Below are 115,470 nucleotides of genomic sequence, written 5' to 3'. Positions count from 1 at the left end.
CGGTTCTAGGCGCTTCAATCCGGAACCGCGCAGTTGCTACGGTCGCAGGTTCGAATCCTGCCTCGGGCATGGATGTGTGTGATGTCCTTAGGTTAGTTAGGTTTAAGTAGTTCTAAGTTCTAGGGGACTGATGACCTCTGAGGTCATCAGTCCCCTAGAATTTAGAACTACTTCAACCTACCTAACCTATGGACATCACACACATCCATGCCAGAGGCAGGATTCGAACCTGCGATTGTAGCAACTGCGCGGTTCCGGATTGAAGCGCCTAGAATCGCTCGGCCACCGCGGCCGGCTAATGGAATGTACAAATATGGTTGTTCATCCGCATACATCATGAGACCTCGTCTCGTCAGTAACTTGCTGTACTGACAGTGCTAATGGAATTAGATCTTATAAGTAAAGAATTTAACAGTGTTTCACAAAGGCCATTCCAAATACACGATTTGGTTTAGAGTTTCCTGTTTCCTATTGCAGAAGGAGACGGCAAGCTAAGCACTGTAGCGGGTGTACAAGCTGTCCCAGAAAGCGACCCGCTGGGCGAAAGGCTTGTGGGCCACGCTGAAATCGCCGGGGCTGAGGAGCAGGTAGGCGCCCGCCTCCGCGCTGAACGCCGGCCACTGCAGCTGTTCGCCAACCGCCGCCCCAGGCGTCGGACTCCTGCGGGCAGTCAACAAACGAGGCGCATGAGCCCACACCAGAACGCTCGGCAGGCCGCGCTGCCGGTTCGCAGGGTACTAACTCTCGGTTCGAACAGGCCTCGGAAAGCCCAACCGTACCGACCGACCGCCTTGTCAACCCCAACCGAAAGGCGTCACTGGATATGGAGGAGCATGTGGTCGGCACACCGCTCTCCCGGCCGTTATCAGTTTTCGTGACCGGAGCCTCCACTTCTCAGTCAACTAACTCCTCAATTGGCATCACAAGGGCTGAGTACACCTCGCTTGTCAATAGTGCTCGGTAGACCCGAAGTGTCACTCATTCAAGTGTTAGCCAAGCCTGACAGTGACGTGAACCAGTGTTAAAACTGCAGAAAGGCCGTCAGCCCAAAGGGTATTAACAGAGGTAAAATCTCACAGGCCGCTAGTCTAGGTCTTATTCCTCTGCTTCTTTTTCTTCATCTACATCTACATTTATACTACGCAAGCCACCCAACGGTGTGTGGCGGAGGGCACTTTACGTGCCACTGTCATTACCTCCCTTTCCGGTTCCAGTCGCGTATGGTTCGCGGGAAGAACGACTACCGGAAAGCCTCCGTGCGCGCTCGAATCTCTCTAATTTTACATTCGTGATATCTTCGGGAGGTATAAGTAGGGGGAATCAATATATTCGATACCTCATCCAGAAACGCACCCTCTCTAAACCTGGACAGCAAGCTACACCGCGATGCAGAGTGCCTCTCTTACAGAGTCTGCCACTGGAGTTTGCTAAACATCTCCGTAACGCTATCACGTTACCAAATAACCCTGTGACGAAACGCGCCGCTCTTCTTTGGATCTTCTCTATCTCCTCCGTCAACCCGACCTGGTACGGATCCGACTCTGATGAGCAATACTCAAGTATAGGTCGAACGAGTATTTTGTAAGCCACCTCCTTTGTTGATGGAATACATTTTCTAAGGACTCTCCCAATGAATCTCAACCTGGTACCCGCATTACCAACAATTAATTTTATATGACCATTCCACTTCAAATCGTTCCGATCGCATACTCCCAGATATTTTACAGAAGTAACTGCTACCAGTGTTTGTTCCGCTATCATATAATCATACAATAAAGGATCCTTCTTTCTATGTATTCGCAATACGTTACATTTGTCTATGTCAAGGGTCAGTTTCCACTCCCTGCACCAAGTGCCTATCCGCTGCAGATCTTCCCGCATTTCGCTACAATTTTCTAATGCTGCAACTTCTCTGTATACTACAGCATCATCCGCGAAAAGCCGCATGGAACTTCCGACACTATCTCAGTTCAATGTCTTCTCACCTCTACTGAGACCTACTGCAGGTGGCTGAAGACTGCGCACTTTTTTACAAAAATTCCTGTTTCGTCTACGAAACCATACATCATCTCATAAATTGCCTGAAGTATGGAGGCAGTTGTGTATTGACAAACATCGGAATACAATAGACACAAAAGAGATAAAGCTCATATGATGTAAACTGGATGAAGCTTTTCATTTTATACAAGGTGTTAAAAAAGTCTCTCCGCAGTGCTGTATGATTGTTAGCCGCGCGTGCCGTGTGCCGCAGTGAATATACCGCAACGAAACTCAGTGAAATACAAGTTATTAATTTATTGAATATTCATTTTTACTTACAGATTTTCACATTAAATGTTGAAAGTGTCCCCCCTGTTGTTGAATACACAATTAAATTCGTCTAATCATGTTTCCAAACGCAAGCTGTAGCATTTCTTCTGTAACAGAAGCAGTAAAAGTGGATATTGCAGCTTTCAATTCATCGATGGAGTTTGGACGATTTTTATAGACAGTTGCTTTCGCTGCACCCCAGAAGAACAAGTCAGGTGGTGTTAGGTCAGGCGATCGTGGAGGCCGAAGTCCCTGTGAAATTATGCGATCACCAAAAACATCTGCAAACAGTAACATCGAAACGCGAACTGTATGCGCGGTTCCACCATCTTGTTGGAAATAACCGTTCAGTATTTCGCACAACACAAGTTGTCCTATGAATGGGTACAAAATATCTCTGCAGTATCGTTGTGCGTTTATTGTTTCATTGAAAAACCAAGGCAGGAGAACAATTTTACGGCACGCGCGGCTAACAATCATACGGCACTGTGTGGAGACTTTTTGAACACCCCGCATTTATTAAAAAGATGTAGAATCTATTCAGTTTCATTAATGAATTTTTCTGTGTGTTGGATACATGATCCACCTTTTATGAAAAACATTTTTTTCATATAGGTCCAAATACGCTTTAGCAACTTTGTGCCATCGTCAGTGGGTTTCGTTTATTATGATCTTAATTTTACATTATAGGTTTTTGTTTGACCCTCTGTACATTACCAGGTAGTGCTAGCTTCTCATCTCCAAGTTACGTTTTTTCATTTGCGTTCCCATGAGTTATTGAAAACCACTTAAAAATACTACACTAATTTTCCAAAACTTCGTCTGTAAATAACACTTTCCGATCGCACGAAGCTAATAGAACATGTTTGCGTCTATATGAAAAAACAGTGTTTAGTATGAGAGCTGGACCTGTATCCATCAATGTCTACATGGATACTCTGCAAATTACAAGTGCCTGGCAGAGAGTTCATCGAGCCACCTTCACAATCATTATCTATTATTCCCCTCTAGAGAACTGCGCGGAGGAAAAGAACATCTATATTTCTCCGCGCGAGATCTGATTGCCCTTATTTTATTATGATGATAGTTCATCTCAATGTAGGTTGGCGTCAACAAAATATTTTCGCATTCTGAAGAGAAATTTGGTGATTGAAATTTCGTGAGAAGATCCTGCCGCAACGAAAAACGCCTTTGTTTAATGATTTCCATCCCAAATCCTGTATCATGATCGTAACACTGTCTCCCCTATTTCTCGATAGTACAAAACGTGCTGCTCTTCTTCAAACTTTGTCGATGTACTCCCTTAACCCTGTCGGGTAAGGACCCCACACAGCGCTGCAGTACTCCAAAAGAGGTCGGAGAAGCGCAGTGTAGGCAGCCACTTTAGTAGATCTGTTGCACCCTCTGAGCGTTCTGCCAACAACAGTTTCTAGGTGTCTTTTCGATTTAAGTTGTTCGTAATTGTAACTCCTAGATATTTAATTCATATTACAACCTTTAGTTTTGATTGATTTATTGTGTAACCAAAGTTTAAGGGATTCCTTCTAGCACTCATGTGGATGACCTCAGACTTTTCATTATTTAGAGTCAGTTGGCAATTTTCGCACCATACAGATATCATTTCCAAATCGTTTTGCAATTGGTCTTGATCTTCTGATGATTTTACTAGACGAAAACGACAGCATCATCTGCAAACGACCTGAAACAGCTGCTAAGATTGTCTCCTAAATGCCGGCCGGAGTGGCAGAGCGGTTCTAGGCGCTACAGTCTGGAACCGCGCGTCCGCTACGGTCGCAGGTTCGAATCCTGGATGTGTGTGATGTCCTTAGGTTAGTTAGGTTTAAGTAGTTCTAAGTTCTAGGGGATTGATGACCTCAGAAGTTAAGTCCCATAGTGCTCAGAGCCATTTGAACTATTTGTCTCCTAAATCATTTACATAGATCAGCGTAGCAGAGGGCCCATAACGCCCTCTCGTGGGATGCCAGAAATAATTTCTGTTTCACTCGATGATTTTCCGTCAACCGCTACTAACTGTGACCTCTGATAGGAAATAACGAATCCAGTAACCTAAATGAGACGATATTCCATAAACATGCAATTTGATTACAAGCCGCTTTTGAGGTACGGTCTCAGAACCCTTCCGGAAATCTAGAAATAAGGAATCACTTTGAAATCCCTTGTCGACAGCACTCAACACTTTGCATGTGTAAACAGCTAGTTGTGTTTCACAAGAATGATGTTTTCTAAGTCCATCTTGAGTGTGTAAATAGACTGTTCTCTTAGAGGTAACTCATAATGTTCGAACACAATATATGTTCCAAAATCCTGCTGAGTATCAACGTTAATATATTGTCCTGTAGTTTAGTGGGCTACTCGTTTTGCCTTTCTTGAATATTGGTGTGACGTGTGTAACTGTCCAGTCTTTGGCACCTGATCTTACGCCGAGCGAGCAGTTGTATATGATTAAGTATGGAGCTATTGTTATCGGCTTACTCTGAAAGAAACCTATTTGGTATACTGTCTTTACCGGAAGACTTGGTTTTATTAAGTAATTTAAACTGTTTCACTACTCCGATGATATCTACTTCCAACTTACTCATGTTGGCAGGTGTTCTTGATTCGACTTCTGGAATATTTACTTCGTCTTCTTTGGTGAAGGAATTTCGGAAGGCTGTGATTAGTAGTTCTGCTTCAGCAGCACTGTAAACGATAGTATTTCCATTGCTAACGCTCAGAAAAGGCATTGATTGTGTTTTGCCGCTAGTATATTTTACATACGACCAGAATCTCTTTGGCGCCCGGGTTCCCGGGTTCGATTCCCGGCGGGGTCAGGGATTTTCTCTGCCTCGTGATGGCTGGGTGTTGTGTGATGTCCTTAGGTTAGTTAGGTTTAAGTAGTTCTAAGTTCTAGGGGACTGATGACCATAGATGTTAAGTCCCATAGTGCTCAGAGCCATTTGAACCATTTTTTTTTTGAATCTTTGGATTTTCTGCAAGGTTTCTAGACAAAGTTTCGTTCTGGAAACTGTTATAAGCATTCTCCCATTGACGTTACCACTAAATTTCGAGCTTCTGTAAAAGATCGCCGATGTTGGGAATTTTGCACTCGTTTAAATTTGGTATGCGTTTTTCGTTGTTTCTGGAACAGTGTTCTAACCTGTTTTGTGTATCATGGGGGATTAGCTCTGCCGTTTGGTGATTTATTAGTTATAAACCTCTCAATTGCTGTCGATACTATTTCTTCGAATTGAAGTTACATCTGGTCTACACTTACTTTGCTTTTTAGGAAGGGATGGAGATTGTCATTCAGGTAGACGTCAAGCGAATTTATATCTGCTTATTTGAATATACATTTTTGGTTTTTTTTTTTTTTTGAAGGATTTGAGAGTTGCGGCATTCAGTCTCGTTACGACAACCCTGTATCACTAATCCCTGTATCAATTTTGACGCTCGTTATTAGCTCATGATTATTTGTTGCTAAGAGGCCAAGTGTGTTAACATAACCGTTTACTGTTCGAGTGGGTTCATGAACTAATTGCTCGAAACAATATCAGAGAGAGCATGTAGCATGATTTCGGATGTTTTAAATGCGTATTTTCGCCAACATATCGTCGGTAAATTGAAGTCACCACCAACTACAGTAGCATGAGTCGGGCAAGTGTCTGAAATTAGATTCAAGTTTACAGAAATTGTATAATTTGAGTTTGGAGGCCGGAAAAAGGACCCACCTATTATATTATTCCGGTTGCCAAGAATTACGTCTACCCATACTAAGTGACAGGAACTATCAACTTCAATTCGCTACAAGGTAAACTGCTTCTAACAGCAACAATCACGCCACCGCCAACTGTGTTCAGTCCATCCTTCGTGAGAAGGTCCCCTCGTACTTGTAAGGCGTTTCTCCGAGATATCGTTTCCTCAGAGTGCCAGTCCAGTCCCGCAAGGTACACAGGTAAGCCACGCAGGACAAAGGTACTGGCGCAAATGAAGCTGTGAGGGGTTAGGAGGTGTCGCCATTTCTGGATGGCTCAGTCGACAAGAGCATTGTCCACGAAAGCTTCCGCGTTCGAGCCCCTGTTCGGCACGCAGCTTTAATCTGCCAGCAAGTTTCAAAATAGTGCATACTTCGTTACACAGTTGTAGACTCATTTTTGAGTGATATACGCTTTCTTGATATTTTGAAACGGATCCCTTTTTGCCGGCTCGTGTACTCTTTCATTAAATCAGTTGTAGGCGCAGCAATTTCCAATAGCTATTTTGCTCTAGCGCCGCTTCTGCAGATAATACAGCGTCATCGGCGAAAGTCACAAAATCAAACGTGATTTATAATGTCATGAATCCAACACGAACCTTATATTTTATATTATTCTCTGTTGGCTGCTTTCTACATTCTTTCATTCTCCAGAACATACTTCAGTAAAAGTAGGGGCCACTGTCACCTTTTGTCAATAATATTTATGTACGTCACATGTCTGACAGCTCACTCTATTTTTTTATACCCTTTAGTTAGCAGAATGTGTCTGTGATCATTTGTTGTATATGATCTAGAGACTTACTTTTAACACCAGATTCGCTCTGCGCTATAATAATCATTCTATACTCCATATAATGTTCTGTAAAATCACATTTATCAGTCTCTAGTCTTCTCGGTCCTCCCGAACTGTAGCTGTTACTGCCTTCATAAGTGGAGACGACTGGAAAGATCTGCAAATAAAAAAGCTAGTGAAGCGTATTGTGCTTCACGATAAGAATGTGCTGTAGGCGGTGGATCAACGAGTATATGCACATGCGCGATGGTACTACGTAGATTTTGCTCTACACGCACTACCAGTGGTGGACGAACGTCTCTGCCGCATAGGTTTTAGAAGTTAGTACCAAACTGTTATCATCATTACAGTGTATGTTATTGCAGTACTGATTACCACAGGGACCGCCACACATTCGAAATTTAACTTCTGAAGAGGCACATAACCATTTTTCAGGAGCACAGTTCAGCGCAGAGAGAGATGCTGTTTCGTTGTGGGAAACCGCATGTAGTTTCTATGCGCCGCATGTACGAGCAGCTATCATTATTTACGCTGGGAATGTTAAAAACGACATTGCCAACGTATTCTGGAGGATTGATGTGTTCGTCTGACAGGGATATGAATTAACTGTTAATTACTGGTACTCATATTAAACCACCAATAGCTGCTATGACAAAAAAACTGATGGAACTGATTTGAATCTTTAACACACCATCCTCAGTGCAATGTTGAACGAAATGCTACTATCTCATAACGTATTTTCGAATGCCATGGTTGTCACTAAACACAAACGCAGCGATAAGAAGAATATTTAATGGCTGAGAATGATCTATTACGACTGAAAATTAGTAAAGTGAATCGTCACAGCAGTCCTTGTTGGTTAAGTATAGTGCTAGGCATGGAGTAGTTTTTCGGTGGTGGAGCATTTGCACTGTTCCAGTAGAAATTTCTGATATGGTCTGGTTGAACAGGGGCCGCGGGAATTTCAAACATCTTGTCTCTGTGGTCTGGGGTTGTTTATAAGCCAACTATTTCATTTTAGACACTTTTTTTATACGCTAAGGCTACTGATAATCAAGTTTCACCTTGACAAACAGTCGTCTAAACAATGTTAACCAGAGAGATAAATATTTCTAGAATAGTAGTTCTAGATGAGTTTTCCCGCTCTTCGTGGATTCTGCAAGTATGTTATCAGATAAGTTCTCATTATTAAAAATTACTGCAGACTTAAAAATCATTTACGATTACGACGCTAAATGTTTTATAAGCAACATAAATTAAATGAACCCCAGAATATGTTCCAGTACACGTGATCTGTGCAGACTTTAATGCCAAAGTAGACCTACTTTATTCAAATACTGACAAGGGCAATATACAATAATTACTCTCCTATATCGGCGAAGCATTTTATTGTTGAGAGATGTATAATATTACAGATGGTACATACTCAACCTGTTGGGGACTGGGAGCGTCCATTTTAATGAAAGTACCTCTGAGAAACTGAGGAGGAAGTAATGGACAGAGAAATGGAAGAACAGGAGATGGACAGAGAGAAGGGAGAGGAGGAGATGACAGAGAAAGAAAAGAGGAAATGGACAGAGAAAAGTAAGGGGAGGCGATGGACGGAGATAGGAGGCGATGACAGAGAAAGAAAAGAGGAAGAGACGGTCAGAGAAGAGGGAGGAGGGGATGGACAGAAAGGGGCAGGAGTAGATGGATAGGGAGTGGGGGTGGAGGAGGTGGCCAGAGATGGGGGAAAGAGGAGGTGCTCAGATGGAGGGGGAAGTAGGAGATGGACTAATAGAAGACTGGATTAAATATGGTCCTGGGAAGCGCCGGGTATTCAGTCATTATAATAATCTCCGTGGAAACGTTTTAAACCATTATCGTGATTGGCTCTTCCGTGTCCTGTGTCGTAGTACTGCCCACACAAGCGATATAATTTTATTTTGGTCCTCCGTTCTTTAAAAAAAACTGCTGCATTTCCGATCCCCATTTTGATATATCTCTGCTCTGTCTACCGTAAACCCACACACTGACAGACTCCCTCCTCAAGCTGTGTGGCACTACACTTACGTGTACTGTTTCGGTACAACTCAGGATGGCAAGACAGTCACTTCGTAACGACTTCGGTACACACGGGTGGTGTACTGATAGGCTGACTATGTTTGCATCGGCCGGTCACAAAACACTCCGAGCCCGAATTCGAGCGACTTGTACCGGCTTCAGCCGACCTAGAACTAAGGAGTCCTCAGAGAGGAGGTCATGAACAAACTATAGTGTGTGCAAAATAAAACTGTCCAGGAAAACACTTCATGCTCCTTAAGATAGGCAATCACAACTTAACTTGCATCACTCGCATCACATTTACATTTATGCGATCATTTAGGAGCACTTGAACTGAATGCTTTTTCTTCACATATGATTGGCTATAATTTTTAGTTGAAAATTCCAGTATATCTTGGCAGCCAATACACTAACAGGAGTAGAAAAATATTTTGTTCAGTCGTAAGACTGTTGCGTTGGAAGGTATATTTGAGACAGCAGTAGGAACTGACTGTATTCTAAATGGATGCTGGGCGTTTGGTAGAAGTTGCGATTGCGTTTAGCCTTTGGCATCGCCTTCTCTACGTGATCTTAATCAGCCCCACCGTACGGATTCGACGTGAACCTACAAATCTCCTGTGTCACAATACATGAGAATAATGAATAACTACACACGGAAAAGCAGCAAAGGCAGAGCTTCTAGCAGGAACTGGAACAACTAACGTATGATTATTATGTCTGTCAGATATTTTCAAAAGCTCCAGCCACCAGGATAGAACAATGCCACAAATCAACTTTTATGTATCGTCAACGTTGCAAAAGTGAAGAGATATTTCTAAATGAAAGAAGTAAATATATGTACTGCTCATGTCTGTGGTTCCTTGAATGAAAACAGTGATTGGAACACAAATGAAATACAATAAATTTATGTATCTCTGGCAAGGACTGATTTACAAAAAAATTTAAGAATTTAAGTATACATTTTTGGACAAGCAGATCAGGATCTAAACCAATCTGAGGTAAACAAAAAAGAGTTCTTGTACGATTCATATGAGCATGCAGTCAGCCTATCCAAATATTTTTAGTCCTTGTTACACCCAGACAGACGTTGCCGCTCTGGGTCAAACAGCACATGCAGCACACTTTCCGTTGCTGAATACGTCCAGCTTCACGCAGATCACATAATCGTCTGGAGCGCAACATTTGCAAGCAATTCCGAAATGTGTCCAGAAATGTTATCGTTCCATTTCTACCATCGCGAAATTGCATTCGTTGAACTCTAATACTAATTCCAAAGAATTAGCCTCACGTCGGATAGTAGAGTTCTGAATCCTTCTTACCCTGTCTTGGCGAAGTCTGTCCATAGTCGTGTCATCGTGTCAATGATCTTCCCATCTGGAGAACTTGGTTCTGGTATCTCAGGATAGAGTACACATCGAAACAGGTATCCCAAGTCTGCTCCATGGCCGGCAGCTGCAACAAATGAAATGAATATCGAAAACATGGACGGACAGAAAGCCCATAATTTAAAAATTAAACACACATTTGACAGTACAGGGTAACTGCAAGTTACTGGACAATATCTGAAGACTATACCTTCATCAGTACTGAATGTATTATATATACATTCCCTTGTTCTTTTCGCAGATATAAAGCTTCCAACTTCTGTAATCTGATTTATGGCTAGAGGGAAACCTGTACCGAAGTCATGGAGGTGTTTGGTACTACTACTGATTGGGCCTCTTGGAATTATGCTAGAATGTGCACGAAGATAGTGTTAAGTTCGTAAGTATGTGTAACTCGCTGAATCGAAATACGAAAGTGCAGGCATTACGATTTATTTTCACACAGTAAGAGTTGCCGTACAGATAGCACAGTTTTCTTGAGTCTCCCTTGAGAAGTGTAGGATGTGCAGCAGAAAAATGACGCAGGCTGTTTTGGATCAGTTCTATTTTTCTGCGTTACTGTTAACCACATCCTTTGGGCAGCAACACATCAGTGGCGGTGTTGTTTCCATTTTTCGTAGTACTGCCGGAAAGTGACAACTCGAATATCTTTCAGTTCGTCGGTTCGAATGTCTTCGACAGTACATGACATTATCTCCTGTGGTACTTGCCTAGCTCAATATCAGGAAGGCTACACGGACTGAGATCCGGCAAATAAAAGGATGTGGAACCACAGAATTTCCTTGCTCGTCAAATGTTCATTAAATGGCTGTGTGATAAGGAGCACTTTCACGGTACAGCAGCAAACTCTCGCAATGATTAGCCTGTCGTGGAATCGTCCTTTTTCTGAGTGTTTCTAGAAGCTTTTTGTAAAAAAACTTGATTGACTTTACAGGAGACGAAAGTTCTTAGAGGACGATACCAGCAGGTGCCAAATACACATATAACCACGTTCTTTAATTCTGACTTCCTCATTCAAGCTTCATTCGGTTCCACTCTTCACTCTGACTTTTTTTCTGGTTTATACTGAAAATCTAAAACCGACGTCCAATGGTAACACGACTGATGAAATTCATGTCATTTTAGATTCTGTTGAGATTGTCTTCGTATTAGGCTGTGATGCTTTCTCTTGCCGTTTTGTCTTTCTGATATCCGAAGTGTGGTGAAGAATAAACGATTCAAATATAACGTACTAATCACAAGCCTCAATGTTAGTCAAGTGTCGGGCGAGAGCCAACCTCAGTCGTTTCACTTTTCGATCAGTTTTCGATGTTCAAGGTCGCCCTTAGTTTCCTATTCTACTGCTTCTCAGTCCTTCAAAAATGATTCAATTCACTAAAAAATTTGTAGTCTGAATAACGAAAATTTCATATAGGCTCAGCACTAATTTTCGTTAGTGAAACTCATTGCTCTTAACCATATTATCTGCTGGCACACTTCTACTTTAGATCTCTTTATTAAAAGAAAAGGGGGAGATCTAATTTCCTTTCAACGATGACGTTATTACAATCAGAGCACAAATTCGGATTGGGCAAGGTAGGAAAACGAAATAAGCCGTGTGCTTCTGCCTTAATCGATTAGTGTAATCATAGACAACCTGAATTTAGATGGCAAAAAAAAGGGGGATTTGAACGTATGTTCTTCCGATTATGAGTCCATTGCCTTAACCACTGTATCAAATATCCTGATGTACTGCTTTTCTTCTTTTTTTTTTGAGTGTAATACATTACACAACTTCATTCAGTTGCATTGCTAGCTGACGAGGTTGAAAATTGTACTAGACGTCTAGGTGGGAGTGATCAAGAAATTTGTAGCGAATGTGTTAGCTCCATAGTTGTGCCAGTTCATTCCAATGGTGACAGAGTAGTGGCTACTCATCACTCTTAGTGTGCATGCTTAAGAACAAGTAACGAAAGTAACTGATGCATTACATTTCGGGAGTACAGCCAGATAAACTTTATTTCTTCTTATAATATTTCGACCTAGTACCTCCCGAAATATAATGAATTAACCATATATGACAACTTTTACCAATAAATTATTTCTTCAAATATTTTCTGAAATCGAAAGAGCTCTTTGTTCCCTATACATTTTGTATTTCTACTTTGCAGAGGTTAATTACCGTGAGAGTTGCTGTTCCTGTTTGTGACTAATATCTGATGTGTCCCTTTTCTTAACATAGTAGTACAAACTGGTAGTGTGCTACATTGCCAGATACACATTCCGCTTGATCACGCTACAGATGGCAGACAGGTGTCAGAGAAGCTACGGTTGACAAGGTACTGGATAGTTTCCTACACAGCGGGGAGCGGAACAACAGCGGCAGTCAGGAAGTTCAACAGAGGAAAGATTCTACGGAAGTAATTGATGTGGATCCCATATAAATTTCACTTGATACACAAGTAGTAGGTTGGGAAACTCAGAGCAGTTATTCTTCTTGGCATTGACTGAGAAAGTGGCTGGATGTACTCCTGAGGGATATCGTACCTAAATCTGTCGAGTTGGCGTATTAGATCGTCAAAATATGGAGATGTTTGGAAGGCCCTGCCCATAATGCTACAAACTTCTTCAATTAGGGAGAGATCCGGTGACCTTAATGGCCAAGGTGATGTTTGTCCAGCACGAAGACAAGCAGTAGAAAGTCTGTCCGGTTGAAGGCGGGTATTACCTTGCTGAAACGCAAGCCCAGGATGGATTGCCATGAAGGGCAACAAAACGGATAGCTGAATATCGTCAGAGTACCGCTGTGCTGTAAGGACGCCACGGTTGACAGCAAAGGGGGTCTGCTATGAAGTTAAATGGCACCGCAGAGCGTTACTCCTGTGAGGTTGGAATTCGACCGCTTTCTGGGCCGTCTCCAGACACTTCTTCGTTGGCCATCGGGGCTCAGTTCAAAGCGGGATTCATCGCACAATTCTACTCCAGTCTGTGAGATTCCAGGCCGAAGACGCGTCCAGAGACGCTTCAGGCTGTGGTGGTAAACCAGCCAGACTGTCTGTCGCCTGACGTAATTCCAGAACTGGGAATGGTGGTCTGGGAGTTTCTACTGCTTGTCTTCATGATTACCAAACCATACCTCCACCTACAAAGTCGCCTGATCTCTCCATAATCGAGAAAGTTTAGGGCATTAAGGGTAGGGCTCTCCAAGCATCTCGAGATTTTGACGATGTAACCCGCCAATTGGACAGAATGTAGCACGCTATCCCGCAGGAGGACGCCCAATAACTCCATCAATCAATACCAAGCCGAATAACTGCTTGCACAAGGGCCATAGCTGGACCAGCGCACTATTCATGATCAATTTGTGAAGTTCTTTCTCTCTAATAAATCATCCAATTTTTCTGAAACTGTAATCTTCCACCGAGTCCCGCCCCATTCGGATACTTCCTTCGTGATGCGTCTTTTTTTTTTTTTTGTTTATGATATCATAAAGGGAAACATCTTTCTTCACCGAGTGATTTGCTATAGGACACCTGAACACGATAGATCAGTGGTAAGTTCCACAGCTCGTGGAGAGGGAGAAAGAATATAAATTCATTTTCCAAACGGATAATGCCCCCACCATATTGACAAGCCAACATTTGAGACTAACTAAATTGTGACCTGGTATGTCGATGGATTGATTTTACGTCATCTGCAGTCAACAGTCTGCGCACTTTCACGCGTTGTTCGCTGTCTTTCTCAGTGTTTGAGCTGTTTCTGTGCGTTTTTGCCAAGAACCAGACATACATTCACTTACCTCCAAATGTGCTGCCAGACTTGAGATGGCGTTAATATCACACCCATTAGGAACGCCATTGCGGACACGCTTGAGAGACCTTAGGTTTCAGTCTTGGCAGTCTGATGTATAGTACATCAATTCCATAGGACTATCTTTGCGAATGTGACTTACATGTAAAAATATGCAAAAGCTGCTTACTTCTCGTCGTTAGCTATTATCAGTATCAGTCCCTGGAAGGTATCAGATCGACCAGAAGCTGGAAGCAGGGAATGTGCCTTGGAATTGAGGGTACTCGTTAGAATGTCAGAGTACAAGTTTCAAACTTACGGCTTTGGGAAAATGGTATGATCAAATAATTACGTTCAGTATCGGTGAAATATTGTCTTATGAAACTATCCAATAATTTGCACCACTCAGTGATTTTGCTTTATTATATCTCTATATTTTTAAGCTTAGTCACCGATTTTTTTTATTTTCATTCAACTGTTCAACGGAGGACATAATTGTCGTGTACCATCAGTGTTTTCTGCCTGTTGCTTCACCTCTTCTGGAACTGTATCTCCTAGGACCATTTTTCTGAAGGCATCTAATTTGTAAAAGTACACAGATGCCACAGACTTAGCACTGTGAGCTGTTGCCGCTCTCACTGCGGGGTAGGTGAACATCGCGTCGCCTCGCAGCTGAAAACAGAGAATCTATCTTAGAACAGCCTCGCCTACCTTGCTAAATGAAATGGTCAAATAATTCTATAGTAATGTGTAATCAATGTTCATTGCGCAACCTAAAATAAAGTAAAAATCAGAAATATCCGAAAAAGCAAGCTAAATCACTCCTAAGACATCTCTCAGAACTGCTGAGATACTTGGGAAAATGTAGACAGGTAAAAATATTCTATGTGAGGTATGATATATGATACAGGCGAAATACTCTAATATTTCAAGTAGAATGTAATAATTCCAATTTCAAATAGTTCGGCTGCTGACACATGTGAATGTAAGCGAACCGTCATTTAATAATTCATGGTTACACGCATTATTTACAGTAGAAGGAAAACTCTGGTAGAAATAGGCCTTGCGGAAGATCAGTTTGGGTTCCGAAGAAATTTAAGAATATGCGAGGCAATACTGAGACTGCGAGTTAGAAGATAGTGTAGATTGAGGAAAGGTAAATCTACATTTATAGCATTTGTATACTAATAGAGAAAGTTTTTGACAATGACGATTGGAATACATCCTTTGAAATTCTAAAGGCTGCAGAGATCAAATATGAAGAGCAAAAGGGTCTATACAACTTGTTCAACAACCAGGCCGCAGATTAGCGGGATACTAAAGAGAAGCAGTAACTCAGTAGAGAGTAGGGTAAAACTGAAGCTTATGTCGTATGTTATACATTCTGTACATTGAGCAGGTAATAAAGAAAGCCAAGGAGCAGTATGGAAATGGAATTATTATTCAGGAAGGAGACAAAAAAAAAAATACATTGAGGCTTGCCGACGACGTTGTAGTTCCATCTGAGACGGCAAAGGACTTGAAATATCGTTTGAGCGGAATGCATAATACTTTGAAAACAGGTTAAACGATCAACATAAAGAGAAGCAAAACGAGAGTGATGAAATGTACTCGAATTACGTCAGAAGAAGCTGTTGCAATTGGATTAGAAAAGTAGTAGATGAGGTTTGTTACTTGGACAGAAAACTAACTGGTGATAGACAAAGTAGAGAGGGTTTAAAATGCAGATTGTTAATAGCAAGAAAATGGTTTCTGCCTACAGGAATTTGTCGACATCTATTATAGGTTTTTTTCTTCTTCTTCTTAGGTCTTCAACCATCAGCAGTTCGCCATGCATTTCTGTCTTCGGCCTTCCTTTTGAGCTTGGTATACGTGCTGCAGCTGGTATCCTCCATGATTTGGTTGATGTTTTCTAGTCTCGGTCTGCCTCTTGTATTTATCCCTTCTACAGTCCCTTCAATGACACTTTTAATGATACCATCATGTCTCAGCAGATGGTGACCCATGTTTTCTTTTGTATTCGATTACCTTCAGGAGACAAGGCTTCTCTTCCTCCGCTCTGTGGAGCACGTCTTCGTTTGACATCTTGTTTATCCGGGATATCTTGAGCATTCAGCTGTAGCACCCATCTAGAAGGCTGTTATTTTATGTTTTTCTGCTTCTCCGAGTGTTTCAACTGCTTACAGCACCATACTCCCAACGAAACTATTTATGAGGTTTGTCCTGCGATGTTTGTCTATGCTGCTGGATGTGAAAACGTTTCTTCTCTTGTTAAAATCGGTTTTCGTTGATGGATTCAGCTTACAATATCCTTCCTTGGCCTTCCGTCTGATCTAATTTTGCTCCCTCGGGAGGCAAAGGATTCAACCGTCTCCAATCGCTCATTGTTAAGTGAGCATTCGGTAACGAAGTTTTGTCTGCTCCCACTAAGATTTTTCTTTTACCTTTATTAATTTTCATATTATGGGAAGAGCGGAAGGTTGTTTCCGCCTGGGCCAGCATCCTAACTGTTCTCCATCTTCAGTTAATTCTGCAATATCATCAGCAAGTCCTAGCATGTCTATTTTTTCTTACGATGAATTTTAATTCCTCCTATAGCTCCTAGTTTCTCTCTAGCACCATCTATTGTCCTTTGAATGTATGCACTGAAGAAGACAGGAGAGAGTGAGCAACCCTGTTTCTACATCCTGCTTAATAGTAACATCTTCCTGATATACTCCACACCGTACCACAGCCACCTCTTCTCCATACTGCCCCTGCATTGTTCTTCTGTCCTGATACTTCACCGAGCGAGGTGGCGCAGTGGTTAGACACTGGACTCGCATTCGGAAGGACGACGGTTCAATCCCGCGTCCGGCCATCCTGATTTAGGTTTTCCGTGATTTCCCTAAATCACTCCAGGCAAATGCCGGGATGGTTCCTCTGAAAGGCCACGGCCGACTTCCTTCCCCATCCTTCCCTAATCCGATGAGACCGATGACCACGCTGTCTGGTCTCCTTCCCCAAACCAACCAACCAACCTGATACTTCATGACAGTCTCTCCAATTCTGCCTTCTATCCGCCTTAGAATGATAGAGGCGAAGATCTTCGAGGCGTGTGTTTCCGAACTATGAGCCCTATATTGTTCACATTTGTTTGCACATGCTTTCTTTGATATTGGAACTGTGATACATTTCTTAAAGTCTGTTGGTAGCTCCCCGGTTTCCTGTTTAACTTGTATGAGATGGAACAGTTCTTCATGTAGCTGCTCTCCAGCAGCCTGCATGAATTCTGCTGATATATCGTAAAATCCAGTGGTTTTCCCAGGTTTTAGCTGCCTGACCGCAAGGTCGTACTCATCGCGCAAGATAGTCTCCCTCTTCTTACGGATCGATTTCTTCAGCTTTCTCCAGTACCAGATCTTCTTTATTTTCTGTGCATATAATAAAATTCCATCCCCATTTTGAAATCCACTGCATTTTATTTGTCTGTTTCCAAAGAACTCTTTAACTGATTTATAGGCAGATTCCTTGATAATTTCACTCACTTCTTTGCATTTGTCCTTTGAGTATTATTGTTTAGCCATTTTTGACTCTGAATTGATTTCATTCTTCATTACATTACATTTGTTCTTCCTCAATGTGGTCTTTTTTCAGTTTACGTCTTAAATTAGAAACCTTTTCTGAAGTTATTTGTCTGGGGCATAGCCTCATACTGAAGAGAAATATGGATCAAAAGCAGATCAGACACGAAGAGGAGCTTGTGAAGTGTGCTGCTACAGAAGATACTGAAGCTTAGACGAGTAGACTGGATAACAAGGGGTGTCAGTTTTCATGTTCTCACCGCGGAAATTCAGTCATAAGCAAATTTTGCCTGTTGCTAATATTTCTACTGTAAACTGTTCAGTCGTCAAATATTAACAGCAGACAAAGTTTGGTGACGGCTGAATTCCCACATTTTTATGAATCAGCTAGCGAGACGGTAGTGAATCGAATTAGGAAGAAAAGAAATTCGTGGCAAACTTGACTAAATCAAAGGATCGCTTGATAGGACGCATCCGGAGACATCGAGGAGTCCTGTGTCCTGTCTGGACGATGTGGTCTATTTTACACCATACTTTAGTTCTACGTGACGATGCTTTGCTGAATGTATTTATATGTTTTGAGGATGCCATTACGGCTTTATCACATTAGGACATGGTGTAGAACAGGTACGCTTTACCTTATTTTATCTGTACATTTTCCAGATTGTGTGAGAGTATATTGTGATGTGAAATGCTGTATTGTTTTGAAAGCTAGACTGCCCAGTAGGTGTATATTTTTTATATTGTTGATCTGAAGATGGCCATTACTGACTGAAACCGGGCAACGTCGAAGGACTGTATATTGTGATCAAAGACGGGAATAAAGAAAAAGAAAAAAACATTTCACATCAAGGAATAGTCAGCTTGATAGTTTCCCGGGAATTACGCCGGATAATATTGTAAAAAACCGCACATATTTCAGCGAGACAACTGCCCGCCATCTTAAGGTGCTACTGACGCGTCGCTGATTATTTTTTTTTCTTTAATGTGAGTTTAAAACCTGTGGAACAGGTAGGCTGGCAGCAGCACAATACGCCGCTCTTCAGCCGAAGAGAGTACAATGATATAAACAGAGAAGATACATCACTGGGAAAAACGGCGGGAAAAAACAGTAGACACATGAACATAAAAAAACATGAAGCCGTCCACACTCGATGACAATCCACACTACGAACAGTTGACACGACGCACAAACACTGAAGAAGACGATGGCACTGGTGAACGATGGAGTGTGACGGTGAACACTGAACACTAAACATGACGGCACACACGAAACACTGAAGGCGGTGATCTCCGGCGCGCGAATGTCCACTTAGCGTGTGCGAGTCCGAGGACCTGCCAAGAGGGAACAGGGGTGAGGTGGGGGAGAGAGGAGAAAAAGGATGCCAATGGCTGAGGAGATGGGGGCAGGAGGAGAGGGACAGGGGAGGGGAAGCCCGGGGGAGGAGGGGGGAGAAATGGAGGAGGGAGGGAAAAGGGAGAGAAGGGTGGGAGGGCGCCCAGAGGAGCAAGCACAGGAGGAGGGCGGGAGGATCAAAGTTGGTAGGAGGGGTAGATGGAGGGGAGGAGAGCATGTCGCCTAGAACTTAGAACTAATTAAACCTAGCTAACCTAAGGACATCACACACATCCATGCCCGAGGCAGGATTCGAGCCTGCGACCGTAGCGGTCGCTCGGCTCCAGACTGTAGCGCCCAGAACCGCACGGCCACTCCGGCCGGCCCGCGTCGCTGAGAAGCTCGCCAATTTATATGTTGGCTTTCTAGAAAGCGCAGGCGCCAGCGGCGGCATAACGTTATCGAAGACCAATCGTAGACGGCGTCGAATACCAGAGCCCTCTGCTGGAGAAACGGGTCGCGGGCTGCGGGAGCGCGCCGCGGCGCGGGAAAATGCGGCCGGGAGCGACGAACCCCGTTCGCGCGCGCGAGGTGTTGGCGCGCGATTTAGGCATCTGCGCTAAGGTTTCCCATCTGCGTGGACTCGGTGCAGTTGCTAATCTGCGGTTGACGGTTCCTTAGTGCCGCCAAGGCTAGCTCCCAGGCTTTGCTCAGGTGAAACCCCGTGTCTCTGTTTACTAGGTCACTGCTTATACGTATTTCGACCGCCTCTTTGATGATGGAGTCCCAGTATGTCGAAGCATACGAGAGGATCTTCGTTTCTTCATAATTCATGCCGTGTACCGTGTCAAGGCAGTGTTCAGTAACCGCAGATTTCTCTGGCTGACCCAACCTCGTGTGACGTTTATGTTCGTCGCATCTGTCTTTAACCGTACGACACGTCTGGCCAATATAAGACTTCCCACAGTGGCACGGCATTTTATATATTCCTGGTCTCCTCCAGCCGAGGTTGTCTTTAACAGAGCCCAGCATTGATTGCACTCGTGCTGGGGGCCGGAAAACACATTTAATCCGGTATTTCTTGAAAATTCTGCCCATCTTAAAAGACACGCCACCGACATACGGTAGAAAAACCAACCCCGTGGTGTTCTCTGCTTCTTCAGGCTGTTCTTGAGGTATGGAGCGTGCTGGTCGAAATGCATTCCGGATCTGCTTCTCGGAGTACCCGTTCTGGGCAAACACAGAGCGGAGATGGCTAAGCTCTGCCGATAAGCTGTCCTGATCTGAGATGGCTCTAGCCCTATCCACTAGCGTCCGTAATACACCGCTGCGCTGTGAGGGATGATGACAGCTCGTAGCTTGTAAATACAAGTCTGTGTGCGTAGGCTTCCGGAACACACTGTGACCCAAGGAGCCGTCTCCTTTTTTACGAACCAAAACATCCAGAAACGGGAGCTCACCATCTTTCTCTACCTCCATGGTGAAACAGATGCTTGGATGGAGGGAGTTCAGATGTTCCAGAAAAGAAGGAACCGTTGCTATCCCATGCGGGAGACGAGCCGGCCCAGATTGACCCACGTTGCGGATTAATGACGAGGGCTGGTGAGACGTCCAGCCTGGCTGTAGTTTTTAGGCGGTTCCCAAAATCCAAATAGGTAATGCAGCGGCGGCGCCCACGTCCCGCCGCAGCTACAAGTTACACAAACAATTACTTTGCCACACTTGAACAAGAGATTCACTCTCGACGCAGATAGAATGGGTGCACAGATTCCGTCCCGTGGTGGTGGTAGGGGGGGGGGTGAGGGGGGGGAGGAGTGATGGCGACAGGAAGGGCAGTCGACCACCAACTGCCACTAATATTTCCGCAACATATATAACAGTGCCGACCCCATAAGATATGCGGGAAAAAGCAAGGAGGAAGAAGAAGAAGTTATGCAGAGGAGAATAGGTTTTGCACAGGATAGACTAGCGTGCAGAGCTGTACAAACCAGTGACTAGAGTTGCTCTATAACAAAACTACGATTCGGTTGGCTTCGTACAGTATAAAAATGACGCAGTAAATCGTAGAATTACTGGCAGTATTGGTAACATTGATGAGGAAAGCAACATAATATGTGAGAGAGAAACTGGGAGTCGACGGCATCTCTTCGTCTTTTGTTTGCTTGTTTTGCACACAATTAGAGACGCACATGGTCCAGTGTTAGTTTATTGTGTATTTTATATAGTTAAAAAATATAAATTGTATTTTATAAATAATAAAAGGTAGATCGCGTAACTTCTGTACATTTATATAACCAAAGTAGTTACTTTTGATGTAAGTACAGTTTACATACTCAAACGTTAAAAAATCAGTTTAATTATTGCTGTTATGCCGGCCGGGGTGGCTGAGCGGTTCTAGGCGCTACAGTCTGGAACCGCGCGACCGCTGCGGTCGCAGGTTCGAATCCTGCCTCTGGCATGGATGTGTGTGATGTCCTTAGGTTAGTTAGGTTTAAGTAGTTCTAAGTTCTAGGGGACTAATGACCCCAGAAGTTAAGTCCCATAGTGATCAGAGCCATTTGAACCATTTTTGTTGTTATTTTGTATTCAATAGAACAGGGGTCTCCAAACTACGGCCCGCGGTCCGAAACCGGCTCGCGAGGGCCGGCAAACCGGCCCGCGTTAGTTGGCCGGACATCCCCGGTATCCGGCCCGCGAAATATTTGAGGTGGTACCTATATTGCCAACAATTGAGTTTCTAGGCCTATCGCGACCAATACACCGCGACATTGTTGGAGCTCTATCTTTACAAAGCGGAAGGCCAACCACTATAAACAGACAGACCATTCTCCGTGCGATAGTGAAAAAAAAAGGAACGGTTAACAGATTAGTTTGGCGAAAACATTTTAAGTAAAAAAATTCTTTGCATTTTATTCTCCTCACGAGCCTGGTGCAAGTCTTTCAGATGGACGCCACTTCGGCGACTAGCCTTAGTAATGAACCATTATGGAAGTTGCTTCTTAAGCGAGGTTTCAATTTCTTTTGATTACTTTGCAAAATACACATAGCAACGAAATCGTATAAAATAATTTTTATTTAAAGGCAATTTAAAGAAAATACAATACCTGATGTACATAATGATATTGGATATTTTAGTTGTAACTGATGTATAAAATAACTGTAATTAATTTATATCTTGAAAACTCACAGTGTTAGAGTATTCACGTAAAGAAATTTGACATCTTAGTGATAATTAGTGACTTTTATGTAGCTGTAACTTTCCTTTCATAATTACCTCCAGTTGTGGATCAAGTTTACTGATAAGAGATAATCATCAGCGACTTCAAATGCTCATCACTCAATTTTGATCTGTAAATACTTTCTGCATGTTTCGTTTTGGAGAAAGTTTCTTCACACAAATAAGTAGTGCTAAAAGCGGAAAAAAGTCCATGGGGAAATTTATGTAAATTTGGAAACTGTGTGGATGGAGGACACTTATAAAATTCCAGTAATGTTGACTTTGAATGTTTTTCTTTAAAAAAGTCGCTACATTGCCAATCAATAATTTCAAACTGAAGTTCTGTGGTAACGCTTCTATATAGACGTCAAAGAGATTTAGAAATATCTTGATATCGTTTGAATTTGCATCGATATCTGAAAAACGTGATTCAAAATTAATTTTTAAAGCGCCCAAAGCTTCAATTGCGAAAGTTACAGGAAACGGAATCTCAGTTTGCTGACTGAATGTTTTGCATGTATTAAAATGCATGAAGCATACTTTGTTCAACTGAGATTGAAACAAACAAATCTTTTGTCGAAAGGACTTAACATGCGTGTATAATCAGGCAGAAGCTGGTTTTCACCTTGCAATTTTAAATTAAGGTCATTCATATGTTTAGTTAAGTCTGTATGAAATGCTAGCAGTCATAACCACTCACCGATCCTTAACTCAGACAGAGGCCGACTTCTTTCGTTCAAAAAAATTTCAATTACTGTTCGGAGTTAAAAAAAAGGGTCAGAACTTTACCGCAGCTAAGCCAGCGCACTGTAGTATAATATGGCAAGTCGCTTTCCTCAATATCTTCAAGAAACTCGCGGAACTGGCGATAACTGAGTGCACGGGATCTGATATAATTGTTGTTGTTGTTGTGGTCTTCAGTCCTGAGACTGGTTTGCTGCAGCCCTCCATGCTACTCTATTCTGTGCAAGCTTCTTTATCTCCCAGTACCTACTGCAACCTACATCCTTCTGAATGTGCTTAGTGTATACATCTCTTGGTCCCCCTCTACGATTTTTTCCCTCCACGCTGCCCTCCAATACTAAATTGGTGATCCCTTGATGCCTCAGAACATGTCCTATCAACCGATCCCTTCTCTTCTCCCCAATCCTATTCAGTACTTCTTCATTAGTTATGTGATCTACCCATCTAATCTTAAGCATTCTTCTGTAGCACCACATTTCCAAAGCTTCCATTCTCTTCTTGTCCAAACTATTTATCGTCCATGTTTCACTTCCATACATGGTTACACTCCATACAAATACTTTCAGAAACGATTTCCTGACACTTAAATCTATACTCGATGTTAACAAATTTCTTCAGAAATGCTTGCCTTGCCATTGCCAGTCTACATTTTATATCCTCTCTACTTCGACCATCATCAGTTATTTTGCTCCCCAAATACCAAAACTCCTTTATTACTTTAAATGTCTCATTTCCTAATCTAATTCCTTCAGCATCACCCAACTTAATTCGACTACATTCCATTATCCTTGTTTTGCTTTTGTTGATATTTATCTTATACCTTACTTTCAAGACATTGTCCATTCCGTTCAACTGCTCTTCCAAGTCCTTTGCTGTCTCTGACAGAATTACAATGTCATCGGTGAACCTCAAAGTTTTTACTTCTTCTCCATGAATTTTAATACCTACTCCGAATTTTTCTTTTGTTTCATTCACTGCTTGCTCAATATACAGACTGAATAACATCGGGGAGAGGCTACAACCCTGTCTCACTCCCTTCCCAACCACTGCTTCCCTTTCATGCCCCTCGACTCTTATAACTGCCATCTGGTTTCTGTAAAAATTGTAAATAGCTTTTCGCTCCCTGTATTATACCCCTGCCACCTTCAGAATTTGAAAGAGAGTATTCCAGTCAACATTGTCAAAAGCTTTCTCTAAGTCTACAAATGCTAGAAACGTAGGTTTGCCTTTCCTTAATCTAGCTTCTAAGATAAGTCGTAGGGTCAGTATTGCCTCACGTGTTCCAACATTTCTACGGAATCCAAACTGCTCTTCCCCGAGGTCGGCTTCTACCAGTTTTTCCGTTCGTCTGTAAAGAATTCGCGTTAGTATTTTGCAGCCGTGATTTATTAAACTGATAGTTCGGTAATTTTCACATCTGTCAACACCTGCTCTCTTCGGGATTGGAATTATCATATTCTTCTTGAAGTCTGAGGGTATTTCGCCTGACTCATACATCTTGCTCACCAGATGGTAGAGTTTTGTCAGGACTGGCTCTCCCAAGGCTGTCCTTAGTTCTAATGGAATGTTGTCTACTCCCGGAGCCTTGTTTCGACTAAGGTCTTTTAGTGCTCTGTCAAACTCTTCACGCAGTATCATATCTTCCAATTCATCTTCATCTACATCCTCTTCCATTTCCATAATATTGTCCTCAAGTACATCGCCCTTGTATAGACCCTCTATGCACTCCTTCCACCTTTCTGCTTTCCCTTCTTTGCTTAGAACTGGGTTTCCATCTGAGCTCTTCATATTCATACAAGTGGTTCTCTTTTCTCCAAAGGTCTCTTTAATTTTCCTGTAGGCAGTATCTATCTTTCCCCTAGTGAGATAAGCCTCTACATCCTTACATTTGTCCTCTAGCCATCCCTGCTTAGCCATTTTGCACTTCCTGTTGATCTCATTTTTGAGACGTTTGTATTCGTTTTTGCCTGCTTCATTTACTGCATTTTATATTTTCTCCTTTCATCAATTAAATTCAATATTTCTTCTGTTACCCTAGGATTTCTACTAGCCCTCGTCTTTTTATCTACATGATCCTCTGCGGCCTTCACTACTTCGTCCCTGAAAGTTACCCATTCTTCTTCTACTGTATTTCTTTCCCCCCTCCTTGTCAATTGTTCTCTTATGTTCTCCCTGAAACTCTGTACAACCTCTGGTTTAGTCAGTTTATCGAGGTCCCATCTCCTTAAATTACCACCTTTTTGTACTTTCTTCGGTTTTAATCTACAGTTCATAACCAATAGATTGTGGTCAGAGTTCACATCTGCCCCTGGAAATGTCTTACAATGTAACACCTGTTTCCTAAATCTCTGTCTTACCATTATACGAGGGCCGTTCAGAAAGTAACCTCCGGTTGATTTAAAAAAATACACCAAGTCAAATAAAAATATTTTAATATATACATCTTACAACTACATCTTTGCACTATTTTTCTACATAGTCTCCATAGCGATTGAGGCACTTATCGTATCTCTTCACAAGCTTTGAAATTCCTTCTGCATAAAAATCACCCGCTTGTGCCTGGAGCCAGCCTGTGACCGCATCTTTGAGCTCTTCGTCGTCATCAAACCGCTGTGACCCGAGCCATTTCTTCAAATGCATGAAGAGGTGATAATCACTTGGCGCCAGGTCTGGGCTGTAAGGTGGATGGTTGATAACGTCCCACTTGAAGGACTCAAGAAGGGCCGTTGTTCTGCGAGCAGAGTGAGGACGGGCGTTATCGTGCAAAAAAACGATACCGGAAGTCAGCATACCACGGCGTTTGTTCTGTATAGCCCGTCGTAACTTTTTATTGTTTCACAGTACACGTCTTGATTAATGGTCGTACCACGTTCCATGAATTCAACCAACAACACCCCTTTGGCATCCCAAAACACCGTTGCCATCAGTTTTCTGGCAGAAAAATCTTGCGAGGCTTTTCTTGGTTTGGTAGGCGAATTTAAATGTGCCCACATCTTTGATTGTTCTTTTGTCTCAGGGTTCACGTACTTAATCCAGGTTTCGTCACCGGTCACGATTCTGTTTAACAATGGTTCTCCTTCGTCCTCATAACGTGACAGAAAGTCTAATGCAGAGGCCATTCTTTGAGTTTTGTGGTGGTCGGTAAGAATTTTGGGCACCCATCGTGCACAGAACTTACGGTAACCCAATCTTGCTGTCACTATCTCGTACAAGAGAGTCTTAGAAATCTGTGGAAAATCAGTAGACAACTCCGACATTGAGAAACGTCGATTTTCACGAACTTTTGCATCAACTGTCTGAACGAGTTCGTCAGTCACCAATGATGGTCTACCACTCCTCTCTTCATCATGAACGTTTTCTCGTCCACTTTTAAATAAACGTACCCATTCACGGACAACTCCTTCACTCATAACTCTTGGTCTGTACACGGCACAAAGCTCACGATGAATAGCTGCTGCAGAATATCCTTTGGCTGTAAAAATCCTTATGACAGCACGCACTTCACATTTGGCGGGGTTTTCTATTGCAGCACACATTTCAAACTGCCACAAAAACTAAACTAGCGCAGGTACGACGTTCACTCGACCACGGCTTGATGCCGACTGACCTGTTGAGTGCGTGAACGCACAGATGGCGTCGCTACTCCCCCCACAACCCGCACTGTGACCAATCGGAGGTTACTTTCTGAACCGCCCTCGTATAATCTATCTGAAACCTGTCAGTATCTCCAGGCTTCTTCCATGTATACAACCTTCTTTTATGATTTTTGAACCAAGTGTTAGCTATGATTAAGTTGTGCTCTGTACAAAATTCTACCAGACGGCTTCCTCTTTCATTTCTTAGCCCCAATCCGTATTCGCCCACTACGTTTCCTTCTCTCCCTTTTCCTGCTGACGAATTCTAATCACCCATGACTATTAAATTTTCGTCTCCCTTCACTATCTGAATAATTGCTTTTATTTCATCATACATTTCTTCAATTTCTTCGTCATCTGCAGAGCTAGTCGGCTATAAACTTGTACTACTGTGGTAGGTGTGGGCTTCGTATCTATCTTGGCCACAATAATGCGTTCACTATGCTGTTTGTAGTAGCTTACCCGTATTCCTATTTTCCTATTCATTATTAAACCTACTCCTGCATTACCCCTATTTGATTTTGTGTTTATAATCCTGTAGTCACTTGACCAGAAGTCTTGTTCCTCCTGCCACCGAACTTCGCTAATTCCCACTTTATCTATCTTTAACCTATCCATTTCCCTTTTTAAATTTTCTAACCTACCTGCCCGATTAAGGGATCTGACATTCCACGCTCCGATCCGTAGAACGCCAGTTTTCTTTCTCCTGATAATGACATCCTCTTGAGTAGTCGCCGCCCGGTGATCCGAATGGGGGACTATTTTACCTCCGGAATATTTTACCCAAGAGGACGCCATCATCATTTAACCATACAGTAAAGCTGCATGCCCTCGGGAAAAATTACGGCCGTAGTTTCCCCTTCCTTTCAGCCTTTCGCAGTACCAGCACAGCAAGGCTGTTTTGATTAGTGTTACAGGGCCAGATCAGTCAGTCATCCAGACTGTTGCCCCTGCAACTACTGAAAAGGCTGCTGCCCCTCTTCAGGAACCACACGTTTGTCTGGCCTCTCAACAGATACCCCTCCGTTGTGGTTGCACCTACGGTACGGCTATCTGTATCGCTGGGGCACGCAAGCCTCCCCACCAACGGCAAGGTAAAATAACTGGCTTTAAAACTTCTGACATATCTAAATGTTTTCCACACAAAGACTGTTGGTGAATAATACAATGCACTACTAATGGTTTTGAGCCACCGTCATTGTCTACGGCCTTAGAAAGGAGAGCAACAGCACCTTTATTTTTCCCACACATGTTTTAGCCGCCATCAGTTGTAATACATTTTAATTTCTTCCACTGAAGATTGTTTTTCTGAACTGCCCTTTCAACTCCTTTAAAAATATCTTCGCCAGTGGTCGTCCCGTGAATACTGTGAACATCAAGGAGCTCTTCATAAACTTCATAATTTTTGTCAATCCCTCGAATAAAAAGTAGTACCTGAGCAGTATCTGATACATCTGTTGACTCATCCACGGCCAAAGAGAACCAGTCTTCGTCTTGATTTTTGTCACGCAGTTGCGCTGATATATTTTGTGCAATGTCATCTATTCTTCGAGCCACAGTGTTTGCCGACAAACTTATGTTTTTAAATAAATTAACTTTTTCTGGACACATTTCTTCTGCTGTTGCAATAATGCAGTTCTTAATTAATTCACCGTCAGTAAATGGCTTACACTGTTTCGTTACTAAATGAGCCACATGAAAACTAGCACGAGTTGCTACATGTTGTTCAGCAATTACTTTCTTAAACAGCGACTGCTGGGATTTTAGCTGGCGTTTCAGAGACTCATACATTTCTAATCGTTCGCATCCTGTAAACTTGGAGTAATTCTGAGAGTGCTTAGTCTCATAATGACGTTTTATATTGTATTCTTTGAAAACTGATATTGCTTCATTGCAAATAATACACATTGGTTTGTTTCTTGACTCCACCACGAAATATTGACATCCCCACCGGTCTTTAAAAATTCTACATTCACTGTCAACCTTTCGTTTCTTTTCCATATTTGTACAGAACTTCACAAAAGATTGTAACCTGAAAATAAAATTGTGCTATTTAATACTAATAAAACTAGGGAGTAGTCTGCCGAAACAAAATGCAATGAATTTATTTTTAAGGTACTTTAATTACTAAATTAAATACCCACAAAAACACTGTAGTTCCACTAAAAAATACAGTGAAAAAATACTCAAGTCGTGCTATACGTATTTCGATTTTCAGATTTTCCTTGTCTCTTCGAATTCAGCCTTTGAATTGTCCCACACTTCGTTGTCTCACCTACTAGTACACCGCATAACACACTAAAAAATTCGTGAGACACTCGCAACATAGGCACAATCACGCAACAGAACTATCAAATATATGCTCTGGCTTTGACATACTCTATTTCTGATACGTCTTGCAGTAATAGTGTTGGTAACACTGATTTTGAGATTTAGTTAACTTTGCAGGACGCTTTCGTGAAGAGTGTGCAGTGACATACTTTTTTGTCGGTGAAATTCGCCAGAATAAAATACGACAGAATTTCGGTCAGGTACGTCCACCAATGAAAATTATGTAATTAAATAAAAATTGTAGTTCGTTTCAGAGCTAGCTAGTCCCACAACCTTAGATTTTTGCGATTTCATCTTTCCTTTAGCCTTACATTACGGTGATCATGGAGTGCTAGGGTTCTTTGATTCCATTAGGTAGATCTTGGCCCTTATGACTTCGTGGAGGAGTCAGTGTGGCCCGCGGACTAAAACGTTTGGAGACCCCTGCAATAGAACGTTCCTCATCATGATCAAAACCAGAGTTTCCTCTTATTTATGATAAGTGCGAAAGTTGTTTACAAATAACAGAACCAAGTTTTATATAAGCTCGACCAAGTAGTGAAGGGATGTTTGATTTGTTTTTCTTTTGCATTTTTTTTCAAGTTTACCCTCTTTTTGAGAAAATTGCGACTTCTAATGCTATATGATAAATCTGTGTTTTTTCTTTTGTTTTCGCTACAACATCCCTCTGTTTCACTTGGAAAATCAAGGTTTTTTGAATAAAACTGAAACAACTTTGCTATACAGAGTGTTTATTTTTAAGTAATAGACAGCAGCCTGATTCAATTTCTAGACTGTTCACCACTAACTGTTTCTAGGCGAATCCAATAAGACACTGATCGCATACGCAAACAAAGCTATCAAAATGAGGTGACGCCCGATACATATGCAATACGCCTAATGTATATGTAATGCGGTTACCATGTTAACTGTCCGCCCCCAGTAGCTGAGATGTCAGCGCTACAGAATGTCAGTCCTAAGGGTCCGGGTTAGATTTCCGGCTGGGTCGGAGAGTTTTCTCCGTTCAGGGACTGGATGTTGTGTTGTCATAATCATCATCATTTCCTCCCCATCGACGCGCAAGTCGCCGAAGTGGCGTCAAATCGAAAGACTTGCACCCGGCGAACGGTCCGCCCGACGGTAGGCCCTTGTCACACGACATTTACATTTACCATGTTAACTGACCCAAGTTACTAGGAAAACTGTCGACTACGCTTACTTATGATACCCTACGGTAGTTTTTCAACTCTATCAGTGACACAAGGGATCGTAAAGGCGTTTGCAAAGCAGCTTCCAACATGCAACTGGGGTTTGTTGACAATCGCTTTATTGGTCTTATGTAGTACGCTGGTAATAGCGGAGGAACTGCAGGGAATGAAAGGAGTTCGAGAGTAGGATGGAAGGAGGGGCAAGAAAATGGCTCTTCTGTGTTTAGAGTTTTAAAAACGAGCCATGGACTTAATTAGCCTAAGATGATGAAGACAACGAGCTAATGCTTTGCTGAAGATGGCTAGGAAAAACAGACAAATCATTATTCATAATGGGGAGTGGTGTTTTCAAAATTATTCCTCCTCTTTATGAGCTCAGTGTCGTCAGCAGTTCATGAACTTCATTGTTTTCGTGAGAGAAACTAGTCGGTGTTACTCACAGGGAACATTATTTCAATCAACAGCAATGGCATTCAAACTTAAGACCGGAAGCGTGCCAAAGACGAGGGACACATTGCAAGTTGTCTCAAGCTTCATCTATGTGTGTACTTTACGCTTTAGCACTTATTATAATTAACGCAAAATATGGATTTTATACCGTATGGATCAAAACATTATTCTTTTTCATAGAAGAGATGCACACAGACTACATCGGTTTCCATAAAACAAGGACAAATTGCTAAAGGGACGATAATTTAGCAAATTGTATGGCGATTGTGAAGAAAGTTTGGAAGTGTGAGTTGAAACGCTGTCTCAGCTGCCTTCTCTCATACAGTTGTGTGATGTTTACAGATGACGCAGTATCAGAAAGATGCCCTAGGGTTCATGATGTAATAATGTGAATAGCTGCAGTGTTGACAATTTAATCAGTTTTCTTCTGAGCTATATCTGATCTAGTAGTTACGATATTTTACGGAAACCAGTGTAGTTACCCAATACTACCGTTGCTCTTTTCGGGTAACAAAACATTGCGTTGCTACAAGCACAGTCGAAAATACATTTCCTGTATTCTATTAGTATTGCAAATTTGATCTGTTACTGATAGGACATCTGGCTGCCTTTACCACCTGCGGTTTACCTTATAAACAATGAGTGTATTATCTGCGCTTGGTTTGCTCATTTTGATCAAAAAGCACCACACGTCAAAGGAGTTGTATGGGAATTGCTTACCATGCAAAGCACCTTCATAGTATCCATACCAATCGCTCGGTCTCCGAAGTAGAAACTGCGTATCTGCTCTGCCACTGTATCCCTGTCCTCGTCTCTGCACCGGAGGTTGTATGGAATGAGTAGCCGGTGGTTCACAGCGTAATTCGTTACGATCTTCGGCTCCTTCAGCAGACCTGTGAAGAAAACACCAACAAGAAATGAAAATTACCTGACAGGGTGGCGATTGGACAAAATGCCATTTTGCAGCAGATTAAGTCCGTCACCGCCATACGTTCAGAACTACCGAATTATGTCTGAAGATATAAGAATTCAAAGGTTATTTGAGCTGAGCCTTGTCATTGTAATGCAGAAAAGTGACGAGGGCATATACACTCTAAGACAAAATGTAAACAACGCACCATGAGGGAATTATCCGAATAGGACGGAAGTCGGTAGATACGATGTACACTCAGAGACAAGCAAAAAATTACAATTTCAGGAAAACTGGATGATTTATTCTTAAGGAAAAGTTTAATAAATTGAGCACATCAATAGTGCGTTGGGCCACCACTGGCCCTTATGGAAGTACTTTTTCGGCTTCGCGTTGATTGACAGAGTTGTTGGAAGTCCTGTTGAGGGATATCGTGCAAAACTCTTTCTAATTGGTGCGTTAGATGGTCACAATCACGAGCTGGTTAGAAGCCCCTGTCCATAGTGCTCTGAACGTTTTTCATTATGGAGTGATCCGGCGACTTTGCTGGCCAAGGTAGGGTTTGTCAAGCACGAAGGCAAGCAGTAGAAACTCTCTGCGTGTGCTGACGGGCATTATCTTGGTGAAATGTAAGACTAGGATGTCTTGCCATGAATGGTAACAAAACGGCGCGTAGAATATTGTCGACGCACCTCTGTGCTGTAAGGGTGCCGTGGATGATGACCAAAGAAGACCTGCGGTGAAATAAAACGGCACACCAGACCAACACTCCTGGCTGTTGGGCCATACGGCGGGCGACAGACAGGTTGGTCTCCCACTGCTGTCCGGGGCGTCCCCAGACACGTCTCCGCTGGTCAGCGGGGCTCAGTTCGAAGCGAGACTCGTTACTGAAGACAACTCTGCTCCAGTCAATGAGATTCCCGGCTTAAGACTTGTGGCGAGAAGGCCAGGACACAGTGGGATAGCAACCTGACTATCGCCCAGAACCTGACAGCCAGGAGTGATGATGGTCTGGGGTGCCACCTGTTTTATTGTCATCGGCGACACTCCTACAGCACAGTGGTACGTCGACGATATTTTACACCCCGTTTCGTTGGCCTTCATAGCAACCCATGCTGTCCTTACATTTCTGCCTACTCGCAGACGACGTGAGTTTCTGCTGCTTGTCTTCTTGCTTGCCTAAAACTACCTTGGCCAACAAGGTCGCCAGATCACTCCCCAAATGAACGTTTGGAGCATTATGGGCAGGGCTCTCCAACCATTTCGGTATTTTGACTCTATAACGCGCCAATTGGACAGAATATGGCATGACATCCATCAGGAGCACATCCAACAAGTCTGTCAATCAATGCGAAGCCGAATAAGTGCTTGTATAAGGCCCAGAGGTGGGCCAACGTATTACTGGCTTACTCAGCAAGTGAAACTCTTTCCTCCTGAATAAATTATCCAATTTTTCTGTAATTGTAAGCACTTTTTTGTTCGTACGTGCACATCACATCTACCGTTTTCCAGCCCATTCGGACAATACCCATATAGTACGTTTTTCTTCATTTTTTCATTTTTTGTCTCAGAGTGTATATGAAAATTACCGTGGGACCAGTCTAAGATTTCATAGGTGAAATCTTTTGAATCTAACTATACACAGAAGATTAAATATGAAAATGGAAGAGGTACTAGACGAAGGACAGTTCTACTTCAAAATAGAAATGAGGCCGGAAAGTAATTCTGATTTCGCACTTAGTAACGGAAAAAAGCGACAAGAAGAATCGTGATCCCTACTTAGTTAATTCACCGGAAAAGAATGTTAGTCTCCGCCTTAAAAGCGCATAGTGCTTGATTTTATTCGCTACAAATGGTGTGAAAGTACTATCAGGCGATCATGTCAAACTGTGTTGTCTGTTGTTGATACAAGTCATGAAAGTGAAATGAGGTGTGTGTGTTTAGGGGAGGGGGGGAGGGGTGCCAGTTGGTTATTACATTGTGTCCCAGTTCCTCTAGGACTGCTTGTGTGAAATTCCATGCTGCAATAATGTCTCGTGACGAGTTGCGGCGTCACGATACTTGAAGTGTGAACAACAGCCGTGCAGGAGGTCAAAGCTCTAGCATCGTTGCATCAGGCCCCACCATGACAACGCGCCAGTCCACAAAGAGAAGATCGTGCGCTAGCCGATCACTCCTGGATCACCCCCCAGATTTGGACACAGCCGACATCTAGTTGTTCCCCAGATAGACATTAGGAATGAGAGGACCCCGTTACGGCGCATTTAGGAATATCCAGGACATCTGTACTGCAGTACTAAATGCAGTTTTTCAAAAAATGACTGCAATTACAGTTTCAAAACACTTTTAAAACGATTTCAGCTCTGCTTTGATTCAGGGGGAGACTATTTTGAATAAATATAGTGATTTTGTGAACATAAGTCACGACATTTATTTTTTATAGCCATAGTCTTAACGGAACTGTGATACACTGCGCATACGATCAGCGTATTTAGATGAGTCGATACGGAAACGTGACACAGTGGCAGTAAGGAGATATTGTGTTCAGGCGTACCCATGACCACACTACTATTAAAATTGCTCGATTTGATGGTGTGTCAACGCAGAATGTCCCAACGCCTCTCCAAGTAATGGCGCATCAATCGTAGTCATGTAACACAGCGTAAGAATATTGGACGTAAAAAAGATAGTAACAAACCGTCAGAGGGCTGAAGACGGATGTCCCTCCTTGTCAGTGACAATCTATTTCATATGCGACAAGAATTGCCACTGTCAACGAACGCAGGTCCATCTCGCCCAGTTTCCGAGCGAACACTGTGGAGGAAACTTCATGCAGTGGACGTTTGGGGCCGGGTGACTCACGAAAGTCCATTGCTCACGAAGGCACATATAGCTGCGCATCTTCAGTGGATCAAACAACACAGAAACTGGACAGTAGCTGACTGAGTGGTCCGGTGACTCATGCTTTTGCTTCTTTTCAGAAGATGCGAGGCGTCGTGTACGTCGACAACCCGATGAGTCATTTAGCGCGTTGTGTCTCGAAGGTGTAGCTCAGGCTGGAGGTGGTTCTGTGCCTATTTTGGGGTGTTGTTTGTACCATGATATGGACCCATTCATTCACTTTACTCTGAACATGAATCAAGATGCTAATTTCAAAATTCTCGATGAATCAGTGTTTCAGCAGTTCGACTAGCCAACTTACTCCCGTAAAAAATGGCTGGGATTATTTGGAATAGCGAGTGAAATATGCACGGGGAGTTCAATAAGTAATGCAACACTTTAGTCTGACAGTAGGTTGGATTTATTCAGGATCACAATACACCGTATTATTCTCCACTCTTTTGGCTACAAAACCGTATTTTTCAACGTAATCTCCGTTCAGTGCGACTGCCTTACGCCACCTTACTGGGAGAGCATATATGTCCGCTTGGTACCGCTCTACTCGTTTACGTCGGAGCAAACGTGTTGCTACTTCAATAACCTCCCCACCGTCCACGTACTGTTTCCCGCGGAGTGTACCACTTCATTGGGCCAAACAGATGGAACTCGGAAGGTGCGAGAATCGGGCTGTAGGGTGATGAGGAAGAATAGTCCACAGAATTATGTGAATACCTGACTCGGGTGCGCAGACTCGTGCGAGACCTTGCATTGTCATGGAGAAGGAATTTCGTTTGCATTTTTGTGGTGACGAACAGACTGAAGTTGTTTCTTCAATTTTCTGAGAGTAGCATTACACACTTCAGAGTTGATCGTTACACTGTGAGGCAGGACATCAAACACAATAACGCATTCATGGTCCCAGAAGATCCTCACCTCGACTTTACCGGCTGAGGGTTCAGCTATGAACTTTTTCTTCAGAGGAGAGGTGGTTTGGCGCAACTCCATGGATTGCTGTTATGCCTCTGGTTCTGTGAGATGTTCGCCAAAAGACTGTCACGATCAGCCTCGTAATGCCCAAACAATTCCGCACAGATGGTCCTTCGTTGCTCTTTATGCTCTTCTGTTAGGTGGGGAGGAACCCAGCGGAAACACACCTTTCAGTACCCCAACTGGTAGATGAGTATACCAACACTAACAACAGAGACGTACAGTTGTACAGCAACGTGTTTGACAGTGATCCGTCGATCACCTCGGATGAGAGAGTCTGCAGTTTCCAACATAATAGGAATCACAGCTGGGTTCGCCCTGCGTGCGAGAGATCGGACGAGCTTGCTCGACCTTGTTGCGATGATGACAGACGCCTCGCCCGACGACTCACCCTGCTTTTGTTCAGTGCCAGGTCTCCCTAGACATTTTGCAAGCGCCTGTGTATATCTGCGATGCTCTGGTTTTCCGCCAAAAGAAACTCAATGATAGCTCTCTGCTTGCAACGCGTGTGATGCTACAGACGAAAGTTAAACAAAATTAAAATTGAAAAGTAAGGCTCTTGCTCTCTCAGACAGTACATTTTCCAGATGGTATATCAGAATATTTCTACAGACGATCGAAGTATTCTGAGTCGTGTATTATTCATCAGTACTCACTTAAAGGCACTTCGTAAAAAAAGAGAGTAGCAGGTTGTACAGCTAAAGTGGCGGCGGTGCCGACCTGGGAGAAAGAGTGAGCCCTCGAAGGCGGTGGCGCCCGTGATGAGCGGCAGCTGCTGGAAGTCCCCGCTGCGCAGGATGTCCTCGGGGTGGCGCGTCAGGAAGGCGCCCTCTCCCGCCGGCTCCACGGTGCCCACGAAGGGGAACATCAGCCCACGCGCCTTGTCCTGCAACCGCCCGACAAGCCGGTATAACGTACAGTTGCTTTTACTCGAAGGGTGAGAGCGAGCGCCGCACAATTTCGCTATTATCTACGACATTTAATTTATAAACTTCAATAAGCCGAATTATGCTGCTACAGCTAGACTTAGAATTCCTTCCCTATCGTCACCACCTACTAGACGTGGCGACTACAACTAATAGCTCATAACTTATACAGAATGGTCAAAAACAGTCTCGAAAACTTGTAAGAGGGTGCTGTGCTGAGAAATAATTGTTAAGGAAAAAATTCGATACGTTCCGCCGTTTAGGGGGTTATTTAACACTGAAGTTCGCCAATCAGGTCGTAACGTGTGCAAATCAAAGCAGCCTGCCAGAGACGGTGTCGTGAAACGTGTTCTTCGTTTGGTTTCCTCAAACCGAACACACGTAGCTTTTGCTCACCTCGCTTAAATTTAAAACTTCTGAAAGAGGCACATTTTAACTGATAATGAACATTTCTACAAGTGGTAACTTACCCACCCACAGATGCCTTACATTACCGCATTTTAGCACATGTAAGTGCTTAAATTTGAGCTCGCAACGACCTGATTGGCTAACTTCAATGATAAACGACTCGGAAAAAGCGCAACGTATCGAATTTTTTTTCTTTACAATTATTTCTCAACACAGCCTCATCTGCAACACCCTTACACGCTATTCAAACTGTACAACATGGTGTTCATTGTCAAGGGGGCTAATGTACCGACACGAATCGTTAAACAAACGTAGCAATAGGAGAGACTGTTAATGGCTGGGACTAAAGGAAGAGGGTCCGGTCATTATGAATGATGTTTAATAGCAAAACCTCTTCCCCAACCGTAAAAAAAAAAAAAATTCTCCAGGTGACAGACCAGTAATGACTCTATCAGAATCATCGATGGCGTTCAAGCCCTTAGCGCTAGATTATCTGATTACTGTTAGGTGGCCGGCCGGTGTGGCCGTGCGGTTCTAGGCGCTTCAGTCTGGAGCCGCGTGACCGCTACGGTCGCAGATTCGAACCCTGCCTCGGGCATGGATGTGTGTGATGTCCTTAGGTTAGTTAGGTTTAAGTAGTTCCAAGTTCTAGGGTACTGATGACCACAGCTGTTAAATCCCATAGTGCTCAGAGCCATTTGAACCATTTGAACCCCTGTTAGGCAACAGTTTGTGCACGATTGTTCCATCTCTACAGCACATCTCCGCTACACTGCCGCTCTTGAGCTACCCAAGAGACTGCCATGACGTTTTAACGTCGCAGCCTCCGATCCACCACCGGCTTGCTGCAGGGTGGGTCACGATCGGCGAACAGCACGACATCACGACGACGCAGTCACCTGATGGGCAAAAGCGCCGCTCATCGCGATGACCCAACACGGCAAAATTCAGAGCCTGCTGCTGCAATAGTGTCGGACAACACGGCATCCGACAACTCCACGCGGTGAGGGAAGGCGAGAGGAGCCTTGGGAGGGACCGAGCACTCCCACGTCGTCTCGTAGGTCCAATCAGGACCACAGCAGCAGACAGACGTGAGAGTCCGACCCAGGACCTAGGAGAGAACGGAAGACGCCGTCTGAATTGTAAAATTACTGAATAAACATGTATTACAACTCATTCTTTTATTACGGCGTCTGATAACGTGCCCAGAAACCTACCACGACCACCTGAAAGTAGGGGCATCAGCCGGGTCTGCTGGCTCTTAGAGCGCTATTGTTTGTCGATCTTGATCTGAGTCCTTACACCATGGCACGTTTCATCAAAACAGATTCATTTCAATGGCAGCTGACGAACAATTTACTATAGAAACTTCCTGGCAGATTAAAACTGTGTGCCGGACCGAGACTCGAACTCGGGACCTTTGCCTTTCGCGGGCAAGTGCTCTACCAACTGAGCTACCCAAGCACGACTCACGCCCCGTCCCCACAGCTTTACTTCTCCCGGTGCCTCGTCTCCTACCTTCCAAACTTTACAGAAGCTCTCCTGCGAACCTTGCAGAACTAGCACTCCTGAAAGAAAGGATATTGCGGAGACATGGCTTTGCCAAAGCCTGGGGGATGTTTCCAGACTGAGATTTTCACTCTGCAACGGAGTGTGCGCTGATATGAAACTTCCTGGCAGATTAAAACTGTGTACCGGACCGAGACTCGAACTTGGGACCTTTGCCTTCCGCGGGCAAGTGCTCTACGACTGGCTACCCAAGCACGACTCGCGCCCCGTTCGCGCCGAGTTCGAGTCTCGGCCCGGCACACAGTTTTATCTGCCAGGAAGTTTCATGAAAGCGCACACTCCGCTGCAGAGTGAAAATCTCAGTCTGGAAACATCCCCCAGGCTTTGGCAAAGCCACGTCTCCGCAATATCCTTTCTTTCAGGAGTGCTAGTTCTGCAAGGTTCGCAGGAGAGCTTCTGTAAAGTTTGGAAGGTAGGAGACGAGGTACTGGCAGAAGTAAAGCTCTGAGTACCGGGCGTGAGTCGTGCTTGGCTAGCTCAGTTGGTAGAGCACTTGCCCGCAAAAGGCAAAGGTCCCGAGTTCGAGTCTCGGTCCGGCACACAGTTTTAATCTGCCAGGAAGTTTCATATCAGCGCACACTCCGCTGCAGAGTGAAAATCTCATTCAGTTTACCACAGGTTTCTTTGCGCCATGTTTGAAGGCAAACACGATGGGATTCCACTGCGTCTTAAACGTAAATGGCGTTGCAGGTATGTTTCCAGTACTGGAAGGAAGAACCTTCAAATATTGATGTACACAAATGAGTCCTACTCCGATGGTGACCATGAGTACCAGAAAATATCTATAAGTACAAAAATTGTAGGATCGGTCGTAACTTCGATACTTCAACACTATTCAAGTGAGTCAGCTATCCCAGTTGCAATTCTTCATACTCTATCACAAATATTTTAGTACTCCATAAGATGTAGTCCTCCAACTATGTACAGACGACGCAAAAATACAGCAGCGCCACTGATTTAGACGATACGCTTTTTCTGTAACTCTTCTCTCGTAACAAAATTTCCAACTTTTGTGACAACTGTGTTATGGCTTCCATAGTTATTCCTGATTCTGTGACAGGCTGTGTAGACGAGACGCCAGAACGTGGCGGACACATGACGTACCTCCTCGGTGCGACCTTGAAGAGTGTTCTCGACGAGCGCCGTGGCGGGCTGGCGCGCCAGGAAGTCGAGCAGCTGGCTGGAGCCTGTTGTCGTGAGGCCGAGGTGGGCAGCCAGCGCGAACGAGCGCTCCGGCACCCGCGCGCTGAACGCGCCGTCGCCCACTGCCACGCCGCTCTGCGCGATCACTCGCCGGAACAGCCCTGCGGCATCGTGACAGGCAACTTGCCATCCCAACGAGACACAGGAAGTCATGCTAGGAAGAACGGCAGCAATCAAAATTAAAGAAACCAAGGGAACAAAGAGAGGACGAGGTTAAGACGTTCAAAGGTTGTGAAACACGCTTGACTACAATCAAAAAATAGACTGGAAGCAAAAATCATCATTAGAAGACATTTATTTATCACTGGATGCAATGCCGACAGCCATTATTCATTAAAATTCACAAATTTCTTCTGGCTAACCGAAAAAAAGACATTATGTGGCCACTGCAATGAAAGTGCAGCACTTCTTTCTATCCTTTGCCTCTTGGCTTCTTCCATGTATGCATTCGAGGCATATACTGAACACACCCCCTCCTCTCTCTCTCTCTCTCTCTCTCTCTCTCTCTCTCTCTACGTCCATCTCTTCCTCCCCATGTCTGTCTACCTCATCCTCCAACCTCTCTCTGTTTCTTCATCTCCTCCTCTCCCTCTCTTTGTCTTTTTCCTCCAACCCCTCCCTCTGACCACATTCTCCTCCCCCTCACTCTTTCCATTTCCAACTCCCACTCTTCTTTTCCCACTTGCCCACCACCCCTGTACACCTTCCACCTCCCTCATACGTCTCCCTCAGCTCCTCCTTGCTCTGTCCACCGTTTCCATATCCATCTCAACCTGCCCTTACCCATGGTCATTGGTACACATGTTGTTGTTGTTGTGGTCTTCAATCCCGAGACTGGTTTGATGCAGCTCTCCATGCTACTCTATCCTGTGCAAGCTTCTTCATCTCCCAGTACCTACAGCAGCCTACATCCTTCTGAATCTGCTTAGTGTATTCATCTCTTGGTCTCCCTCTACGACGTTTACCCTCCAGTACCAAATTGGTGATCCCTTGATGCCTCAGAACATGTCCTACCAAACGATCCCTTCTTCTAGTCAAGTTGCGCCACAAACTCCTCTTCTCCCCAATCCTATTAGGTACCTCCTCATTAGTTACGTGATCTACCCATCTAATCTTCAGCATTCTTCTGTAGCACCACATTTCGAAGGCTTCTATTCTCTTCTTGTCCAAACCATTTATCGTCCATGTTTCACTTTCATACATGGCTACACTCCATACAAATACTTTCAGAAAAGACTTCCTGACACTTAAATCTATACTCGATGTTAACAAATTTCTCTTCTTCAGAAACGCTTTCCTTGCCATTGCCAGTATACATATTATATCCTATCTACTTTGACCATCATCAGTTACTTTGCTCCCCAAATAGCAAAACTCCTTTACCACTTTAAGTGTCTCATTTCCTAATCTAATTCCCTCAGCATCACCCAACTTTATTCGACTACATTCCATTATCCTCGTTTTGCATTTGTTGATGTTCATCTTATACCCTCCATTCAAGACACTGTCCATTCCGTTCAACTGCTCTTCCAAGTCCTTTACTGTCTCTGATAGAATTACAATGTCATCGGCGAACCTCAAAGTTTTTATTTCTTCTCCATGGATTTTAATACCTACTCCGAATTTTTCTTTTGTTTCCTTTACTGCTTGCTGAATATACAGATTGAATAGCATCGGGGAGAGGCTACAACCCTGTCTCACTCCCTTCCCAACCACTGCTTCCCTTTCATGTCCCTCGACTCTTATAACTGCCATCTGCTTTCTGTACAAATTGTAAATAGCCTTTCGCTGCCTGTATTATACCCCTGCCACCTTCAGAATTTGAAAGTGAGTATTCCAGTCCACATTGTCAAAAGCTTTTTCTTTAAGTCTACAAATGCTACAAATGTAGGTTTGCCTTTGGTTGGTTCAAATGGCTCTGAGCACTATGGGACTCAACTGCTGAGGTTATTAGTCCCCTAGAACTTAGAACTAGTTAAACCTAACTAACCTAAGGACATCACAAACATCCATGCCCGAGGCAGGATTCGAACCTGCGACCGTAGCGGTCTTGCGGTTCCAGACTGCAGCGCCTTTAACCGCACGGCCACTTCGGCCGGCCAGGTTTGCCTTTCCTTAATCTTTCTTCTAAGATAAGTCGTAGGGTCAGTATTGAATCACGTGTTCCAATATTTCTACAGAATCCAAACTGATCTTCTCCGAGGTCGGCTTCTACCAGTTTTTCCATTCGTCTGTAAAGAAATCGAGTTAGTATTTTGCAGCTGTGACTTATTAAACTGATAGTTCGGTAATTTTCACATCTGTCAATACCTGCTTTCTTTGGGATTGGAATTATTAGATGCTTCTTGAAATCTGAGGGAATTTCACTTGTCTCATACATCTTGCTCACCAGATGGTAGAGTTTTGTCAGGGCTAGCTCTCCCAGGGCTGTCAGTAGTTCTAATGGAATGTTGTCTACTCCCAGGGCCTTTTCTCGACTTAGGTCTTTCAGTGCTCTGTCAAACTCTTCACGCAGTATCATATCTCCCATTTCATCTTCATCTACTTCCTCTTCCATTTCCATAATATTGTCCTCAAGAACATCGCCCCTGTATAGACCCTCTATATACTCCTTCCACCTTTCTGCTTTCCCTTCTTTGCTGTGCTCTTAATATTCATGCAAGTGGCTCTCCTTTCTCCAAAGGTCTTTTTAATTTTCCTGTAGGCAGTATCTATACTACCTCTCGTGAGATAAGCCTCTACATCCTTACATTTGTCCTCTAGCCATCCCTGCTTAGCCATTTTTCACTTCCTGTCGACCTCATTTTTGAGACGTTTGTATTCCTTTTTTCCTGCTTCACTTACTGCATTTTTATATTTTCTCCTTACATCAATTAAATTCAGTGTCTCTTCTGTTTCCCAAGGATTTCTACTAGCCCTCGTCTTTTTACCTTCTTGATCCTCTGCTGCCTTCACTATGTCATTCCTCAAAGCTACCCATTCTTCTTCTACTGTATTTCTTTCCCCCATTCCTGTCAATTGTTCCCTTATACTCCCCTGAAACTCTGTACAACCTCTGGTTCTTTCAGTTTATCCACGTCCCATCTCCTTAAATTCCTACCTTTTTGCAGTTTAATCCTTCCTATACTTTCAATATTCCCTCAACATGCCTGTCAAGTGGGTAGGCTACATATAAGGGGCTTGAAAATCATTTATTTCCCCCTTTACTGCAGGCCACCATGTACAGCTGATCGATAAAGTAGACCGATATTACTTTAAAATATCATGCGTGTCATGCAGGGTAGCCTATATGTTGGAGCCCAGGAGACTGTTTCTTGTCTCTGACATGTGGGCTGCATGAAAAGCAGGTTGATTTGGTGGAGCAGTACTGTTTCTACACAACTTGTCTGTCTTCAAAGCAGCCTATAGACTAAGGGCTGGAAAAAACACGTTTTTGCCTATATGTCCTCTCCTATTGGAGCTAGGAGGTTATAAACCACATAGTGCTGGTACTATGATGCGTGCTGTTTCTGCGCCAGGTTTGGGGGAAATTGATCCAGGGCTGTGGGAGGAGATCACGGACATAGATACATACCCTCTGCTCTTTGTATATAACAGATTTAATTGTAAAAAGCTGTTAACCCCTATTATTCATTCCAGAGCTTTCAACTGTTTCAGATCTGCAAGGATTTCATCGAACAGTAGTACAACTTACACACTTCAGTGTAGCTATTCATATTGCAGCAGTTTTATGCTGCAGTAGCGAAAATATTGTGGAGGGCCGGAACCCAGTATTACACCATTTCTGATTCCCAGAAGAAACAGAACAACCTGTCAGAGATGCTGGATGCATGGAAGCAATACAACATGGCCACAATGAACCACCTATCTAGCACATGTACATCAGGTGTGTGACAGCTGTTGGACAGCGTATTAAGTGCTTACTGTAAGGTGACCCACTGTGCAGTAGTGCAGTGGCTAAAGGGGTAACTGTTTTGATAGAAAACAGAACGCGGTGTATGACTTCGGACGGATATTCAACAGCTTCCAGTCGCTACAAACCTTAGCTTTCAAGTGCAGAGAGTAGCTGCATTCAACATATTAAAAATTTAAACTATTTGAAAGTCAGTTAGAAATAATATTTATGTGACATGTTATGTTTCCTTTGATTCGGGCGACACTTGCTTCCTAAGTTTGACCAGGTTAGGTTGGTTGGTCGATTTGGGGGAGGGGACCAAACAGCAAGGTCATCGATCCCATCGGCGTAGGGAAGGCGAAGAAAGTCGGCCGTGTCCTTTCAAAGGAACCATCCCGGCATTTGCCTTAAGCGATTTAGGGAAATCACATAAAACCTAAATCAGTATGGTCGGACACGGGTTTGAACCGTCGTCTTCCCGAATTTGACCAGATTAGCTGCACCGAGGAATCTGTCACTACCGACAGGCCCATTCGACTTCTACCAATACAGCTACTCCTGTCAGCAACGCGGAGGAGAATAAAGTTAGAGTTAACATTTAGCGAAGAGTCAGAACCTCAACACACATATGGGTCACGGTGATGCCTTTATGCCACAAAGGTTGTTTCTGAATGCTGCTCATTGTAGCGCGGTATTGCAAGTGTGATGTTCTACACACTTTAAAATGTTATGTCGTTGTAACCTCTGGCTTTGGACAGTATTTTTCTCAGCCAATAACAATTTAGCACAATCTGGATTATTAGCTTCTCGATCGGCTACATTAACCAGTTTTTAATTTTATAAATAAGGCGACAAGGATGTGGTAATAACTTATATCCCTTACAAATCTAAAGAGACTCTGAGCTCTTGCAACTCCCCCATCTGCAACAGATGCTGAGAGTGGCTAGAAATGCAGCAATAGTGAAATAATAAATGTCACAAAAAGTTACACAAGAAATGGTATCTGCAACAACAGTAGGTCGACTTGTTCCAAGGAAAGGTCAGGCAAAACCTTCTGCGTTCTCATCGTTCAGTTAACACATCGCGAAGCGAGACGTCTATCTGCAATGTTTTTACTTCCATTTCCATGTGTTTCAGATAACGTACACTGAATTGCGGCAGCCTCTAAATGGTCCTGGGACATACTGTGGCTACGCGTTACCCTGTGGTGTTCAACGTTTTCGACTAGGTGCTCCCTTGTTTTGGAATGATGTCTAGCAGCCTCTCCCATCCTCCCAATACACCGTCGCCGCCGCAAGTCAGCCTAATTTAAACACAGTCATAGTTTACGTAGTATGCGAACCTTATTATAGACTCAGCACTGCCACAATTTACACATAACTCCAAATTTACTGTAGCTTCTGGCAAAAAAACTAAATAATTCTAATTATTTTTTTCAGAACTTTACTTATTTTCAGACTAATACTGGACGTATTTGTGAAAGATTTGACACATCCATACCAAGGCACTTTCGCAGATTCTTTTCGACAGTATGTCGTAACTCAAAGGAATTGATTTGATCATAATAAATGCGCCAGGATTCACCATGGTATTGGCCATTATATAGGACAATTGGTTTCCCCAAAATTATGTGATTTTCCACATTCAGAAATTATTATTGAGACATTATAGACAGCAAGGTCTGTGATCCCGTGGTCTAGGGGTGCCGGCACGGTAGCTCAGCGTGTTCGGTCAGAGAGCCAGTTGGCCTCTGTAATATAAAACTGAGTGGAAGGATCAACCATCGAACTTGAACAGGATGTCTTGCGACGTCCGCAACGACCGAACACAACGATAAAAAAAAAAAAAAAAAAAAAAAAAAAGGTAGCGTCTTTGATTCATAATCAAAACGTCTTCGGTCCCGGGTTCGATCCCCACCACTGCGTAAATTTTCATAAATAATCAGCATTGGCGGCCGAAGACTTCCGGCATAAGAAGTCAGCCTCATTCTGCCAACGGCCTTGTCAAAGAGGGCGGAGGAGCGGATAGAGGTTCAGGGCACTCTCTTGTCCTAGGGGTGGGAAATTGCCCCTAAAGGCGGAAGAATCAGCAATGATCAACGACATGAGGATGCAGAAGGCAATGGAAACCACTGCATTAAAGACACGTAACGTGTATCCACAGGACATGTGGCCTGTAATTGAAGAAGTGTCATGATGATCCCTCCATTGGCAAAAGATATCGGAATAGTCCCCCATTCGGATCTCCGGGAGGGGACTGCCAAGGGGGAGGTTACCATGAGAAAAAGATTGAATAATCAACGAAAGGATAACGTTCTACGAGTCGGGGCGTGGAATGTCAGAAGCTTGAAGATGGTAGGGAAACTAGAAAATCTGAAAAGGGAAATGCAAAGGCTCAATCTAGATATAGTAGGGGTCAGTGAAGTGAAGTGGAAGGAAGACAAGGATTTCTGGTCAGATGAGTATCGGATAATATCAACAGCAGCAGAAAATGGTATAACAGGTGTAGCATTCGTTATGAATAGGAAGGTAGGGCAGAGGGTGTGTTACTGTGAACAGTTCAATGACCGGGTTGTTCTAATCAGAATCGATAGCAGACCAACACTGACAACGATAGTTCAGGTATGCATGCCGACGTCGCAAGCTGAAGATGAACAGATAGAGAAAGTGTATGAGGATATTGAAAGGGTAATGCAGTATGTAAAGGGGGACGAAAATCTAAGAGTCATGGGCGACTGGAATGCAGTTGTAGGGGAAGGAGTAGAAGAATAGGTTACAGGAGAATATGGGCTTGGGAGGAGGAATGAAAGAGGAGAAAGACTAATTGAGTTCTGTAACAAGTTTCAGCTTGTTTGTTGTTGTTGTGGTCTTCAGTCCTGAGACTGGTTTGATGCAGCTCTCCATGCTACTCTATCCTGTGCAAGCTTCTTCATCTCCCAGTACCTAATGCAACCTACATCCTTCTGAATCTGCTTAGTGTATGTATCTCTTGGTCTCCCCCTACGATTTTTACCCTCCACGCTGCCCTCCAGTACTAATTGGTGATCCCTTGATGCCTCAGAAGATGTCCTACCAACCGATCCCTTCTTCTGGTCAAGTTGTGCCACAAACTCCTCTTCTCCCCAATCCTGTTCAGTACCTCCTCATTAGTTATGTGATCTACCCATCTAATCTTCAGCATTCTTCTGTAGCACCACATTTCGAAAGCTTCTATTCTCTTCTTGTCCAAACTATTTATCGTCCATGTTTCACTTCCATACATGGCTACACTCCATACAAATACTTTCAGAAAAGACTTCCTGACACTTAAATCTATACTCGATGTTAACAAATTTCTCTTCTTCAGAAACGCTTTCCTTGCCATTGCCAGTCTACATTTTATATCCTCTCTACTTCGACCATCATCAGTTATTTTGCTCCCCAAATAGCAAAACTCCTTTACTACTTTAAGTGTCTCATTTCCTAATCTAATACCCTCAACATCACCCGACTTAATTCGACTACATTCCATTATCCTCGTTTTGCTTTTGTTGATGTTCATCTTATATCCTCCCTTCAAGACACCATCCATTCCGTTCAACTGCTCTTCCAAGTCCTTTGCTGTCTCTGACAGAATTACAATGTCATCGGCGAACCTCAAAGTTTTTATTTCTTCTCCATGGATTTTAATACCTACTCCGAATTTTTCTTTTGTTTCCTTTACTGCTTGCTCAATATACAGATTGAATAACATCGGGGAGAGGCTACAACCCTGTCTTACTCCCTTCCCAACCACTGCTTCCCTTTCATGTCCCACGACTCTTATAACTGCCATCTGCTTTCTGTACAAATTGTAAATAGCCTTTCGCTCCCTGTATTTTACCCCTGCCACCTTTAGAATTTGAAAGAGAGTATTCCAGTCAACATTGTCAAAAGCTTTCTCTAAGTCTACAAATGCTAGAAACGTAGGTTTGCCTTTCCTTAATCTTTCTTCTAAGATAAGTCGTAAGGTCAGTATTGCCTCACGTGTTCCAGTATTTCTACGGAATCCAAACTGATCTTCCCCGAGGTCGGCTTCTATCAGTTTTTCCATTCGTCTGTAAAGAATTCGCGTTAGTATTTTGCAGCTGTGACTTATTGAACTGTTTCAGCTAGTAATAGCGAATACCCTGTTCAAGAATCACAAGAGGAGGAGGTATACTTGGAAAAGGCCGGGAGATACGGGAAGATTTCAATTAGATTACATCATGGTCAGACAGAGATTCCGAAATCAGATACTGGATTGTAAGGCGTACCCAGGAGCAGATATAGACTCAGATCACAATATAGTAGTCATGAAGAGTAGGCTGAAGTTCAAGACATTAGTCAGGAAGAATCAATACGCAAAAAAGTGGGATACGGAAGTACTAAGGAATGGCGAGATACGTTTGAAGTTCTCTAACGCTATAGATACAGCAATAAGGAATAGCGCAGTAGGTAGTACAGTTGAAGAGGAATGGACATCTCTAAAAAGGGCCATCACAGAAGTTGGGAAGGAAAACATAGGTACAAAGAAGGTAGCTGCGAGGAAACCATGGGTAACAGAAGAAATACTACAGTTGATTGATGAAAGGAGGAAGTACAAACATGTTCCGGGAAAATCAGGAATACAGAAATACAAGTCGCTGAGGAATGAAATTAATTGGAAGTGCAGGGAAGCTAAGACGAAATGGGTGCAGGAAAAATGTGAAGACATCGAAAAAGATATGATTGTCGGAAGGACAGACTCAGCATACAGGAAAGTCAAAACAACCTTTGGTGACATTAAAAGCAACGGTGGTAACATTAAGAGTGCAACGGGAATTCCACTGTTAAATGTAGAGGAGAGAGCAGGTAGGTGGAAAGAATACATTGAAAGCCTCTATGAGGGTGAAGATTTGTCTGATGTGATAGAAGAAGAAACAGGAGTCGATTTAGAAGAGATAGGGGATCCAGTATTAGAATCGGAATTTAAAAGAGCTTTGGAGGACTTACGGTCAAATAAGGCAGAAGGGATAGATAAAATTCCATCAGAATTTCTAAAATCATTGGGGGAAGTGGCAACAAAACGACTATTCACGTTGGTGTGTAGAATATATGAGTCTGGCGACATACCATCTGACTTTCGGAAAAGCATCATCCACTCAATCCGAAGAAGGCAAGAGCTGACAAGTGCGAGAATTATCGCACAATCAGCTTAACAGCTCATGCATCGAAGCTGCTTACAAGAATAATATACAGAAGAATGGAAAAAAATGAGAATGCGCTAGGTGACGATCAGTTTGGCTTTAGGAAAAGTAAAGGGACGAGAGTGGCAATTCTGACGTTACGGCTAATAATGGAAGCAAGGCTAAAGAAAAATCAAGACACTTTAATAGGATTTGTCGACCTGGAAAAAGCGTTCGACAATATAAAATGGTGCAAGCTGTTCGAGATTCTGAAAAAAGTAGGGGTAAGCTATAGGAAGAGACGGGTCATATACAATAAGTACAACAACCAAGAGGGAATAATAAGAGTGGACGATCAAGAACGAAGTGCTCGTATTAAGAAGGGTGTAAGACAAGGCTGTAGCCTTTCGCCCCTACTCTTCAATCTGTACATCGAGGAAGCAATGATGGAAATAAAAGAAAGGTTCAGGAGTGGAATTAAAATACAAGGTGAAAGGATATCAATGATACGATTCGCTGATGACATTGCTATCCGGAGTGAAAGTGAAGAAGAATTAAATGATCTGCTGAACGGAATGAACAGTCTAATGAGTACACAGTATGGTTTGAGAGTAAATCGGAGAAAGACGAAGGTAATGAAAAGTAGTAGAAATGAGAACAGCGAGAAACTTAACATCAGGATTGATGGTCACGAAGTCAATGAAGTTAAGGAATTCTGCTACCTAGGCAGTAAAATAACCAATGACGGATGGAGCAAGGAGGACATCAAAAGCAGACTCGCTATGGCAAAAAAGGCATTTCTGGCCAAGAGAAGTCTACTAATACCAAATACCGGCCTTAATTTGAGGAAGAAATTTCTGAGGATGTACGTCTGGAGTACAGCATTGTATGGTAGTGAAACATGGACTGTGGGAAAACCGGAACAGAAGAGAATCGAAGCATTTGAGATGTGGTGCTATAGACGAATGTTGAAAATTACGTGGACTGATAAGGTAAGGAATGAGGAGGTTCTACGCAGAATCGGAGAAGAAAGGAATATGTGGAAAACACTGATAAGGAGAAGGGACAGGATGATAGGACATCTGCTAAGACATGAGGGAATGACTTCCATGGTACTAGAGGGAGCTGTAGAGGGCAAAAACTGTAGAGGAAGACAGAGATTGGAATACGTCAAGCAAATAATTGAGGACGTAGGTTGCAAGTGCTACTTTGAGATAAAGAGGTTAGCACAGGAGAGGAATTCGTGGCGGGCTGCATCAAACCAGTCAGTAGACTGATGACCAAAAAAGAAAGCAAGGAGATGTTTTTGAGCAGTGAGAGTAGTTGTTCGAGTAACATAGCTCCAGTGTTGTTTTCCCAGACTTTGCTTTTAAAGATTTAAAAATGAACCAGACTTTCCTACTTGATGAGATTGCTGTTTTACAGAGAAATCACTTAGTCTGGAAGGTTTCACAGCTTTTAAAGTGTTCTTCCACAAATGAGGGACAATGGTAGTTTTTGTTTGACAGGTGAGAGGTGAATCCATGTTTCAGATATTAGAGTAATGGCTGCACTTTTTTCTCAGCCTTTTTGAGGAAATATGGTTCCAATAGCACAAGTTATGACAGTGGGTAGGTGGGCACTGTGCTCCTCTGAATACAGACCCAGTGCACCGCGGCACGTCCGCAGCTTCAACAGTCTCAATATTGACACTTCGTGGTTCCTGAAGTGATGTTCAGCCCAAAGTGCATTTGTACAGTTCCATTATCGGAACTCAGGCAACTTGTTTACGTGTACTGACTACCACCGACAGAACACATTAGAGTAGCTTGTGGTAGTGACATATTAATTATTATTTACATTTATGTCTGTTCTTTCACACATGTCCAAAAGAACAGACACCACACAGTCATGGTTCTGCAGCCGTATAAATAAGTGATGAAAGAGGAATACCGACGTCAGCCGCATGACGGTATTGAGGAAACTCAGTGGCGACAAGTGAAAATTTGTGCTGTTCGACAAATGAAAACATCTCCCCAGAGGACGATAAACTAAGCTACTTCTCGAACCCATCTGAATCCCTTTCCCAAATACACTGATGATCCAAGACACGACGACCACTGCTCATCCACTCATCGCGAGACTGACAAGACCGCTCCCCCCCTCATCGCTCCGCTCCCCTTCAGATTTAATGGTAGGGGACCCAGAGGACAGCCCGTCAAAAACTGAACACAGGTCAAGCATGAAAACAGGAAAGTGTACTGAACTGTGAAAAAAAAGCAAAATAGAAACAGTAAACGGTCCAAGAAGCGCAATATAAAGCAGACTGACGGAAAACTGCGTCGTGGATAACTAGTCATGGTGTTGGACTGTCAAGCGGGATACTTGTGTTCGATCCTCCATAGTTTCAACCTTTTTTTTCCGCTGGTCGCTGCATTCAAATTTACGTCTGTTTCGTGGTGTAAAGTCTGTTTGCAAAAGCAAGGTGTAAGCTAAGGACCTATAATGACAGTTGATGCTGCAGAACTACTCTATTAGCAGCGAAAAGGAAGTGGCTTTCCAATAAGAACCACAAACGTTTGTTCATAACAATCTTATCGACGCACTTCATTTACACAACTGGTGAGTGAGATATGCCTCCTCGACCCATTTAGGTGTTCGCATGAATGTGATCACTCCCAAGGAAATGATGAAGACAAACAGTTTGTCACATAAGCTGCAGCAAATGAGCACAACAGTTTCACAAGCACACAGTTCCTCTGTGCTCTGTCAAAACATATATATGTTTTCAACGCTTTTGAAGTTGCTTCCCGTTTTGGAAGTTTTGACTCTTGAATTCCTTCGTTGTAACATACTTCACACCCGTTTATTTGTTGTTTTCCTTTCTGTGGGACGTCTCTATGGCATCGCATCTGCTCTCACTATTCATCACATTAACTGGCGACGGTAACGTAGTCTTACCACACGATTCATATTCTACAACCAATGTATAGTACGACAACTGCCAGGACTACAGAAACAGAATAAAAACATTTCAATGACAGGACAGACAGTTCATAATGTTGTGAAAAAAGATGAAACAAAAATAAATGGTGTGAAGAGTCTTGAACACGGCTCGGGCGGTTTACAGTCCAATAGCGCGACCACTCTTTTTTTTGGTTGATCTCATTTTTTTTCTATATTGTTCGTTGAATTTGATCGGGGCAGACGTACGATGACACCCGTTCAGGTTCCTCTTTTTCTTTCTTTCTTTTTTTTCTTTTTTTATTACAGAGGGTACTTAACCCTCTGACCGAACACGCTACGTTACCGTGCCGGCTTTAACCACAACGCCACTGCTATTCAGTACACCTCAATATGGCACTTGTCGAGCTTGAACTGTTCATGGTTTTTATTTTTCTCTTTTTTCAGAGTTCAGTGCAGCTTCTTCCTGTTTTCCTGATTGGTCTGCCTATAGTTTTTGACGCGCTATCTACTGGTCCATCTTACCATTAAATCTGAGGGAGGTGCGATGCGGAGTTTCCCTTGTGAGTGCTGCCTTGTGGCGTCGCGGCCATGTGATGCGGCTGGGAAAGCACATCAGGGGAACAGAGACGAATGAGGCATCATTCTAGGGCGAGACAGACCGAAAATGGGGAAATCCACTGACATAAACTACTTTAGTCAGTGGAGGAACAGTGACCGTTAGAAGTTAAAATTGTAGAACAGCCACAGCCGCATATAACTTTCCTTTATTGACATATTTCACTCGACAGACGTGAGCATCTTCAGAAATTTAGTAGCCAAGGGCCACACATTAAAATATCTGGCCGTACATAGCTCCGCCGGCCTACATTAAAAAATACGCAGCCAGGTAAACACTCACGGAGCACCAAGAAGGAGTTGTGCGACATAAACGAAATCTGGTAGGCGTGTTTCTACATATGAAAGATGATGTCTGTTAAAATTTCGCGCCAGTCGCATAAGAGTGGCAAGGGTAGCAGCACTATGAGGATGCAAATCAGGTTTGCTTTACATACCCGCTGTAACGGTCCTCAGCGTTAGTTTGAGATTGGACGTCGTGAGCTGATATTAGTCAGGAATGCCTGTAAGGTGGCGAAGACGCCATTATCAACACCTCACTGAGTTTGAACGAGGTCTCGATATCGCAGAAAGACTCGGTAGGAATGTAGCCACTGTACACTATTGTTAGAGGCGTGTGTCACGGTATCGTACGGTCCAGACGGCCACTTGCCACTACCGAGAGGGAAGACCATGGTGTTCGGCGTATGGCTGTGCCGCATTGTACTGCATCTGCAGCTGCAATATGAGCAGCATTTGGCACCACAGTGACCCAACGAACTGAACTGTTACAAATCGGTTGCTTCAAGGACAGCTCCTAGCCGGACACCCTTTAGCGTGCATTCTACTGACCCTAAACCACCGCGATTTGCGACTTCAGTGGTATCAAGCGAGAGCTCATTGGAAGGCACGGTGGAGATTTGTTGTGTTTTCTGACGAAAGCTGGTTCTGTCTCCGTGCCAGTGATAGCTGTGTGTTGGTTAGGAGGAGGCCAGCTGAGGGCCTGAAAACAACCTGGCTACATGGTAGACACATTGCAACTATACCTGTAGTTATGGTGTGGGGTGCCATTTTGTATAACGGCAGGAGCACGGTCGTTGTTATCCCACGTACCCTGACTGCAAATCTGTACGAAATCTGGTGATTCGACCTCTTGTGCTGTCATTCACGAACAGCATTCCACAGGGTTGTAAATAATAGATTTCAGCTATCAGTCGTCCTTTTAAAATTTTTTTATTGGCAAATCTAGATTTCAGCTAGAAACTAGCCATTCTCAATGCACTATAATTTTTGATCAATGCATGTAACGCCTGTTGGTCGGGCTTCAGCCACAGTTCGTTGAATACAACTCAATATAACAGTCGCTGCGTGCAACAACCTTCTGAATGGAAGGTAACTTGATTCCACAGGGTTTTCTCCAGCAGGATAACGCTCGTCCACATATCGCTGTTGTAACCCAACATGCTCTACAGAGTGTTGAAATGTTGCCTTGGCCCACTCTATCACCAGATCTGTGTCTAAACGAGCACACATTGGTCACAACTCTAGCAACAGCCACAACCAGCATTAACTGTCCCTGTATTGACCGACCAACAGGCATGGAACTCCATCCCACAACCTGACATCCAGCACTTACACGACACAATGCGTGCGAATTTCCATGCTTGTATTCAACATTCTAGCGGTTACACTGGTTATTAATGTACCAGCATTTCACATTTCCAATGGCTTATCTCGCTCTTACATTAACCTATGATCTCGTAATTTGAATCACTTACATATGTTACCTAGAAAAGTGTATTCCCGAAATTTCATTATTCTACATCAATTATTTTTTGCTATTGCATTTTTTTCCGTCTGTGTATTCAACGTGTGGCTCTTGGTTAGTATATTTCTGAAATCCCCACGGCTGTCGAATGAAACATGTAAATAAATGAAAGTTATATGCGACTTGCGGCGGTTCTACCATTTTAATAGCGGTTTCGACAAAGGGCAGATTGTTATGGCCCATCATCTGGGAATGACCATCTCGGGAACGGTGAAGAAGGTAGTCTGCATGCCTGCTACTGTCACGAGCATCTATGGGAAACGGTTGGTGGCCGATGAAACAAGGAGTAAGCGCCAAGGTGTTGGACAAACATGCTTCATCACAGAACTTCGAAGTCGGAGACCTGACAATACTGAAAAACAGGATAAGCGGCGGTCCGTGACAGGCACGACGACAACGTACAGTGATGGTGCCGACACAAGTGTTTCGGAGCACGCCGTTGAGGGCACTTTGTTAAAATGCAGGTCCACAGCAGACGACCACTATGGGTTACCAAGTTGACCCAGTGACGTCGTTAACTACTGTTGCAATGGGTACGGGATTATCGAGATTGGGCCGTGTCACGTGGTCGGATGAATCACTTATCAGATCGATGGTCACACTCAGATATGCAATAATTCACGCGAATGGGTTTTCGAAACATGCTCCGCGGTCGTAAGCTGATGGGGACAATATTAGGTTGTGGGGAATATTCACCTGGCACCCATGGGACCTGAAATAGTAATCGAAAACACCATCACAGCTCTGGACTATTGCGGACCGTCTGCTTTCCTTCATATTTGATGCTTTCCCTGCTGGCGAAGGCATCTTTTAGCAGGATAAATGCCCATCTTACAAAACCAGAACAGTGTTACAGTCGTTTGAGGAGCATTATAGTGAATTTACATTCATGTTTTGGATAGCAAGTTGAGCTGATATGAACCCATTAGAAAATATCTGGACACTTTGGGGTGACCTGCCCGTGATTTAGAGGAACTGCGTGACCTTTGCTTAAACATCTGGTGTCATATAACTCCGTAAACTTACCAAGGACTTGTCGAATCTATATCACAATCACTGAAGTATTATGTTTTCGAAATATTGGCCATCACGTAATTTATTGGTTCATTTGTGTGTTACACCCCTGTGGACGGAGCGTTAATCGCTCGCCTACAATATTCTCGTACCTAGCCAACGTTCCAGCCCAGCTGTTCGATGCGGTAGCCATGCTCATTAACACACTGCTCTGCAAAACCTAAGGAGACGAGATACGTAAAGCACTTATTATCTTATTATCAACTATGTGGCAGTGGATGGCAGTGCGAGAGCATGTTGCCAGTGGTGTCCCAGCCGTGCACAGAAAACTGGACCTCACGTGGCATGAGGTCAGCGTGACTATGACGCAAAATGGGGCTGGTCTCGCAATACGAGGCAATTGAAGGAACAGGATAAAGACAGCCCGTGTCAATCAGCGAGCAGTTACAATGCACTATGATGTTGTTCTTCATTGTCACATGACCTGGAGACAAAATATGATGTCTTTACACGGGGAAACTTCAAGAAGGACGAAGTCTGACAAATGTATCTCAGATATTGTTTCACATGCATGAAGAGCGCTCCAAATTACAGGCACTGCTGCCCGAAAGACAGGAGGTCGTGGGCCATTGTCAACTCCAGCTGCATATGACCAATTCATTATACAACAAGCAGCGGGTGCTCAAAAATGTTTCAAATGGCTCCAAACACTATTGGACTTACCATCTGAGGTCATCAGTCCCCTAGACTTAGATTTACTTAAACCTAACTAACCTAAGGACATCACACACATCCATGCCCGAGGCAGGATTCGAACCTGCGACCGTAGCAGCAGCGCGGTTCCAGATTGAAGCGCCAGAACCGCTCGGCCACGACGGCCGGCGCAGCGGGTTCAATTGCAAGTACGTTTAACAGGAGTGCAAGGCAAGCAATCTCATGTTCCACAGGAGTAAGGAGAATGCGTGGTGGTGATCTCTTTGCCCAGCGACCTGTACGTTGGCTTCTGTTGCTGTAAGTTGGCTTCTGTTGGCAGCGGCGCCGTACTGCGATTGTGCCAAGAGGATAGAGACTGAGGTGGTGTGCTCTTCTCGGATGGGAGCAGATTGAGCCTGGAGCAGATTCAGCCTGGAGCAGATTGAGCCTGGAGCAGATTCAGTCAGGAGTACATTCGGTGTGGAGCAGATTCGGTGTGGAGCAGATTCAGTCTGAGTTGTGTGATTCTGGAAGCACTCTCATAACAAGAGAAGTGGGAACACGTAATGCACCCAGGAACATTGACGAACACAATCGTTTCGGTAATCCAGGTATTATGATGAGCGGTGGCACAATGTTGAGTGGAAGTACTGACCTCCAAATCTTTGGACGTTACTGTGACACTGTACGCCTTCTCCATGTTCGCCTGTTCTGGGTTGCAGTCGACCCTGACTTCATTTTTATGGATGCCAGTGTGCAACCGCAACGAACAGAGCAGGTGGAGGAGCTCTTCGAACGAGAGGGTATTCGGCGAATGGACTGGCCTGCCCTTTCCTCCGTGTGAAACACATTCGGGAGGCGCACTGCAGTACGTCCACAAACGCCAACGTTCATCCAGCATTTGTCAACCGCGTTGGTGAAATGGAACGTCCTGCCACTGCTTACTAACCTTGTGGCGAGCACGTTTCAGAACATGCATTATCACCTGTGGTGATCACACGTCCTATTAAGAACCATGTCCCGCCTTTTGTAACGTCCAGGGGGCCGTCATTAATCACGGTGACTTCAATGTAATTACTGTCTTTGAATAAAAGTGTCATTTCTGTTCGTCTCATTGCATGTCTTTCAGTTACCTTGTGTATTGTACTGTACTGTGGTGTACTATAATATACTATTCTATAGCATAGTGCTTCCCATTGTTATCGAATTACTTGACTTGGCAGTGACACATGCAAGGTTTGCAGACCAGTTTAATTCCATCCAGGATGGGTGTGACGCGCCAGTGAATCATATTCATTCCATAATTAAGGATGGAAGACCAAGAACGATGAGCTGGTATTAAGGAGGATATAAGACGAGGATGCAGTCTTTCGACTATTCAATCTACACATCGAAGAAGCAAAGATGGGAATAAAAAAAAGGTTCAGCAATGGGATTAAAATTCATTGTGAAGCGACATCATAGATGCGATTCCCTGATTATATAGCTAGTGTCAGTGAAAGCGAGAAAGAATTGCAAGACATATGTATGAAATGAACGGTCTGCTGAGGACATAAAATGGATTGATAGAAAACCGAAGAAAGCCGAATATACCGAGGAATAGCACAAATGATAGTATCGATAAACATAACATCAACGAAGTAGAAGAGGTCACGCAATCCTGCTACCCTGGAAACGAACAGACGAGACAAGGAAGACGTAAGAGACTTCCTAGCAAAGGCAAAGAGGGCATTCCTTACGAATATGTCTTTGATGTCTACTAGTATTACGCAAAACGTTATTTTTTCGGATGAATCCAGGTTCTGTTTACAGCATCATGATGGTCGCATCCGTGTTTGGCGACATCGTTCTGAACGCACACTCGAAGCGTGTATTCGTCATCGCCATACTGGCGTGTCACCCGGCGTGATGGTATGGGTTGCCATTGGTTACAGGTCTCGGTCACCTCTTGTTCACATTGACGGCGCTTTGAACAGTGGACGTTACATTTCAGATGTGTTACGACACGTGGCTCTACCCTTCATTCGATCCCTGCGAAACCCTACATTTCAGCAGAATAATGCACGACCGCATGTTGCAGGTCCTGTACGGGCCTTTCTGGATACAGAAAATGTTCGACTGCTGCCCTGGCGAGCACATTCTCCGGATCTCTCTCCAACTGAAAACGTCTGGTCAATGGTGGCTGAGCAGCTGGCTCGTCACAATACGCCAGTCACTACTCTTGATGAACTGTGGTATCGTGTTGAAGTTGCATGGGCAGCTGTACCTGTACACGCCATCCAAGCTCTGTTTGACTCAATGCTCAGGCGTATCAAGGCCGTGATTACGGCCAGAGGTGGTTGTTCTGGGTACTGATTTCTCAGGATCTGTGCACCCAAATTGCGTGAAAATGTAATCACATATCAGTTCTAGTATAATATATTTGTCCAATGAATACCCATTTATCATCTGTATTTCTTCTTAGTGTAGCAATTTTAATTGCCAATAGTATATAATGCTCAGAAACATCTGAAAGTTTTTAAGGGTGCTGCAGGTTAGGCGGTGGTGAAAAATAACTGTTAAGAAAAAAAATCGATACGTTGCGCCATTTCCGAGCAATTAGCACTGAAGTTAGCCAATCTGGCCTTTTTGCGCCGAAATTCAAGCATCCCGCAAGAGACGGTTGCGCCGAACGTGTTCTTCGTTTGGTTTCTGAAACCGAACAAGAGAGTGATACAAAAATTGGACTTGGGACGGTAGTCAGTACTGAACCCGTGCCGAAGGTTGAGCAGTCTCATGTGATATCGTCTACGCTATGAAAATAACTGACACTAATTGTATGTGGCGGCCCGCTTGAATTTGCTCCCGCAATAGCCTGATTTCTAAGTTCGGTGCTAATTAACACAGAAACGGCGAAATGTATCGACTTTTTTTCTTAACAATTATCTCTCAGCACGACCTACCCTGCAACACCCTTACTAGCTTACCGGACTGTTTCTGATCACTCTGTATGTTTCAGGGAAAACGTAAGCATACGCACTGCTGCTTTGCCAGGTATGTTAAAATGGTGCAACAGGCGAACGAGATGCGTTTCAGTCCAGTGCGACACAGCTAGTTTAATATTACATATGAAGCACAAAGGAACTGCATTACACAAACAATGATGCTTGGGCATGCGTTATCGGCTGTGATCCTGTCGGTCGCAGTTTCAAATACGCGCGCCACATTACTCCGCCGCGTTCCCTACAGCCGCCACAGCAGCGTGAGGCATCTGTCATGAACGATTACGCTGCTGCCAATGAGATGCAAGCACCCACCCTCTCACCCCCCCCCCCTCCCCTTCCGGAGCTCCAGTGGCCAGGGCTCGTCGTTTGCCGAATAGTCATAGTATTGAAGACTGTCTGAACTGTAAATCATTTGTATCGATATATATTTCAACATTCATAGCTACTGTTAAGAACTGTCGCTGCGTCTACAGCTACAAAGTCATGTATTATTTTTATTGCTTGATATTAGCTGCCGGCCGGTGTGGCCGTGCGTTTCTAGGCGCTTCAGTTTGGAACCGCGTGACCGCTACGGTCGCAGGTTCGAATCCTGCCTCGGGCATGGATGTGTGTGATGTTCTTAGGTTAGTTAGGTTTAAGTAGTTCTAGGGGACTGATGACCTCAGATGTTGAGTCCCATAGTGCTCAGAGCCATTTTGATATTAGCTGTAGAATCAATTAATATCTGAATTCTCTGTTCATGAACAGCATCTGTTCCTCGCTCCTTTATCCACTAATTAACCACACAGCGTGCAAGGAAGTTATGACAGGAGTGAGGTGAAGAAATAAAAACATTCCTGGCCATTAAAATCGCAACACCATGAAGCAGCAAAGTAATAAACGTTAAGCTGGCATCAGGTGCGCTACATATAGGACATGAAGATGATTGACAGTTCGGCACAATCGTACAAAGTACGAGGGGTAACGCTATCCTCGTTCTGTAGTGGGTTTCACATTAGGAACTCGTTATGAGTATCGTCTACCACACTGTGTTAAAATCAGACGCATCAAAATTGTGACCTAGCTAGCCTGCGGTTTCATCGTTCCATAACAATTCTACCTACACGCATTCGTCGCGATCTCATGATTGTCAGGAGAATATTGAATTGACGGTTCGAGGAGCGCCATATTCAGCGCCATGTAAGATCTCAACAGCTCCACACGACGAACGCCTAAGGAACAAGAAAAAAAAAACTCTTTTCGAACAGGCCTTCAAACTCTAACGGTACCAGCCCACTACCATTTCATCCACAGCCCATGTGGTCTGGAGGGGCATGTGGTCGCCACACCACTCTCCCATCCGTTATCAGTTTTCGTGACTGGCACCGTACTTCTCAGCCAAGTAGCTCTTCTATTAGCCTCACAGGGGCTGAATGCACAACACTTGCCAACAGCACTCGGCAGAACCACTTGGTCAACCAACAAAGTGCCAGCCAAGCACGACGCACTTAACCTCGGTAATCTAACGGGAATCAATGTGAGCACTGTGGTATGGCGATTGGCAGCACGTAAAACCACAACTTCACAGGCCAACGAGATGGCCAACCCACCCACCCCTCCAAACCCTTGCTCCCTGCTGAGCAGGTCACTGACCCGTCCGACTGCGACTGTGTAGCGGATGGAGTGTGGGGTGGCAGGTAGAGGTCGGTGCTGCTCCGATGATCACAGACCCGACAGCTATAAGATCGTCCACACAAAGGCGAATGTGTCAGGCAGACCTGCTTGCCAGGGGGAGTTGGCGGACTGGTTGGCCCATGAATAGGTGACTTAAGAGGGCACACAGGTTGTTCACTAGGCTTTTCAGGATAGTACAGCCACGTCATGTGGCTTGAGTCAGAAACTGTGCTTGTTTGCAGCAAGCTAAGTACCCACACGGACAGCACGATGATGTCTGGATCACCACAGACTATCAAAACTGTGACCATCGTTCAGACTGAGGACGATAAACATTGGTATTTGTCATATGGACCCAGCACCTAGTGTAATGGTGTGGGGTGCCAGTGGGTACAAACCACGATCACATGTGGTTTGCATAGCCAGTATTAGACCAGTCACCACATACTATGATTGATGAACCCTGGCATAGTGTTGAAGCAGCATGAAATGACACACTCCTGCCAAGTTCAGTTCGACTCAGTACCCAGTCAGGTCAGAGCCAGTGTTGCTGTGTACTACAGTTCGTACCCTTTAGGGGAGAATCATGCAGTATTAGCCATTACTGCGATTTCCCTTTCCGTCTCCAAACAGCAGAAGGGTGCAATAAGCAGACACAAGCATGTGTGTCCCTGTGCACTGAAGTCCAGTATCTTGTTCCTCTCCCCAATTGCCTTTTCTGCTCTGAGTGCTTTAAGTTGTTGCTGTTTCTCTTAGTGCACAGAAGATATTTTGAGACCTGTAGTACTCGTTCTTATGGTAAGTGTTTAATTTACTTCAGTTATCTATGTTAAGGAATGACACCTAACAAACGTTTCATGATAATTTCTATAAAAGAATATGGCTAGATCCTACTGCATGTTTGCTGTATAGTAATTTCAAGTTTTAAAGTATGTTTTCTTCTTCTTACTTCTTTTCAGATTGAAATGGCGGAAAATGAAAAAAAGAGGAAAGAAAGAAGATAGCGTGAAAATTGTTTTGAGTAAAGTTATATGTAGCAAAATGAGCGCGAGGGAGGCATCTGAATCGTTTTCAACAATCAGGAAAGATAAAAGTCGCCGCCGAAGAGAAGACATGAAAACCAGAAAATATAAAATCTGAAAGGGAGTCAAAGAAAGAACTTAAGTCGGTTGTTCCAAAATAAACGAGCAAAAGGTGGTCATTGAAAGCCAATTGCAAAGCGGCAAAGAAAACTCGAATTTACTGGAAATGATGTGTCAACAGTTCAGACTGAAAAGAGGACTAAGTGATTGTGGTTATCTGAAGAAGAGTGGGTGCTGTGTACCAGGCGTACAGGCTGGGCACATATGGGATGTATAGGACAGAAGTGTATTTTGTCTTTCCTATCTCTGTAAAACAGTGAGCTAAACATTCGTGAACTGAGCTGAAATAGTAACAATAAGTTCCCATGCTATCTCTTCTATAATTATTTAATAATTGCCAGTGCAGTGTATCATTGACAACCGATGTTATCACAGAAAAATCGATGGCCGCTATTACAAAACACTTTCTACAAGCCTTGTAACTGCACCTCTTTTACTTTCGATGAAATGAACTACTATAAAGAAAACTTAAAAATTATTACACATGTCCTGAGGCAAGAAAACAGTGTATTAATATTCCGATTAACCACCATAGATATACAGTAGTAAAGTCAAAAAACCTGTCCTACTCAATACTGCACGGTTCTCTCCTATAAACGAAACCACCTACAAACTTAAAAATGTGTGCTTCGTATGATACTGTGTACACAGAACAGATAAAATATAGCTGCTCGTCTTCGTTTCTGGAACTGCAATTTTGATGACGTGTACATTTCCACATACTTTGCGCGATGAGCACCACCCAAATAACTCGACGGAGGATACGAGCACACACGATTGCATGATGGAATCGAGGAGAGTACAGGCAGCTGGCTCACCCTTAGCTAGAGGCGACATCATGAGCGCGTGGCAAGACCAGCCGCCTGCGCTGACCCCGAAGATGGTGATGTTGTCAGGATTCCCGCCGAAGCTGGCGATGTTGTCGCGCACCCAGCGCAACGCCATCACCTGGTCCTTGAAGCCCATGTTGCCGGGCACCACGGAGTCGCCGGTAGCCAGGAAACCTACCACACACCGGTACATCTTATACGTTTCCATTTATGTTTAAATTAAAAGTAAATTTTTATCCTTATCCTCTTGACACAAGTAAACGAATTTCAATACTAGTCGGTTAGTCGCAAATGCGAGGGACATTTCATAAAAATGAACAAGTTGGCACCTGTAGAGTGATTAACTCGTCGAGATTGTTGGTTTTGTCTAGTGTAAGCCAACACCTGTGGAGGAAGATCGTGTTATGTTTTCACTGACGTATTTTGTTTTGTAATAACGGAGGTTAGAAATGACGTTCTCAGTGATTTTGTGTTCTGTAATTGTTGAGCATCAAAGATCGTACAGTAAGGTCGAAACGTTGCATGACCTAAATCGGATCGAAATTTGCAGTGCTTTAAGTGACTTTTCTTTAACAGTGGACTCTTCCTCGTTGGACTAATCGTTTTGTGAACATTGTGTGGACATATACAACGGTCCCTGACCTGGAAAACATAAGCAGGTGAACGAATTCTGAGACTTATAGCAGAAGCTCTTGAAAATCATCATGGAACAAGTTATGGTATTTCGGAGGATACAGGAATTCGATCTTGCGGTACATCGTAATTTGAATGTTGAGAAAAATTACTGCGCGATGGCTCCCTCACTGGCCAGTTGCTGAATAGAACTGCAACCGCCTAGAGTTCCCAACGTTGGTGAAACAAACATTTTTGAAAGTCAAGTTTTCTCGTATCGAATCGTGACAATTGACGAAAGGACGGTTAGAGACGTTGAGCCGGAACTGAAATGACTCTCAAACGAATGTAGAGTTCAATTTTCCACATGGATAAGAACATATCGTTTAGCTCAATCAAAGGTCAAATATGTGATGAGCTTTGATTATTGTGAAATCGTCATTACAGATAGAGCTGCATGTAGACAATGTGTCACTGGAGCGTGTAATCGTGAATTCATTCAGTAACTGCCGCGCGAGGTAGCCGCGTGGTGTGAGGCGTATTGTCACGGTCCACGCGGCTCCCCCCGTAGGAGGTTCGAGTCCTCCCTCGGGCATGTATGTCTGTGTCATCCTTAGAGTAAGTTTAAGTTAGATTAAATAGCGTGTAAGCTTAGGGACCGTTGACCTCAGCAGTTTGGTCCCATAAGACCTTCCCACAAATTTCCAAATTTCATTCAGTAACTGAATGGTAAAAAATGAAGAAACACGACCTCAGCTGGTCGAGCATAGGCCATTCAATCTGCATGAAAGGTCATCCAAACATCGATATTATCTTAGCTGATAAATTGCGCGAAAATGTTTCTCAAACAGGCGCGGATTCTGTGTTCCTTCCTTTGGAGGGGGGTGAGGGTTACAGGCTCTTCAAGCCTCCCCCCCCCCTCCCCACACCGCAATTAAACTTGTCACTCACACTTCCGATGTACTACAGACTTCTATAATAATAATTAATATAAGGGGCAGTCAAATGAAAATAAGGCGGATGAAAAAATGTAAGTAACCTGTTGTTTACTATTTCAAAAGTAATCGTCATAACAGTTAACAGATGTATCCCACTATAAGACAAGACTCTCAGTGCCTTAACGGAAAATTGTCTGTGGTTGCCTACGGAACCATGATTGTAGCCAGACGTGCAGCTCTTTGTCCGACACAAATCGACGGCCGCCAATGTCTTTCTTCAGGGCTCCAAAAACTATTTGCAGAGAGCGAGACTTTATGGAGGATGTGTAAGGAGCTCCCAGCGAATCTGGACTCGCCCTCATATACAGTGTGGACAGATCGGTCTCGGTGCAGCTGTTTCGACTCCCAGTGTAGCATTTCCGATGAATGATGCTATTTACTGTCAGAGTTTAGCTCCTGCTGTCCACACACGGAATATGTTATGGCCATGTATACAGAGAGAAAGAAAACGTAGAATGTAGCTGCTTCTGGTAGACATGAGTGACATTGTGTGATTGAAATGACTGGGCGGGGCAAAGAAACCACATATATAATGTGAATCGATGGACTTCTAGAAGGCTGATACTGCTTATGCTGCTAGACCAGGGCTTCACAACATACGTGCTCGCGGAGCAAGCTGTGAGCAGCAAGGCGCGAGCACGGAGCAGCGCGAGCACGCTACCCCCACTACCGGGCCAGAGCGTAGAGTGGGGAAAGTCACGTGGGGCACACAACAGCTGCCACCAGTCAATGTAAATCCGCGGCCACCTGTAGGGTCATCACTCACGAATTATTACTGCGACAAATGAAACAAATAAAGGAGAATGTACACATGCCACATAATTTTATTAGCTTAGTGTATGCCTCTACATTCGCATTAATTTGTGAACTGTTACACAATAAAAGGTGTCACTGAAGTGTGGGATTCTCGGTTATCTTGTACTTTTTGCCCTTTACAATTGCGTCTATGTTCGGAGTAATTGTTCGTGTGCATTTTAGGCGCAGCGTGCAGTTTAAATTTCGATCAGACAATGCGTTTCTCAGGCGCGTCTTGTTACATTTCATTGCAGAGAACAGTTGTTCACAAACATACATGGAACCGAACATTGATATTATTGTAGCCGCCAGTTTGTGCAAACAAGGAAATCTATCCTGAGGGAAGTGTCTGTAGAACTCCAAAATGTTTTTCTTGTTTTGAAATTTGTCTCTGTATTCTCTGTCACACTGCAGGTCAGTAATTTCTTGCTGCAGCTCAGGACGAATCTCTTAAATATTCGCTGAATGTGGAGAGAACAGATCAAAATCACTGTCTAGTGCTGTCAGATCTTGAAAGTGCTGATCAACTAAACTATGTGAATAACGTTCACAGTCTTTGTGAACATCTTGCATGGATGTTAATTTAGGAAAATGAGCTAGGTTTTCTGTTTCCAGCTGACTCACCCAAAGTGTCAATTTCATTTTAGAAGCTCGTATTCGATCTATGAAATGAGTAATTAGCAGATCTTTACCTTGTAGTAAAATGTTCAAAGCATTCAGATGGCTAGTTAAATCTGCTAAGAACGCGAGGTCACATTCAAACATGCGCGCGCATTTCCCCTCCCTCCCCTCCCTCCCTACTCCGCAACCTTGCACCTGCTCACGAGCACGTGCCTGAGCAGACGCGAGTACTCGCGCTCAAAACCAGCCAGTTGTTAAGCCCTGTGCTAGACCTTGCAGACGTTAGTTGCAGATTAGTCGTTTTCACGGACGGGTCAGTAACCAATAGAGTGCAGCAGGCCTTTGGGCAATGAACAACACGTCCATCCAAGCCAAGCTATTTACTAACTTTACTTATTAATACGCACATATAGATACACACACACACAATGACTAGACATTCATATTTTTAGCTCAAAACAAATTATTAATGGCTACAGTACCCAAATCTCTTCAGTGGTTTTAAGGAGGCTTTTCTTGGTTGTAAGAAAAATGCGAGTTGACGTTCCCCAACCGTTTGTCTCGAATGGATCGCTCTGTCTTACTTCCGGCTATCAGTTTGGCTTTATGGCGCGCCTTATGGCGGGTGGAACCTGAAACAGTCCTCGTGCCAGGAATCGAACGCAAACAACAACAAAAAATTCAGTGGTGAAATGGCAATTGCAAGAGCTGCGTAGATATTATGGGTGTTAGGCCATGGTGTAAGGCAGTGGTTTTCAATCTTTTTCGATTAAGCATCCGCTTGTCGCTTTGAAATGGGGACCGGCCCCGTGTCCCATTTAACACGACCGCGACGTCACCGCCACAGATCTTCCTGGTGTAAAATCGAAGTTTACCTTGTATGCAAACTCTTATGTACTTAGCAATGGCATAATCACAGCTGGAAAGAAGGGAAAGATTTTATAAGTAAATCTGTATTTAGACAACGTAAATTTACTTTTATTTATGTCCAAATATATTTTAAAAAACAATTTCAACGAAATTTTTGAAGTTTCCTTCCTCAAAACTAAAACGTACATTTCACAATACTGAACACATTTCTGTAAAATTTGATAATTTTAACATATTGGTATTCACTGTAAGAATGATCTAAGAGGTATTTTCTTCAGACGAATAATTAAAATTAAGTATTTTGGTGATACAATGACAATTAACTTATAATGGGGAAGACATTCTATGGGGAAGAATGAATGATTCAAACTTGAACTACTAGTTGATGGAAAAGAACATAAAAACAATGATGTATGTATACATTTATCTTTAATGAACAGAAGATTAGTGTTAAAGTGTCTAAAAGTGAGTAATATCTTTCAATCACGTACGCAGCTCCATCGGTTGGACACGCAAATATGTAGCAAAAGGATGTTTTGTATTCTTTAAAAATATATTCCAATTTATAACAGAAAGAAGAGTATTTCGTATAGTTCGTCAAATTTCTGGAGGGAACACTTCCTACATTACCTCGAAATTCCGATTAATGAATTAAGTCACCAGCAAAGGTTCCTTGACTATAGCTAACGGTTCATAAATGTGCATTACAAATTCTCTGTTCGTCAACACATTAAAAAACTTATCTTGCACATCAAAGGCTTAACTCGTCGATTCCTCTTGACACTCTCATCACTAAATGAAACTGATTTCATCCTGCCACATGCGTCGCGACCTGGCATAGTACCAGCAGTTTCTTTTACTGTGTGTAATACGTTTCCCTAATAGTGCATGATCTCCCTCCCCCCCCCCCCCCCCTCTCCCCACACACACACTTTTCTATATTAATAACGAGGCATTCAAGGTGTTGAGCTCTCCGTCTCACTCTTGCCCCAGCCCAGTACACTTTGTGACTGCACTTGTGTCGTGTAGCTGCAGCACCGGACCTTTTTGTTACCAGCAGCGAGTAGATGTGTGTCTCAACCAGCTCTGCAAAGAGCGGAACTCATTATATTTGGCTACTTGTTATAATAAAATTTTTCCTTGTGTCAGACACCTCCTGTTCTGGCTTCCAATTTGACAAGAAATAAGGGGAAGGCAGTGAGTCCTCTTGCACTGTACAATCATAATCTAAGTGTCTGAACACAGGGGCCAGAGCTCACTTGCTTCAAAAGTTACGTTTCTCAAAATTTGATTTTAAAGCTTACCCATTGTGTTAGAGTAAAATTTTGCTACCTGGCCCCTTTGCCGGCGGCCGTGCGTCATTCGACGGCAGACCAGCAGCCATTACACACAGCGGTCACGGAGGCCACGGAAGTTCTCAGTGATTATCCCAGCAATGACACCATCACCTCATCCGGTACCGGTGCTTCGCCTGCCGTACAGAAGCGGACATTCGAGCATGAGGAAGAAAAGAAGAGCGATGAAAGAACAGCACTCGCCGTGGAGCAGTACAAGAACAAAACAAAGGAAGTGGCCAGCTTATCGTAACAGTGCGTAGATAAAGCGTTGCCATTAGAGAGCCCCGCAACTGTAGACCCATCCCTGGATCTGCACTTGACAACTCTTCTAGTGTTGCATCAATTCGTGATACAAACAACTCTGCTCCCTCCCGTCGGTTAGCTTATGCCGTGAATAAAAACAACCATTATCGAAGCAGTGACATTGGCCCTTTCTGTATATATGTCGAAGGAGGTGCAGGAAACGTTTTTAGGCTACATCCGATGGCAACTGGTAAGCTTGTGTACATAACGAATTCACAGAGCAGCCAAGACATTGCAGATTTCTTATCAATAGCACGGAACAGAATCAAAGTTGAACTTAACTCTCCCAGAGCAGCTAACTTACTGGCAGAGTCCCTGGTATTTTCAGCTCACCAACTAGACGCCTGCACACCAAGTCACGCCATAACGCGCCAGGGCGTAATCAGAAACGTTGACACCAGCTTAAATGAATAAGAACTCCTGCATACGGTAGTTTCACCCTAAACCGTCTTGCAAGTCAGGCGCACGTCAAAAAAGGTGACGAAAGGCGGAATTACCTCTACCGCACTATTTGGCACGTGTGTGGTTCAGTTTGTTTCGCAAGTACTGCCAGACTTTGTTTCAAATTATGGCATGTGTTCCCGGTGGATATGTATGTCCCTTCCGTGCGGCAATGTTTTAATTTTCTCAGATTTAATCAGGTAAGCAGCCAGTGCAGCTTTGCCATAAGATACGCCAAATGTGGAGGAAATCATGCGCGAGCTGACTGCCCGACCACTCAGTCGCGGTGTGTACACTGCAACCAGGCGCACGAGGCGATAAACCGCGAGTAGTACGCACGCCAGAGGTACGTTAAGGAAATCGCTACCAGGCAAGGTAGCCGAGACGGCTATCTCACACAGGCCGTACGCCGAAGCAGTGCAATCTCCTCCATCCGTGCGTGGTTAACGAGCCTTCCCAGCTCTGTAGGCTCAGCCGCACAGATACGACGGACGTTTAAAAAGTCCGTGCAAAGCCCTAGAGATGGCACCACCGGCGGTGACTAGGTCGTGTTAGTTAGTAGAATCTTTGGAAAGAAAGCACACCATGTTTCGGCCATATTGGTCTATTTCCTTGTGTTTGGGATTCGTGTGAATCAAGGAAGTCGAGTGCTTGTCAAAAAGTGGACGTAAAAGAGTTTCGTGTGGTGATTAAACATTACTTTATGAAAGGCAAAACGCTTCAAGAGACTAAACAGAAGCTTGATAAACATTACAGTGGCTCTGCACCTTCGATTAGAACAGTTTATAAGTGGTTTCAAAATTTTCGGAGTGGCCATATGGCACAAGTGATGCTGAACGTTCTGGACGCCCTGTGGAGGTTACGACTCCAGAAATGATTGATAAAATCCATGATATGGTGATGGATGACAGAAGAGTTAAGGTGCGTGAGATTGCTAGTGCTGTGGGAATCTCGAATGAAAGGGTACATAATATTTTGCATAAACATTTGGACATGAGAAAGCTATCTGCAAGATGGGTTCCGCGATTGCTCACGCTTGACCAAAAATGGAATCGTGTGAAGTGTTGCAAGGATGGTTTACAGCTGTTCGGGAAGAACCCGCAGGACCTTAAGCGTAGGTTCGTCACTATGGATGAAAAATGGATACATTACTGTACTCCTGAGACCAAACAACAATCTAAACAATGGGTTACAAGGGAGAATCTGCACCAAAAAAGGCAAAGACCAGAAAGGTTACGGCGACTGTCTTTTGGGATTCGCAAGGGATAATCCTCATTGACTATCTGGAAAAGGATAAAACTATTACAGGTGCTTATTATTCATCGTTATTGGACCGTTTTAAAACCGAGCTGCAAGAAAAACGCCGGCGATTGGACAGCAAAAAAGTCCTTTTCCATCACGACAATGCACCAGCACACACTTCAGCAGTTGTGGTCACAAAATTAATGGAAATAGGATTCTAACTCGTTTCGCATTATCCCTATTCTCCAGACTTGGCTCCCTCGGACTACTATTCGTTCCCCAATTTGAAGAAATGGCTGACGGGGCAAAGATTTGATTCAAACGAGGAGGTGATTGGAGCAACTAATAGCTATTTTGCAGACTTAGACAATGCCAATTATTCGGAAGGTATCAACAAATTAGAACAGCGTTGGATGAAGTGTATAAGTCTAAAAGGAGACTATGCCGAAAAATAAAAAAGGTTTACCCCAAACATGTAAGTAGTTTTTATTTTTGCACGGACTTTTCAAACGCCCCTCGTATACAGCCACACAGCAGCGACGTGAGGCCGCCCGCCCGTGCCTACGCCCCAATGGAGGCTACCTCCACCTCTGCGCCCGAACAAACTGCCGCTGGGACCGATCCGCAGTAATCCGTACCCACCGTAACAACACGCATCCATGTCACTGGACAGCTCTTGTAACAGAAGTTTTACTCTGGAGATGGAAACAGGCAGAATGTCCGTTCCGGGATCACTCATTTAGCAAGAAAAACTTTTTAATCTTGTCGTGCGGGTCATTCACGATATCCAAACTGCACCACAAGGATCAGTCGATTCCGCAGCGATACCAGATGTTACTGTAAACTCTGATTCAGCAAAACAGTGATTAAAACTCTACAGTGGGATGCCAGGTCGGTCATTTTCAACAAAGAAACCCTGCAAAGAGAATTACCTTCACTTGGTTCAAACTACATTCATTGTTCTCGCTTTCAAGCTTCCACATTTTTCGGAAAGACAGACACGACGGAAAAAGCAAAGTAGCACTGCTCGTTCGATCCTCAGTTCCTACTTCTGCTACATACGACTATCACACACACATAAAGAGGCTTTCAGGTTGTAGTGGCGGAGACTCGCTTCAAGCCTTTAGACCTCTCCATGGTGGCACTATACACCGTCCAAGAATCAAAATCGAAACTGTGTGGCATACATTGGTTAATCACCTCGAGCCCCCTTTCGTGTTTTGTAGAGACTTCAATGCGCACCATATGACCTGGGGATGCGAAATGAACGATGGATCTGGAGCAGCTGTTTTGGACATCATATTAATTCAGTTTACTTATTCTGAACATCGGTTGCCCAACACTCATCCCGGAGCCTGGAATACGTTCGTCTGCAATAAACATGACTCTGCGTTCTTCGAATGCCTTTCAAGAATTTAAGTGGGACGGCTGCCGCTACCCACTGGGATCTGATCATTTGGTATTCGAATAATTACGATAAATGAGAGTGATTCAGGTCCATACATGCTCTCATCAAAATGGAGTATGCGCAAAACCAGCTGGGAGGCGTATAAAACAAATATCAAGGAACACCTTCACGCAAGGTTATTGCAAGGGCCCGCAGACGAACGTTACACTCTGTTCATTTCCCTCGTCTACGTTTACGTCATTACTCTGCTATTCACAATAAAGTGCCTGCCAGAGGGTTCAATGAACCATCTTCAAGCTGTCTCTCTACGTTCCACTCTCTACCGGCACGTGGGAGAAACGAGCACTTAAATTTTTCTGTGCGAGCCCTGATTTCTCTTATTTTATCGTGATGATCATTTCTCCCTATGTAGGTGGGTGCCAACAGACTGTTTTCGCAATCAGAGGAGAAAACTAGTGGTTGAAATTTCATGAGAAGATCCCGTCGCAACGAAAAACGCCTTTGTTTTAATGATTGTATCATGGCTGTGACACTATCTCACCTATTTTATAATAATACAAAACGAGCCGCCCTTATCTGTACTTTTTCGATGTCATCCGTCAGTCCCACCTGATGCGGAACCGAGCGAGGTGGCGCAGTGGTTAGACACTGGACTCGGATTCGGAAGGACGACGGTTCAATCCCGCGTCCGGCCATCCTGATTTAGGTTTTCCGTGATTTCCCTAAATCACTCCAGGCAAATGCCGGGATGGTTCCTCTGAAAGGGCACGGCCGACTTCTTTCCCTAATCCGATGAGACCGATGACCTCGCTGTCTGGTCTCCTTCCCCAAAACAACCCAACCCAACCTGATGCGGATCCCACACCGCATAGTAATACTCCAGAATAGGGCGGACAAGCGTGGTGTAAGCAGTCTCTTTAGTAGACCTGTTGCACCTTCTAAGTGTTCTGCCAATGAATCGAAGTCTTTGGTTTGCTCTACCCACGATGTTATCTATGTGACCGTTCCAATTTAGGTTATTTGTAATTGTAATCCCTAAATATTTAGTTAAATTTACAGCATTCAGATTTGTGTGACTTATAGCGTAATCGAAATTTAGCTGATTTCTTTTAGTACGCATGTGAACAACTTCACACTTTTCCTTATTCAGGGTCAATTGTCACTTATCGCACCCTACAGATATCTTATCTAAATCATTTTGCATGTCGTTTTGATCATCTGATGACTTTAAAGACGGTAAATGACAGCATCATCTGCAAACAATCTAAGACGGCTACTCAGATTGTCTCCTATGTCGTTAATATAGATCAGGAACAATAGAGGGCCTATAAAACCTCCTTGGGGAATGCGGGATATTACTTCTGTTTTAATCGATGGCTTTCCGTCTATTACTACGAACTGTGACCTTTCTGAGGGAAAATCACGAATCCAGTCGCACAACTGAGGCGATAGTCCTTAGGCACGCAGTTTGGTTAGAAGACGTTTGTGAGGAACGGTGTCGAAAGCCTTCTGGAAATCTAAAAATATGGAATCAATTTGACATCCACTGTCGATAGCACATGAGTATAAAGAGCTAGTTGTGTTTCACAAGAACAATATTTTCTGAAACCGTGCTGACTATGTGTCAATAAATCGTTTTCTTCGAGGTACTTCGCAATGTTCGAATACAGTATATGTTTCAATAATAAGCAAGGCGGCCGTATTTTCCAAATTCCAGGTCAAAGCGATCCGGAGGGCGAAAGGTCTTTCAGTTGCAAGGTGGAAGCAGGAATGCTCAAGACAAGTTGCAAAACAAAAGCTAACTTACAGCATCTATAAACGAAAAGCACCTGGGCGAAATATCTCAAATACAAATAGGTGGCCGCCGATACCAAAAGGCTTTTGAAGCGGCGAAAAAACAGTCTTGAAAATAGTTTTGTGAGGCACCAGAGAATCACCGATGTCTTCGTTTTGATCCACCATACGCAAATTTCGAAACAGGTGTCCGTTGTGTAAAGGTTTACATGGCTGGCTGAATGACTTCGCACAAATCGTCACGCCCCCATTGGTCATCCCTGAATCACTACCAACCTCGCATGCTGCTTCTCCTTCGTCCCTGGGGTCGAATCAGTCCTTACTGACTCCATTTCAGTTCTCAGAACTGCGAAACTTCTTAGAAGGTACCAGCAATGCTGCTCCAGGACATGACGACATCCACCACAAATGCTGGCCAATTTGCAGGGTGGAGTCTTACACGTATAGCTCGGCATCTACAATCATTTGTGGGAATTCAGCAACTTCACGGACGAATGGCGCACTTACGTAATTGTTCCCATACTCAAGGCCGGCAAAGACCCGGTTTTGGGTGGTTCATACTGTCCCATCGCTCTTTCTTCTTTCGCATTTAAGTCATTAGAAAGGATCAAAAATCGCCGTTTGGAATGGTGGTTTAAGAGGAACCACTTCTGCTACGCTCTCAATACAATTTCGAAAGCCCGAACCTCGTGGTCGTGCGGTAGCGTTCTCGCTTCCCACGCCCGGGTTCCCGGGTTCGATTCCCGGCGGGGTCAGGGATTTTCTCTGCCTCGTGATGGCTGGGTGTTGTGTGCTGTCCTTAGGTTAGTTAGGTTTAAGTAGTTCTAAGTTCTAGGAGACTTATGACCACAGCAGTTGAGTCCCATAGTGCTCAGAGCCATTTGAACCACAATTTCGAAAAGGCAGAGACACGATAGACAGCCTAAGTCTCTTACCAGGTGCAGAAGTATGAAACCGGAATTTAGCTGCAATAATTACACGTCTCTTGCTTGAAACTGATAAACAATATTTATTCATAATAATCTCCATTGCTATTTATACATTTCTCCCAACTCTCCGGCAGGCTATGAATTCCACGCCAAAAAATTTTCTTCTTTTGAAGCGAACCAGTCAGCGAACCATTTTCGTACATTTTCATACGAATTGAAAGGTTGTTCTGCGAGAGCGTGTCCCAGTGATGCAAAAAGATGATAATCGGATGGAGTCAGGTCTGGAGAATAAGCCACATGCCCTAGTATTTCTCCACTGAACCCCTCTATCGTTTCGCTGGTCCGGTTTGCTGTGTGTGATGGGGCGTTATCATGGAGAAATATGACTTTGTTTTGCCTTTTTCCATATTCCGGCCGTTTTTCACGTAATTCTCGATTTAAATCGATCATTTGCTGTTGGTAGCGATCAATGTTAACGGTTTCACCAGGTTTTAGCAGTTCATAATAGATGACACCCTTTTGATCCCACCAAGCACAGAGCATTGTCTTTTTTCCAAAGCGATTTGGTCTTGCAGTGGATGTCGATGGTTTGCCTGGCTTCACTCATGATTTACGACGCTTAGGATTCTCAAAATAAATCAATTTTTTCGTCATCTGTCACTATTCTATGGAGAAATGACTTTCTTTTGTATCTGGCGAGCAGGATTTCACAAGTGGTCTTTCGATTTGCATGCTGTCTTTCATTTAGTTCATGCGGAAGGCGTTTTCTCACTTTCTGCACCTTTCCCACAGCTTTCAACTGAAGAGAAACAGCTTTCTGCGTCACACCCAACTGTTCAAATGGTTCAAATGGCTCTGAGCACTATGGGACTTAACCTCTGAGGTCATCAGTCCCCTAGAACTTAGAACTACTTAAACCTAACTAACCTAAGGACATCACACACATTCATGCCCGAGGCAGGATTCGAACCTGCGACCGTAGCGGTCGCGCGGTTCCAGACTGTAGCGCCTACAACCGCTCGGCCACCCCGGCCGGCACACCCAACTGTTCCGCGAGTTCCTGTTGAGTTTGAGTATCATCTTCATTCAATAAGGCCTACAGTTCGGTATCTTCGAACTTTTTCCGTGGTTTCCCGCGCTTGTCGTTACTCACGTCAAAATCATCACATTTGAATTTTTTTAACCACTAGAAACACTGAATGAGATTTTCACTCTGCAGCGGAGTGTGCGCTGATATGAAACTTCCTGGCAGATTAAAACTGTGTGTCCGACCGAGACTCGAACTCGGGACCTTTGCCTTTCGCGGGCAAGTGCTCTACCATCTGAGCTACCGAAGCACGACTCACGCCCGGTACTCACAGCTTTTGGAAGGTAGGAGACGAGATACTGGCAGAAGTAAAGCTGTGGGTACCGGGCGTGAGTCGTGCTTCGGTAGCTCAGATGGTAGAGCACTTGTCCGCGAAAGGCAAAGGTCCCGAGTTCGAGTCTCGGTCAGGCACACAGTTTTAATCTGCCAGGAAGTTTCATTACAAACACTGTTTTCCCAAAAGCTCAGTCGCTGAAAGCTTCGACAAGCATTCCATGCGATTCTGCAGCAGTTTTCTTCAAATGATAACAGAAAACCAGTGCTGTCCACAAATCGTAGTTGGTAGGCACAAAACTGTACATGTTCACGGGTTGGAAACAGTTACGATGTATAGAACTTGGCTACACTGTGTTGACATTCGTCATCAGCCGTTACAGGAAGCAGATGCCGCTGCAAGCGCGATCTCACTGGCCCTACACTGACGCCTAGCGCCATCCATAGGGAAATTCCGTTTTCATACTTTACACCTGGTAACTACCGACGTAGAACATATTTATGCTTCTAATGGTTACGTGATGGCACTGTTTCTCGATGTTTGCGGTGCGTATGATAGCGTGGATGTGAGCATCTTGATACGGAAGCTAGTGTCAGTGGGTGTGCCAGACCTTATTACCCGCAATGTTTACTCTCTCCTACGGCAACGTGTAATCTACGTCAGGCGACAGGACAGTACATTGTATGGACCGAGTGTACAGAGAACTGCCGCAAGTCCTATCCTTCGCGCAGTGTACTCGTCAGACCAAACACAATTTTTGGTCCTTCAGTAAAAGTCCTAATGTACGCCGATGACATTTGCATGTACACGTTTCCTCTCAGCTTGAGGATGACGCTAAGGTGGTTGGATCGAGCGGCTTACGTACTGTATTCGCGTAAGTGCAGAACTAGACTGAATCTGGAAGATACCAAACCTTCAGCGGTTGTCTTTACACGGCAGAGATGGACGACAACAACACCCGAAAAACGATTAGGGTCTTTTACTATTCCAGTAAGAAGGTCAGTCAAATGGCTTGGACTCTTGTCGACAGCAGATTGATGTGGGCACGCCATGTGGAATATTTGATTTTCAAGGTCGGTCGATTACTCAATATCCTGCTGTCGGTATTTAGCGAATGATAGGGATCTGAAAGTCATTCAAGAGCCTTTCTCCTCTCTCAGCCGGCCGAGGTGGCGGAGTGGTTCGAGGCTCTTCAGTCCGGAACCGCGCTACTGCTATGGTCGCAGGTTCGAATCCTGCCTCGAGCATGGATGTGTGTGATGTCCTTAGGTTAGTTAGGTTTAAGTAGTTTTAAGTCTAGGGGACTGATGACCTCAGATGTTCGGTCCCATAGTGCTCAGAGCCATTTGAACCATTTTATCCTCTCTCATTCCCACAATCGGCTCCATATTCTTCCACAACTCTGTCTTCTATTCCTTCCACTATTAAACTTTACACTCCTCCATTATTATTATTTTTCATCTCCTTTTACATACTCAATTATTTGTTTAATGTCCTCATATGCTCTATCTCTTTATCTTCTTCTTGTGACGTAGGGATTAATACTTGACGTTGGTTTGCTGCTCGATTCTGGAAAATGATAACGCTTTCAGTAAATCGTTTACAATAACTCATTTCTCCCCTACCTTTCCGTTCATAATAAATTCTTCTCCCGTTACATAATTTTCCCGCGCTGCTGATATTATCCTACATTCATCTGACTATAAATCGTTATCGTCTTTCCATTTCACTTCACTGATTTCCACTACATCGGTCCTTTCAGTTCTCCTTTTCACATTTTCTAGTTTCCTTTCCACTTTCGGACTTCCGTCCTTTCACGTTCTTCATTGTAGAATGTTACTCCTTCGTTGACCATTCCATCTTTGTCTCATGGTCATCTCTCCCTTGACGCCAGCCAAAGTGGCCGAGCGGTTCTAGGCGCTACAGTCTGGAACCGCGCGACCGTTACGGTCGCAGTTTCGAATCCTACCTCGGGCATGGAAGTGTGTGATGTCCTTACGTTAGTTAGGTTTAAGTAGTTCTAAGTTCTAGGAGACTGATGACCTCAGCAGTTAAAGTCCCTAGTGCTCAGAGCCATTTGAACCATCTCCCTTGATAATCCCTCCCAGAGAATCGCTGGGGAGGGGGGTTGCTTATCTGGAATATTTTGACAATGGAGAGACCATCATTTCACAATTTTCATTAACAGACCAGATGTCCTGTGGATACACATTATGTATCTTTGATACAGCGATTTCCATTGCCTTCTGTATTGTCATGCAGTTGATCACAACTGATTCTTCCGCGTTTAGGAGCAGTTTTTGACTCCATGGTTAAAGGACTGCTCTGACACTGCCAGCCGTAGGCCCCGTGGGGCACAGAAAGATCTGCGCGTTATAAGCGATTACAGTTTTGGTAGAGCCTTACCCAATACTCCGAGCCGGTAGTTGAAGGAAACCATAACGACGCCGCGCCTTACGAGGAAGTCCGGCCCCCACCACTGGCTGCTCCCAGACAGGTGCACCAGCCCTCCGCCGTGCACCATCACCATCACAGGCAGCAGCTCCCTGGTGGCCTCCGAAGGAAGCTGCGTAACATACACCAGTGCTGTACGTCCCACAGCTACTGCGTTAGATACCACTTTACAAAAATATTGATTCTACTGGTTACAAGGAAATTATTTTGATAAATACAGAGTGGTGCCATGTAGACATATGTTATTCGTGTTTTTCATTAGGCGATAGTCGACTCTGAAAATTCTTAAAATAATTAGAGGCACAATCTCACGCCATGGAGAAGCTGTCTTGCGTGCTATGACGTACTCACTCTGCAGCTTGTGAATCAAGTTGTGTATCAATTTCGATAAAGTCCAGAATTTAATCTCTTAAAATAGAGCATAAACGAGCGTGGCGCGGGATCTACTGATTTTCCAGGATACAAAGCTCCCTACGAGTTACGACACAACAAAAAATGTTCCGAGCCACAAACAAGGGAGAAGTTAAATAACCAGCAGGTAGCATCTTTTTAAAGACATGTTTGCGAATATTGTACCTTTCTTCATGTACAGGTTGGGCAGAGCGCGTTGGTACACCAACAAATTGAGCAACTACATCCACTGTAAGGTCACGGTCTCGACCAAACACGTTTCTGCCATTCTTTGCCATCTTCCCGGTCACCGATCTTAGTGTTCTGATTCGCACCACCTCTCTGCCATTACTCACGTCAGTGGTGGAGGGTCACGTGACCACCCACAGTGTTCCAGAGCGGTCTTTTAAGGGACTAATGCTGTCTACGGCGTGCACATTTGGAAAACGGTGGCAGTATGACTAGGGTGAAAGAGTTGGTGGGAGTGGGTAAGGGAAGAAACTGGTTGATGTGTTACATTTCTTTAGGATGTGGTCGTCAGTGTGAGGTACGCACCCGCGGCGTGTAGACGTTGAGGAAGAGGCAGTCCTCGTCACCCATGTAGCGGCCCGTGTCACCGTCCAGCTGTGGAGCCACGCTGCCCTCGCTGGTCGCGTCTCGGACTCCGCTCCAGGGAGCGCCCGGCTGCGGCGGCTGTAACACCAGCAAACACTGTGTCACTACATAGTGGTACGCCAAACATGAAACGAGCAAAAACTGAAGATTTGTATCTGAGGAGCGAGGGAGGGATAATACCAAACATTCTCTCATATTCACAAAAATACAGGGACCCTACAGGAGGAAACGAATACCTTTCTTTTCCTTTTTTTTATTTTCTCAAGTGTTTGATGAAAAGGTTACGCTGGTCATCCTCATCCTGCTACGTTCTTTTACCCTTTGCTAACAGCAGACGGCGATGGTAAAGTTAAAACGACGCATAGCTCACACTGTGGCGAAATGACCACCCAACCTCTCACGTCTCTGTGAAAGGAATAAGGCTAGAGACGTAGCACAAGCCTGAATAGGAAAGGGTGGGTAAGGACATCATCCATGCCCTTTCAGAGAAACAATGTCGGAAATTACCTTAAGCAGTTTGTGTCTGTTGTGATTTTCAGTCGCAAGACTGATTTGATGGACCTATAGTGTGCAAATGTCTTCATCTCCGAATAACTACAGCAAAAGGACATCCATTTGAGCCTGTTTATTGTATTCGTGCTTATGTCTTCCTCAACAATTTTTACGTCACACACTTTCCTCTATTAACAAATTGACGATTCTTTGATGCCTCACGGTGTGTCCCACCAACCGACCAGTTCTTTTGGTCAAATTCGGCCATAAATATATTTTATCCTCAATCAGCACCACCTAATTAGTTATTCCATCTACCCATCTAATCTTCAGCATTATTCCGAAGCCCCACATATAAACATCTATCCACTTCTTGTCTGGGTCACATAACGTTCAAGTTACACTTCGCCACCAGGCTACACTCCATACAAAAACCTTCAGAAAATTCCTAATAATTGCCTTAGACGTTTAAAAATGCTTTTTCTTATCAAAAATGCGTCCCTTGCTATTTCGAGCCTGCACTATATGTCTTATCTGCTTCCCCCATCCGGAGTTATTTAGAAGATTAAATTAAAAAAATCTTCCACTACTTTTAGTGCCTCATTTCCTAATCTAATTCCTTCCGAATCACCTGATTAAAGGCGACTATATAGGCTGCCTCACCTAAGACCCGTCAGGTGCATTTTCTCTAGTGTTTCAGGACATACGAGGGGCGTTTGAAAAGTCCGTGCAAAAATAAAATCTACGTACATTTTTGGGGTAAACCTTTTTAATTTTTCGGCATAGTCTCCTTTTAGACTCATACACTTCGTCCAACGCTGTTCTAATTTGTTGATACCATCCGAATAATTAGCATTGTCCAAGTTTGCAAAATAGCTATTAGTTGCTCCAATCACCTCCTCGTTTGAATCAAATCTTTGTCCCATCAGCCATTTCTTCAAATTGGGGAACGAATAGTAGCCCAAGGGAGCCAAATCTGGAGAATGGGGATAATGCGAAACAAGTTGGAATCCTATTTCCATTAATTATGTGACCACAACTGCTGAGGTATGTGCTGGTGCATTGTCGTGATAGAAAAAGACTTTTTTGCGGTCCAATCACCGGCGTTTTTCCAGCAGCTTGGTTTTCAAACTGTCCAATAACGATGAATACCATGCACCTGTAACAGTTATACCCTTTTCCAGATAGTCGATGAGGATTATCCCTTGCGAATCCCAAAAGATAGTCGCCGTAACCTTTCTGGTGGAAGGACTGGTCTTTGCCTTTTTTGGTGCAGATTCTCCCTTGTAACCCATTGTTTAGATTGTTGTTTGGTCTCAGAAGTATAGTAATGTATCCATGTTTCATCCACAGTTCCGAACCTTCGCTTAAGGTCCTGCGGGTTCTTCCTGAACAGCTGCAAACCATCCTTGCAACACTTCGCACGATTCCATTTTTGGTCAAGCGTGAGCAATCGCGGAACCCATCTTGCAGATAGCTTTCTCATGTCCAAATGTTTATGCAAAATATTATGTGCCCTTTCATTCGAGATTCCCACAGCACTAGCAATCTCACGCACCTTAACTGGATTTTATCAGTGATTTCTGGGGTTGTAACCTCCACTAGGCGTCCAGAACGTTCAGCATCACTTGTGCCCATATGGCCACTCAGAAAATTTTGAAACCACTTATAAACTGTTCTAATCGAAGGTGCAGAGTCACCGTGATGTTTATCAAGCTTCTCTTTAGTCTCCTGAGGGGTTTTGTCTTTCATAAAGTATTGTTTAATCACCAAACGAAATTCTTCTTCGTCCATTTTTTGTCAATTACTCGACTTCCTTGATTCACACGAATGCCAAACACAGAGAAATAGACCAATATGGCTGAAACTTGGTGTGCGTTCTTTCCAAAGATGCTACTAACTAAACATGACCTCGATACGCACCCGTGGTGCCATCTCTCGGACTATGCACGGACTTTACAAGCGCCCCTCGTTCTTACAATATCGGTTTTTGCACTGTGTAGCCGGAGTCAGCCCACACAAATACTACTCATCACGTCTTTAAAATTCTACACCCAGTGACGATGGAAAGCAAAAGCACTGGTTTGTTTATCGTTTCAAAAAGAATGATTTTTAAAACGAAATTTTACGTGCCCATTCGACAGAGCGGTCCCTGATTAGTTTAGTCCGATATTCGTTCTATCAGTATGCATTAACTAAGACAGTAAAACGTGAAAACTAACTAACACTCCAGCAGTGGCAGTACTGAACTGACCTGCGCTGACTTCTAACGGCAAGCATGCAACGCTACTGAGTCACTGCTGTTTATTCGCGTGTTTTACTTGCCTTGTTAATAAATAACGATAAAAGTAATAAAATGGAACCCCAGCCATCCTTAAGATGTTATTTACTTTATGGCGACCAGTTTCGGTGCTTCAGTACACCATCTTCAGACCTTTACTGACGCTAAGGGGGTTAACTCCAATCGTATACACGATTCCATCAGTGGCTGATAAATATGAATTGTTTTCTCAGACTACCTGTAACTACAATGATGTGTCTCCAAGGCCACTCATTAAGGCCTGAAGATGTACTAAAGCACCGAAACTGGTAGCCATATAATAAATAACGTCGTCTCAGCATAAAGCAGAGCAAATGTGTCGCTCTTAATATCGACAGCAGGCTGAGTGACAAACCTTTCCTCTGATGCACACGATACTCGACAGGCATGAAAACAAATGTTTGCATGTCTCCTGACAGTGAACTTGGAGAAATTCTCGACCCAAAAAAGCAGTTAATTCTCGGAGAACGCTATTTTCGTGCAATGCACTTTTTCAAGTGGTTAAATTCAGTATCTGAAATGCGGTTCTGAAAGAGCTACATCCGGTGCAATCTCTTCCACAAACTCAAAACAGATCCCAGCTGCAAATGAATTTAAATACAGAAAAGGTGAAAGTCAGGGGGTACAAAAGCTCGTGAACAGTGCAGATGTTCCAGTCATTTTTACTTCAAAGTCCTCTGTTTTCCTGTTGCAAAGCACCTTTTCAGGCAGCTAAAAATTACTTTATTTTCCTTTTGTAATGCACACTATTTCTCACCTTTTCCATATTCAGTTGATCCAGATGGTTAGTACAGAATTCGCCAATAATTACGTAATTTTCTTTTCTTTTGCAAGGTTTTAATGACAAGTACTAGTTCTGCATCCCAGAGATCACTGGGCATAAATTACAGAAAGGGCACCACTCTAAATAGGCACATGGCAAACACTGGACGAAGGTAGAGCCAGCGAAAACCGGCACTACAGTTGTACATCGTCGTAGCTGTGTTACGAAAGAGCCAGGTTTCCCAGAGCTAATAAAAAGCACTGTAACTCATATCATTATCGGCACAGAAAGCTGGCTAAAGCCGGAAATAATTTCAGCCGAAATTTTTAAAAAGCACCTCACCGTGTTCAGAAAGGGTAGATTAAGTACAGCTGATGGGGGCGTGTTTATTGTTGTCTGAAGTAATTTAGCAATGATACTGAAGTATATAGAACCTCTGAGTTCGCATGTGTGGAGGTTAAGCTTGACAACCGGAGTAAATTAATAACCGACTCACACAATTATTGTTGGCAGTGACTTAGATCTACCATTGGCATATTGATGAAAATATATATTTAAAGTCGCTGGTAAGCATAAAAAGTCGCCCGAAATCGTACTGAACACTTTCTCAGAACAGTTAGTTGAATTTAAATACAGTTTGAACAGTTAGCTGACTGACCACTCGAAGTGTAAATGGTTATGAAAACATACTTGACCTCTTGGAAACAAAAAATCCTGAGAAAACAAGGAACAACATGACAGATAAATGAGTTAGTGACAGCCTTCACTCGTTACAATCTGTATAAATGTAGACTAGAAGTGTTGTGAATTCAAAGAAATAGTATCGACGGCAGATGAGACGTGTATGGCAAACAAATTAATAAGAGATGGTACTGATCCCCAGTGGTACACAAAACAAGTCAGAACACTGTTGCGGAAGCAACGAAAACAGTTTGCTCCCAAAAATTGGTGATGTATTACAGAAACTCGAAATTTTCTGCGAACTTTAATGCGAGATGGTTTTAATAGTTTCCACTATTAAATTCGGTCTCCAAATCTTGCAGAAAACCCAAAGAGATTCTGGTGGTATGTAAACAACACCGGTGCCGAGATTCAGAAACAACGTGTAACGCCAGAAGTGCATATCCTCCTATTTCCATCTATTGTACTATACATTTTTTCCTTATTTTGTTACCTGAAGATATGACATATCTGTGTATTTATATATTGTAATTGTTTTACTATTTCTATACATATATTTATGCGTTTATGTCGATGTATAATTGGTTTGTTTTGTAAATATTATTTATATTTTTACGCTGGGTCTTGCCTAGGGAAAACTATGCTATCGAACGATTACATCGATAGGTCGTGTGGAGAACCAAAGTGTTTAGGATCTTTGTTAGTGTTAACTCTGCCGCGTGGAGCGCGGGCAGAGTGGAGTCTGGATGGAGTAGAGCGGTGGAGCAGGTGTGTTGAGTGACGCTCCCGCGAGTTGCCGTGCTTCCGGTGTTTGGCAGCATGTAATTGCGCTCGACTTGCTATGATAGTTTCTGGCACGGTGTTGCGGACGGGAAACATTAGCAGGCACACACCAAGAGCCCGTTTCGCCTGGTGGCCTTGTCGAGAAGAAGGCGCGCCAACATCCAGCTTCTGCAATAGCTACGGCCGACAATGAGCGATTGTCGCCACCTCCTCGATCGACGACTTCAAACCTTCAATCAACCAACAAGGAAGACTGAAAGCACGTTAAGTTTTAGAACTGTATGGCAGACCTCAACTTACAAACTATTCCATTAGCATCACTAAAATACAGCAACTTAGCATGAACCTTTGTTGCTCATTGTCCCAATTGCATTACCAAGCAGGGTCCCTTCCTTTCCCGAAGTGACCTCGAGTGTCGTTGAAATTCAAACGCCAGCATTAAAGTAATATCATTCGATTTCACTGCTTTCATTTAAAAGTTTAGTTAAGGTATTCATAGCTGGCTACAATATTTAGACTAAACAAGCACAAATTAAGAGTGCGACTTTTGTTGCCATATTTTAGCTTACCTGTGACTGCAGCTCAGCTTGGTACATAGTAAATTTTATTATTGTTAATCGTTCAGAATTATTTAATTCAAGTTCAAAAGTTAAATCTCTTATTTCTAAATTGCGTAGATTCAAGTAGCTTTTGAAATGATTTTTGAGGTAGCCCAAGACTAACCTTATTTTATTGAGTTTGGTAGTGCTTCAGAAACAAAGTTCACTATTAATTTCAGTCACTAAATTGACTTTCAATTTTCTGCATTTATTAATTCTTTTGCTAAATTAAGTCAGAGTGTAGCGAAATTTATTACTTCTGACGAACATTCAGTTTTCACACAACACGTGTCAACTTTCAGTTGCCACGATTTTAGTGCTAATTATATGTGCAATAACCTTTCTTTTTCAGTTATTATAGTAGTTGTCCATAGGACTGGCGACCGTAATTTTCCCCAAATCACAAATATCTAATTAACGCCAGTTAATTGTTAACGTAACGACCGCTCATATCCCTTTTCAAAATTAATTTCCACCAGTTTCATTTGCATTTTTCCTTTCATTTAGATATAGCCCTTTCGTCCCTCTTTACCGACAGATTAACTTTGGTGACGATTGCTTTTTCCCAAATTTCCATTAGGTACACGCGGTTTAGTTTTTCACTGTCATTAAGGTCGATAAGTGAGGGGGAGATTACAAACGCTCGATAAAAATGTGCGATAATGATGTTGATCGACATAAAAGTTTTTCTAGGTATGCTACCGCGTCATATTGTATAAAACTACTGCTGGAGAAAACCAACGTTTTGGTCACAGTTGCAGCGGCCTTCTTCTGAGTCTATTGTAACGATGGTGATGTTACTTGTGACAGTGCCACTAAAGCAGAGTTTTTCCGAAATTCCTTCACAAAAAAAGGCAAAGCAAATATCCCAGAATTAGAATCAAGAAGAACTGCTTACAAAAGTAACTTAGAAGTTTGTGTCCTCAGTATAGGGAAGCAGCTAAAATTACGTAATAAAGGCAAGGGAGATTGTGTATTAGTCAGACTCCTATCAGAGTTTGCTGGTACAGTAGCTCCATACTTAGTAATCATATGCTACCGCTAGCTGGTACAAAGATATGTACACAAAGACATGAAAGTTGTACAAGTCATAGCAATATCCAAGAAAGAAATAGGAGTAATCCGTTGAATTACTGACCCATATCACTAACGTTAATTTGCAATAGGATTTTGAAATATGTACTGTATTCGAACTATATGAATTACTCCGAAGGTAATGGTCTATTGATACACATTGAGCAAGGATTCAAGAAACATCGTACTTGTGAAACGCAACTAGCTCTTCATTCGCTCGAAGCAACGAGTGTTATAGACAGAGGATGTCAAATGATCGCATATTTTAAGATTTCAAGAAGGCTCTGACACCTTTCCTTACAAGCGACTTCCAATCAAATTGCGTGCCTATGGAGTACCATCTCAGTTGAAACTTCCTGGCAGATTAAAATTGTGTGCCGGACCGAGACTCGAACTCGGGACCTTTGCCTTTTGCGGACAAGTGCTCTACCAACTGAGCTACCCAAGCACGACTCACGCCCCGTCCTCACAGCTTTAATTCCGGCAACCATCTCAGTTGGTTAATGGATTCGTGATTTCCTCTCAGAAAGGTCACAGTTCGAAGTAATTCATGGACAATCACTGAGTGAAAGTAATATCTGGCGTTCTGCAAGAAAGTGTTATAAGCTCTCTGCTGTTCCTGACGTACGTACACGATTTAGGAAACAATCTGGACATTCTTCTTACGAGGGCAAATCACAAAGTCTTGCGCATTTTTTTATTAGCCAATGTAAGGTACATGCAGGTAATGACAAATATACATCCCATTCTACGTGATTTTCACTATTTTTCCACATAGTGTCCACATCGGTTCACACATTTGTCCCATCACAGTATCCCATCTCAGTTCTAAATCTGAAATGCTCCTCCCGTAGAATTCGTCTGAATGCCTATGGAACCACCGTCGGACTGCTGTCTTGGCTTCATCGTTACTTGTTAATCGCTGTCCTGCCAGGACTTCTTCAGCAGTCCGAAAACGTGGAAATCACTAGGGACGAGGCCTGGACTGTACGGTGGGTGGTCCAGAATCTCCCAGTGAAATGCTCGGAGTTTATCGGTAGTTCTGATTGCCACATGTCGTCTCACATTGTCGTGGAGCAGAATCACGTTGTCCACATCGAGAATCCCTCGGCACCTTCGCCTGATGGCAGCCCTCAGACGTGACAGAGTGGAACAGTAACTGTCGGCATTGACGGCTGCACCTTGAGGCATGAAATCCTGCAGGAGCGATCCGCGGCAATCCCAGAAGGCCGTTAATATAAACAGATGACTATCAACGGAATTTTCTTATCGCAGGCGAACCCGGGTGTTCCCACACCGTGCTTGGATTTCGGCGTGAAATGCAGTATCAGTGTTTCATCACCAGTAACAATGAGGTCCAGGAAACCTTCACCCTCCTTGGAGTACCGTTCCAGATGATTCAGTGAAGACATGATTCTCTTGCCTTTCATCATGTCATCCAACTGCTTAGGCACCCTCCGATAGGAAACCTTCCGGTACACTAAGGACCCGTGAACGATGTAAGCGCTTCCATACGATGTATTAAGCTCCCGGGAAATGGCGGTGATGTGCAACCGCCGCTCTTCTTTCACCATTGCATTCACGCGGGAAATGTTTTCGTCAGTCTGCGACGAATGCGGCCTCCCCGACCGCTCATTGTCATGCAAGACTTACGATCTTTGTGGAGCTCATAACAACACCATCTCACAGCTCTCAAAGCGGGAGTTTTCCCCGTATGTAGGCTACATTTCACTGTAGATCTCTATGCATGTTCGTCCGGCCGGCCGCTGGTAGCCGAGCGTTTCTAGGCGCTTTAGTCTGGAACCGCACGTCCGCTACGGTCGCAGGTTCGAATTCTGCCTGGGGCGTGGATGTGTATGATGTCCTTAGGTTAGTTAGGTTTAAGTAGTTGTAAGTTCAAGGGGACTGATGACCTGAGATGTTAAGTCCCACAGTGCTCAGAGCCATTTTTGAACCATGTTCTTCCCTTGCTCCACAGAAAATGAATCACACTTCGTTGCTCTGACGCCGTGCACGTGTGAAGCACAACCGCCATCTTTAACGACTGGCAACAACGCTGTGCGGCGAAACTATTGGTAGATAAGGCTGGCGGGAACAAAGAAAGATCCGACGCTGGAAATGGGTATGTTGACTTCGCATTTTGAGCTGTAATTGGGCTTAAAAAAATAGGGGCGAAGACTTACCGATTTGGCCTCGTACATTGCTTGCAGAAAGATGATGCTGTCATTTACCGTCTTGTAAAGTCATCAGATGATCGAAACCATAGCAAAATGATTTAGACAAGATATCTGTACGGTGCGAAAAGTGGAAATTCGACTTTAAATAACGAAAAGTGGGAGTCATTCACTTGAGTGCTAAAAGGAATACCTAAATTTAGATTACAGGGTGAATCACACAAATGTAGGCTGTAAATTCAACTAAATACTTAAGGATTACAATTACGAATAACTTAAATTGGAACGATGACACAGATAATGTGGGGGTTCGAATGGTTCCAATGGCTCTAAGCACTATGGGACTTAACATCTGAGGTCATCAGTCCCCTAGACTTACAACTACTTAAACCTAACTAACCTAAGGACATCACACACATCCATGGTTCAACTGCTGAGGTCATTAGTCCCCTAGAACTTAGAACTAGTTAAACCTAACTAACCTAAGGACATCACAAACATCCATGCCCGAGGCAGGATTCGAACCTACGACCGCAGCAACAGCGCGTTTCCGGACTAAAGCGCCTAGAACCGCTCGGTCACAGCGGCCGGCTAATTTGGTGGAAGCGAACCAGAGACTGTGATTTATTGGCAGAACACTTAGAAAATTCAATAGGTCTGTGAAAGATGGTGCCTATATTACGCTTATCCCTCCTCTTCTGGAGTGCTGCTGCTCTGTATAGGATCTGTATCAGATAGGATCGACAGAGGACATCGGAAAAGTTCAAAAAAGGAAAGCTCATTTTATATTATTGTGAAATAGGGGAGAGAGTGCTACTGATATGATATACGAACTGGAGTGCTATTCATTAAAAGGAAGGTATTTTCGTTGCAGGATCTTCTCATGAATTTTCAATCACCAACTTTCTCTCCGAACGCAAAAATATTTTGTTGGCGCCCACCTACACAGGCACAAATGATCATCATAATAAAATAAGAAAGGTTGGAGATTGCACGGAAATGAGTGTCCGTTTCTCCTTATCACTGTTCGAAAGTGGAATGGTAAAGTAACAGATTGAAGATGGTTCGATGAACCCTCTGTCAGGCACTTAATTGTGAATTGAAGAGTAATAATGTAAATGTAGAGGTTGATGAACTTATTGACGGGTAATCTATCCAGCTTACTTAACTTACTGTTTCGTTGCTGGTATGAAATAGTCACATTTGAACTGTTTCTTAATTGAACTTTGTGACGATACAGTATTATAATTTACTGAAGAAAATGCACATTTCACGACCACTTTAAAAAGCTATTCGTTGCTAATCGAGTTGTCAGTTCAGTTACGTTGTTGAGCAACGGTATGAAATCAATAAAAACACAATTTCATTGGTATCATAGGCATGTCTATGCTAGGCTGAGAAATTTTCTCGTTTTCCGAATCACATACTAGTTTTATATTCATTACAACACTATGAATATTATAAATTAATGACATTTGGGTAGTATAATAAGTTTGATAGAAGAAATTATTAAATGTACGGAGCAAGAAAGCGGGTGATTGAGAGACAATCAGAATTTTAACTAACAATTCGAAAAATTAGACTAACGTAACTAATGTTTTTCTTGTTTGCAGGTACGTGTCTGCATTCCACACGCACCTGGGAATCTCCTCGCCACAGTACCGTAGCATTCCACTGGAGGTGCCAAAACAACATGGCACTGTCCATCACCAGTTCTTCAGCGAGAGTGGGACAGAACCGCTACTGTTCACTGTACATATAACAGGATAATGTCAGAATCGGCATGAGACTGTTCGGGGATGATACTGTACTGTATATAATGACGTTGCAACATCAGGACTGTTGCGAAATGGAGGAAGAGCGACAGATGGTCGATTTCAGCTGACGAATAAATAAGAGACAAAGTTCGTTATCGTGGGATCACGCGATTGTTGATTTCACTGGAACAGTCACACCCGTTAAATATGTGAAAGTATGCTTTCGGAGCGGTTTAAAGTGGAGCAGCTACATCACAGGAAGTGCAGATGCGAGACAGATTCATCGGAAGAATCCTCAGAAAGTGTAGTTAGCTGCCGGCCGCCGTGGCCGGGCGGTTCTAGGCGCTTCAGTCTGGAACCGCGCGACCGCTACGGTCGCAGGTTCGAATCCTGCCTCGGGCATGGATGTGTGTGATGTCCTTAGGTTAATTAGGTGTAAGTAGTTCTACGTTCTAGGGGACTGATGACCTTAGATGTTAAGTCCCATAGTGCTCAGAGCCATTTGAACCATTTTTGTAGTTAGCTACGAGGGAGGAAGCTTACAAGACACTCTTTCGACCGGTATTTGCGTATTGCCTGTAAGTCCGGGACTCATGCAGTATAGGATTGACAGGGAAAAAGAGAAGATCCATAAAAGAACAGCGCGTTTCGTCCAGGTTCGTTTGGTTAGCGAGACAGCGGCATGGAGATGTTCATCAGTCTCCAGACGCTGGCGCGCTGTGTTTCACGGAGCAGTTTACTGTTAAATTTCGAAGAGCGTACGTTCCTAGAAGAGTCAATCAACATATGGTTTACTCGTACATTGTTGTTGTTGTTGTCGTCGTCGTCTTCTTAATTCCGAAGACTGTTTTACCACAGACTAGGCTGAACTGTGCAGCCCTCTTTATCTCTGCATAGCTACTGCAACTTATATCCATTTGAAACTGCTTGAAGTATTCAGTTCTTGGTCCCCTCTACAATGTTTTACCCCTCCTTTCCCCTTCACATCCGTCCGTTGCTGAATTAACGATTCCTTGATGCCTCAGGATACGTCCTACCAAGAAAGCCCTACCGTTAGTAAGGTTGTGCCATAAATTTCTTATTTTCCCAGTTCGATTCAGTACCTCCTCGTCACCGTCACTAATTTTGTTACCCAAATAACAAAACTCATCGCTTACTTTTTGTGCTTCGTTTCCTTATCAAATTCTGTCAGCATCACCTGATTTACGTCAACTTCGGTCTATAAATCTTGTTTTACTTTTGTTGATTTTCATGTTATAATCTCTTTTTCAAGACACTATTCATTCCGTTCAACTGTTCTTCCAAGTCGTTGGCCGTATCTGACTCCTTGGCCATATCTGACAGAATCATAATGTCATCGGCAACCCGCGAGGTTTTTATTTCTTCTCCCTAAACTTTAATTCCCTTTCCAGATTGCCGGCCGCTGTGGCCGAGCGGTTCTAGGCGCTTCAATCCGGAACCGCGCTGCTGCTACGGTCGGAGGTTCGAATCCTGCCTCGGATATGGATGTGTGTGATGTCCTTAGATTAGTTAGGTTTAAGTAGTTCTAAGTCTAGGGGACTGATGACCTCAGATGTTAAGTCCCATAGTGCTTAGAGCCATCTGAACCTTTCCAGATTTCTCCTTTGTTCCCTCACTACTTGCTCAATCTACAAGACTGTATAACATCTTAAGAAAAGTTTATGAAGGTGAAATTGGAAGTATTCATACGGGGGCTTACCAGCAATTGTTCTTACTGCGCAGCATTCGCGACTGGGACAGAAAACGGGGCTGTGGCTGGGGGCATAAAGTACACACTATAAGGCAACTTGTTGAATATACATGCAGATTATTTGAAGTGATAGTGACTGTATTATATACAAAGGATGTATACGTAAGAAAACGTCTCTTTCGTCGCATGTATGCGTAATTTACAGCTGTAGTGCAGTGTCTGAGACACTGAAACATTTATGGTTCGTGCACAAAATCCTGCGCCAGCAATACGTCCGCAGTTATGGACGGCTACAGAGCCAGTATGACTCGAAATTTCTGCAGGGGACTTCCGACAACTTGCTGAGTCATCGCCAGGCCGAGTTGCTGCACTATGTTTGGAGGTATCCCAAGAATTTTGGCACTTCAGTGTACATGTATGACGAATCGTTGTGCGTCCATTGTCAGGCATAGCTTTCCTTGAGTTGAAGTGCGGCAAACTGCAGTGAGCCAAAGTCTCTGATGACCCAGGCAGAATATTGAATTCAGTTGATTTACTAGTTTACAATATTTGAGCCGCGAACGTTTTTGCCGTTGAATCACGTTTGAGTGGAGAGACCTACCTTGAAGCGCAGCTCCCCGACCGGCGGCTGTGCGTAGGGGATGCCGCGGAAGGCGAGGTAGCTGCCGCCCCAGGCGCCGTGCACGCTGCTGCCTCGCAGAGCCCCCTGAGACACGCGCACCGTCGGCCCGTCAGCCATGCCTGCTGCCAGCGCACTGAGCGTCGAGCGTCGCCGACCAGCCAACCAGCCGACCGGCCTTGACTCGTAGCAATTGTACGGCCGCCTTCCCGCCGGCATTCAGACACGCCACGACCCTCTTGCGAAACGCCGCCGTCACGTAGCAGGCAGAATCACCTGCTCCTGCGTGCGTATGCTTGTGTAATCGCCCTCAAACCTGTAACTTGTCATCGGGACAATAATTCTTGTGTACCTGTAGGCAGTGCCGCGGAAAGCCGGCGGAACACGGACCGTGCTGTCAAACGTTAACGCCGGCCGGGGTGGCCAAGCGGTTAAAGGCGCTACAGTCTGGAACCGCGCGACCACTACGGTCGCAGGTTCGTATCCTGCCTCGGGCATGGATGTGTGTGATGTCCTTACATTAGTTAGGTTTAAGTAGTTCTACGTTCTAGGGGACTGATGATCTTAGAAGTTAAGTCCCATAGTGCTCAGAGCCACTTGAACCAATTTCAAACGTTAACGTTGAGCGTGCCAAGTTCAAATGGCTCTGAGCACTATGCGACTTAACTTCTGAGGTCATCAGTCCCCTAGAACTTAGAACTACTTAAACCTAACTAACCTAAGGACATCACACACATCCATGCCCGAGGCAGGATTCGAACCTGCGACCGTAGCGGTCGCTCGGCTCCAGACTGTAGCGCCTAGAACCGCACGGCCACTCCGCCTGGCGTGCCAAGTTCAACGTGGTGCTGAACGCTCAGGAACAATGTGACTTGTACATACGGTACCTGGGCCCCAATGTGGTATACGCGATCGCAACGCACTCCAGCGGTAGTTGAGGGATGTTTCTAGTTCGTAAATCACACTGTTTACTCAACGGGCTCAGAGCCACTTGAACCAATTTCAAACGTTAACGTTGAGCGTGCCAAGTTCAAATGGCTCTGAGCACTATGCGACTTAACTTCTGAGGTCATCAGTACCCTAGAACTTAGAACTACTTAAACCTAACTAACCTAAGGACATCACACACATCCATGCCCGAGGCAGGATTCGAACCTGCGACCGTAGCGGTCGCTCGGCTCCAGACTGTAGCGCCTAGAACCGCACGGCCACTCCGCCTGGCGTGCCAAGTTCAACGTGGTGCTGAACGCTCAGGAACAATGCGACTTGTACATACGGTACCTGGGCCCCGATGTGGTATACGCGATCGCAACGCACTCCAGCGGCAGTTGAGGGATGTTTCTAGTTCGTAAATCACACTGTTTACTCAACGGGCGTCCGCCCCGGTAGCTGAGTGGTCAGCGTGACAGACTGTCAATCCTAAGGGCCCGGGTTCGATTCCCGGCTGAGTCGGAGATTTTCTCCGCTCAGGGACTGGGTGTTGTGTTGTCCTAATCATCATCATTTCATCCCCATCGACGCGCAGGTCGCCGAAGTGGCGTCAAATCGAAAGACCTGCACCAAGCGAACGGTCTACCCGACGGGAGGCCCTAGCCACACGACATTTCCATACTCAACGGGCGCGCATAAAATTCCCACGTTAGCTCTATTAAAACGCACGTTTCCTCCATCGTCCACGAAAAGGAAAGTACCATGTCCAATCAATAAGGACACAGGCTTATAAAAGTTACATTACAAACAGTGCGGTACAAATTTGGAATACTTCTCCGCATAAAATTAACATTATTTCATCATTCCCACATTTTAGTAAAACCGCAAGGTCAGTCTTACTTGATCACTGTTCCTACCCAGTAGCAGAATCATTGCAACATGTGAATTACGAAGCGTAAAAGAAAAAGGAGCAAAATATCGTTATACAAGTAGCGCAAGCTGTCCTGTAGATTAAGCCAATCGACAAACTCACCCCTTAAAAAAAAAGATGAACTTATATTTACATAACATCAACATATATAGTTATACTAAACTAATGATAAAGTATCATAACCTAATAAAAACGTGAATGTTAGGGAAAAAAATCTTGAAGTGTTAAGACGCAAACCAACGCTCCTAAAACCAACATATTACAGGCCAGTGACGCTACGCATTACGCTAAACCAACAAATTATTCAGTGTATTTAATCACACTATGTTACACCTTGCTGAAAACCTTAATCGTAGATATTTTACTAATTGAAATTTAATTATAACAAATTTTGGGTAGATCTTCAGTGTGTCGCTGCCTTCAAATAGCCTACTCTCATAATACGCAAGTTACAAGAATTCTTTTGCCACGAAGATGATCTTTCTCATTATTTTATTGGAACGAATCACACAGTTAACAACGGGTTTTCCAATGATTCTCGATTTGCTGGTGCTCAGAAACGGCATATATACATATAGGATTGAAATGAATGCCAATATGGCGCATCACAACTCTGTAATGAAGGGAGAGGGCGTGCGTGTGACGTAGGTGGCGTTGTGCCATCTCATTGGCCAACGCTCAGACGCACGCTCAGAGTATCTGACATGCCAGATATTGCTCTGCACGTTCGGAAAGACTCCCGAACGTGCTATTCCACGCTATGAGGTCAGAAACTCGGCACGCTCAACGCACAACTTTCGGAAGCACGGTCCGTGTGCCGACAGCTTAAGCCTTATCTCGCCGTGGTTTCTTAGTTTCCTTTGCGTTGTGGTTCTACATTTTGTCTTCTCCTTCCTTGGTATATACAGAGATTGGACAAAAATTTGGAAACACTATGACAAATGTATGCTAGAACATAAATACAGCTGCTAGCCAAGCCTACAGGTAGCGCAGTTTTACACTCAAAGACTCAAAAAACTGCATCACGAAGGAATTATGCGAATGGAGCAGAAATCGATAGATGTGCTGTTCATGCACAGACAAATAAATGATTACAATTTCAGAAAAAATGGATGATTTATTCAAGAGAAAGAGCTTCACAAACTGAGCGAGTCAATAACGTGTTAATCCACCTCTGGCCCTTATGGAAGCAACTATTCAGCTTGGCACTGATAGGTAGAGTTGTTGGATATCCTTCTGATGTATATCGTGGCAAATTCTTGTACAACTAGTGCGCCAGATCGTCAAAATTCCCAGACGGTTAGACGGTCAGACGGTCCTGCCCATAATGCTCCAAACGACATCGACTGAGGAGAGATCCAGACATCTTGCTGGCCAAGGTAGAGTTCGCCAAGAACGAAGACAAGCAGTTCTCGCCACGTTCAGGCAGTGTTATCTTGCTGAAATGTAAGCCCAAGATGGCTTGCCATGAAGGCCAATAAACCGAGGCGTAGAATGTCGTTGACGTTCCACTGTGTAACAGTGCAGCGGCTGACAACCAAAGGGATTCAGCTATGAAAAGAAATGGCACCCCAGATAATTCACTCCCAGCTGTCACCCCATATGGCGCGTGACAGATTGTTAATCCACCACTGTCAGGGGCATCTCCGAGCCGGCCGCTGTGGCCGAGCGGTTCTAGGCGCTTAATCCGGAACCGCGCTACTGCCACGGTCGCAGTTTCGAATCCTGCCTCGGGCATGGATGTGTGTGATGTTCTTAGGTTAGTTAGGTTTAAGTAGTTCTAAGTCTAGGGGACTGATGACCTCAGATGTTAAGTCCCATAGTCCTTAGAGCCATTTGAACCATTTGGGGCGTCACCACACACGTCTTCGGCCTGGAATATCATTGACTGCAGTAGAACTGTCTTCAGTGATGTGTCCGACTTTGAATTGAGCACCGATGGCCTGTAAAGACTTGTTTGTAGAGACCCCAGACAGTGGTGGGATACCAACCTTATTTTCGTCCGCCATACAGCCCCAAAACCAGGAGCGATGGTCTGGGGTGCTATTTCTTTTCATAGCAGGATGCCTTTGGTTGTAATCCACGGCACCTCTACAGCACAGTACCTCGAATGTAATCTACGCCCCGTGTTGTTGATCTTCATAGCAAGCCATCTTGAGCTTACATTTCAGCAAGATAAAGCCCGCCTGCACACAGCAAAGATTTCTACTGCTTGTCTTTGTGCTTGCCAAATCTCTCCCCAACTGAGAACCTTTGGAGCATTATCGGCACACACCTCCGACCAGTTCGAAATGTTAACGATGCGGATTCGGAATGTTAACATGCCAGTTGGATAGTATTTGGAACGACATCCCTCAGGAGGACATCAGGCAACACTATCGATCAACGCCAAGCCAAATAAATGCTTGCAGAAGGGCCAGAGGGGGGACCAACGCGTTATTGACTTGCTCAGTTTGTGACGCCCTTTCTCTTGAATTTTTCACTCGATATTGCTAAAATTGTAGTTTGTTTGGCAGTAGATGTACGTCAGATATACTTATTTCCGTCACATTCGGATAATTCTTACATGGTGCGTCGCTTTTTTTTTAATGAGTTCTAGCACTGAAAAATTGTTGTACTCTTGTGATGAGAGCTTCCGTGAAAAAGGAAGCCAAAGTGTTTGGTGTTGCAAGAGGCATCATATCGAAGATTTATATCTCATACAGGGAAATCGGGAAAACATCATCCATTAATTCACAACGCAGACTATAGTGTTTGTTGAGTGATCGTGGCAGACGCTCATTGAAGAGTACTGTGACGAAAAATAAGAGGACGACAGCTGTAAAAATCACTGCAGAACTGAATGTTGAACTCATGGACTGTGTCAACATGAAAGAACACGAACGGAGCTCCACAAGCAAGGAATTGCAGTGTGAGTTGCACTTGTCAGTAGTCGTAGGGTAATTGAGCTATCACCCAACTCTGCATTGTTGCAAAATTTATTCAAGATGTGGGATCCAAGATGGCAGCCATAGATGTGTCAATGTTGCACTAACGTCATGGAGGGAAATTCTTATTTTGGCGAGAAAATAGGTCAATTGAACAACTTTCACGAACCTAACTTCACCCACCACCAGTAAAATGGTAGGAAGTAAAAAAAGTGGTGGGAAATTCTAGTTTATTGGAGGGAATATCAGATTTTGTGTGCTCACCTTGAGGTCCGCAGACCAACTGACCTAGTTCACAACACCAACACAGAGGGCGCTGAGGAGTGATAGGCATGTCCTCCCGAGGTAGAGTTTCGAGTTTCTGGAGCGATGCTTGCATAAAACATAGCGTGTATAGGGAGCGGAGCGTAATTCTCGGCCTCTTTCGTTTGGAGAGTGAAAGATGTTTCTCAACGCTCTCAGACAGGACGTTGACCTGATTTTTCTCCATACCGAAATAAGCCAAGTGCTCAACAAGAAATTGAATGTCATACCCGCTTAAATTATGGAAGAAAACAGGTATGTGCCTTGCTTGGTAGCTGATACTTCAGATTGCACGTATTGCGAACTGCGCCACAGAACGTTCCCATAAGATGACAGTGGTCCCTACGAAAAGTTTTCTGTTTTCTATTTATCGGAACCCCTCAAATATGACAGACAACCGCGTTATTGTTGAAATATTCATTCTCCTTGAATTTAGTCATGGGAATGTTGTCTCTGAAAAGGTTATCAACTTCTCATGTAAGTTTTTCGAGCTCAGTCAGCAGTTAAACCGCAGGATTGTCCCCAGTATAAGATCTGCAGAGATTAAGACTTGAATCATAGGACGTTACAAGCTGGTGCGCTGCTGCATATGGTACAAATGGCTCTAAGTACTGTTGGACTTAACATCTGAGGTCATCAGTCCCATAGACTTAGAACTACTTGAACCTAACTAACCTAACGACATCACACACATCCATGCCCGAGGCAGGATTCAAACCTGCCACCGTAGCAGCAGCGCGGTTCCGGACTGGAGTGCCTAGAACCGCTCGGTCACAGCGGCCGGCGCTGCTGCATATGGTACGTGTTTTTCTGTAAAGGTGATATGTGAGATCATGGGTATTACTCCTGATGGTGAGCATTTTTAAACTTTATATATTTGTTTCCCTCAGTAGGCCTAATAACGCATACTGGGTCCTTGAACTCACAGTCCTCCAGATGCCTTTTAAATACTTTTCTTCTGATTATTTATTTATTTATTCTGATTTATTTATTTCTTCTGATTTATTTATTTCTTCTGATTATTTATTTATATTTAGACACCTGAAGCAAATGTCCTGTTTACACTTGTGTTTATTGTGTTGGGAGTTAAGGAGGCAGGACATGTCTTTGACCCAAACATAATGCTGATTAGCACCTTCAGAGAAGAGCAGCATGTCTACATGCATCTTACCGGCAAATTTTTGAGAAATGGAGGGGACCGACGACCATATGACTGTCCTGCTCATCTGACTGGCGTTTCTCAAGGCCATAAACATGAACCGGTATTCCGGAATTCTGCACCTCAGATTTAGCTATGTCCTGGATCTTGATGTGGAACTCGATACCATCCACAGTTATAACATCCAGGAATATTATAACCTACATGGTATATACCAGAATGCTCAGGATGAACTCTGTAATTGGAATTTTTCTCTAAAGCTACGACTGGCCATGCAAAACAAACCTGATCGGTTTTATTTTCGACATTGATGCATGCCCTCTTATTGGCTACATCCTTAGGGAGCTTGATACAGCTGGACCCTCCATTTGCCGGATCACAGACATGTCTATGGATGTCCAGGTGTAGTATTTGTCTGAATGTTTTAGCTGACGCTCAAACTTACATCTCGAAAAATCAGGCCATTATAGCTCTCAAAGTGGATTCGCAAACCACTCGGCGATTAATGTCCTCTGCTTCCCGTTGGTGAAGGAGTCGGCGAGGTGTACACGGGTATGCGCCAAGGCGCATATACCTTTCGTTGCCGGCGAGCCCAAAAAGTCAGAGTTGGAGTAGGAGTAGGTGGCAACGTCGGTGAGGCCAGTGGGAGCACCCAGGTTGATGCTGCTGCTGCATGTTGGAGTCTTTACCACTGCCAGCCTGTGGGGTAGGAGATCGTTGCTGTTCTTCTTCTTTCTCCGACTGAACGAACCACAGACCCCGGAGGGTACGCGATGGTGCGATAGCCAGCGCTGCAGAGGCCGCAGCTGATACTGCTGCTTCTCACACAGGCACGATTAGTGCTTTGCAAGGCGGTACGTGCCGTTTGGGTGCATGTTTCATTCCTGCCCCCGCAACCACCGCTCTCCTCAGGTATGAAGGCTAAAACGACAAGAAGGAAAAGGACTGTAACACCAACTACGAAATAAAAATTTGTCAGACACTAAAATTACAACAGCGAACCATTCAAAAGTTCGGTAGTACGGAGGTACGCCTTACCGAATATGACCTAAACAGTATTTCAAAAAAGTTAACTGCATTACCAGATTTATTTTAGTACTACAGGTTTCGGCTGCAAGCCATCATCTGGTGTGAAAATAACTTAAAACACTTCCTTTGTCATGAGTATTGAAACACAAAGATTCAATATTTTAATCCAAATAAACTGATTCATAGGATTTAAAAGAGCAGCAATCGTCCTGTTCATATGAGATGACAACACCAAATTGAATTTTGTGTGGTATTTGTTGTTGTAATCTCATATGAACAGGACGATTGCTGCACTTGCGAATGCTATGAATGAGTTTTTTATTACGTGTTTGACGCGGATTAAAATGTTCAATACTTTATTTTGCAATATTCGTGTTTAAAAAAAAATGTTTTACCTGATTTTCGTACCAGATGATGACTTACGGCCGAAATCACTAGCACTAATAAAATCCAGTTAATGCAGTTCAGTGTTACGAGTTTTTTGAAACATCTATCGACTGCTGAAATTACCTCAGAAAGAAACCTATGTGGCCCAAACAGTCGCTGTGAGGGATACTGAAATTAAGGTGTACACAGGTACATTGAATATTAGAATAAATAATTTATATGGCAGGCTGTCCTGGCTGATGCTGTCGCTAGAAATTGTGTGCTTCAGTTTTTTTCCCCGAAAAAAAAAGGCACTAAAATATACATTCAACCACACAGGCGAACTGATGATGGCAGAATGATAACCACTGCACCATGACGATGGTTTATATAACCTTTGCCCCATCCACCCACTACTTCACTCAGGGAGCCGATAGGAGTGCAGCATTCGACCCCACCTGCTGACGAATGCTGGTCTTAGCCTGCAGGACAAGCTGGTGCTGGTCTGCCGGCCCCGGATTTCTCGTGCTTTTGTCTGCAGGTTCTGGCGCACTTCGTAAACACCCTCTTGTTGAACTGATCTGTTCTTTGTGGTGATCACACTCGTCTATCCGGCCGGAGAGCCAGCTTTCTTTTTCTGGTTCACTCTGTGGCAGGCTGCGGCTGCCGTCGGACACGTCGCTTCACGGGTTCTAGGTTACGACCGTGCTCGTGCAGAAAACTACAGTTCAACGACAAGGGGTATCTGTGTACCACAAAGAATGAAAGTGCGCCAGGGAGGCGTATGACTGAGGGTATTTCCAGCACGACAGAAAGTGCTCAGGGCAACGGTGAGGCTGCCGTGTATCGGACACTGGCCAGAGCCACGGGCCCAGTGCATGGCTCCTTACAGCGACCGCGGCTCTGGTGGACAGAGCTATCACGAGAAAGTTTTCTGATGTGTTTACCGCGATTTGAGACAGCGTAATTACGAGATTCCTTCCGCTATCGGCATAAACAAGAAGTGCCTCAATTGTTTAACATCGTTTAAATTGTCTAAACACCACCATCAATGTCGAGGTGTAATGCGATTTCAGAAATAAATGAACAATATTCTTAAACAAATTGTTTAGATAATGCTTTTCTTTGAGTCATCAGCCTTCTAACTGTTTTGATGGGGCCTGCCACGAATTCCTCTCCTGTGTCAACCTCTTCATCTCAGATTAGCACTTGCAACCTATGTCCTCAATTATTTGCTGGATGTATTCCATTCTATCTTCTTCTACAGTTTTCGCCCTCTACAGCTCCCTCTAGTACCATGGAAGTCATTCCCTGATGTCTTAACAGATGTCCTATCATCCTGTCCCTTCTCCTTATCAGTGTTTTCCAAATACTCCTTTCCTCTCCAATTCTGCACAGAACCTCTTCATTCCTTACCTTGCCAGTCCACCTAATTTTCAACAGCCGTCTGTAGCACCACATATCGAATGCCCTCTGTTCTGGTTTTCCCACAATCCATGTCCCACAATGCCTTATGCATGCCATATTAGCCTACTGTCGTGAGGTCCTCCCAGCCCTGCATCTTGACAGACTGAAAGACTCCAAACGAAAAAGGCTGAGAATTACGCTCCGCTTCCTTGACACGCTATGTTTTATGCAAGCATCGCTCCAGAAACTCGAAACTCTACCTTAGGAGAACATTCATAACACTCGAGTTGCATTTCCCGACAGGGAGAGGTTTCACTTTGTGTCTAGGAAGGGGGTTTATCCACAAAGATATGTGAATAGTATGGCAAAACTCAACGAAACCAGGCTACCCGACATAACAGCGTTCTTCAGCAACCTTACAGGTGATTCCATAACGGATACAGAGTATGCGCATGGTGTGTATGTCTGGCGGGAATACAGTGTCTCCACTTTGGGAGAGTACGCACGGCTTTACATCAGCACAGACATGTGCTTGCCTGTGGACATTTTCGAGAAATTCCCTAATCTGTGTGTGACCACATATTCTCAGTATCCCGCCTGTTATTACATGGCACCTTTTAATATTTTTTGTGGGATCTGAAATATAAAAACCTCTCTCACACCGGCCTGATTTAGCTTCACTGATCAATATAGTAAAAAACATGCGTATATTAAGGGAATTTTCATACACAAAGCAGCCTTGTCACATTCACACAGTTCAATACTGTTTTATCCTGATAAAATTGAGCTTAACTTAAATTCCATAAAGCAGTGAAGCAATTTCGAAGTCTCGGTGCGACGAAAATTGTTAGTCGATCTCCTGAAAACATTTGTAATAATTATTAACTTTCGGTGATCACATGGGGAAGACCGGAGACCTGCTGGTAAGACCGTGTTAGCCCATTTATTGAAAGTAATAAACTGGATATCTTGAGCGTAAAAAACGGCAGGTTCGTCCAGTGTAAATCAGACGTTCCCCATTGATCCCGTGCAACACAGCGTAGTAAGCAGACACTGTCAATAATAATCAGTTAAATAATACGCGAACTCTCTTACTTTAGTTTCGTTCATGTATTAAATTCCTTCTCATACAGAATCTTATCAAGATGGTGACTAGCTCAACAATACATACATATACATCTTCGTTCTTTCACAGATAATCGGCAAGATCTGAAGCATTCTTTCATAAGAGAAAACATAGGTAGCAGAGAAGCTGTTCCATGGAGTAAATGCACGCTCCAAGGAATAATAGGGCTTGAAACTACTTTGCATTGATAATCATAGTATATTAAAGATTAGGAATCGGTAAGATAAGAAGAGATATTTCGAGATATGTACTGAGTGATATAATTTATAGAATTTCTGAAAATATCGCGGAGAGACCGCTGCAAGAGACATTACATCGCCTCTCGCAGCGAGCAAAGTTGATATGTATCCACTTTGCGAGCTAACTATTGGCTTACCTAACTCGTTAGAATTTGTGGAACATACGTTCCTCTAAATTTTAAGAAGTTAGTAAGATTTTTTGATTACAAGAATTGAAAGAGATTTGGTATAGGTAACACCGATCTTCGTTACCTAGATACCTAGTTGTTGCTTTCACGTGTACTGGGGCATACCCGCATCCCACGTACACAACCAGGGAAGATGGACTTATATAGTTGTTAATCAGGTCTACCTACTCAGGAACTGGCCTTCACAGGGAAACCCCGGAAAACCTGGAGGCTTAGACCCCAACTAGGTATCACAGATGATAGGAAAGACAGAATAATTTAGAAATTTGAGAGATGTTCTAGAATTCATAGGAAAGATAAAATCTGCCTCATAGCCAAAAAAAAAAAAAATCTTTACACATGCAAATTTTTTACAATCTTCTGAAAAATTTTCTTCATCGATGTCTTGCTGAACTGCGGTGAAACTGATCGAACAGGAACATGGGACACGGCACGGAGGACAGGCGTCGCATTGGCGTACCGGACAGGAGACGCAACGGATTTGAGAGACCAGAAGGAACCTCAGGAACAGGTACTCGGGATTGTGGCATGAAAAAATCGAAATTCGTCTAAGGAATGGTCAACTATTAAAGATTCCTGGAAGAGAAGGGTTAGTCGAATTTCTCTAGATTCATTTTGAACTCAAATATGGACCTGATCCATCCAATTAGTCGAATTTCTCCAGATTCATTTTGAACTCAAATATGGACCTAATACATCCCATCTTCCATCTGAGGAATGGGAAAATCCATTCGTCTTATACTTTCCACACCTATGTGTCTTAATCGATACTGTAGTTACACAATATCACATCCAGATCGGAAAACAATTTTGAAAACATGGATAATTTCATCCATCTTCTTGAGTAAGCCGAAAGGTTCTAATCCTGGTTTTAATTTTTTTTTTCGTTGGCTTTTCCAGGTGGAAGTAGATCTGAATCTTTCCCAATTTGGTTTCAAGTACGAATGTGGATAGCATGTCAGAATATTAAAAACTTTATTATTTGAGACAATTTCAAAAAAAAATATCTTATTCATACATGATTACAACGAAATTTTGCTGAAAGAGAACGTTTAATTAAGTCTTGCTGCATGACCTCTCCAGCTGAAATTAAACTTTGTTAGTAGTGATTGACGATCAAATTTTTCTCTTTTATACTCAGATTGCCGCATTTTCTCGTGAACCTATATGAATGCAATATAACAATAAACAAATCCAACTGGAAAATGACACATTATTATAAATTCAATGAAGAACTTTCTTATTATCTATAATTTTATAAACACACACTAAGCTAGTTAATTAAATTCTCTTGAACAGAATTTAGCTCGCGCCAAAAAAACCACCGAGTCTTAATGTCTGTGGACAGTTGCAATCGATTCTAATTTCCTAACGCGGTTCATTTGTTCTCCTCTGAACTGTCAGTTTACAAAAACTGACTTCACACGCAAGCGCCGTATTCGATCATATAGTTTCAGTAAACTTATTATCACTGGAGATTAACACTCCCTGCATGTATATTATTTCACACGCACAAGCTTCTTTGGTGATCATCGCGTAGACAGATAACCCGTAAGTCTTCACAGCAGCAATACCTACAGTTCCACTTACTTTTCTAAATATTCCTATACTATCACAGAAGCAATGGCTTACTGTTCATTAAACTATCACAGATGCTTGGCATGCTGTCATTTAACCTATCATAGTAGCTGAGGCATACTGTCCTTCGACTTCAATTTTTTTTAACACCCAAATACTTCATACAGACTTTTCATTTAATTTGACACACTTTCCTTAAAAGTACCTCTTTAGGTCTGCATGGGGAAATAATCCTTTTATTCTTCCAGAATCCGGATATGCTAATAAATACGCACCAGGATTCGGTATATCAACTATTACAAATGGACCTGTATAAATTAGATTCCATTTTCTGATGGTGTTCTTCAACCTTGATGACTTGATGTGTCTTCTTACAAGAATTTTCTGTAAGATATTGAAAGTCTGAATCCGTTTTATGTTTCTATCATGGATTTCCTTTCGCTGTCTTGCTTTCTCCGTAATATTAATGAGAGAATTGCGAATTTTTTTTTCCCATGACATTTTGGTGTCCTCGAATTTAGGCAAGTTATCTACCCAAAAGTTTCTTTCGTTATCTCTGAACATCAGTTCATTCGGGGTAAAGTTTGTAGAACTACGTGGTAAATTATTATAAATCTGCTCAAACTCGCTCAAATAGTTTATCCAGGTAGTTTGTTTATCATGACAGTACGTTCTCATGAATCTATTTAGTTCTCGGAAAACCCGTTCAATTAAATTCCCTTGTGGATGATAGCAAGATGTAAATATCTGTTTTATTCCTAGTTGTGATACTAATTTTCTCCATAAATATCCAGTAAATATCTTCGCATTGTCAGAGATTATAGATTTTGGTATCCCTGCATGCGGAATGTAGTCATTTACAAACTTTACTGCGACAGCTGTTGCAGTTGCTGATTTTATAGGATATAATTTAACATATTTTGTAAACACATCACAGGATCCAATAATGTACTTAACACCACCTCTGGCTATAGGAAGTGGTCCACAAATATCACATAATATAAGTGATCTTGGTGCTTCAGGTATTATTGAGAGAAGCGCAATTTTATTTCCCTTGTTGTCCGGCTTAGCCTTTTGACAGAGAACACATTTCTGTATGACTTTGTGCACTTTTCGCCTTATATTTGGGAAGAAACAATAATATCTAATCTTATTAGCACACCTTACAACACCAACACGACCCCAGGTCAAATGTGTAAACCAAATTAATCGTTCTTCATATTCTTCGGGTATGCAGACACACCACTTTGGATTCTCAGTCTTCCCAGATTTAAAAAATAAAATATTATTCACAAGCCGGTAGTATTCCAAATTGACCGTAAGATTTTGTTGATTGAATTGTATTATAGCATTCCATCGCCGATCCTTCTTCTGAAGCTGAGCCATTGTAATTATTTTCTTGAAGAAGAAGCACTGGAAATTCTGCCTTATTATTTACATCCATTTCAGGTGTTATTCCTTCTGGAGATCTCGACAACGCGTCAGCTATAATATTTTCTTTTCCGGCTACATGAGTAATTTGAAACTGATATTCTTGCAGCGCCAGTGTCCACCTTGACAAGCGAGGATGCAGCAACTTACAAGTTTGTAAAAAGGCTAGTGATTGGTGGTCACAATAAACGGTTATCCTTGAGCCATATACGTAATAATTAAACCTTTTCAAAGACCAAATAACTGCTAAAGCTTCCAATTCCGTAGTGGTATATGCTCTTTCACAGGTGGATAAAACTCTGCTAGCAAATGCAATTGGACAAAAGGTTTTTACACCATCGATATACCTAATTTGAAATAAACAAGATCCTAATCCCACATCTGATGAATCAGTGGCTAAACAGAATCCGACATTCATATCAGGGTGGTATAATATTGGAGCATTTATCAGTTGATCCTTAATTTCACAAAAAACCTTTTCACAATCAAAAATGGCTCTGAGCACTATGGGACTCAACTGCTGTGGTCATCAGTCCCCTAGAACTTCTTAAACCTAACTAACCTAAGGACATCACACACATCCATGCCCGAGGCAGGATTCGAACCTGCGACCGTAGCAGTCGCACGGTTCCGGACAGCGCACCTAGAACCGCGAGACCACCGCGGCCGGCTTTTCACAATCATTAGACCATTGCCATGGTACATCTTTCCTCAGGAGCCGGTTTAGTGCTTCAGAGTTCATTGCTTGAGTTTTAATAAATAGACGGAAAAATGAAGCCAAGCCTATAAAGCCTTTCAGTTGTCTTCTGTTTCTTGGAGTTGGAAAATTTTTAATCGCACTAATCTTCGCTTCTGTCGGAAGAATGCCTTTTGCATTAATCATATGTCCTAAGAATTTAATTCTTTGTAGAGAAAAATGGGATTTTTTTTAGATTTGCAGTTACACCAGTTTGTTTGAACACAGCAAAAATCCTCATAATAAGTTGTACATGTTCCTTCCAAGTTTTAGAGGCGATTAATAAATCGTCCACAAAAATTGTTATTCCACTACGTAGTTCTGGTCCAAGGGCATAGTACAACGCAGAAATAAAAACTCCAGAGCTGATATTGAGACCAAACGGAACGACCTTGAACTGATAGCTTCTCCCTCCATATATAAAAGCAGTATATTTTCTTGAGTCCATGTCTAACTGGACTTGCCAGAACGAACTTCTCAAATCAATACTGGTTAAATAGGATACATCTTGAAATTTCTGTATTAACTCATCGATGTTCTCCGGATGTGTGCGCACAGGTACTATAATTTTGTTAATTTCCCTTGCATCTAATACCAATCGAACTTTTCATCCTGGCTTTGGTACAACAAGCAACGGAGAACAAAATGGACTGTTCGACGGTTCAATAAGATTCCAGTTTAATATTTTTTGTATCTCTTCCTGAACTGGTTGTTTTAATCGCCAGGGAATAGGATAGTGTGTGCGGCAAAATGTCTTATGGGGCATAATCTGTAATGTACAAACATATCCTCTATTAATTCCGGGCTTTTCATCGAAAACTGACTCATATTCTGTGAATATATTGAATAATTGTTCCCTCTGACTATCCGTTAGGCAATCTGACTCAGCAATCTTCTGTTCGACTGTTTGTCTGAAATCCTCTACTTGAATTGACTTGATCGGTAGTCGGCACATATTATTGTTTTCAGCACAAATCAACTGCACAGCAGCACCACGGAAATATCGTTCATACACTGCCTCCTTTCTCATCAAGATCTGTGTAACAAATTGCTCTTCGATTTTAAAATGCACCTTTCCTTCTACCAAGTCCAACTTGCAATTGCAGGCTTGCAAAGTTCCAGTGCCAAGAATACAATCTACTAACAACTTTTCCACTACAAGGAATGTGCATTGTTCAGCTACCTTTCCCAATTTTATCTCTATAAGCGTTTGTATCTTGACGTTCAGCGATTTAGCTCCCACTGCACCTAAACTCGGCAATTTTGTACTGGTAGGACAGGGATTTTCTTATTTTACTAATTCTGCGAAACAAAGTTCCGGATACTACGTCTGTAGATGAAGCTGTGTCCAATACAACATTGGTTAAAATTCCTCCCACTTCTGTGATGATCTCAGACACAGGAACTCTTTTATCTTCGACTACACAGGCCTCTAAGTCTCTCGTCAATTCATCTGTCATTAATTCGCCTTCATTACATCTCAACATTGCCACGGAATTAATTTCGTTTAAAACAGGTTTGCCCCTTTTGTACAGGGCTATTACAAATGATTGAAGCGATTTCATAAATTCACTGTAGCTCCATTCATTGACATATGGTCACGACACACTACAGATACGTAGAAAAACTCATAAAGTTCATTCGGCTGAAGCCGCGATTCAGGTTTCTGCCGCCAGAGCGCTCGAGAGCGCAGTGAGACAAAATGGCGACAGGAGCCGAGAAAGCGTATGTCGTGGTTGAAATGCACTCACATCAGTCAGTCATAACAGTGCAACGACACTTCAGGACGAAGTTCAACAAAGATCCACCAACTGCTAACTCCATTCGGCGATGGTATGCGCATTTTAAAGCTTCTGGATGCCTCTGTAAGGGGAAATCAACGGGTCGGCCTGCAGTGAGCGAAGAAACGGTTGAACGCGTGCGGGCAAATTTCACGCGTAGCCCGCGGAAGTCGACGAATAAAGCAAGCAGGGAGCAAACGTACCACAGCCGACGGTTTGGAAAATCTTACGGAAAAGGCTAAAGCAGAAGCCTTACCGTTTACAATTGCTACAAGCCCTGACACCCGATGACAAAGTCAAACGCTTTGAATTTTCGGCGCGGTTGCAACAGCTCATGGAAGAGGATGCGTTCAGTGCGAAACTTGTTTTCAGTGATGAAGCAACATTTTTTCTTAATGGTGAAGTGAACAGACACAATGTGCGAATCTGGGCGGTAGAGAATCCTCACGCATTCATGCAGCAAATTCGCAATTCACCAAAAGTTAACGTGTTTTGTGCAATCTCACGGTTTAAAGTTTACGGCCCCTTTTTCTTCTGTGAAAAAAACGTTACAGGACACGTGTATATGGACATGCTGGAAAATTGGCTCATGCCACAACTGGAGACCGACAGCGCCGACTTCATCTTTCAACAGGATGGTGCTCCACCGCACTTCCATCATGATGTTCGGCATTTCTTAAACAGGAGATTGGAAAACCGATGGATCGGTCGTGGTGGAGATTATGATCAGCAATTCATGTCATGGCCTCCACGCTCTCCCGACTTAACCCCATGTGATTTCTTTCTGTGGGGTTATGTGAAAGATTCAGTGTTTAAACCTCCTCTACCAAGAAACGTGCCAGAACTGCGAGCTCGCATCAACGATGCTTTCGATCTCATTGATGGTGACATGCTGCGCCGAGTGTGGGAGGAACTTGATTATCGGCTTGATGTCTGCCGAATCACTGAAGGGGCACGTATCGAACATTTGTGAATGCCTAAAAAAACTTTTTGAGTTTTTGTATGTGTGTGCAAAGCATTGTGAAAATATCTCAAATAATAAAGTTATTGTAGAGCTGTGAAATCGCTTCAATCATTTGTAATAACCCTGTATTCCCCGGCCAACTTTACGGAGCTAAAGCGGCCCTCTTCAGTTTAAATGTCGATTATTATTTCCTCTTGGATCATCTACTACTTCTGTTATGATTGGTTGTTGTTGATGACTGGTTGTGTTATTTGCTTCAAATCGAGGGTCATAATTTCTGCACGCATTATTATTGTTTGAGAACTGCTGGTTCTGAAAATATCTTGCATTTCCAAACATTCGGTTGTATCTGTGCCCTGTTCGATTGTCTCTGAACCTGCCCCTCGCAGCACTGTTATTGAAATTTCCATTTCCGTTGATATTGTTTCCGTTGAATCTCTGACTATTCCTAGTATAATAATTATTATATTCGTTTCCGTTCCGGTTTGCGTTTGGCGCCTCAATCGCTCTCCTCTGCATAGCCGGTTGTTTTGGCCAATGTTCATCTTCCTCGATCATATCTATAATGTCAAGCGTAGTCATGAAAAAGTCAAGGTCATGCTCATTAATATACAGCACTACATTTCTGATGCTGGCCGGAGGTCGAGATTTTAATCTACATCTACATTTATACTCCACAAGTCACCCAACGGTGTGTGGCGGAGGGCACTTTATGTGCCACTGTCATTACCTCCCTTTTCTGTTCCACTCGCATATGGTTCGCGAGAAGAACGACTGTCTGAAAGCCTCCGTGCGCGCTCGAATCTCTCTAATTTTACATTCGTGATCTCCTCGGGAGGTATAAGTAGGGGGAAGCAATATATTCGATACCTCATCCAGAAACGCACCCTCTCGAAATCTGGCGAGCAAGCTACACCACGATGCAGAGCGCCTCTCTTGCAGAGTCTGCCACTTGAGTTTATTAAACATCTCCGTAACGCTATCACGGTTACCAAATAACCCTGTGACGAAACGCGCCGCTCTTCTTTGGATCTTCTCTATCTCCTCCGTCAACCCGATCTGGCACGAATCCCACACTGTTGAGCAATACTCAAGTATAGGTCGAACGAGTGTTTTGTAAGCCACCTCCTTTGTTGATGGACTACAATTTCTAAGGACCCTCCCAATGAATCTCAACCTGGTACCTGCCTTACCAACAATTAATTTTATATGATCATTCCACTTCAAATCGTTCCGCACGCATACTCCCTGATATTTTACAGTAGTAACTGCTACCAGTGTTTGTTCCGCTATCATATAATCATATAATAAAGGATGCTTCTTTCTATGTATTCGCAATACATTACATTTGTCTATGTTAAGGGTCAGTTGCCACTCCCTGCACCAAGTGCCTATCCGCTGCAGATCTTCCAGCATTTCGCTACAATTTTCTAATGCTGCAACTTCTCTGTATACTACAGCACCATCCGCGAAAAGCCGCATGGAACTTCCGACACTATCAACTAGGTCATTTATATATATTGTGAAAAGCAATGGTCCTATAACACTCCCCTGTGACACGCCAGAGGTTACTTTAACGTCTGTAGACGTCTCTCCATTGATAACAACATGCTGTGTTCTGTTTGCTAAAAACTCTTCAATCCAGCCACACAGCTGGTCTGATATTCCGCAGGCTCTTACTTTGTTTATCAGGCGACAGTGCGGAACTGTATCGAACGCCTTCCGGAAGTCAAGGAAAATAGCATCTACCTGGGAGCCTGTATCTAATATTTTCTGGGTCTCATGAAGAAATAAAGCGAGTTGGGTCTCACACGATCGCTGTTTCCGGAATCCATGTTGATTCCTACAGAGTAGATTCTGGGTTTCCAAAAACGACATGATAATCGAGCAAAAAACATGTTCTAAAATTCTACAACAGATCGACGTCAGAGATATAGGTCTATAGTTTTGCGCATCTGCTCGACGACCCTTCTTGAAGACTGGGATTACCTGTGCTCTTTTCCAATCATTTGGAACCTTCCGTTCCTCTAGAGACTTGCGGTACACGGCTGTCAGAAGGGGGGCAGGTTCTTTCGCGTACTCTTGTGTAGAAACGAATTGGTATCCCGTCAGGTCCAGTGGACTTTCCTCTGTTGAGTGATTCCAGTTGCTTTTCTATTCCTTGGACACTTATTTCGATGTCAGCCATTTTTTCGTTTGTGCGAGGATTTAGAGAAGGAACTGCAGTGCGGTCTTCCTCTGTGAAACAGCTTTGGAAAATGGTGTTTAGTATTTCAGCTTTACGCGTGTCATCCTCTGTTTCAATGCCATCATCATCCCGGAGCGTCTGGATATGCTGTTTCGAGCCACTTACTGATGTAACGTAAGACCAGAACTTCCTAGGATTTTCTGTTAAGTCGGTACATAGAATTTTACTTTCGAATTCACTGAACGCTTTACGCATAGCCCTCCTTACGCTAACTTTGACATCGTTTAGGTTCTGTTTGTATGAGAGGTTTTGGCTGCGTTTAAACTTGGAGTGAAGCTCTCTTTGCTTTCGCAGTAGCTTCCTAACATTGTTGTTGAACCACGGTGGGTTTTTCCCGTCCCTCACAGTTTTACTCGGCACGTACCTGTCTAAAACGCATTTTACAATTGCCTTAAACTTTTTCCATAAACACTCAACATTGTCAGTGTCGGGACAGAAATTTTTGTTTTGGTCTGTTAGGTAGTCTGAAATCGGCCTTCTATTACTCTTGCTAAACAGATAAACCTTCCTCCCTTTTTTTATATTCCTATTAACTTCCATATTCAGGGATGCTGCAATGGCCTTATGATCACTGATTCCCTGTTCTGCACTTACAGAGTCGAAAAGTTCGGGTCTGTTTGTTATCAGTAGGTCCAAGATGTTATCTCCATGAGTCGGTTCTCTGTTTAATTGCTCGAGGTAATTTTCGGATAGTGCACTCAGTATAATGTCACTCGATGCTCTTTCCCTACCACCCGTCCTAAACATCTGAGTGTCCCAGTCTATATCTGGTAAATTGAAATCTCCACCTAAGACTATAATATGCTGAGAAAATTTATGTGCAATGTATTCCAAATTTTCTCTCAGTTGTTCTGCAACTAATGCTGCTGAGTCGGGAGGTCGGTAAAAGGAGCCAATTATTAACCTAGCTCGGTTGTTGAGTGTAACCGCCACCCATAATATTTCACAGGAACTATCCACTTCTACTACACTACAGGATAAACTACTACTAACAGCGACGAACACTCCACCACTTTCTAAACACCGTCTGTACCTTTGTAAAAATTTCGGCTGAATTTATCTCTGGCTTCAGCCAGCTTTCTGTACCTATAACGATTTCAGCTTCGGTGCTTTCTATCAGCGATTGAAGTTCCGGTACTTTACCAATGGAGCTTCGACAGTTTACAATTACAATACCGATTGCTGCTTGGTCCCCGCATGTCCTGACTTTGCCCCGCACCCATTGAGGCTGTTGCCCTTTCTGTACTTGCCCGAAGCCATCTAACCTAAAAAACCGCCCAGTCCACGCCACACAACCCCTGCTACCCGTGTAGCCGCTTGCTGCGGGTAGTTTGAAAACTGTTTTCCTCTAAAAGTTACTCAAATTAAACAGAAGTCTATAATAAAACCATGGATTACACAAGGAATAAAGATTTCCTGTAAGACAAAAAGGAAAATGTATCTGTCGACCAAGAATAGCTCCAATGCTGATGATTTAGCTAAATACAAGGAATACTGTAAAACATTAAAAAAAGTAATTCAGACGTCTAAACAAATGCACTATGAGAAGAAGATAGCAATGTCAGGGAACAAAATAAAAACAATATGGGATATAGTGAAAGAGCAGACTGGTAGAACCAGAAAGGAACAGGAGCAAATAGCACTAAGGGTAGACGACACATTAGTAACTGATGGGCATAGTGTGGCAAATCTATGTAAAAAGTACTTCTGAAACTAGCCTTCACAAATAGCTTCAAGTACATGAATATATCACTCACTTCACCAAAAGAAATAACGTCCATAATAAAATCTTTAAAAACAAAGCATTCTAGTGGGTACAATGAAATATCAACAAAGTTAATTAAGGCATGTTCTTGTGAGTTTAGCACAATTCTAAGTTACTTGTGTAACCAGTCAATTATAACTGGGACATTTCCTGACTGGCTAAAATATGGAGATGTTAAGCCTCTATTCAAGAAAGGGGATAAAGAGATACCATCAAACTACAGACCGATTTCACTTTTGCCAGCATTCTAAAAAATTTTAGAAAAAGTAATGTACAGGCAGCTGCTCAACCATCTGACCACAAATAACATATTATCAAGAACACAGTTTGGATTTCTAAAGGGTTCTGATATCGAGAACGCTATTTACACCTACAGTGAAAATGTACTTAATTCATTAAATAACAAATTACAAGCAGCAGGTATTTTCTGTGATTTGTCAAAGGCATTTGATTGTGTGAACCACAACATCCTTTTAGGTAAATTAGAATTCTATGGTGTCACAGGCAGTGCTGCAAAATGGTTCAAGTCATACCTCACTAACAGGAAACAAAGGGTGTCAGTGCAAGGGACTAGTGAATTAAGTCGTCAGTTATCATCAGAATGGGAAGAAATTACATGTTGTGTCCCACAGGGATCCATCTTAGGGCCATTGCTTTTTCTTGTGTACATTAATGATCTCTCATCAGTTACACTGCCAGAAGCAGAGTTCGTTTTGTTTGCAGATGACACAAGTATTGCAATAAATAGTATGTCAAGTGTAGTTCTAGAAAGATCTGCTAATGATATTTTCATGGATATTAATAAATGGTTTAAAGCCAACTCACTGACATTAAACTCCGAAAAGACTCACTATATGCAATTCAGAACCTGTAAGAGGTTTCCACCCAGCATATGCATAAAATACAAAGAAGAGCAGATAGAAGAGGTTGACAGTCTTAAATTCCTGGGATTACAACTTGATAATAAATTCAGTTGGGAAGAGCACACCACAGAACTGCAGAAAGGCCTTAACAAATCTGTATTTGCAATTCGAGTGTTAGCAGACATAGGCGACATAAAAATGAAAAAGCTTGCATACTTTGCCTAATTTCATTCCATAATGTCATATGGTATAACACTTTGGGGTAACTCTTCAAGTCAAAGAAAAGTTTTCAGAGTCCAAAAGCGTGTAATACGCATTATTTGTGGAGTAAATTCACGGACGTCCTGTAGAAACCTCTTCAAAGAACTGGGTATACTAACTACTGCCTCTCAGTATATTTACTCATTAATGAAATTTGTTCTAAATAATATATCTCTTTTTCCAACAAACAGCTCAGTTCATACATACAATACTAGGAACAAAAATGATCTGCACAAGGACTTAAAAGCACTTACTTTAGTTCAAAAAGGGGTCCACTACTCAGGAACACTCATCTTCAATAATTTGCCAGTAAACATAAAAAATTTAGTTACAAATAAAGATCAGTTTAAAAGGAGCCTGGAAGACTTACTAGTGGCCAACTCCTTCTACTCCATTGACGAATTTTTTAATAGAAACAAATGATGTAATGCATATATTCATACTATTAGTATTGTTACTTCAGCTTAAAAAAATAAATTGACATGTTCCACATCCACGAGGATCTCCTCAGCACGGATCTATGAACGAAAACTAATCTAATCTAATCTAATCTCTAAAAGTGGACTCCTGACCTATCCAGCGGAACCCGAAACCCGACCACCCTATGGCGTAAGTCGAGGAATCTGCAGCCCACACGGTCGCAGAACCGTCTCAGTCTCTGATTCAGACCCTCCACTCGGCTCTGTACCAAAGGTCCGCAGTCAGTCCTGTCGACGATTCTGCAGATGGTGAGCTCTGCTTTCATCCCGCTAGCGAGACTGGCAGTCTTCACCAAATCAGATAGCCGCCGGAAGCCAGAGAGGATTTCCTCAGATCCATAGCGACACACATCATTGGTGCCGACATGAGCGACCACCTGCAGATGGGTGCACCCTGTACCCATCATGGCATCCGGAAGGACCCTTTCCACATCTGGAATGACTCCCCCCGGTATGCACACGGAGTGCACATTGGTTTTCTTCCCCTCTCTTGCTGCCATATCCCTAAGGGGCCCCATTACGCGCCTGACGTTGGAGCTCCCAACTACCAGTAAGCCCACCCTCTGCGACTGCCAATCACGTCTTGTAGAGGCATAGGCTTATCCCAATACCGCGATTTATTTATATATTTCTCAAAGTATTTCTTTAAAGACCAACGTGAAAAGGAAAAAGGTTCCGGGTATAATACCTCCTGCCTTAAACGTTCTGGTACTCCTTCGGACCAGTATTTGGATAAAAATGCTCGTTCAAAATCTTCATATGTGTCCCAAGTTGATATCATATCAGATGCCCATATAGCTCCTGACCCCTGAATATAACCGGTCACGAAACTACCCTTTTGCCACTCACTCCAATTTTTTGGCAATACTCCCCTAATACTTTTTATGAACACTACGGGATGAACATTTTTTTTTTGTCTGGGTTGTAGATCTGGAATTGACGGTGTTTCAGTATTTTCTCCTCAGTATTGCTTTTACAATTACAGTCATTATGACTACCCTCACAGTGTTTGATTTGATTGCAAAAACGAACGTGTGCATTAATGTCCCTTTCTGTACTTGATCGGTTAAATAATGTAGCTTCATTGATAGATCTTGTTATGGGTTCATTTCCTTGCGTGGAACGCAAATCTTCTCGAGATAGATTTAAAGATCTCTCAATGTTTTCTTTCCATTGTTTAAGTTCTTCGCCTAGTTGTTCTCTGGCTTCTCGCAAACCTTTATTAAATAAATTTTCTTCAGAACTCTCGGTCATATATTGTATAGTTGTTCTGACCGTTTATTCAACATTGTCTGAACAAATGCTTTACCTTTCCAAACTGCGAGAATTTTCCCGCGAGAATGTTTACCTTATGATCAACGTCGTCTTGTCTCTTCTTTATGTTATTTATGGATTTATCCAAATTTTTGATGTCCTTCGGAATCTTGTCTTGTGATTGTCTGACATCTCGTTTACTTGTTGCTTTAATTCA

At 43.3% G+C, this 115,470-nt stretch overlaps 1 protein-coding gene across 1 annotated transcript; it reads right to left on the bottom strand.

The window, feature by feature from the left end:
* Positions 1 to 289: 289 nt before the first annotated feature.
* LOC126236318 (esterase FE4-like) lies at positions 290 to 91,413 on the bottom strand. The gene is made up of 10 exons (XM_049945532.1): positions 91,271 to 91,413; positions 78,256 to 78,393; positions 77,263 to 77,422; positions 62,134 to 62,319; positions 39,304 to 39,503; positions 36,017 to 36,182; positions 31,240 to 31,412; positions 14,563 to 14,728; positions 10,223 to 10,355; positions 290 to 660 (listed from the first exon to the last, which is right to left on the bottom strand). The coding sequence occupies exons 1-10, from the start codon at positions 91,406 to 91,408 to the stop codon at positions 492 to 494; spliced, it is 1,629 nt and encodes a 542-aa protein (XP_049801489.1). The 5' UTR covers positions 91,409 to 91,413; the 3' UTR covers positions 290 to 491.
* Between the last annotated feature and the right edge of the window lie 24,057 nt (positions 91,414 to 115,470).

The sequence above is a fragment of the Schistocerca nitens genome, chromosome 2 (assembly GCF_023898315.1).
Source record: "Schistocerca nitens isolate TAMUIC-IGC-003100 chromosome 2, iqSchNite1.1, whole genome shotgun sequence".
Lineage (NCBI taxonomy): Eukaryota > Metazoa > Arthropoda > Insecta > Orthoptera > Acrididae > Schistocerca > Schistocerca nitens.
Note: the sequence above shows the minus strand (reverse complement) of the source record. Positions and strands in the feature narration are given on the sequence as shown.

Bases quoted from the DNA above. Each gene is read 5' to 3' on its own strand.
- LOC126236318 (XM_049945532.1), bottom strand. From the start codon at position 91,408: ATGGCTGACGGGCCGACGGTGCGCGTGTCTCAGGGGGCTCTGCGAGGC. The intron at 77,423-78,255 runs GTGCGTACCTCA...TATGTTACGCAG, and splicing joins TCAACGTCTACACGCCGCGG to CTTCCTTCGGAGGCCACCAG. The intron at 39,504-62,133 runs GTGAGCCAGCTG...ACGATGCCGCAG, and splicing joins GATGTCGCCTCTAGCTAAGG to GGCTGTTCCGGCGAGTGATC.